The following is a 144,179-nucleotide window of genomic DNA, read 5'->3' as shown; positions in this document are numbered from 1 at the left end:
AAGATGAATGGACATAAGAACCAAATCCCTTTAATTCATAGCAGACATACAGCCTTCTCTTTTGAATGAGCTGATAGACCACAAAGCAGAATGGAAAATGCTGAGGGACTTTGCACTGACCAACTTTAGGCTCTTGAGCAGTGGAATGAAACTGACTAGTTACTGGAGCACCAGTGAGCTTCTGTTTGCAGTGGGAAAAAGCTTAACTAATACCATTTCACTGTGGTACACTACAATCTCTGGCACCCCCGGGTGCCCTGGAAAATATGAGAGACAATCTGCAGCTCCCTAAGCTGCAGCCAATTGAAAATATGAAGTACAAACATATTAGTGAAAAACAAAACAAGCGATTATGTATTGTAAAATTGTACATTTTTGTGGGCATTACGGGTTTTAGAAAACAGTTATTTGACAGACATTATAGGAAGTGATGTGCATAATTTACTGGAAACAACCTACAACAGAATTTGGCTGAGGGTAACTTTCACTCATTCTTGAACCTATTCCTTTTGACTTTAGGTTAGAATAACTTTATCACATCTAGACAAAGAACTTTCTTAGATTATTGTTAATATATTACAATAGATTAGGATTGAAGCCAAGACCTGTGAAATATTGTAGAGTTTAAGCTTTACAGGGGCTCCTGAGTGGAGCAACAGTCTAAGAATTGGCCCCATTATTGAGAGGTTGCGAGTTTGGATGCCATAGCTATCCATGTCCAGGAGTCCAAGAGATCATAACTGACCTCACACATCCGTGGGTGCCTGTTAGATAACATTAACAGATGCCCATATTAAGATCTAATCTAATACTGCAGAATTGGCAGTTTGTGTTTTCTGATCATGTTGCATTTGCTGCAATTTGAAAAGAGACGGTGGCACTTTGTTTCTCATTGAAAGCACATGCTAGCCTTCAGCTTCCCAGCTTGGTAACATTACATAATGAGGGTGGCCATGAGTGCAACTGGCCACAACTGAATTCTAGGGAACTCGAGAATTAAAGCCTCACTGAAGAAACCTGGCATGCAGTGCTGCTTCAAAGATCTTTCCTGAATAAAGCATTTGTTTAAGAGAAAATGTCCCATAAAGGAATAGTTAAATTGAGATTGAAATGTGTAAGATAAACATTTACAGCTTCTTTTTCCCCTTCGTGATCATAAATTTCAAGTATTTGTATTTTACTTGCATTTAAATACACATTAGAGATATTTATTAGCACAGAATGCTCATACATCCTTCACTAAGAAAGATCCAGCCAAACTGGAGTTACAGCACATTTGAATGTTCGTGAGCATCAGTGCAGTTCCACGTGTAGGAAACATAGAGAACAGAACAGATAAAAAAAGTAATGAACAAAAATAAAAAGGACAATACTAAAAGCAGATAAAAGGAAAAAAAGGTGAAGAGAAGATTTAAATGAGAAGAGAAGAGAAGAGAAGAGAAGAGAAGAGAAGAGAAGACGGTTTAAATGTGAAAGAGAAGAGAATTTAGATGGGAAAGAGAAGAGGATTTAAATGGGAAAGAGAAGAGGATTTGAATGGGGAAGCGAAGAGAAGAGAAGCGAAGAGAAGAGAAGCGAAGAGAAGAGAAGAGAAGAGAAGAGAAGAGAAGAGAAGAGAAGAGAAGAGAAGAGAAGAGAAGATTTAAATGGAGAACAGAAGAGAAGAGAAGATTTAAATGGGAAGAGAAGAGAAGATTTAAATGGAGAAGAGAAGAGAAGATTTAAATGGGGAGAAGAGAAGAGAAGATTTCAGTGGAGAAGAGAAGATTTAAATGGAGAAGAGAAGAGAAGATTTAAATGGGGAGAAGAGAAGAGAAGAGAAGAGAAGAGAAGATTTAAATGGGAAGAGAAGAGAAGTTAAGATTTAAATGAGAAGAGAAGTTAAGATTTAAATGAGAAGAGAAAAGAAGATTTAAATGGGAAGAGAAGAGAAGATTTAAATGGGAAGAGAAGAGAAGATTTAAATGGGGAAGAGAAAAGAGGAGAGAAGAGAAGAGAAGTTAAGATTTAAATGAGAAGAGAAGTTAAGATTTAAATGAGAAGAGAAGAGAAGAGAAGAGAAGAGAAGAGAAGAGAAGAGAAGAGAAGATTTCAGTGGAGAAGAGAAGAGAAGATTTAAATGGAGAAGAGAAGAGAAGATTTAAATGGGGAGAAGAGAAGAGAAGAGAAGAGAAAAGAAGATTTCAATGGAGAAGAGAAAAGAGGAGAGAAGAGAAGAGAAGATTTAAATGGGGAAGAGAAAAGAGGAGAGAAGAGAAGAGAATATTTAAATGTGGAAGAGAAAAGAGAAGAGAAGAGTAGAGAAGAGAAGAGAAGAGAAGAGAAGATTTAAATGGGAAGAGAAGAGAAGTTAAGATTTAAATGAGAAGAGAAGTTAAGATTTAAATGAGAAGAGAAAAGAAGATTTAAATGGGAAGAGAAGAGAAGATTTAAATGGAGAAGAGAAGAGAAGATTTAAATGGGGAAGAGAAAAGAGGAGAGAAGAGAAGAGAAGAGAATATTTAAATGGGGAAGAGAAAAGAGGAGAGAAGAGAAGAGAAGAGAATATTTAAATGGGGAAGAGAGAAGAGAAGAGAAGAGAAGAGAAGAGAAGAGAAGAGAAGAGAAGAGAAGAGAAGAGAAGAGAAGAGAAGAGAAGGGAAGAGAAGAGAAGAGAAGAGAAGAAACAGCAGATAAATAGCTGAGGAACTACAGTGAAACGTGTGGAATGCTGATAGCAGTGGGTCCATTCAGTTCAGGAAATGATTCTAGCACAGCTGAGTAAAACACACAAGAGATATGATGATCACCACTCAGAACTGCTGTACTGAACCTGAACCAGAAGCAATTAGAGACACAGGAGCAGGACAGTTGTTTTAGACATTACACAGCTGAAAGACACAGAGATGAATAGATGGACCTGAATTGGTTTGATGCTACAAATCGATTGGTTTTCTCATCACACAAACACCAGGATGCACTAAATAAATCTGAGTAAAAAAAATAAACGTGTACCGGTGCACAGTAATACACATACATGCACAGATGCAAGTTTGCATTGAAAGTATAAAAACAGTACTGGAATTCCTCAGATTCTTGAAATGCGAAGAAGAAGAAGAAGAAGAAGAAGAAGAAGAAGAAGAAGAAGAAGAAGAAGAAGAAGGAAGAAGAAGAAGGAAGAAGAAGAAGGATCGTCTTCAAATGTTCTGTTTGCAATTGTGCAGAAAGAATAATTTCTCTGTTTCTTCTCTAGGACTCTGACTGCTGCTACTGCAAAACTGAATCAGCTGGATGAGACCAAGAGATGACACCAAATGGTTCTCACAGACTGAGCTAAAAGCAAAAAAGACTATAACAGATATTTGTAAAGGGAATTTAGTTTTTGTGCTGACATTTAAAGAAAAATATTTTTTTTCAACATTTCTGTGTAATTAAACTGTTTGCTGTAAGTCATTCTGAGTAGTTTCCTGTAAAATGCCTCATTCTAGAGAAACTTGCTGAGTCAGAATTGTTTAAAGTGGTTGTGATAGGAACCAGACATCTGAAGAGCTTAATGCCTCTTAAAACCCCATCACAGAATGGTATTACATGTATAGATTCCAGCTAGTAATCCAGTCAGTAACCTAATTCAGAAAACAAAACCACAGTTCAGCCTCTGTGTTTACCCCCATTTAAATCTCAATTTAATCCCCATAGCAGCATGTTTGGTGTAGAACTTTTGCTCGTGTCTCTAACAGTCCTCTAATTGACTTTTACTTTAGTGCTTATGATCAGAAACTTCCAGCTAAATACATTAAAAAAATGTGGTTACATTTCTAAAACTGAGGCTAAATGCTAGCCATGCATACATATGACATTAACTCTGGTATTTCAACAAAGTGAGGCAAACTAAATTTCCCACAATGTGGGCTCTTTAAAATTAATAAATAATATGCGTAGAGTTTATAGAGTTGAATCCTTTTCTTCTCATATATTCTTATTCAAATAAGAATCATACATTACAAAGTGACAGTGTTCTTCTATGGATGACCTTACAAGTGACCTCTTCTTATCAACATTTTAGGCCTTTGGGCACTACTACCGGTCTCTGATGATCAGGCTTACCATCTCCATAGACATGCTAAGAACTGACTGCATGTTATCTTCCTCACTCACAGCATTGTAAAAATACATCCCACAATGCCCTTCTTTCTGACGATCGGCATGTTTTGGGTGACCCTTCGACCCCCCTGCTGTTCCTGGTGGGTTGTGTTAGGTCCGCTGAGGCATCTTTTGTGTTTTTTCTGTGGGGAGTTTCAGGCTTTATGTAGCCAAACAGTGATTGATGCTGTAATGACCCTGCAGTGGTCCATCCTATGGCCTAGCGTTGGAGCACATGCACTAATTAGCCTGGTTCTGTCCTCTTCTGCCCCAAAGCCGTGGCCCTCCCACGCCCTACATGCCATTATTCCTTCAACCGAAGGACATTTTGATTTATATTGAATTACTGGCTCACCGTATACTGGCATGCCTGATAAAGCCCTGGCTGACCAAGTAAAATATGCAATAAAAAATTTTCTTTATTTGAATTTTTGGTGGTGCTGAGCTCCTGGGGTGCCATTATTGTTTGTGATCGCTGAGAATCTCTAGAAAGAGAGATTTACACTGCAATTACACTGTCCTAGAATGGCCTCCCTCATTCACACTGTTCAAGAATGTTCTCCCGATTCACACTGTTCTCCAATGATCCTTCCCATTTACATTGTTCTAGAATGTTCTCCTCATTCACATTGTATCAGAATATTTTCTTACCTTTCTCACTTCTGGATGGGAAATGTCATATTCTCCCCCATTCACATTGTTTTAAAATGGTTTGCCCCACTCACAATATTATGGAGTGTGTCACCCATTTATGTTGTTCTAGAATGTTTTTGTGTAATGATCTCCCATTTACACAGTTCTAGAATGTTACTCCCTACAGTTCTGGAGTGTCCTGCTTATTCACACTTTTCTAGAATGTGTTCACATATGTAATGTTCTACAGTGTTCTCCCCATTCTTTCTCTTATAGAATATTCTCACCAATCCTATCAAAAACCTTCTCCCCCACTCACTCTATTCCAGAATGTTCTCCTCATTCACACAGTTCTAGAACTGTCTCCTTATTTACATTGTTCTGATTTTGCCCGCCACATTCAAAGAATGTTGCTTTCCATTCACACTTTTCTAAAATGTTCTCCCCATTCAAACTATGCTTGAATGTTCTTGTCCCATTTGTTCTATTTTAGACTGCCCACCCTCCCCCCAATCTCACTCATCTAGAATGTGCAAGCCATTTGCGATAGTCTAGAATATTCCCTGCATTTGCTGTGTTCCAGATTGATATCCTCCATTCACCATGCTCAAGAATGTTCTCCCCATTCACCCTGTTCTAGAATGTACACTCCTTTCGCAATAGTCTAGAATGTTCTCATTCACACTGTTCAAGAATGATCTCTTACATTCACTCTGTTATGAAATGTTCTCTTCTACTCCCACTGATTTCTTTTGTTTGTCAGTTCAACAGGGTGTAAATGCTGGGACATTGGCTGAAATATTCCCAGTAATACTAGTAGAAATGGAAAAAGTTACTTGAAACACTTTTTGAAAGAAACGCAGTGATGCATTTCCAATCCACTGAGAATAATCTGTAAGTGAATGTCACAAAAATTCACAACCAAAAGATGCGATAAAGTTTAGATTGAAGAATAAAACAAGTTGATGAGTTGCCTCGCTCACTCTTCTCTTCTACAGTTACACCAGCCCAAAAACTTCCAGCAGGCTTGTAATTCTTCTTCCGTTCCTGTCCCTGAGAGAGCAGTTCACAGTCGTCCTCATCCCTCACTCCTCTCCACCCTCCATTAGGCAGCACTCCCACTGTGTTAGTGGAGTGATAGCAGCTTTCTCTTCCTGCGTCTCGGTGGAGGGCTGGGCCGCCTCCCTGGGTGTCCCGGCTCTTCTGACAGGCCTGTGGAGTGACGAGGTGGGGGAGAACGACAGCATGTGCTGTTTTCGGACGAGAGAGCTTCCTCTCAGCACCTCCTCTCCATCTCTTACGCCATCTCCAGAGTGCTGCCAGAAAGCAACCACTTCAGAAAACTTGCTCCAAATCCTCTTTTCTTGTTTTGTCTCACTTGTGAGAACAAAAGGATCTTGTGCACTGAAGTAAAGAAGCAAAGGGTCAGTCGGATAACAATAGAACAAAGAGATTAGCTAGACAGTGGCTCTTCAGCAGTATTCATTGGGAAGATATTTCTACAGAGTATGCTCAAAAAAGGTCTCAAAATAAAGATGATAAACATTCAACGTCTGATAAAACTGTGCTTATAGATCTGAAATTTTGTGAGACATGTCTGGGTGGACATCTGGACTTTGACATTATCAGGGATAAGAAAGGATGATAATTCAAATGTATATTGTTCATTTAATGTAGATAATCAGATAATAAAATTACTGCACTAATGCAAATTGATCTGTCATTGCAAAGTGATTCTATATGAGAAACACTATTCTTTAGATTAAAGCTATAAGAGATCAATTCATGTCCACATTATTGCAGTAACTTGTAACGGTTGAAATTGACTGTTGATAAAGCATCTCTGTGGTGAAAGACATCATGACAGATGTTGAGATTCTGTTAAAGTTTTATTTGCATAGATCTTCGTTGATAATCTGTCAGTAAAGACTCCCAACTAGCGGTTATCAGCTGCAATACTGATGGTGAATAGACTTTTAGTTTGATGTTATGCTTACAGTTGATGTAGATCATTAGAGAACTCCAAGCAAAACATTTAAGATTGTAGATAACAGAAATATGGTATGTAACACTTTACATCATTAAAGGAAGCTGATTGATTTAGGACAAAGTTAGGGTGGTCTAAATAGTTAAGTTCTGGTCGTTGACATTACTGAATGATATATTGACTGGAGTGCACCAAAAGTTCACTGAAACAGTCCACGGTTGGGCATCATCTGGAGCATCTTTCACCTACACCACAGACTGTGTTGGCCAGCCAAGAGAAAACAATGTCTGGAAGATTGATTATACATTCAAATCTATGGGTTTAACCCTTAGAAGTTGCAGTTATTATAACAAAAGCATGCTTTAATTATATAGTTATTATTTCATATTCACAGTACACTTAAACAAGAGCAATTTGGTCAAAAGTGTTCATTGGTTTTTAAACTTTTTATTGACACCACATTTGTGTTCTGGAGATATTTTATCATGATTTATCATGATCTTGTTTTGTGGACAGAATGACATACATCACTGCTATCAGAACAAAACCTTGTATCTCCAAAATAACAATGTTACAGGAGAAGGAAAAAACTAAATATGGACATTTTCAAATTATGTCAAAAACAGAAAAAAACGACAAAATTGGAGATACGAGGTTTTGTATCGACAGCAGTGATATAAAAGTTTTGTCCCATTTAGTCATGTCCAATTCCACCCACTAGCTAAGTCTCCTCCAATCACAGACATACAAACATAATCTTCCTCAAAGTCATGTGAAGCCATCACATTAGCCACTAATGCAACGTCATTGGACAGCTGAACACGCTTGGAGGAGAACACTAAGCGTCAGTTGTGTTACATCAGCTAACAGATGCCTGTGCTGGCTAGTATCATGCTGAGTGACTGATGGGAGAGGGAGGGCCATTTGAGGCCAACTGTGCTCTCTTGGAACCCAGCCACAGATAGCTGTAGCATCGTGGGGGACCAAACTCGCAATCCCCTGATAGGGCCAACACTTAGACAGTTGCACCACTCAGGAGTCAAAAATTAGAAGTACAGACTTGAACCTGTCAGTATAGAATAGAAATTGAATGTAAATGTATTTCTTACAAATGTATTATGTGCTTGCATGTGAATAATATGGCCAAGCAGTAAAACTAATGGCCCTCAACTTCCAATAGTTAAAGATACTATACTTCTAGCAGTTTCTCCACTTTAACATTCAGTCTTCCAGAGTTAATTAGAAATCTCTGTGTGTGTTTTTGCACTCCATTATGCTCCGTGAAGCGTCACTGTGCAAATGCAGCCACTCTCCAGGCACGTGTTATCCTCTGGCATTGTTTTCAAGTCATATGCTAATGATGAATCATCCAGTGATTGGCTGTTTGCAAGCTGTTCCAAGCTGTTCAGCACCTGATGCTTCTCCCATTTTGTGAGTTCTGTTTCCCATGAGGTCTTGCAGGCCGCTCTAATCATTGATTGGGTATTCACAGAGTGAGGACACTGTTTGTGGGTAGGTGTATTTGGTTGGGGTGTTGGGATGGAGCATGTCTGCCAAACAGCAGGGCTCTCGTTGAGAATTGATTAGTAAACACCAATAAACTCAGCAGGATGCTGCAGGGGACGACACCATGGAGGAGAGACTGTGTGTCGACAGAGAGTCTACAGGCCCCTAGACGTCTCCATTACGTTTGTTCAACCTGACCCACTGTGTGGACAGTTGTGCAATGCATGTCTCAGATAACTTGACTTATAAACCACTATTAACTAATAGTAATCTACCAAAGTTTGGTTACTATTGCTGTGAACTCGTTTTGTCATTTACTGGCTAAAGTGTACATCATGTAAGTTTGTAAATAGCTTTGGATTGGAACGTGTATGTACATATGATATCAGGAAAAGCAAGTTATGTCAAAATAAAATTCAATATAACCTTCATAAATTTGAATGCATTAGATTATGGTAGCCATCACATTCTATAATGAACTGGCACTTTTAAAATAACAAACACAGTGTATTATGTCAGCAAGTTTCATGTGAAAAATTGTCACCATTCCATGTCAGGCTTTTATCTGAGGACTTCAGAAGGAAATACCCCTGCCATTTCAGTAAAATGTAAAAAAAATGTCCATTTTCCCTCTTCATTTAAGGTGAGACACTACAGATAAATGGAGTATGTTTTTTTAAATACATTTACATATGCAAATGAGACATGATATGTCAAAAAGTATATATTTATGTTTTTTTTTTAAAAACTATCTAGGTTCTGGATGATGTCAAATTAAAATGTTTAAAAAAACATTTTTTTGTAATGAAAGGTAAGTGGAAACATTTAATTAATAATAATTAATATGTGAATAACAATTAAGCTGCTTAATTAATTAATGTAATTTTGTTGAATTTTGACATTGTTGTGGTGACAATTTAACTCATTTGAATCCTAGTCTTGTTACATACTAAGGCTTTCTGGCTTGTGGACTTCTGACTTGCAAGGAATGCTAGGAATATACATGAATTTGTAAACAAACACGTTAAAGGGCCTTGGAAAACTGAATTTCCCTCACTGAATTTTCTTCACTTACTCCCTCCCTTATTTTATTAACTGATTGTTTTTGTGATGTTTACATATGTCTGCTTATTCAGTCTACAGCAGTTAAGCCCTGTCCATCCACACCGAAGTAAGAATACTTCAGCCTGCACAGCCTTTTTGAATAAAACACAATAGAGGGTAACCAATCAGAACACATTGTTTACATATATCAGTCTTAAATAGACAGACAAAAACAGCCAGTCTAACAGTAAATGATGAAGAAAGGTTGGAAACCAATTGTGAAAAAAGAACTACAAATGATTTTATTACATAAAACCACACAAAGTGGAACCAGACATAGGAATAGGGTCCCTTTAATCCTTCCTTAAAGTTAAGTTGTCCTAGTACTTAACCCCTTAAAATCCCAGACATATAAGACTTTTTTTAGTAACTTCAGGGACTTCAGTGCAAATGGGTTGAGCTACTCTTAGGCTATAGCAGTGTGTAATAAAACTTTGGGCATGCTGGCAGGCCATAGTCATTTCAGGGGTTAAGCTCACCTATAAAGCCATTAGACTAACCAAAAATTATATTATTCCAAATCAGTAACATACTTTTGTACTTTTGTCCAAATAATGGAGTTATGAAATAGAAAAGCTCAAACCACCCAGAACTCCAGTTCTCAGAATTCTCTTCCATCCTGCAGTCACACAGTCTCATCTCTTACTTCAAGCATATGCTGAAGGTGTGGTCCAAAATGAAATGTGAAATTGCAATCTAGGCCATAGCCCTGAGGTTTAGGTCTGCAAGCATGAATAATTCAGTAAACAAAACAATGAATGGATTCATTCCTTCATTAACAGGATGCCATCTCAATACTGGGCATTTCTCATGAAGCTAAATTGAAAACAGTGTTTGTTTACATGTGTGGTGCAATAGATTTCCACTCTGGCAGGTCATTATAGAGTCAGAGGGTGGGACTCCCCTGTCGTAGTGCTGGACTGTTGCATGTAATGATCTCAGGAATCATGCGGCACATTTCATGCATATGACAACAAATGGAGAAAGAAGTCAATGATATGCAAATAAGAAAAAGGAAAAAAAAACATGTATGCAAAAGCATGCACACAAATGAGCACCATCTGACCTTCGCTGGCCCCCAAGGCCTGTCAAAACGCCTCTGCCATCTTGAGGGGCACCCCTTAGGGCAGGAAAACAAAGGAGCTCCAATGAATCTCATACCGACTGTGAAATGAACAACATCAGGGGAGATAAAAGACAGAGGAGTCCTGGACTACTGTCATGGAGCAGGGAGGTCCCCATGTTATGGACACCATCAGTGAGGGTTCCATGTGCAGATGGTGATACACCCACACAAGCCAGCAAGACACACAGCACCAGCAAATCAAGTCATGTGCTTCTGCTACTGGTTGTACTGTATGTTTGTGTATATATATATATATATATATATATATATATATATAAAATTATTTTTGCTTTATGGCCTCTTCTGACTCTTCTTCTGGCTAATTATGTATGCATTGAAGATCCATCCATCTGAAACCTAACAAATTTATCCTCCACTCTCAGATCACAACACTGTCCCCATCAAATAAACAGCACTTAAAGCTTTCAAGCTCCACTCTTGCTTCAGATCTGACAAAATCCACAGGTGTTTCTGTCCATCCCTCAACTGTGAGAAGACAACTCAGCACTATAAGTCTGAAAGGAGAATGTGTTGATGTCACAGTGGAAAGATGGACAGAAAAAAAAAACAGCAGATTTTTTTCGGATCTGAAGGAAAAGTTATCTACCAGGTCTTGCACAGTTGTTCGGCGCCCAATTTTCTCTGTAGCTTTTAATCATTTTTAAACTCCACTTTTGGATACTTCGGTTTTTCCATACTTCATACAAGTGGGTTGTCATATATATAATTTCTTCAGAAATGTCTCTTAAAAATGAAAAGCTTATAATCAATGGCCATGACTGGCAATAAAAAAAAATATATATATATACACATATATGAGATGCTTCAAGCAATGCTATCCTCCTGCGATGTTTGCATTCTGAAAATGTCTGCATTTGGTGTAAAAACATACATTTCTATCCATGTTTTGCACAATCTATCATAGATGCCTCATGCATATTCTGGCAGTGCTGTGGATATAGATATACTATAAATGTCACAAATGTGTATCCTGTGTCATAAATCTCTTGAAATGTGAACACTGTTTATATACAGCAGTCAGTATTACTTACAGCTTTGAGGTGGGATATGCCAGAATATCATCTTTCAGGCCCATCCTGTGAAAAAATGTAACCACGTGTATTATCACAAAAACAAGCCTAAAAAAAGCTGTGGTTCACAAATTGTATATAATTTCCATTCCTCAGCCTTTAACAAAAAAATTCCACTGATTTTTCACAATTTCTGCATAATTCGGTCATAAAATTCTAAACAAAGTCATTCAGAGCGGTTTGATGCAGAATAGTTCATTGTAGAGAAGCTCAGATTTACAGTGGGGCTGAGGGCTCGTGACATGTAGAACACAAACATAGCAATTTTATTTACTATCCAAAATGAGCCGGGGACCTACATGTGTCCTGATTTTAATACAACATTTATTATGGTGAAAGCGGCATGTAAAATATGTTTTCTTTGGGTACTTACAAAGCCCTACATGTAACTCTCTGCCATGAACAGATTAAAAAAAATACAGTTAAAGCCAATTATTATCTCAAAAGTATCATAAAACAATGTTTTAGGCACCAGGCAGCGTATTCGTAAACATTTCAAGTAATAACTTTCTGTGAGGGAGCTTTAAAAGGCATTTAACTCTTCAGATGTCTGGTTCCTATCACTGCCACTACAAACAATATGTTTCCCTAGAATGGAACATTTCACACCAAGGAAAACCTTGTTTACATTTTAACCATATAATTATGTACAAATTCTGAAAATTCACCTGCAAAGTCATATGTCCAGACATATACTTACACACACAGGGCGAGAGAGAGAGAGAGAGAGAGAGATAAATACATATCAATATATGACAGATTCGTTTTGGAAACTAAAGTCATCCATTTTGTCTTTTCTCAAGGCAGTCCCTGTGGTTCTGACAGTGAGAGGAGGCAACGTTATCTACAAGGCCAGAGGGAGTGGAGACACTGCAGGAATGTCTTTGGAAAAAAAAAAGGAACAGGAGAGCATATGCATGTGTGTGTGTGTGTGTGTGTGTGTGTGTGTGTTTTTGCACCTGTTCTCACACACTGCTGGAGATCAGGCCAGTGGTATTGAGAATGAGTTTGGGCAAGCTGGGAAAAGCCAGCAGAACTCTAAACCCTAAATGACGGCTATGGCTGGGTCAACACACCCTCATGTTACAGACAACAAGAGTATGTGTGCATGCAGGCTCACCTCATCTGTATACATCTGATGCTTGAGGTGAGTTCTGAGGCATGTTAACTGTTTGTTTAGCTGTTAAAGTCATTGGTTGTGCTTTAATTTCGCCACTTGTGAGTATTCTGAGACACCAAGAGAACGGAACCCTCCCTTAATCACACGCCTTGAAAATTCTCATCTCCACCTCACTTTTTTCGAAGTACCATCATTTTGATTAAAATCAACACTGTAAATAATAGCTTTTCTTATTGTAGCTGTCTCCCATTATTTCTTGTTAATGTTCTTGCTAACAAACTACCTGGATTTGCCTGTTTTCAGCCACAAGAGTATTAGTGAGGTCAGACACTGATGTTGGATGATTAGTTCATCCCAAACACAGTTCTACTGCTGCACCGCCAAATGCTGGGGGATGCATGCAGACTGTAAAAACTGCAGTGGCTTTACTAGTTTGAGGGAGTGCTGAAGCTGTTGTCACAAAACAGGTAAAGGTCAAATCCAAAACAATCCAAAACCAGAGAAACACCATCATAACAAAGTTGGCAGAGTTGAAATAAACAGGCAAATGGTCAATAAACAAAGAAAAACAGAATTCAAGAACTGCTCTGTGGCTCTTTTGACAAAAGCAATATCTCACAATTTGCTGAAACTAAAGCCCAGTCTTATAAACCTAATTAAGCATATTACATAATACATAGAACAGGTGAGAAAAGTCAACAGTCCTGGGAGGCTGAGCTCAGATAAATTGTGTGTTGTGGAGTTAGAGTCACGTGATCATTCATGGGAATTGGACTGTCTGCTGGAGGGACGCATGATATTACCCCTCTACCCGATGTTTAGCATTGGGCATAATGATCTTAAGGCTACAACATCTCCAGTTATTAATTGATCACATTTGCTATCAGCTACCTAACTCTTCTAGACTAGGCTAGTCATGTTAGCCTAGGTAACACAGCATTGATCTGTTTACCTTAAAGACTTTAGATTGACTGCTTTTATCTGTGTAAATTTCAAGCTACGTTTATGAGTTTAATTCAATGCATTAATATGAACAGTGGTGAATAGTGCTGGAAGTCAACGAGAAACTGCATGTGTCAATGACAAATATAATCAGCATTAAAAGCAATTTTAGATGCTGTGTGTTCTGGTGTGCAGTGGTCTTTAGGCTCATGCGTTGCTGCTTTAGAGTGTTCTATTCTATTGACAATGCTTTCCTATGGAGATTATACAAGCTGGGTGCAGTTGAACGCCTGTATCAGTAAAGAATTCACAATATAGTGGCAGAATCCACTAGAAGGATTGTCTACCAACATTTAGACATATAGTGTATTTTATTTGAAGAAATAACTTTAGGTGGAAGCTAGTGGAGCTCATAAAGCAGCCCGCGAGTGGAAGCACAAGGTGGGTGTTTCTAATAAAATGAGTCTACAGGTGTGTGAATATAGTTTTTCTTCTATCTTTCATAACATGGCTTTAGGTCTGATGCTGTTTCTTTATCACGTGCTGCTTCACTTGTAAGTAGTAAGAGCACACACCCAGTCTGGAGTTTCAGAACCTCGTCTGACTAGGTCACACATACACTGTCTTTATTCATCTTTTCTGGGATTAAGTTCAAACTGCAGAGGATCATTTGTTTGCTCGGCACTTCATTGTTACTTTGGATCTGTTATTTATCTGTTTGTTTATTTATCTGTTTTATTCTGCTATCATTGCCCACACTGCTCTTCTCTCGGTATGTTCGGTCCGGTTGCTTGTACATACGGCTGTGGGTTCGCCTTGCGGCTGAATAATTCACGTGTGCTGAAGCCTGTACTGTAATCCTGACCGACACTAAAAGTCTGGCTAGATTTAGAGTCATGAAATTTTCATCTGTAAAGAGAGAGGCTGCATCGCTATCTTTTCTCTCTCAGTATGGCTGTATGAAACAGACTGCATGTAGATTCCTTTTACACATTCTCTGTCTCTCTTACACACACACACACACACACACACACACACACACACACACACACACACACACACACACTTTCACACCTCTGACTCTCAGCTGATGATGGACAGGGCCTGGAGCAGTTTGGGACACTGTAACACATCTGGGCTCGTTTAGTTACCCCTACTTAGGCAGCCATGTCAGAGTCAGAGAGAGCAAGCATGAGGGGAACGGAAGCTTTCCAGCTTTCCACCTTTCCATGATAGATAAACGAGATAATGTATCAGTTCTTCTGTCTTTCTTCTCTCTCTCTCTCTCTCTCTTTCTTCTCCCTCTGAAGTAACAATAACAGCTGTGCTCCTTGCTCTCCTCTTCTAAACACATGTGTCAAAAAAAGGAAAAATTAACCTCTCAGAAGCCACAGGTTTACAATATTTTAGTTTAATGTGATAAAAGATCAGATCGTCAAAAGCCACCTGGACAGCATACTGCAGCTTTCATTACTAGCCTGGGATGGGTTTCCCAAAAGCATCTCAGCACAAAGATGATTCTTTAATGGTAGAGCAAGCTTCACAGTGAACACTCACTCTAGTAGTTAACCCCTTAAAATTCCAGCGTTCTTACATACATACACATTATTCAGGAGCTACAGGGACTTCAGTGAAACTGGTTGAGCTATTTTTAGATATACAAGTGTTTAGTATAATTAAAACCTTGGCAAGTTTTGGGAAAATGGACCTTGAAAAGCTTTCCAAAGCAAAGGTTTCATTCAAATGTACGCATTTCCTCCCTTACCCCCAATACAGGGGTGGAAACTCTTTGAGTAATGGTACTGCATAACTATTTTTAAAGATTACTGTTCTTACTGTTCTTACTGTTACTTCTTAAGGACTATCTGTTAAACCATGTTTTTTTTTAGTTTTGTTTACTTGTGTATGTTTAAATGTAGATACCTTTCTTAACTTACACACAAATATATTTTCAATTGTATGCTTCCACTTTTAATTGTGTACAACTTTAATGCAGGACGGTACACTTTCACTAAAGTACAGGTACAGATTCTCTGTGGGTTTCCACACCTATCCAGATATGATCATGTAATAAGAACATCTGGGAGAACATGAGAGACTTGTGGCTAAATTTGGGTGGAAACATAGACTTTTTAGATCTAATTGTGTGTGAATTTTCTAAACCAGTGCAACACTATGTGAAGGTGGAGCTCAAAATAAGGGGCCACGGAGTGCTCATTGACATTTTTCAACAGGCATTGAGACTGTAATTAGTCCATGGATGTAACATTAGTGCATGGCTGAAAAGTTAAAAAGACTAAATAAGCTCTACTTACTCTGCACACTGTCATGATGTGTAAACAATGTAAACATTGTTCAGGGAAAGATATCCAATCAATATCTGGACATTTGTAAAGACCAAGTGTAAACGTGCCGTATCTTGATTGGATGACTGTCAGAGTTTCCCCATTGTCCCCTTGATTGGGATTCTCACCTGTTTGTAGTCCCTGTCTCCGCCCTCTCACAGGTGTTCCTTGTTGTTTGTAGCTAAATCAGGCCCTTTGTTTCAGTCCATGGTTGTCTAGTCTACTCGTCATTTTGTTACAGGTACCTATATCCTGTGTTTCGTTTACTCTGTGTGTTTCTTGATTCAAAGCCTTGTAGTTTGGTATTTTCTATAGCCTCAGTGTTTCTACTAGTTGGTTTGATTGCGCTTACATCCACCATCATTACTCACCACACATGACGATCTGATCACACCACAATCGGTTCATGGTGATCAAACAGGACCACAGTGTCAGAAACCACATGAAAACGTTTGCTTATATTTCAAATTATTACTTAAATGCATTGCCGTTCGAAGCAAGTGTGATAATATAGATATGCAGTTTGCACAATGTTAACTGCAGGTTATGAGCTTCCATTACTTCTTAGCTACATTAGCCTCACAGCTCCAGTGCAAAACTAAAGAAGGAAACTTGGCAGGAGATAAGTGTCAGATTTTTTTGCAGAACCACTGCACAGCAGTGCAGATTTGTTAAATCATATGGGAACACAGGGACCAATTAACATATAATTCTATTTTAATGAAACACTGAGCATGAGTTCCTCTCACATTAACTGCTCTGGACCATGAATGAATCTTTTTTTTCCAAGCTGCACCACTACATGCTTTACAGCAAATACATCAACACCAGAACAAGCTATTTCAACATTGAGAGTCAAGCCGTGTCCTGTTAACTTCAAAGAGATGGAGACTAAGCGTTCTTCTCACCTACGATAAACACATAAGCACATCATTGCCTCATCACGCCAAATGTGTCAAAGTAAGCATTTGCATGCAGGGTATGATTATTATTTAGCAATGTAGCCTTTATCTTTTACTGCTTATGGTGGAACAAGCCCAGTTGAGTATGCTTCAGCTACAAATCTCTCTTCTTCTAATGTTGCTCTTCTCTGTGCCATTGAGAAGTCTGTCAATGACAAGCTCTGTGTGAATGCAGAGAGAGAGAGAGAGAGAGAGAGAGAGAGAGAGAGAGGTGGAAGTGATAGAGAAACAGTCAATAAGTGTACAGTGCTAATTATTGACATTAAGCGCTGGACTCATTCCAGTCTTTAAACCTGCATTAACAGCCTGTCCTTATGGATTCGGTGGTGGGGGGGGGCTTCTTCTATGGCTGCAAAGATTTTCTGAGATTGACATTGTAGTGCAAAGAAAATATACTAGCATGTTGAAAAAATGTGTACATGTTTATTTAAGGTTATTGATCTTCAGCAGTTATTCCCTGAGTCTATTCTATGGGGACTCTTAATCTAAGGCTGAGGTTTACTGTGCTCTGTATCACTGGTCAGTCGAGATCTGGAAGCAAGAGGGAGTGCAGACATGAGCTGAATGTAGAGCTAACTGTTAGCCTTGCTTCTGTATGGCATGGATGTGGCCAACTACAGCCTTTAATAAAGCACAATGATTTGTGTATAAGCTGGGGGTCTCTTTCAATAGCGATAAATGCTACATTAATTCAAGTAATTCAAAAGCTTATTTTGTGATATTAATTTTCAATTTTCTGTTGCAAAGATTTTTTCTTTACTACTATGACTGTTATTACTTTTATTACTTCTTAGCATTTGAAATGTTTCTAGTATTTAACTTCTTAATTCCTTGATTTCTGTATTGGATCAGATCAGAGGGTCTCCCTCAATATACTCTGACCTTAAATAAAGGTTGACTGATTGATTGATGATAGAGGGCCCTTGTTAAGAAACATGGGGAAGACTTTCTTTTTGACTCTTCTGTTCTGCAAGAAAAAGTGAGACAAAAGTCAGACAGTTTAGAAAAAATGGAGATTAATCACTGAAATGAAGATTTGCTGTCATTTCTCAGGAGAATAGAATCACATGGTGAAAAGGACCTTATTAATTTGAGTGATCCATGCTCTGTCTACATATGTTTTTCATAAGTTTCATAGAACACTCAACTCTATTAGGAACCCAAACAAAACATGAACAATTTAGTCTGTCATTAAATTCAAATGATATATTTGGTTTGTGTATGAAAGATCCCACTAGGATAGATGGGGGGCTTGTAATAATAGTTATATTCAAGTTCGAGGGTAGGCTAGCTTTAATGTAGATGTTTACTAAGTCAGGTTTACACACTACTAAATAAAAATGGGTTACACTACACAGATTAGTTTTTTACATTGAGCTTGGTAGTTACTAAATATTTACACATCCCCCTTAACAAGTGTAAATGCTGATAACTTGAGCTAGTAGTACATAGATAGCTGTACAATTGGCAACAACCGTACTTGCTTGCGAACTAGCTATAATAAATCAGCTAATAAACACTAGTTGGATTCCCAGAGTGGGATTAATAGTAGTCCCAGACGACATGTTCCTTTACATGGAAATTCTACATTCTGTAATCCAGGCTTAATCCATATCAGAGCAGCCAAACCTTAATGCTGCATAGTGTGGTTTCTCTTTCAGCCCTGAACTTGATGATGGTTTAACTCCAGATGTGAAACTAACATCCATAACGCCAGTTCAGTGATACCACAGATCGCCCATAGCTTGGACACACACTTGGAAAATTCAACAGGTGTTGACACCAGACTCACGTTGCGTTGATTCAGTGGAAACGAACTGTTTAAAAAGTTGTGCATGTGAGTGTTGTGAGGAAATATAAAACAAACAAATAAACAAACTAGAAATGAGTTAAACAATAAAACATAAACTTGTGCACATCATTCTTTTGTATAATGGATCGGCTTTCCCATGGAACGTAAAAAGTGTATTGACGTATTTCAATTACAGAGTCTTTAATGTTTGGCGTTGAACTTGTCGTCATCATCATGTTAGAGTGTGTGAACATATTTAGCGTTCATTTATTAAGTCATGCTTTGTAGATTAGTGGTGCAAACAAATGTAGTATTAAATTTGGTTGAAACTAATTGAAAATGTTAACTAAGAACTTAACATATGTATTATGTATTTTCTTTTTATTATGTCGTTAAGTAAATTAAGGTAACATTAGCAAGTCAACAAATTACTCTTAGTGTTTACAACCTGCCTACTGTTGATTAGCTACAGTCACACAGTCCAGCTTGGTAGTGTAGCATTTTAAACTGGAAACTCGACATTATGTGGCTAGTACAATTTATCTTGTTGAATGGAATTTTAGGTCAATGTTTTGAAAAGCTTGATTTTGCAACAGTGACTACAGATTTGCACAGGTTTGCTTTGGAGATAAGAACAGACTTAAATTACATCTCATCTCAGAGAAAGAGAGAGAAATAAAATGAGAGGGTGACAGACAGCAAAATAGGGCTAGCAATTGGTTGCTGTAGTAATGTGGCTTCAGAATCTGTTGGTATGAAAGTAAAGAGACTGAGCTGCTTCTCCAGTCCAATACAGCAACAGCTATTCTAATCCAGCAGCTATTTTGTCCATTTTCTTCTCTCAGACTCCAGTTTCCCATCACTTCATCACCACTTCTGAAATGCATGGTCTTTTTTTAATACCATGAAATATACACAGCAAAATTAAAGAGTGCTTTGGAAGCAAATCAGTGCATTTGTGCATTCTTCCATGCTTTTAAAGTGGCATCCTCTCCTTGAGCTTGGCTTTGGGGGTTGAAAGGGTTGGCGAGGGGGGTTCTATGGGGCAATAAAGTCCCCTTCCACTCTTTACAGAGGCCATGAAGGCTCTATCCTTCTTACCCCTCCTCCTCCTCCTCCTCAGTGCATGTTAAGTATGCATGGCAGAGCATCTCCACTTACGGCCAGTTTTATGGGCCGACTTTTATACAGGTTCTTATTGCATTCTCCGACCCTCAAGAAAGCCATCAACCTCCTCCCTCAAGCTTTCTCCCTCACTACACTCTCCATCACACACTCTCCTCTCTCACAAATACACTTTAAGCTAGAGTCACACACACTTATACGTTGACATTATAACAGCCATAATAAGGATTTGTCTCCTCATTTAAAAATATGTGGCATGAAAATAACATTAAACTAAGAGGAAGGTTTGATTAAAAAAAATCTCTGCCCTTTCCAGAACAGGACGTCCTACCCTACTCTGACAGTAGAGCAGCATTAAATGAGCATTTGCAGTCTCTGGAGCTGGAGACCTTGAAAGTCACTGTGATTGTGATTATAATTATAATTAATTGATGACACCTCATCAGCTCATGACTGCAAATTATATTGAGACGTTTGATAAGTATCTTCTACAGTGACAAGTCCTGTAACCCTTCTAGGTGCCCTACAGCATGTATGTAGTGGATGCATTTAGCTTAATTATGTCTCACTTGTAGCTTCTACGAACAAGCAGAGATGTTCTGACAAAACAGTGGATTGCAAACTTTCAGTCAATATTTGACCTGTCCTGCCTGTCACCCAATGACTGCTCTGGTAGGCTCCAGCTCCCCCCACGACCCATAAGGATAAGTGGCTTAGAATATCACACATATTCTTGTGTATTGTGTTCCAAGTAAAATAGGATATTCTGGTAACACTTTAAAATAAGGCTACCCTTATAAAGCATCCATGAATGGTTTTAAAATCATTTTTTAATGGTTATTAATTAGAGCACCTCAAAAATATGAATAAGCAGTTACAACACATAAATAAAAAGGGCAACAGTGACCTGTTGTGTGCCTAATAGTGAAACCACATTCATTTATACTGTTAAAACCTCAGATTTTGATCTTTACTCATCTGTCTTATTCATCAAGCAGTACCAAACCTGTCAGCTTCATAATAGCTCACTTTTGTCCTCTTTATTAATGTGTTATAACTGCTTGTTAATGTTTTTTAAGTGTTTATAACCCAACTAATAACTATTTAACAAATTAATTTTAAACCATGCATCAATGCTTTATAGGTCCTTTTCTAAAATGGTATACGAAGAATAAGAAGACATTGTAATGGCTTTATTAAGCCTTACCAAGCTAGTAGTTGGTAATCAACTGGCTGCTAATTGATCAATTATTAAACATTAAGCTTTTGAATTAAAGAGAAATTCCATCATTTTTAATAACGGTTCCAATGTCATTCAGAATGTTTTGGTGTGAAATGCTCAATTCCAGTGAAACTTACAGTCAGAATTGTTCACAGAGGTGGTGACAGGTGACAGGAACCCGACATCTGAGAGTTTAATGCCTCTTTCAAGAGTTTAAACACTCTCTCAAAGAAAATACTATGTATGATTACTGATGTTTTGGCCTCAACTGGCATGCATTCATGGCGTAGTGGTCCATGCAGTGCAAGTACATGCAGGACCATTTTATAAGGTAAAACAGACACCAAAGAAACCTATATTGATTTTTTAGTATTACTTTTTTTACCGTTCATGTGGATTTTTACCAACATTACATATAAAAGCTCAGAAAACATGTAGGTTCACTGGTCATTTTAGACACTAAATAAAATGGCTATATGCGTGGTGTTGACATTGTGACCCCTGGTTCAGTCAGTTTCTCTAAGACGAATGCCTTCACATCAAACCTCTTAACAACTGAATTATGCAGAAATTTTGTAAAATTGATTAAATAAACTCTACATTAAATCCTCCAACCCCTGTAAGTCATAGTTACTTTTGTTGTTACCTTTGAAAATGACCTGTAGTAATTGACCTTTGAGACGCTCTTGAAAGGCTTGAATTGCCTCAGTAATACATAAGAACAGTAAAAAAAAAGAACAACTGTACTGAAACAGCAGAAGCCCGCCGGTGCTGAATGATTTACAGTTTGCTGTGTTTAGGCTGCTTGTGGTTCTCCCACATCCAGTGTGTGTAATTTCGCTCATGTGTAAGGCCAGCTGTCAGAATACACAGCTTTGCCAACACACACACACGCACATGCAAACAAAGGTTTGGACCGTAAGCCAACAGTTTATAACTGAGACACGATCTGTGATGACAGGCCACCCAGCACCTAAGCTGACCCACCAAAACCAAAGTTTCTCCCACCCCACACTGCACATACAGCATAGTCCGGAAGTAACTGGACTGTAAAATCAGCTATGTAACCACTGTATGACCAACACTAGCTTCCCTGCTGCTCTGATTTTATCTTTCACCCTGCGCTGCATTAGGCTGCTGATTTTAATGTGATGAGAGAAGCAGAGCCTGATGAAAGAAGTGAACATTTGAACCAGTGGAAAGAACAAAAGGGAGTTTATTTGGCCACCACTGCTCTGTATCACACTGTTATATACTCATACACATATATGCTGATCAGATCATCCACTGTCAGCTTGTCCCCTGTCTGCAAAAATGCCATTTCCTGCAGACTGTAAATGGGCCTATTTCTGTCCATGGTGAAGGCAGAGTGGCCACTGGCTTGGATATCGGAGAGTCTGGGAGGTTTACAAAATGAAGATTGGGTAGTTTTATTATACCAGATATATTTGAAAGCATCAATATGTTTCCATACTCTTTTTATCACTTATCTTTATATATTATCTTTTATATTGTCTTTATATTGTTTTTTTTGTCAAGTCAAGGCTGCTTTTTGCTATTTCATATATCTCATGTTGACATCAGAGATGACATCATTGATGCTTATAAATGGCCTAGATAGCAGAATCATGCATATGCTGCTTAAACACATCCATTACAACATGACCATTCAGTTCTATTCCCCTTTTAATTAATTATCAATATATCATGGTTTTCTTTACATTTTTAAAAACATTGTAATGATCAGACATTTATCAGATATCCATTAATGTTCAGATACAGTCCTGCTCTAAGCATTATACAATACAGTTTTATTTGCACTCCCATTCATGGTCAAACACGCTCAATCATAGCTCTGCTCTACCCACATAATAGTTCCTTACCTCTAGTATTTAAATCCCTACTACAGTGTGTAATCAGGCTCACTTCTGGACAGAGCATGCGAATAATTAACATAAATATCAGTCATAAGGAGAATTTTACCCTATATTTTCCATTTGCATTCATCAGTTAAGTTTCATTAAAAAGTACAAATATAATACAATGATGCAGATGAAAAAAAAAAGTAGCTACAAGATTTTCTTTTCTTCTTTACTTCACATTATGCTATGGCGTACATAAGCACATACAATCCAGTTTTCCTTCACCTCTTCTTTGGAAGTACAGCATGTAGGTATGCCCAGTAACCTGAAAACAGTGAAGATGACATTTTTGTTTGCTTATCTTTGTGAGTTTTGAGTAAAATGATATAATAAATAAAAAGAACAATTGTCCCTAAAAGCACTTAGTAATGAAGAACAAAACAACTAGCTCATGATATTACCAGGAATGAAACTGTTGTTGTGTCATTGTGTTAAGAGTCTGTGTAATGAGCATGTCTGAGAAACCCATGTATGTCTATGGTTTAACCTCATTAACATGTGTTGATCCTAAGACCCAGTGATATACAGTACTTTGTGAAAGTCACCCAAGGCACCCAAGACACATTTTCAAAATCTATTTACTAGTGTAGTATGTATTTATTTGCTGAGAAAAGTGTTAATATTTGAATAAACAAAATGTAATTAATCAATATGTGTGTGTGTATAATATATATAATATATAATTCTAATTTTATGGATGTGCATTTATGGATGTGAGTGTGTTTAACCACTTTCTAACCTCTCCTCGAGGAAGCCCAGTATTATATGTAGTTAAAAAGCAGCTCCTGGTTTGACCAATCAGTGCTCAGTAACTTGTGCTCATGATGTAATTGATGATATTAACAAGTCTCTGTGGCGGCTGTGAAGGTGTCAAGGAAAAATATGGACCCAAGAAATTCTTGTTACTTTTTATTGTTTTTATGTTTATTTGAATATGACTTTATTCTAATATATATTGTGATAAACTCACTGCTTAGATGCCTAAAACCTTCGCACAGTACTGTAGTGATATCAGAAAGCCTCACAGTGAATTGCATGTTCAATGTACTTTTTAAAATTGGGCTTTTTTTTTTTTTACATTTAACCAAATTCTCTCCCCTGTTTAGTCCCTGGTTTCTCCCAGTTGGTTTCCCTCAGTCACATGATGATACCAAGCAGGGAAGAAGTCGACTGGCACTATTCCAACATCATTGGACAGCCCAACATGCCTGTAAGAGGATGCTAACTGCAAAGTCTATTGCAACTGCTAGCATAGCACCAAGTAGTCACCCCATTCTGGTCACCCAGAAAGGCTGAGGCCAATCATGCTGCCTTCAGCTCCTGCCCATGGATGGCTATGACTTCACCAGGGATTGAGTAGCTGTGAGCCCAAAACATAGACTTTATCATTTGTTTCCCACCAAAATACCAGGACCATTAGTACTTAGTGTTTTGGTGATGATTACAAATTAAGCACCACCCCTCAGCAAAGGAACTTTCACTGGAAATTGTTTTTCTTGCAAATTCTTGCAAACATGTTTTTCGGATGGACTCACTTGTGTAGATACTTCAGGTAGAAACCATGTGCGACTGAGCAGATGCTGAGAGGACTATGTTCAGCCATGGTTTCAGCCATGTTCTGATCTGCAGGTAGGCTTGATATGGCTGGAGGTGATGTACTCATTTCACTGTGTCTTTGATGGCGGCTCGATGGCACCCTGCCACACTGCGTCTCCTGCATGGAGAAGATGCAAGAAGACACACAGGCCCCTGTAACCCTCTGCACACACACACACACACACACACACATACACACACACACACATACACACACATACACACACACAGACACTTAGCAGTGATGGTTCTCCACTGGCAGCCTCAGTAGACAGATGTCAGCAGCTTATTAGAGGAGACGGCGACCAGCCCCTGGAGCACAAGAGAGCCTATGAATAAATTTATTACACTAATGCATTGACCTTAAAACTGTAAGTGCCATTCACACTGTGAAGTGAGGTGGCCAATTGATGTAATAGTCTCTAGGTGTGTGTGTACAGAGTGGGAGAGTTTTCCACTACATAAAATAAGGTAATGTATCTATAAGGTAAAGTTCTGAACCTCCTCAATAAAGCACGACTGTTATGACTTTAGTGAATTAAATGGATGGTTCAGCCAAAAATGCTAGCTGGCTGCAGTGTAAGCTCGTTATCTACATTAGCCTTGTTGCTGTAGAGCAAAACATGAGAAGCAAACAGCTTGTCTTGGCTGATCGACTACATTTGGGATAAGACTTGGGTAATTTTCATTTTAAATGAACCATCCCTTTAATCTCAGTGAATTACTGACAGATATTATACAGAACAGGGCTGGACTGGGGATTAAATTCAGCTCTGGACTTTTGTCTAGACCAGCCCAACACAACTACAGTGACCCCCCCACGACTCCCCTCCATATGTTTTTTGGAGGGTTTCTGTCTCTAGCGATCCTTCTCAGTGTAACTTTCCTGGTTGTTATCATTAAGCTTTGTCCTGGAAGCAGCAAAATTTGCAAGATTGGGCAATGGACACACATTGAGAATGCAGTGGGCCACTAACATGTCTAGATAGTGCACTCCAGCTTTTGCTCAGCACACACTGTTTTCCCAGACAGCCTGCATTAATTTTATATAGGGATATATAAGAAGCCATACATTTCTCTCTCTCTCTCTCACTGTCTTGGTGGCCCACACACATAGTGGCCCACTGTGAATTGTTCTGGTCCTCTCGATGGTCAAGCCATCCCTGAGAACTTGTTGGTCATTATTCTAGGACATATATCTGTAACTTGTTAAAACCACAGCTTGTTTCTATTGCAGTCCATATCATCACTGGATAATAAGAATTAGAATGTAACAAGTATTTTAACTCTATAGGACTGAACACGTTGCTGTTGCAATTACTATTATTGTCTTTAAACTTTACAGTGTGAGATATTAAAGAAGCTGAGATTTCTTACAATATGCAATATTTTGTGTCATAAATCCCTGTGAAATCCAAGGCCTAATTTATATCACATCTGCAGTCACTTGTATTCCCAGCCCATTCGATTAGTCAATATAAATCATAGTCTTCGCTTGGTAGCCAATGAGATGATTAGACATGCCACCCAGCAGGTCCAGTCATAGCAGAGATTTGCCTGCCACTCATTATTTTGTCTATATTTAAATTAAACCCAGAATCAGACTATTCCAATCCAAAATAGATCACCTACAGTATGTATTGAAATTCATCCAGAGAAAGGCAGTAAAGTCTTTTAGATACCCAGACAAATGCTAATGGTCTGTTATCTCAGCCTAGTTAGAGCCTAGTTTTCTTTCTTTTCTATTTTTTTTCTCTTCACGGTTTTCAACCCAAAAACAGTTAGTTTGTAAGGAGATAATTAGCTGATACCAAATGTGTAATATTCATAAATTATGTTGTTTTATTCCGTTTAATATATACATAATAGTGTAAAAATGAGATTAATTGTGGTGCTCCCACTGCTTCACTTTCTATACGCTATTTGATAGACAGCTATATGATGATCTGGTGTGCAGTGGCATTCAGAAGCTGACAAGAAGACACCAAAAGCAATATATTTTACTTCATTAATTGACTAAAATATGTATTATTTAGGTAGTGAAAAACTGATTTAGTTGCCAGAAGGCAGGTTTAGTGGGTCCCATAAGAAGTGAAATCAAATTACAATTCAGTTTTCCTTATGAATTAATACAATTCTGCTCATATATTGGTTATTGTGCAATAAAAACAAGTTTTGGGCTTGTATGAACATTACATATGTTCTTGAACAGGCTAAAATGAGAAAATTAAAAAAAAATATTTGTTAGCTTATGTTATGGCTGCTTACAAGATCTCTGTGTTTATGGTTGTTGCTGACTTAGTCAAAGATGTGCTGCAGCTTTAAGCTTCTCCTTAGATTGCAGTTACATTAGGAATTTTGACAGGGCGAGTTTACAGTTTATCAAAGGGAAAGACAAGAATGTTGAACATGAAATTGTATAAAAGAAGATCACATTTTATTCAAGGAAATAACAATGAGACCCTCCAAGTTCAATATTGTTTTAGGCTTGGCTTCCAAAAGATTAAGGAGATTAAGGAGTTAATGTGTTTGAGGAGTTAGCAAGGATCCTCACACTTGCCAGAAGCATGAAATAGGTGTGGAAAGGTGATTTACTCAGTGACAAACTTATTGAGACAGCAAGCTAGAACACAGATCCCAGAATACTTCTTCGGCTCTACTTCCTAATGTCCCCTTCATCTCGCTCATGATGGGATAATACTGTAATGCCTGATGACAGTGTGAACACTATTAGTGGAAGAGCTGCAGTGGAGCAGTGGAGAACCACAGTTAAGGTAATAACAGAGGAGGGTGTCCTTCTCTTACTGTTCTCGGCTTTAGCGGAAAATGGAAAAACGCATGCACACGCATTTATGCTTGCACACTTAAATGCTTCGGTGCAAAATAATGTGCTCAATAAGCCAGTCTCGTATCTCTATGCACATTTTTATTGCGCACACACATCGCTCTTTGGTCATTATCGCACACTAACTGCGATGAACCCCTCATTAGGCAATGGCTGAGGCTGCGGTCCGTTCAAAACGGCCAGTTTCTCATCAGACGCTAAATTAGACTCATCCATCCGTCTATGCTGGAGAAGACTTCCTGCAGGGACAGCAGCCGATTGTTCCTCTCCGGCTCTCTCTCACAGTCCCTCTGGTCTCTGCATTATTGATGGTTGTCAGTCAGTGTATCAGACCACATTTAAGTGACTCTGCAGGAGGTTCAGAAGTAATCAAAACACACACGCACACACTTCCACACACAAGTGTCTTTGTAGGTGATCGTTTTGCTTCAGACTCTTTTGTCGAGGTGTCTACACTGCCAGTGACCTGTGCTGTAGGCTCTTATGCAGACAAAAGCATGAGCTGAGTGACAATGTGCTAATCTTCTTTCTGTAAAGCAAAGCAATCAAATATACACACTGGCCCAGCACACGTCAAATGTAATTGGTAAGCCAAGAGAGGTTTGGTATTTACAGTTTGCTTCTATAGTTTTGCACTGGAACTAATATAGCTTATAAACTTATAGCCACCTGTGGTACGCCTGAATCATTGACCTGCTTCAAACTGTCGAATAGTCAAATAGACTTGCTTATTGGTTTCTGACTATGGTGGGGATACTGTAAACAAATTTGGGTAGCAACAGAATACATGTAATGACGTTAGAAGTTAGAAAATAAGTGCAGACACAAGCCAAATGGATCTTGAAGAAAGGCGGAGGTGATTTAAAGCATAATCATTGTACATACTAGCCAGCAGGGCACATGTACAGTCTGAGGGTAAAGGGAAAGGGCACCAAGCCCCCTTGGTGTCTATCTGTGCATATGCCTGCCTTCCACCAATCTCTGTTGTCTCTATGGCTGCTATGCTGACCAGAAACTTGAAACAAAGCTAAACTATGCAATGGCACCCTTCGCCTTTTTTTTGAGGAGCAATATCTTCATCACTTGATAATATTCTGCCATGTTTTCCTTTGGCAAGCAAAATGGCAAAGAACAAAAAAAATAAATAAATAAATAAAAATAAGACCAAGACATGAGATTGGATTTGTCCAGGCTGTGGTATGGAGAGCCTCTGTATGGATGCGGTAGCTGAACAAGAAAAAAAAAAACAGGACAAGAAACATAATCGCTCGGAAATTTGTACTCTTACCTTGGATTGAATAAACCAACAAATAACCAATGGCCTCATGTCTAACTCAATGCCCAGGAGACGAGCCAATTCATTCAAAAAGACAATGCCTAGAAATGTAGAAAGCAAAAAAAAGAAAGAGGACAGCCAGCAACACGATGGACGGATGTAATCCGAGGAGTCATGAACAAGTTATTAAGAGCCTAAAGACCCAAACATAAGATGGGATATCCTGGACAAACACCATCCGAGTGGTCACCAGGAGTCAGAATCAACTTGATGGCACCTAATAATAATATAGTACTTCTTTTAATTAATTTACAGATTACATTTTCTAACTAAATGATCTGTACCAGAATGCATCAGTTTCATTTTTGGCCAAACCACAGCTTCTGTGGCACACACACACACACACACGCCAGGCTGAGGACAGCACGGGCAGGTGTATCAACATCACTCATAAAGGTCAGGTCTTATCCTGCCTTTTAAACAGCACACCTCCACATGCATGTGCTCTAAACCTACCTTTTTTTCCATGCAGATCCTGTCTTTTGTTCCTGTGTTCCCACCTGCCTGGCCCAGTATTTACACTCCCTTTCCTCTCTCAGGGCACTCTGAGGGATCTGCCTCCATGTCAGTGGCAGCTGCATGACCTGGCACGCTGCTTCCTGGAGCTGTAACAGAAGCACATCCTTCCAGTGTCACATCACGGTCACTCACAGCCAGGGAAGGAGAAGATTAAGACTGTTTACCCATATTGGGTCACCACTGAAGGATGTGTAGCCATTGCTTCTGTAGTGATAGACAGGTTTTACCTTTAAACTCTCCCAGAGGTTGTCAGGGCATGCATCCGAGTGAAAACATAGCCTGTTTAGTAGGGTTGCATCTCTCAAATGCGAGGAAGGTGAACCCTACAGCAGCAACTGAATGAACTGGAAACTGAGAGTAATTACAAGATGCAGTAAAGGAGGGCAAACAGTGTAGCCAGTGTTAATAAAATCCTTTAACCCTGACCTAATAAGACTTTATCTAGTGTAAACTACCGGATCTGGGCACTCGTTAATCTGCAGTGATAAGATAGACCCTTACAGGATCTACAGGGAGACCCTGACTGACAAAGGTACAACAGTGGTTTTAAGGTCTAAATGTTTACTTAATAAGTTTTCCAAAGGCAAAAATGATGTATTTATACCTTATCATAAACTAATGTTTTAAAACCGAACAGTAAAATAGAAAGAGATGGGGTGTGTGGAGACAAAATGACTTAGAAAATATCCTTTCAATGGATTATGGTACAATTATGTTCCCTGGCTAAAAGTCCTGAGATGTACCCTTGAGGGAACCACCCTAGTGAGAGTTTTGTACCTTTTTCTTTAGAAGAAGGAAATCATGCAATATCTTCAGATATTAAGTCTGCCCTGCGATGGACTGGCAACCTGTCCACGGTGTATCCTGCCTTCCACCCGAAGACTGCTGGGATAGGCTCCAGCACCCCCCGCGACCCTGACGGAGAAGCGGCTTAGAAAATGGATGGATGGATGGATCTTCAGATATTAAGTGATGTTCCTGTAAAGTATTTCTGTAATTTATACAACAGTGTACTACATGCAAGGCAATCTGATGCTTTAAATGTGTTTTATAGTTTTGTATAGCATCCTGTGTTGAAAACTGGGAAAACATTTATAGTACATGCAAATTACACTGGATTAAACATCTTATTGCCTGGCCAGTGTAATATTATTCTAACAATGATTTAATAAGTCAATATAAAAACTGCCACATTTATGAGTTCATTGATATTTAACTTTAAACAAAGACTTTGAGCTGTGATTGAAGACTTTCAGAGTTGAATTTAAAACTGTTTCAGCTTCAGGAATTAAATATAAACAGCTCCAATTGAGAAGGGTCCACACAGGCTCATTACTGAGTATGCTTGCTCACATTCAAATATTTTGCCATTTCTCAATCAAGCTTTCATAAACCATCTCAGACTCCATGGACACTCAGCAGACTCTAAGCAATATTTAACCATCATTCCTTCTACCCCACATTTGACAACAGGGTTAAAAATGTTCAGACATAAAGGCATTTACTATTCCCCTCTAGCCATCTATAAGTGAGAACCAAAACAGTACGGCTTGGAGGTGAACTTGCATGTAAGGCAGACCATCTACCACCCATCGTTTTCCCTCCATTAATGGAGAGCTGCTCCATGTTGCTGTGCATTAAGGAGCTCAAGCGGGAGGTCCACAGGTCTAAATTATTGATCACCCCCTCTGGTCCGGCAGCCATGTTCCCTTCCATTGTGACATGATTGTTTGGATCTTCTTCAATTGCTTGGCCACTTGAAGCTAATCAGATCAAACGTGCCACACAGCAGACAAGGGGGCAGGTCGATTCACAAGGCATGGGGGCTTCGCGTGTCAAGGAAAGCCAGGTGTCTGCACTCCTCCAAACTCCCCAAAACAACAGCTGCTGTGCCCACAACAGCCCTGGGGAGGCCATGACGACAGCAAACTCTAAAAAGTAGCAATTACCACATGCCATTCTGTGCCAAAAACTTAATTGTATCAGCAGAATCATTTCCTAAGGAGATGCTCTGGATTGATGCTTTCATGAGTTTTGAGCAGAGGGGCTGTACAGCTTCACTCACTTGTAAATAACTTAATCAGCTTCATCAATAAACAACATGCTAACACATCAGGGAGTTTGGACGGAGGCCAGAGGTGTTTAAATAGCTGAGGTGCATTTTTGAGACCGCATCCTATTTGGCACCAACTTTGCTCTGTCTGTCAGTGCTGCTGCTTGCAGTGTGAAATTATCCAGCTCCAGACTTGCTAATGTTGATGGTAATCTTGATGAAAGGCAAACAATTGCAGTATGAGATCTCGTGGGGAAGATGGGAGGTTGAAACTTGCCTCACAACTTTTCTGGTATGGGCTAAATAACAGCCTTCATTGCATCATTTTCAGCAATCTTTCTAAAGATCTATCAATAATCATAAGGTGAGAAAAGACTCCTTACTTAATTGCACAGGTTGTTTTTGTAATCATTCCCATTTGAACAGATACTTGAGGTGGGGGAAAATGTGTGATAAACAGCAACCCTGGTTTATTAAGGGAAATCGCCATTTACTCTAATTAACAAGTGTAGGGAGGACAGGGTCTTGAAAGAGTCTCAACTGGCCCTCTCCAAATCCCCAACTCTCCGTTGTTTATTGTAGACCATATGTCCCCCTGCCCTGTCCAAATTCTCCCGGGTGGTATTAACGCACTCTAGGATCCCTGGTGGAGCACAGAGTCACTGAGGGCTCAGTTCTACTCTGCCCTATCCCAGCCAAGGAGCTCGAGGATCGGGTAACACCTCACCCCCACAGGCGGTCCCCCGAGCCAGCTGTGTTTTCAGCTCGTGTCAGCTCTGCCGAGTGTCAGCAAGCCCTCAGAGTGGAAAAAGAAGTCTCAGCTCCACCACACCAGGCAACAGTTTCCATGGAAATAGACAAGCCAGTTCCTCAGTTTGCATTTCTCAATATACTTCTGTCGTGACTTCACGTATTGCACTGTTAATTATATAAGTACAGCTGCTGATTTTGGACAAGGCTTCGCTATTAAAGGAATCTGACTCAAAATTTAACTTAATTTAACTTAACTTAAAATCTGACTTAAACAGCCATAAATATCATGACACTTGATTTGATATTGGTGTTCAGAACATCTTGGTCTAGGCCCTGCTACTGTATTTTACAACAGTTCACGAATAGAAGCCACTAACATGAGCTGACAGAGCAAGCACAGCTTGTACTCAGTATTAATCTTTTATGGAATGTTAACATTGCTGTCTGAGCTAAACTCTGAGCTAATACTCTGCAATACAAAAGTAGAGGACGACCCCAATAAGAAATGCTGCATGACGACATCATATTAATTCAGGATATACAAGACACTCAGGTGAGTAACTAGTATTGAAAGGTCAACATCTTGGAAATGCATAGCAAGGTATGAAATAATTCTGTGTTGGCATGTTTTATGATGGCCACACCAAAAACTATATTGAGTGAATTATACAAACTGCTGTTTTGCACTGACAGTAGAACCCTTTCTTTGTAGGGTGTGAGTGTAAGGTCTTTTAAAGCATCAAAAACATGTCAGTCAGATGCTTCATTGTTCTTGGTTAAACAGCTCCAGCATTTTAATTAAAATTTTAAAAACATACATTATATTAAACTGTAAATATTTGCATAGTATGTGTGTTCCAGTCTTCACATTTGTGTTTATTAAGTATTTCATAACTATGTTCTAGGGTCAAAGTCCAGTCTTGGAGATCCAGAGTCAATTATAATTTGATGATTTCCTTGCTCAAACACACCTGATCACCAAGCTGTGCTGGACAGTTGGAGACTCCTCTTCCAGATCTATTGTTATTTTTATTCTGACACTTGCATCATTCTATCAATCTTTTTGATAACTCACATGAAGAGAAGTGTGATGGCTCGAAGTGGGTTGTATTAAGTAACATAAGGTTTTATTACAATGAACTGCACATAATGTCTATGTTTCCATTGCTAGGTTGGTAAACTATTTTATGCAAAGCTACTGTAAATAAAGTTAACTCTTAAAACTGGGGCCCACATTTTGTGGGCTGTTTGCATGGCTGTCTTGAATTGTCTAGCAATCAGACATGATGCACACATCACAACAATGCCCTCTGTAACCTTAGTGGGATCATCAAGGTTCAACAAAGCACCAGTGAGCAATCTGGCTTGAAAAACAATGATTCACTCGGTACTGTGATATTATATCTTGTTTTCTAGGCTTCATAAATCAAAAAAACATTTAATTAAGAAAGTCAATTACAATGCTGTCACAATGCTGCATTGTACTGGAAATAGTTCTAGTAAGATCTTGTTTGTTTAAAATATATATGGAAAGTGTTTCATATAAGGGTATTTTGCACACTGAATAACCTTTTATTGGTTCATTGTTAGTGTACTTGTAGTTAATGTTACACAATAATATTTAGCATAATACAATATTTAGCATAAATGTTAATAAAAACGAATAATATTTGATTGATCCCACTGACCCCCAAGCTGAAATGAAACTTCTATTGCTCTCCTTGAACTTGTCAAAGTTCATGATTCATTTTTCGGCCTATACGTTTACCTACAAGCAAAATCACTGCAAATAACAGAGGCAGCATCACCCTGTATCGCAGCAGCACATCTGATTTAGTTCCCCATTACTGGCTGAGGAAGCTTGTGTTAAAGAAGACAAGAATAGAAGCAAGTAGATTAATGATGCTACATGATCTTTTATCACTTTCAGCAGCATAGTCACAATTACAATTATTAAAGTGCCTAGTAGAATTCCACTACATTGTTATACTAACCCTATCACTCTTATTTATATCTGGTACACAAACTTCCAGGCCAGATATTTTGAAAATTCACATGGGGGCAGACCAGTGAACACACTGTAAGCTACTGTACCTGCACAAGCTGTAGGACCTTAATGGCCTCGGGTGACCCATATAGAGCTTGTGTATTGCTTTAGTGTTTTGGCTAGATGTTGTTCCACTGTGCTGCATAACCCAGGTGCAAATGAAGTATCCTGGGGGAGCACACTGCCCGAAAAAGAACAACTCTGGCCTTGTTTGGGAGCAGTGCTGGTCAGGCCAGCGGTAAACAAGTCAGCATGTAGGTGGACTTGAGCACAGATTCGCACAGGGATGTCTTTTGAATGAAGGACGAGAGTGGGTGGGCTGTAGGAACACATCCATCCTCATACACGTCCATTACAGTATCTCCATCCCTACAAGCTGAGCTCAGAGCAGCATGCCAAAACCTTAACCTCAACCTTGAGTCAGACATTGTAAAACTGATCTCAGACCAGCATTTAACAGCCACCCAGGTTGCTGAGAGCTATCCTTAACTGTTAAGGTCCCCACCACCCACGAATGCAGAGATTTTGGCTGTGAACAAACCTCCCATCATGTCAGACATGCTTTACCACCAAGAAGGTGTTCAGTTATGTTAATTCTGTTTACTAGAAATGATTAGCATGGAGACAAACTGGCATGAAAGCACGGATAATGATCTCACTGTGGTACATTTAAAAGGCTAATTAGGGCTTTAGATAGAACACCTCTTTGAGAACTGCTTTTGAATGTTATTCTTTCACTATTTCACATGAAGAATGTGGAGTTACAACAGGACAAGGCAGTTTTGGTAAAATATATATTTTATTTATTTCTTCATACAAAGAAATATGAATGTTCAGTATTTAACTGTCTAGAAACATCTGTTCCATTTTGCTCTTTCGTGGTGTAAAATTAATTATTTTTGATAGATACCACAAAATACTTGCTTTACATGTCTTTTTTCATGTCTTGTTCATACATACAGGTTTGCTAGCCTATTTATTATGTTATATGTGGGGTAAGACAAACATCACTATCTGAATATCCCTATAAGGTTGAATAAAACTCAACCATAAACAGATGCATCAGAGTGGACTGCCTGACCATGAGCAAAGATTTTGAAATTCTCCCATATGCATTTAAAACCATTCTAATAATCGGGTCTCAAGTAGTCAAACTGACTCGAGAAGGGGTTTGCAAGTTTCACAGTTATTATTCAGTGAATATCTGAACAATAAATGTCCTACTTGAGCTCTTTCTGGAATTGATGGAAGGGGAACCATTTGCATTGCTGAGACAGCAGAAGATACCAGCGCCAACATTCATGCGCAATGTTAGACCAGTAGTACAAATGACTCAGATCCAATGTGAATGCTGGAGAGAAACTTCTGTGATTTCGTTATGGTCACAGCAGCAGCTTTTCAGTGTTTCTTTTTGCCTCTGCGTAATGACTGATGTTTTAAATAGAAGAAAATGCCTGTGAAATTTCCCCTGTCATTCAAAATCCACATCTAGCAGACACTCATGGCTTTGTCCTGAAAGCTGATTCATTGTATAATCTCCTCTCTAAATGAAAGGACATGGGCTTCAGCATCATACAGGACTGGTAAGAGGCACAAAATCATCAAAAGCAAATCAATGAACCATTGCAGACTACGTTTACTCAAGTTCCTCATACATCCATCCCAAGAACTATCTTCACTGTTTGATTTTATGACAAGTGAATGACGGCTCTGATACATTTACAACTCATCACCCTTGCACAATCTGTCACAAAGTCATCTTCTAAAAACACTGGCGAAGTCAATCTTCAGCTGCTGATATAGGGTCAGACTCTCTATGCTCAATGTTACAGTAAGGTACACGTTGCAAACCCAATACAAAGATCTCAGATCTCAAGAGGAGTCAAATCTCTCATCGTCCTGCCTTTAACCCTATCCAAATTCATCACAGTACTGCTATTGTGCCTTTTGCAACTTGGTGTTGAAGAAAACACAACATTGAGATGCTAGGAGCTGATCCTGAATCAGTTTTACAGTAACATATTGACCAGGGCTGCGCTCAGCCATCATTTATCTTGTCTTTGAGGTGGCCACTGTCTCTGAGGCTGTGAGATGTATAACAGATAAGAGAGCTACAGACTTGTTTCTCTCTCTTGCATATCAAAAATTCAAGTACAAAGACAAACAAAACCCAAAAAAGGCAACACAAACGAAGACAGAAGCATTTTGAGGCATCAGATTGAAAGTTCTTACATGTATGAGATAATTTGGCAACAAGACGAGGATTGAGATCAATGCTGAGAAACAATAGACAATGATCTGGTAGGATGAACTAGAATATACTGTGTGGGACCCAGAGTCCACTGGCATCATTCTACTGACAGATGCTGCTACGCTCTTTTCATTTGATCTGCCTGTGTTTGAGATGGAGATGGCGATTGGGCCAGTTCGCTTTGAAGAGACCGATCTATGCAGCATTCTTTAGAAAGATAGACCACAACATCTACTGCATGTCATATTGCATCTTTTAGTTTAGAATAAAAGCTTTCATCTCCAGTCTAGTGGCATAAAATCTGTACCATCAACCCAATTCCTCTTATGGATATTTTTACAAAGGCTTTACTTGACCCTTGAACCCTCTTTAGATGGATCAGTAGCCTCGCTGCAATCTAGCTCATTTTCCAAGGGAAACAATGAGACCAGATAGATCTAACCGATCTTTACCCATGCATTATAAAATTAGCATAATGTCAACATGTCGCCTAACTGTTGTCCACAGTGCGATTACTATATCGATGAAATGTCCATTCATTATTGCCAGTTGCCAGTAAAAAGGTCGGTGGAATACTCTAAACATGAATGACACCACGAGTAGCAATTAGACCTATTGATCCACCCACTATTGAGTGAAAGGGACATCTGATCATCTGAACAGCCCATAAGCTTTACTAAGTAGAAGTCACACCAATCAGGTAAGGACTGAGACATGGACCATTCAGCAAAGAGGCAACCTCTGGAGTGCAAAATGGCCCAAACAAAAGAAGAAGAAGAAAAAAAAACAATCATTTTGAGCTCATATCTAACAGAACTGAAATTCACTAAAAATATTTGTTGCTATTGGTCTGTGAACACTCTATACCCGTAACACAGTGATTTTTCTTTTTCTCTAGTACATCCAATTTATATTTCAATCATTACATTAGCGTTTGGAAGCACCATTTATTGAAATGAGTTGCCTATGATATGGATGAAAAAACAAAAACAGAAAATAAAACTGTGGAATGTTGGGAAAACAAAATGTAAATGTGGGCCAGATGCTCTGTACAAATATGGTTAGGCAGCTTAGTGAATTAATTGCTTAAAAATTAAAAATAAATTATTATAAAATAGATCTCTGTACATTTAACATATATATAGCAATTATCACATCTTTTGCCAATAGAAATACAGAGAAAAAAAATAGTTTTTTTTGTGTTTGTATTCCTTTCGCTTTCAATCCCAACCAAAGTTATGTCCAGTCATCTGGTAGAACTTCATGTTGAAGGGCCTGTAGAAGTCTCTGAGCCTCTGCACTACCTCAGGGTCGATGTTGGGGTGAGTCCGCCCTTTGGTTTTGCCCAGGCAGTGGGGTTTGCTGCTTCCCTCTGCCTTCTTGAGGCAGGGGAAGCCCTTGGTCTGGTTGAAGTAGAAGTGTTTGTCTGTGATGATTCTCTTGAGCCCAAGGAAGTCCTGCACGCGACCCAGCTCTCCGGCAGGATCGCTGATCAGCCGCTCTCCGCTCACGAACAGAATCTGACGCATGGGAAAGTACTGCAGCCAGTTGTCCAGATGCTTGGCGTAGATACCGATCTGGATGGCACTCCATGAGGTGTCGATCAGACCCGTAGTCCTGTTTTTGAAGGTCAGACTTTCAAAGGAGGGAATGTCCGGCTTCTTGGACAGCGTCTGGGTGTAGTCTGAGATGGCCCGAGTGACTGGATCCCTTACAACCACTATCAGCTTGGTGTCCCGGGACATGGCGTAGATCCGGGCTGGAGCCTCACGGGTTACAAAGTAGCTGGGGGTTTTCTCCATGGTAATCTGGCCCTCCAAGGTCTTGGGCATCAGGTCTCTGAAGGAGAAGAAAGAGAAAGGTTAAGGTTGTGATCTAATGAAAGCAAAATGTTGCATAATTCAGTCATATAGATGGAAGATGTGGCACCACCCCCCAACCCACCTTCAACCACATATATCAAAAATATCTGCTTAATAAAATGGCTCCTCTGTAATGAGGCTATTATTTGCTGACACAAATAGAAATGACATATGGTCCACATAGGTCAGCAATGTGTGATAGCCTAGTGTGGTCAACTCAGTCTAAATCCAACCAGGGCTATTTACACTATTAACCACTTAAGAGCAGAGCAAAGGCTAATTAACTCTTTCCAGCAGGGAGGCCGACACAGCTAGCCAGGCTCCTTAGTGTGCCCTTTCATAATCATGTACATTACAGATGAAAGTCGATCAGGCTTGTTCGAGGAAAGAAATCCACTGCTAACAGGCTTGGGGCGGTTAACGGGTGAAAGGGATATGTTACATGTGGCCCTATAATCAGGAGGTATTTGAGAACAACTTTTTTTTTTAATGAAAAGTGAACATGGACCAAGAGCCAAGCAGAGTCAGGTTTCAGAGTAGGTCCAAATTGTGAGGAGTAGATTATAGTGCAGTGATAAGAGAGTGACTGTGACAGACACATTTCATTGGCTTACTATGGGCCTCCCACTACTCGCTCAAAGGACTATATACTGTTCTGCTGATGTGTAAAACAAAGCTTGCAGTGGCCCCAAAGTATTTGGACATTTCATCCATTGAAGTTCTTTGGATTCACTATAAATACTTTACAGTTTAGCAGTTCCTAAGGAGAAAAATGTACAAATACACGATGAAAAATTCAAATTTTATCATAACTTTCCTTCTTCTGTCAAGTCGATCTAGCTTCATCAATGTATTGTAAATACCATATTTCAGTGCTGTGAACCTTTTAAGGTCCATGCAAAAACCTATCTTCATAGTCTATTCCCTGTTTACAATGCAGATTCTAAATGCTATCATTGCAATCATTTGATTTGCAAAGAAGCCAATAATTTGTCTATTTTTGCGTAGTTTGTCTTACAACCTACAACTTTGAGCAAGCAAATGCATCAATAAGAATGTCATATATAAGTGGCACTTTATATTTAATCCGATTAAACAAACAGTAAGCCCTTACCCACCCAAACTATACTCTGACAAAAAGCTTGCAGATTTGCTTGGAACATACAATGCATTGATATAGAAAGCCTCATACATCTTTAACACAGTAATAGAAAACATGGTAGCACACAGAATGCTCTAATTTACATATGGTTGCTGTCAGAACAAAACCTTGGATCTACAAAATGGTCACTTTACAGGATAAGGAAGAAATATACTGTATACTTTAAAGTAAGTCAATGGAACCAGAAGTAATTCTGAGCCATTTGTATTTGTCCATTCATTATGAAATTTAAACACAATGTAAAGAGCACCATGCATTTTCAAAAATGTCAAAAAGCGAAAAATATGAGGTTTTGTTCTGACAGCAGCAAGATGGATCTTATTTAATGACCAATGTGAACATGAAACTCCTCTAGTTGCTGATTTAGAGCATAAGGGGTCATCACCAAATTCTCAGAATGAATAATTTGGTTTGACAGACATAGCTATTTGAATTCTGATGAACTCATGTTCATTCACATTATAGGTTACATACATTTCTAGGTGCTGTCTTTTACAGTATACTGAATGCAATATCCACAGCATTCCCACAAATGCACACATGGAGGCTCATACTGAGTCACTGTTTTGAAACACACTCAGGGAATGTATGACTGTGTTCTGCTGAAAAGGTTTGACATACTCAGGAAGTCTCCAATTCCCTTTGAAGGTGTGTTCGTTTTCAGTGTTGGAGTAGCCGATTCCACTCAGACATCAACGGGATGAGAATAAGCCCCCCTCAGGGTATCGGCAAACACACAGACAAGGTTTGTCAGTCTATTGTCTCAGGGGTATCAGGCGCTGTTGTCAGTGCCCAGGCTAAGTTACCACCTCATTGTGGAAAGGGCTGTCAGCGTCTGGTGTAATCCTGCTTTGCGTGTTTACACCCTGTGAAAGCAACACTACACTCCATTTCAAGAGGGCACAAACAATAAGAGAGCAGTGCCTGCTTTCCCCACTTCAGTAGCCAGAAATTTGGTTTATCTCTTTCAGCAATCTCTTTGTAAATAGCTAGCTATTTGTACAAGTTGTGAGGAACAAGTACTTCTGAAGACTAAAGAGCTGGAGATTTTGTGGAATGGAACACAAAAGGGTATGCCTGAAAGTCAAATTGAGTTTCTAGGCAAGGCTTAAACCCATGAGTGGAAACTGTTCAGCCTACCGCAGCACTAGTGCGGAGTTGGTGCATACTGCTCTCCAGGATAAGAGTTAGATAGATTATCAGAACAAACATCCCCAGTGAACTCGAGGTGGGAAAAGTCCCAGTGTTGACAATCCAGCTCACTCCATCCGGTGACAGAACGGCCGAAGGCACAGTGAGGTGAAGTGATGATACAGTACGTTTAATGGGAATCTGTTGGCAGATATGAGTACATGGGCCTCTTTAATAGAGGCAGCCACTGATCCAATTATGATAATATCAGCTTGATTCCTGCTGTCTCACAAGAGGAGCAGGCCACGGGCGGTTGGGGGGTGGACGGTCACAGAAATGGGCGAAACCTCATTAATCGCCTGGCAAAATGAAAGCAGATTAGCTTAGTGCTATCTTACGTAACAAAGTGTCAGATCGCACCCCAGGTTTGTGCTGTTGTTAGAGAGTGGTTTAGCATTCAGGATGAGACACCCTTTTATTTCCTCAAGCTGAACAGTGGTTTATTTGTTTATAGAGCCCTCACAGAAGTCTGCAGGAAATATAAACTTGTTGCATGGCTAGTGTTCAGCTCGTAAGCTTGCGGTTTGAGGGGAACACTCACTATTAATGACTAATTATCAAGAAGAAAGGGAAACAGCTGGCTATGTTGGTGCATATAGGGAGTTCGCTAATGAGCCAAGACAAAGATATTGCCAACGTTAGCTCTTGTATCGTTAAGTGACCTCCACCAACACAAACTCACTCTAACAAATGTAGGTAAAAATAAACATGGAAATGAGTGTGGGATCTATCAAAGCTAATGTAACCTCTAATTCAGTAAGTACCTCGCTCAACTAAGACTTATGGAGCATTAAAGCTCTGAACCAAGATGTGGTAACTACTGATTGAAGACACAGCAGAAAGATGGAAGGTTAGAAATACACCAAACAAGCCTCCACCCATCCTTTTATCCCTTTTCTGCCATTTGGAGGGAAAGGAGAGAAAGGGGAAAGGGGAAGAGAGGGGAGAGGAAAGGGGGTTGAAGAGAACAAGTGGGCGAGCTCTCAGAGGAACAATGCCCATTCTCGCCCATTTTGATTTATGAGGTGGTTCTTTTTTAGACATTCTGTCAGCTAACAGGCAATGCTCTGACACGGAGCCCTCTTTCTTTTTTCACCCCCACTCTTTCTGTTCAAGCACAGCATTGTCTTGGAGTGATCTGAGAGAACGGAGGCCATGGCAGGGCCAGGGGAAAGGGGGAAGGCTGAAGTGGAGCACTTCTTCCCTGGCTGAGGGTGGGGGGTGGTTGGTGCTGTGGAGAGCCCTTGAGCCTGAAGTGAAGTGTGTGGCTCGAGTGCCTCTGGGGGAGGGCGTCCACACAGCCGGCCAGCACACGCTGCCAATGGAGCAGGCTAAGATACTCTTCCGATCAATTATTCACCAAGGGATTAGAAAGTGGATAGGCACGCTCGAGAAAGATTCGTCCGATAAAAGGGGGGGCACTCCTCTCAAATGATGAGGCAAGGTCAGAGAACCACGGCCTGTTATATGTCAAAATGCTTTCTGCCCTACTGTCCAGGCTTCATCTGAGTTTAACCCATATAAGTCACTAATAAAGCACTGAGTACTTTTCTATTTCTTGTTTAAATTAGAGACAAAAGAAAGTGTAAATAAAGCTTTCATTCATTGCCACATTGTTGTTTGTAACTATTTGTAGATTGTGATTTTGATGAAAATTTATTACTGGGCATTTTCACAAATGCAAAAGCGTAGGTCCAAACTTGCTAATACAGAATGACAATGTGATTCATTATTTAACCATTTACATATGAGCAAGTATATAGTTAAATACAAATAATTTATCATTTACATCATTTACAGAAAACAAGTTCACAAGTAAGCATCGGCTGATGGGCTGTCTTTCCCACTCAAACATGCTGCCATGGATCTTCAGTCAAAGCTGGATGTGGCATTTCCTGGCATCAAATTCAAGATCTCCTAATGCCAGGGCCAATGCTTATATGGTTGAGGGAGACCCCCATTGAACTCTTTTACTTTTTTATGACTGAGTGTTTGGCAGGAGTCCAGTTTTGTTTAGTTCCTTTGTCATTTGAAGTACTTTTGGCATAAGGGTTTCCAGCAGGTACAAACCTTTTCTGATTCTGTCATTGCATCTTTTCAAACTACTCTTCAAACCACACTGGACTGTAAGGGGACTCAGGTTGCAAGCACAATTGATTGCCAATACTAGGGTTCAGAATCACTGGGGCAAGTTAGAGGGGCAAGTTAAGTTTCTTAGGCCTACTGCTGCACTTGACACATCAAGCACACTTGGAGAACAATGTTTAGCGCCCATCCTCTCTGACTGGTACACATGCTGCACCAGCACTCCTACCTCTCGTTACAGCCCAGCTTTGGACAGCACATCACACAGCTGGGGCAAGAATCTGGCAATCGGTTTGTGCGTATGCTTACTCTCATAACTGTTGAAAAGCTTTGCTAGCGGATTGCTCTTTTCAGTAGCCGGCTTGGCCGCCTCACGCACAGTTAAGGGCCCTTCCAAGTTGAAAGAGATGCCAGAAAGAGAGATAAGACAGAAAACAGGCTCCCCTTCTTTGCATGGCAACTTCAAATGCAGCAATAAAGCACTCCAGAGGTTTGCCTTTACAGAGCTTCTTCCAACAGAGCCACAAAGATAAAGACAGAGAGAGACACAGGGAGGATGAGAAAGCTGTTATGTTCTGTATCTCTCCTTCTGTTGCTCATTTCTTGTCCTGTTTGATTTGATGATATGAGGCTGTTCTGCTTAAATCAGGCTAGAACAATGACCTCCTGCCTGCTTTATTTCATATAGAGCTATTGAGAGACAATGGATGAGATATCTTGTCCAACTGTTTGCATAGCGTGTGCAAACAAAGACGGACCAAGACCACTGCTGTCATTCTGTGCTAGTCTTTGATGAATGATGAGCGATTTCATGAAAAACAAACATTCTGAAAGACTCACATATCTTGGCGCTGTAAGGATAAGATGGGGTATGGAAGGCAGACAAACCTGTCAAAGAATAAGTATATAAAATAATGCCAAATGAGTTTAACATGCATGTGTCTAGTGTCTGGAAGGCCAAGCAGAGAAAGTCCAGAACCACAAAGCGCTTAGGTGCTCTAAAAGTGCATTCAACCAGTCGACACTGCTGTAGAGAGAAGTGATAGGGTGTGTATGTGTGACTGATACTTTCAAAGCCAGATAGAGTTCTCCGCACGCTTACCCTCCGGTTCCCACACTCTGGCCCCTCTCCAATAATCAGGCTATTGATTACGGCGCCTTAACCCTCAGGCTAGCAGGGACACCAAGATCTAAAGCATTTGATTGACACTTCACCCTGCCAGGCAGGACACACAAACACTTCTCTTCTCCCACCCCTCTTACTCAACAAATTAAAGAGACAGAGGGCAAAAAAGGGGAGCTATTCTCTCACAAATATGATAAAAATAAACTCATTTCTCTGCTGGGGGAAGAAACCTCACTTTGTTTGACAAGATGGAAAAAAACACCAAGAGGTCTCATTAAAGCAGGACACCTCCTTCAGTCTGGGAGCAAGCTGACAAGTAATCAACTCACTTAGGCTTAAAGCCTCACTGTGGAGCTTTATCACTTAATTGTGTGTTTGTCTCACTTGTAAAGCCACTCCGCTAATGCTTGTCTGCTAATTACAGCACAGAGAAAACAAGTGTCACTGTCCTCTCAACGACTTTCACAAACATCTCTTTCTGTTTAACAGCATCACTGGAAACGTTTGTGTCCACTGTAATACACATTCAAATTTGCTTAAGTAGTTAAGTGTAAGCTATAAACTCTAAAGTATTAGCTAATTATTCTCAGTAATATGATGATGAGTTTAAAGACAGCTCACTCTAAAAGGTCCAGCAAGTTCTGGATATTGACTGGGTACATGTTATTGTATACTGTTATTGTATACGTGTGATTATTTTGGGTAAGTACTAAGACAAAACTAGAAATGTTCTACAGGTTTTGGCTATTAAGTTAAAGGGCACAGTAAACGATCTCATAAAATATTTATTATTTAGAGTTACAAAGTGGTAGGTACAAACAATCGCACACTAAATTTCACTGTCACTGTTTAAGCAGGAACATAAATTGGAAAAATGTGCAGTCAAATGGTAAGGGCCTAGTAAATCATAGAATCATTGCTTTCTTTAACAGTTTTCTTAATAATAGACAGGTACACAAAACTCTTATTTTTCCAAGTATTATTGTACCACCTGGATACCCTGTATAACTACTTTGTACTTGAAAGGTTTTCCAATATACTTTCCTGCTGAAATGTATGGCATTACAGTGAAATTTGTTACTCTGAATAATTACCTAATTATGAGATATAGTAATTTAGTCAACTTAACAGATAGAATCTGTTGGGAATTTCAGTGTAATATTGTTAGACTGTCTAGAAACCCATCATAATGTTAGCAGAAAAGCTTGTTTGGGTCTGACATTATAACCTAGAACAGATATCCTTATGAATAGATATCACAGTGTGCCAAAACTCTTAATGACCAGTTTATATAGCCTAGTGCAGTGTTTTTCAGTTCTGGATCTCTTGGATCCTGTAATTACTGGGGATAACTGAACTACTGATGTAACTGATTGGCTACCCAATTCCAGGATTCCAGGATCGTGAACTGGATTCAAGGTCCAGATTTAAAGACCTCTGATCTAGTCTGTGTGTGTGTGTGAAAGGGGAGCGAGTGAGAGGCAGAAGTGAACACTCTCTTGCTGACTGTATTAGCTGAGGGGGAATGCAGGGCTGTGAGTGGATGGAGGCAGCAGCATGCAGCCACTTACTTACTCCTGACACTTCATTTCTTGAGTGAGGCAAGCCAGACATCTCCTCTTAACCTGCAATACCACGGCCCAGCTACTAGAGAGTGTGCTGTATGTGTGAACTTGAGTCTGACTGTATGTATCCTATTTATTTCACTGTTACCCCAGTGTTGTGTTATTTATTTCATGTAAAGTGATGTAATACAGTATAGATGGGTAATGTATACGCCAGTGCCAAAGGCAAGTATCTGTTTTATTTTAATTCAACGAATGGTGCAGAATTCTGATTCTGGTTCTTTCTCTCTTTGTCTTTTTACTTATTCTTGGGCTGTGACCTTCAGCCTAACGTACAGTAAAGACATGTAATAGGTTTCATCCCCAGGCCCAGTCTCAGGTGTGAGTGTGTTTCTCTCCCTGTGACAGGTTCAGTCACCCTATCTGTGTCAGACAGACTCAGAGAGCCTCTTTAGAAGAGAGTGCGTTCTGTGTGGATGAATAATGAAAGAATGTGGAGGATCAGAGGCTCTGACCTGGCTTCGTCCTGGATCTGACACTGACTCATACTCTTCTGACAGACAGTCATGCCTCTGGAGCCGATTAAAGACTGATGTACCTGTGCTGGTGTTAGCAAAATCCGAGTCTAAATCTGTCCTGTAGGTCAGTGGTTTCCAACTCTGAACCTAGAGTCTTCTTGACCTGAACACTTTACTGTTTTTTTTTGTTTTTTTTTAATCTGCTCTACATTTCAATATCAGACAAATATCAGCAGAAATCCTGGTTTTGATATCTGTGAGGAAAATCTGATCTAATCCTATAACACATCTTGCCTGGTTTGTAAGTCTGATATGTCTAGGTAGGAGAGTGTTTGAGTAGTTCGACACTGTTTCCCTCCAGGCCACAGCTCTGCAGAGATTAGTTTTTTCCCTCTTCTGAGCCTAAATCATGAAGGCCTTACTAATTAGCTGATGAGCTGATTCAGGTTTGATGAGGCAGACGAGTAAATTCTGCAGCACTGTGGCCTGGAAGGAACTGAGGTTGACACATCTGTCTTAAGTAGTGTTTCAATTGTAGCTCATTTTAAAGCTTAGATTTAACAGAAGAAATATCAGACTGACATCAGTATCATCTGATAGTCAAGACTTCAATATCGGTATCAGATACTGGAAAAGAAATGTGATATCAAATATTAATCCCATCTCAGATAGGACTTGTTCATTCGGGTGTTATTTGGATCTGTTGCAGAGAACACACAGAAATATCATTGCTTTCATTAGAAAACTTTCTTGTGTTTGTACAGTTGTTGAAAATGGCAGCTGCCTTTATATAGCATAAGTGACTATGAATGGCCTTAGAAAAGATTTGAAAAAACTGAAAAAAGTTACTTTTTTAAATTTTAAGAATGTTTTTCTGCTCAAGTTAAAATTTTAGAGCTATGACGGAAATGTGGGCACTGCTATTTTAGCATTTTCCCTGCTCTAACACACACAAACAGCTCATTTCTAAGTTGAAGTGGGTGTACTATACCAGGAAAAAGCTACAGTGTGCAGGGCAGGGGTGCTCCAGGACAAGGCTTGGGTATCACTGCTATAAGTTATGCTTTATGTCAAGTTGAAGAAATACAATAAGAGAAGCCTTTATGGAAAAACTCACAGCAAATGGTCTATCCAAATGGAGCCTCACTATTATGGCTCTGTGTTGAAGGAGGGGAGCAATGAGTATTATTTAATCTGTATGTTTTGTCTAACAGCAGGGGCTTCAGTGGCAGCAGGCCCACTGCCTGGCTTCGGCCTCAGAAGTCCGTCTGCTCCGGGAAAGCACACAGAAGTGAATGCAGAAAGACAGGCACTGTGAAGTGTGTGCATGGTGACAGATGATATCTGAAAGAGGATCGTGGTCTCTCGGTGCTGTGGTGCACTCTGCCAGCCACAATTCCAGCCACTTTTTCTCTCACATACACACAAATGTGGTCACATCTATTTACAAACTCGCTAGCAACCACAGTGGTCTGTGTGAGAAGTACATAATGGTGTGCATAAATCACAGAGCACTCAAGTTCAATAACTCTGCATCTACACCAGAGCCTGCTTCAGGTTTATTTGCTGCTATCCAACACCTAGCAAAAAAAAAACTCTTTAAAATAAAACCCCAGCACGTTTCCAAACAGCCACATCAAGTTTCAGCTTGTGTGCCGTGCCAGCTGAGTGGAATTACTGGGCACGGGCAGGATGGCCAGTGCGCAGAGGAACCTGCCATGTGCTCTAAATAAAAGATGCACACAGATGAAGGGAAGATGGGGTAAAGTGGCTCTTTGTGTCTCTTGGGCATGGACTTCACACATCTACAGCACCGGCCAAAAGTTTGGAAGCAATACCATTTAGATCTTTCTCATTTTCAAATTTCAAATTCTTCAGGCTGATGTGTTTCAACCTGGACAATATGGATGTGTCGTAACTCCTCTGGCAGCAAAATTAAACAAGTTAAAGGGAACAAGACCTCAGGCAAGATACCTGGTTCAACAGCAGATATGTCCAGCAAACACAAAGTAAAAAGGTAAAAAAAAAAGAAAAAAAAAGATTAATTTTCATTTTAGATTGACTTTAACAAAGAATGTTAAGGATACATCACTGCAAACCAATGGAATATTAACTTCTTTCATCAATAAACAAGTTTGCAAATTAATGTATTCGTAAAATACTTTAAAACTCACTACTTGCTTCCATGTTTTTGGCTTGTAGTGAAGTTAATGGGAGAACCCATTTGCAGGCTGAAGTCTGTGACTGCAGGGATGGTTCTTGCCAGACGAGTCACAACTCCACATCTAAATGATGTAGAACAGTTAAAATAAACTTACACCCACAGAGGAATTAAAAGCAACCTCAGATAACGATCAAGCATAAACAGTGGGAAAGAAAGCAGAACCAAAAATTGCTTCAGTGACACTGACAGTAAGCCATTTGTGCCCAAGTTGAGGCCAACTGCATATGAAAAGTCAACCTTTTCTGGACAACTTTTCCTGACTTAGGAATGAAACCTCACATGCTTGACTTTCAGTATGTATGTTTCTCAACTCAGTCCCACTACAGTACATAATCTCTCTCCATTAATTACCCTGCTAAAATGACCCAGCAGATAATGGCCATTCACACTAATCTGGCCCCGTGGTTCTTAGCGGTCATCAAGCCTGTGGTCCAGTGTTTGTCCTGCTCGAGTAATCCGCGGCTTACTGATAAGCCTGTTTGCCCTGAGTGTTTGTGCAGGGTGTTAACAGACTCCATTCACATTCCAATAGAGCGACGGAACAGGCCTCTGGTGTACAGGCTCTATCGGGCAACCAGAGCAGGAGGAACCGTGTAACATGGCACAAAGACTTTAGAGTGATCTTCAAAGTCTCGTTTTCAAAGCTGGGACACAAATCCCCTACTTCTGTACCCAAACACGCAGAGGGGGGAAAAAAGTATATAAAAAAGCATCCTGTTTTGCTTGGCGCACATTCTTGCCCAGCTGAAGTGCTTTTGAAGACAGGTGAGCTTTAAGCACGGGGGATTTCCTGAGCAGACACACAGAGCTGAACGTAGTGCGGCAGCCGTATCCACTCTGAACTGATGCTTTAGAAATTCCTTCAGCCACACATTCTCCTCCACCAGCCTATAATTAGCTAAATTGCAACAGCAGTGACGATTAAACTGCTCAGCTAACACAGGAAGACTGACAGCAGCATTCAGTTCTCTCCTTGGGCCATCCTGTAGGTTTGTTTTTTGGACTATTGCCTAGATATTGTCTAGATGGGTATCTCTGCGCCCATCAAAGACAAGATAATTACAGCCAAGTGCTGCACTGTTAGCTGCTTCTGCCAACAGTGCGCAATCCAGTGTGCATATAATAAAAGATCTGGTTCGATTTCAAGCCCATGTTATTTCAGAAAGGATGTCAAACATATCTAAAGCTAAATGACAAATGGTTTTGCTTCTCCCTCTCTCTCATTCTTCCTCTCATTCTCTACCGTCCAGGTTTCCAAGAGGCCTCATGGATCCACAAGAAACAGGATCTGCCTCATCTGTGCCAGGAGGACAAGCTGTTCGGAAACCACAAAATGTGGATGCAAGGAGACATTTGAGAAATGAGCTACGCCACAGAGAAAACGAGAACAAAACTACTGCTTGGCTCATTTTGGTTTGTCCACAATAGGACTTTAAAAGCAGCATATAGAGAGTAAGTCACTAAGTGGTTCTAATGTCTGTAATTGCGTCTCTTGATGTACACTTATGAATCCAATGCACTTACAAATGACTAATGGAAAAGCAGCAGCACATTAATGTGGAAATCCACTTATTTTTTATTTTTGAACAAAATAGTAAGACGTTGCTTTACATAGTTGTGAGCAAAACCGCACCACATTTAAACTTTATGGAAACGGATCACAGTTTTAACTTTTTTTAGTCTTTTTCTCTCAAAAGACAAATTTAAAAAGGACAAAAAGGTGCAGAAACATCTCAGTATTTATAGACTCTAAAATCTGTTTCTTTTGATAGCAGAAAGAGAGAGAGAGAGAAAAGATGAGTGCACATGAAAGGAGAGAAAAGAGTGAGAAAAGACACAAAGGGAGGTACAGGCCCTGGGCTACAAGCACACACACACACACTCACACAGGCTCTGTTGCCTTGGAGCTTCATTCACGCTGCGCTCCTGTAACACTGTGTGTGTGCGGGTGTGTGTGCGTGTGTGTGTGCCTGTGTGTGTGTGTGTGTGTGTGTGTGTGTGTGTGTGTGTTCCCTTAATTGTCTGCTCTTTTCTTGCAGGGGTTAATGGAAACCTTAGGGGGTCCCCAATGCTCTACCTTTCACTTTTCTTTTTGCTTTCTCTCTTCATCACACACACACACACACACACACACAAGCACACACACACACGCACACACAGACACACACACACAGACACACACACACAGACACACACACACACACTACTGATGTCCCAGAGCAGACATGCAGCTGATGTAGTTGTGAATATTTTGTGCATTTATAAATGGTTTCTAATGATATTCAATAAAGTATTCTAACAATAAAGTAGTTCTTCTATACTATATTATTATATATTAGTTTAGTAGGTACACCAAGTAAACTCATCTGAATAGGGAACCAACTAGTTGTGTAAAAATGCAACTGTATCAATCTTGGAACTTTAGTATGGATTAGAATGATATTATAATAAAACTGTCTTTATTTTCTTTTGCTAAAAAAAAAAAAGAAGAAATCTAATTATTTCCATAATTCAATTCAGTTCAATATGGACTGGTGTATAGAAACATCACAATGATCTTGTTTGTCTTTGTGACATTTAACTAACATTTCTAGCATTTAAGCTATGGAAAATTGAATTGAGTTGAATCGAAGTGTTTTCATGACGGATTGTATCATCTCCTAAAGAACTGTGATCTAATCACATCACATTCAGGGATTTACATCCTGAGAAAATACTGATTTCACCAAGACAAATTTCTCATCTAGTCAAGTGGTTTGAATAAAAATGAATCTGATTCTGTGAGGGTGATGGTTGACCTGCCTGGCCTTCACATAAATGACCACCACAGTCCTTGTGGAGAGACTACCATTGCCTAAAGGATCATTGTGAACACAACACTCACAGTCATTTGGAACAGAACTAAAATAATTCAATTCTATTCAATGCAACTTTAATTTTCCTCACAGGGCAATTTAAGACAGATACATAACATAAAAAACTGAAAAGTACATAAGGCTACATAAAAAAGTATAAAAGTAGACTCATCTACTAGACTGTTAAAAACAGTGGTTCTCAAACAGGTCCTCAGGGACGCCCAAGATGGTCCACATTCTATCCCTTTGTGTTGGAAGTTAGGTTCTGGGTCCAGTAGGCCCCTAGGACCGATTTGGGAACCACTGATTTAAAAAATCCAACAGTCCATCTACCAACACGTAATTAGGTTTATAAGTTTATGCATGAGGCAGTTACTGAAGTCTGAAATGTCCCTCCTGTGGCAGTGAAAGCGATGGCCTGATAGAAGCCACTGAAAGCTCCATGCAGTACATGAGGAGAGTCATTCAGGATGTCTTTGCTTTTTGAAAAATTGGCTGGTCACTGTAGGAGGTGACGGATGGAGATAAGGGGCCTGTTTCCCAACTAGTTTAGAACAAACAAGTACACTTTGCTAGAGATGATTTTTGTCTATAACTTTCAAAGAACAAAACCAGATAACAGACAATATTAATGACATTTTAAATGAATGCATAGCAGTATGTGCAAAATACATCCATTTTTACTCCAGATAAATAAAATTTTCATAACAGCTTCTGTTGGTTTCATCTATCATATTATCGTCTTTCTCACAAAGCTCAGTCTATTATCAAAAAAATTGCCTAAATATTTCCATTTGGTCTCCTTATACATACATACTGTCCATAGAGTGGTCTATTCTACTGTTCTACAATCATTTCTTTTGTCTTGTGCATCAAACTGAATCAAATTATGGGGGATTTTGTTTCATGATGGATTGAATCGTTCCCTAAAGAACCCTAATATGACAGACAAATTCCTCATCTATGCAAGTAAACATAAATAAAAGTTTCCAGGGTTTAAACCTTTGAAAAAAAAGGTCCCTGAGCTGCCTGGACTTCATAATAATGACTACCACAGTCATTGAATGGTCATGCTTAGAAAGAACCACTGCCTAAACACTTACTGTCCAGCATCCAAACTAGTCCCTGTTAGGGCCTGAATCAGCAGGAGCTGAGACACACTCTCCTCTCCACTAGATTGTGAACAAAGACTTAAGACTGGGGTGGGGGTGATTTGGCGGGGGGGCTAACTAGCTATCTTTTTTTTCACTTTCCCTTCTCTTTCTTCATTGTCCTCCCACAGAAAATACATAAACCACTTTCTATTTCGAGACAGACAGACAGACAGAGAGAGTACGAATAAACACATACTTCTCACAAGCAAGTCCTCTGTCAGGAACGAATGAATGGAGGACAGAGGAGACCACTGTCACATTTCGAAATTCTGCCTCGTCCATTGTACACTTTTAGGTTAGAAAAGCATTTATCAGCAGGGGGCAGAGAAACACAAGAAATGGACACAGACTTTCTGTCCAGTCCTGTTGTTCTTTACCTCTTCCTTCAGTAGGAGGTAAAGGCCTACAGTGGCAATCTTCTCACCCCCCCTACGAGGAAGGGCCAGCAGCTCCTCAATGGCTGACCAACTCAGCAGCTCTCTCCTGCTTCTGCTCTCCACAGGCCACCCCATTTCGCAATTAGCCGGCGGTAATTTGGGGGCTGAAGGCCCCTTTCTACAGCCCCCTGTCTACCCCCGCTTTGCCCACCCCTGTGGTAAGGCCATGCCAGCTTAGGCAGGGGAAAAAGGCTGGGGGAGGAGGACTCTTTCTCTCTGTGCTGACCAAAACATCTAACAGCCATTAGCTCTTTCAGGCACTGCCCATGATGTAGGAACCAGCATATGATTTCCGCACTTCTCTTGCCGTTTCAGTACCACTCTACCTGACAACAGGCCTAAATACACTAACGAGAACAGACACTGAACTAATTAACTCTTAACGAGGTGCATAAAAAGATGATGTAATAATTTCAGTTCAACATTTTCCAACATTAAATTTCACAACATGAAAACAACTTCGATTGGGGTAGTTTGTGTTATTATTTAAATGATAAACGAGTCTAAAACGAGTTCATACTTTCATCCATAGACATCAACTCTGCTATTTATTACTGACATAGAATTAATTAGAATGAAAAATATCAGTCAAAACATACTATACTGTTACAAAAGACAGTTTTCATTTGTTAATATGGTAATGTTTCCATTTTCAGTTGGTTAGACCATTAAACACTACAAGAGCACGGTAACAGAAGTTAACATTAGTTAACATGCTAATCATAATGCAACAATATGATGTTGCGATATACTCTGATACAATTCAATGAGTTGTATTGTTACATCTCTGTGTATTTATATATTGTTGTTTTTACATTGCTTTCCCCCCAGGCGAAAGAGTTTTGGTAACACTTTATGTTGAGTGGTCCTTAGTAGATAATTAATGAACATTTAAGAGATTATAAGTAACACATCAAGAACATATCAGTGAAGTGCCAATAGTGAAACACTTGAACACACTGAAGTAAACATCTTGTAGATGTTCTGTTGATACATTACTTACATTAAGTAGATGTGTTGTTAATATGTTACTTCCATTATGCAAAACCTAACCATACCTAAAACCTAACCCTAAACTCGGCCCTAATCCTAACCCTAACCTTAACCTCAAGCCAAAACCTAATCCTAACACTCATATGTTTTTGACATGTTACTGAGAGTCCATGGCATGTTCGTTTCATTTAAAAAGGACTATTTCAAATACAGCATCAACAAAGTTTAGGCTGCTCTGCTCTGCATCACACCTTTACAGATTCTGATAAAACTACATTCAACAGTTAAGTTTAAACTTTGATGGGCACATTTCTAAACAGCTACTGAAAAAGTGCACCACTTCGATGGGAGACTATATTTTTGAATCAGTGCTTCACTGCACATGCAGGCCTGTATGTGTGTGGGAAAGAAAGGAATGGGGAACAAGGAGATAGTGGGAGGAGATGGAGAGAAAGAGAGAGAAAGCAATAGTAACAACTAAAGAGAAGAGTAGCTGCTTGATAAAAGAGGTGCTGGGGATGGGCTGCTCGGGGGTGGAGAGGGGCGGGGACAGGGCTGAGGCCTGGGACAAAGGAGAATAATCCATTGGTCAGGAAGGTGCTGAGCAGTTTAGCCAACACTAAAGCATGGTTAGGAGGCAGCGCTTTGAATGTGCCCAGCGAGCACTGAACAAGCCTTTCAATGGAGGATGTCAACCTGCTGACCACTGAATGGCTGAGCGGTCAGGGTTCAGCTCCAGCTGGGTGCAGGAAGTCCATTTACCTCGGAAAACTGAGCACAACTGCTAGGAACCGTTGATGCGAAATCATTAAACTGAAATGAGACCGAATTCCTATTATGATGGTCATATAAAACCGCAAGAAAAATACCTTTCGGGATGTCCAGTTATTACTAAGTAGAGATAAGAGGTTATATATGATGCAGAGTCATTATATGGAAATGAATCCAATCTTTTCATATAATGCAAGAAAAAAGCAAGAAATATACCATATCAGGCTCTAATTCTGGTGTACAGTTATTATTCAGGAGAGATAAGAGGTTAAATATGGCGTTAATTATTATGTAGAAATGAGACCGAATTCTCATTATGATTGGCTATATAAAACTGCAGTAGTTTGGGTTCTGTTTCTGATATACAGTTATTATTCAAGAGAGATAAAGCAATATAAGGCAATCATTATTAAAAAATGAGGCCAAATTCTCATTATGATTTGCCATATAAAACTGCATAAAATATATGAGAATTAATTTCAACCCAAGTATTACTGCTATCAGTTCAGATGGGCCTCTGACAGGCCTCACCTGCTGTACAGATGGTCTTTTACAGAGGCAATGCTGCACAACGGACTCTTCGCTGACCCTCAGCCAAAGAGCATTTGACCGGCCAACAAACACCACCTACCACAGCCCAAACTAATCAATACATCAGACTCCCTGAGGATCTACACGCTTCAGTCATTACCATGTGTGTGTGTGTGTGGCCATGAAGAGCAATCATCACAGATGCACAGATCTCTTTACTAACATCACATTGTACAAATTTACATAAGCAATGCTTAACTGCTCCTGCTGAAGAGTAAAATAGAAAGGGATAAAACCGGCCCTTGCATGGCCCTTCTGAGCTAAAGCAAGAAATAATTAGCCCTTGCTACTTGCTCATCAGCTGGCATGACATACTCTCTGGCCCCTGCCGAAAGCTAATCTGACACCACTCTCAAATTTTCCAAACAGCAACTTCTGTCCTTTTCCAGCTTGTTCTTCAGCTAGCATGACGTAGCCTGACTGTCTCCTGCTTTAGAGAGGAAGGAAGTGGAGAAGTGGGGGGGTCAACATTTGTACGGGTCACCTATATGGAGACCCAGCATCCCTGGAGCGCGAGGATAAAAGCGTGGGCATCCGTCCAGAATGGGCCCTGCAACGGATGGGGGTCCTCGTCTGGACAAGGTGGCGGGGGGCTAGGGCCACTCTATAGATAAGAACTTTCAAGTGACAGACTTCCAAACGCTTCCTGAGTCAGATAGCGGAACAGGATTTTTTCCAGAACAGCCCTAAACAGTCCCACCCCACCGAAGGCTCCCCATCCTCGAAGGACAATGCTCTGCTTGTCTCTTTTGTCAGCCAGTGCTAACTGACAGCAGCACCAAAAGCCAGTGTTCTTCTAACTCCCCCTTAATCACAGGATGGACTCAGAGAGTGCACACTTAAGAGTGCACACTAGACACAGTGTTCCATATCGGAGCCTTCTTTAATGCTTCTACCAAAAAAGCTGACCTTTGATCACATGCTAGAAGTGAAGCCGCACCGGCAATAATCTGAAGAGGCTGAAAAAAGTCAACACCCATAACAGATGAGAGCAGATAGTGGTGGACAGAGTCCTGAAATATAACTGAACTATAGGTACCTGCCAGAAAAGAACTTGAGCAATATTTCATGATGCAACCCACTTGCAACCATTTCCTTTGCAAGAGCGTTCTATGGACAGCATCTCCACCATTAACTGTATATAGAAATTCAGTAATGTAAACAAAGGATTTGGCAAAAGTTAGTACTTGTTTTTTGCTTTGATATGATAGATTTGTATAGGAGATTGTGGAATTTCTGTCATGGCAGTTGTGATTAGGTCAACATTTGGCCTTGTTCTTTTGGTTGTGTGGTCTGTTTGCAGCTTTAATTCTGCAGCTTTTGAAGGTCTGCGCAGACCTCAGTGATTTAATAAGAGGTTGGGTTCACCTTTCCAATGTATTGCAACTGCAGCTATATTCCGGGATCCAAACCAACCTCGGAACAATCTACTCTCCCACCACAGTATGAGGGCACTGATCACCAGACCCAATAACAGTCTCTACTCCAAGACCTCCACGTAACCAACATAACTCTAAAAAGTAAAGGTTCCTGAAAGGTTCTGGGCTCGGATCTATGGTTCTACATACTTAATTAGGATGGTTCTTCAGGGGCTCTATATAGAACTACCAACATTAAAATAAGCCTTTGCATGATTAAAGGATTCTTAAAGGATATAGAATGTGATTTAGATGGTATATATAGAACATTTTTGAAAAGGTTTTGATATAAGCCTGACACATAATAATAGAAGAACCCTTTCTGGTGCTATATAAAACCCTTTTCAAAAAGGATCTATATAGAATCATACACAGCACATTCTCCATCAATCTGAAGAACAATTTTGCCATGCACATTTTTTTTTTAACCATGCAAAATTTTCTTTACACATCTCAAACATGGCTATTTAGAAGCATCCAGTAAAAAGTTCTCTATGGAACTAAAAGTGGTGTCACTCCAAAGAGTCTACCCTTTGCACAGACTAGCACTTGCCCTTTGGCCTTGTCCTAGCTGCACTGTAACATTCAGTTTCAATCTATATTGTATTCAAAATTAGATTTCTCTACTTTTATATACACCGCACCAGTTGTACACTCAACGTGGAGCAGCTGGGAAAACATCTCAGTAAATGCTTGATGACAGAGATGTAGCTTGTTTAACAAAGGGAATATCCAAAACGTTTTGGCTTTTTAATTTTAATTTCCTACTAACAAAGAGACGGCTGCATTACACACAAAATCAAAATCAACACTGATAAAAATCTAACAATAAAAAGAAGCTAAACTGCTCCTCCGTTGTCTGAAAGGGAGTGCCGTTTAGACTCCAGAATCTGCTTCAGTAGATTTCAGCATTCCTTAACACTATGTCATCCACAGCAGCCGGGCCTACAGAACATTCGTCTCCTCCGCACACACAGAGACTCAGTCTGGGCGGAACCTCCGAGAGGTGAACTCAACCGCTTATTAAATCATTAGCGTCAGCACAGACACAAAACAAAACTGGGGCTGAAGGAGACTCAGTCATAACTGCCATAACTGTTATTCAATAACTGCCTTCATGCAAGCTCACATTCACCATGTCAATGTGAAGAATGAGTAATGACAGTTGTTAAAACCTCTGTATGCAAAGCTCATAATATTTTCATCTCGAATTGTCCCTAGTTATGTGAGTACATCAATTTTACTCCATGGACAACCAACAATGCAAACTATATGATTTTTTTAGAAAATGGATAAAGTAGTGAAACTTTCATTTAGGGAATAGTTTTCTAATTAGACCCAAATATATGAGAGAAAAGTGACTTGTGAGTAACATATAAATGTGGCAGTACTATCTTACTAAGATGTGAATAGTACACCCATTAAAGTATATATGTACGAATTATGGTTGTGGTAGCTGTAATGAAACATGTTTTATAGATTTTTTTTTTCTTTTCATCATGTCCATAATTTAAAGAAAGGGCTATAGTCGGGTGATCAATTTCTCCACTCACAAAAATGATATATGAAATAAAAATCTGCGATGTACTTTACAGCATTTACAGCTCTTTTAGAGCTTTATAAACTCAAAACAAAACTGCAGTTGCAGTTGTGACTGAGCATAGAAATATACTTATGCAAAAAAAAAAAATATATATATATATATATATATATATATATGGCACACAAAACATAGGGATGTGCATGCAGCACCATATACTCTGCATGCAAAACCATATAATACACACAGACAGTAGAAAGCAGTTAGTCAAGTACACAGTATAAATCATATTCATCTACTGACAAGCAAAAAGTCCAGAAAAAGATTCCAAATGTTACCAAAGACTCAACCATACACTCCCCATATAACAACTGCCACATTCCCTCTCGCTCTCTTGCTTAACGAGAGCAGAACTTCCTGGGACTGTGCTTGAGTGACCAAGGACACAGTCCATAGTTAACACCAACCTCTCCCTCTACAATGGCTTTATTAGAGAGCTTCACTTTGTAAACACTCTGTGTCCTCACTCTTCATTTGGTCTGAGAAATCAAACCCAGCACTTCATTAGAGGCACGTGTTCTGTAACACCGTGCTGGTCTGACACACGGAATCGGTGCAGTCACACAGCGCTTATCCGTCCCCTTACGAGGAAAAGCTGTGATTAGACTTCAGCAGCTGTGTGTGAGCAAGTCTCACTCAAGAGCCTAAACTACACCACAGCTTTTCCCTCTTTTCCCTCTGTGCTCTCTCGCTCAGCAGCGTGCGCTTCCAGACTGACATAAATAACGGGTGATAATATCAAGAGATTTTCAAAACCTCTTAAAAATATACATACTAAAAACATTAAAAGGAATTGAGAGTCCCAACAATAGTGTAAGATCTGGTTGACCACCATCAGATCAATAACACTTAAAGCTTTCATCTTTGAGAAAGCCGAGAAAATGTTTCTGTCCTTCCTTCCACTGTGAGAAGACCACTCAGTGCTGTGGGTCTGAAAGGATGTGCAAATGTCAAAAAGACATTACTGAGAAAAAGAAACTTGGCAAATCACACAAAGCTTCTAGTGTTCACTGAGCAATAGACTGACCGCCCCGGAGTCCATATTACTTGGATTTCAAGAAGCAGAAAAGGCTAAACCAACTCCTAAGACTGAACTTGGTAGGTGAGAAAAAAGCGTCTTTGAAAAACTGAAAGTAAGTAAAAATACTAGAAGCTGTAATAAAGGCAAAGAGTGGACTCTCAAAATGAATACAGTATATTTAGTTGTTGAGGCTTCTGTGTCGTTTTCTGTTATATTTGTTTTTTGTTTAGTTTTTTTCTCTGATGCTGAAAAAATAATAACTCAAGCTTAAAGGCTGAGTTGACTGGCAGTTAAATAAATAAAGGGTGGTCTCTGACTTTTACACAGCACTATATCCACACACTCTCACACACACACACACACACACACACAACACTAAATGAAGAGTGGTAAGGTCACTCCGCAGCACCTGGTCACTTTCTTTCTACTGTTTCATCTGTAATTAAGCTCATATGTTTCAGAAGAGAACAAGAGCGACTTCAAACTGTGAGAGTATTAAAATAAATGACTTCTAACTTCTGACCAGTAAACCTTTTGTTTCTGCATATTCTGTAGCCATGCGATGCCTATTATCTCTACCTGGAGTAAACAAAAATGTTCTGCCAGTTTTGTTCTTGGGTTAGTTTTGGTGTCAGTAAATTATATTCTGCAATTTATGCCAGTGCTTCTCTACAAAGCACAACACAGTGAAACAGTCCTTCACTCCCTCTCCTACAACTCCTCAAACTGTCCCCCTTTATAAACTTTTCCGTTCCAGCAAGGAAGCAGAATGTAATGTTGATTGTCTCTAAATGTCTACACACAGCAAAGCAGTTGTGCGCTGACAAAAAAACGCATTAAATGCGCTTGATTCAAGCGTCATCAATAAAACAGAACACATCAACACAATAACGTCAGCTTAATTCCTTTTGCCAGTCACTGTGCTCATCTTAATATCTTTATATTTATTCATGTGGAAATGATGGAAAAGTTTGTCTCAAGTAAATTCATTGCGATGCTTGTCACCAAATGAGAGCAATGTGTGGACACTGCTCTCTACATATCCACGCAAAACTGACCAGTCCAGGCAAAATAAAAAAGGAACCTCACAAGAGCAGAAAAGTCCACGCGTTTAACCACGAAATCTGAAAAGAAACCAACTCTGCAGTTAGTAAGTTAAACTCTAAACTGAGATGTTCATAGATTTGACCCACAGCTGTCATAAAACAAAGCCCATTCACTGCCATCAGCATTGTTATTCATCACGATAAAGAAAAGACAGAGAAAAGCTGCACTGTGAGGTGGGAAGAGGATTTTAGTGGATCAGCGGCAGCGTGAAGCCTGGAGGCCTTAACACACACACACACACACACACACACACAGCCGACCTGTTAGGCAGTGGTGGGGGTTAACAAGGGGACTAAAAGAGAAGCACCATAGGTTGTATAATAGTAATGAAAAGCAGAGCAGGTTACAATAAGCCTCCAGTGTAACAGCGGGTAAATAAAAGGTCCAACTGTCCAACTCTCAAAACAGATGTGTTAAATACAACACATCTGTGTGTCCCGTTAAGGACAAGACTTTTTGTGCCTCTTCTAAGGCATTTTTAACAAAATATGACAAAAAAGAAAGCACAAAAATGTATACTGGTAATAAAATTTGGGCACTTTTTGCCCTTCTAGTGCACCTTTGTCAATCCAGACGTCCCCAGTTCTTTCAAACGGGGCAAATAAAACCTCTCTGCTCTCGTTATTCACTGTCACAGTCATCAGCATCATCTCTGGCAGACTGCTCACTCTTTCAGCCCTTTTCCTCACTCAGGACCCAAGAACAACTTTTGGGACAGGAGTGCAAAATTAGTTTGGTCTCATTTTCTAAAGCTGCTCCAATAACGCGCTTTTACCACTCACTACACAAAGCTATCCGAAGCTTTATTACCACTGAGGATATGCCTGGTGTAAGATATGGACGTATGGAAGTGAAATTTAAAACAGTAAACTGGTTCCAGTTTAAGCGAATCACGTACACTTTTAACCAAAAATAACAGAATATTACGACAGTTCATTACAGCTGGGAGTGAGAAGGTCTAGTATAGTATACGCAGCAGAGTTAAGTGTTCTACCAGTTCTATGAAGTGTTTCAAAGGTTGTGTGAGTCAGAGCTAGTGATCAGATCTATTTATGTAGCTTGGTATAAACTAAAATAAATCATTTTTATTTTAGAAAAAGTGATTTTATTTGAGAAAAAGGTTTACTAACTCTTGAAGAAGTTCATGATGTTAGCATTAAGAAAAAACACAGATTGGGTAATATTGTAACTTTATCTTACATACCAGCAGTGCATCCATATTACACTATATTACACAGCACCTTATAAACGCTTTCTATCAACTTTTGTGACTTACAGCAGAGCCAACCCGATTCTACGCCTTTTTTTCTTTTTTAATTGCGTATTTCTCCTCAAACTGCGGAAAACAAAAGAGCTTTAACTGAGCGCACGGATTACAGTAATTCTTCTCTGTAGCTTTTTATAAAAATGTATTCAATGAACGGAAGTTTTAAAACTTTTAAAAAGTTTTTTTGATTTTCAGCGCACAGTAAAGCTGCAGCGACACCGAGTGACCGACAGAGGGCGCTCAGTAAAACTGCCACAGCGAAGTCCTGGACTACATCGAGGCGTAATTTTCGGATCATTTTAAACTTAGGTGCACTTTAAGCTCCTCGATTCACCAGTTTAGTGATGCTCTGCGCTTTAACCTCACAAATTAAAAACGCAAACAGGTTAAAGGTGCGAAACTCATCGCCGCAAAACGCGCATCAGCTACAAGCCAAACTTCAAAGCTGCGTTTCTGACTGCGCGTCTGCCGCACACGAAGCGCTGCACTGATGTTTCAGACTGAGGAGTAAAGGAGGGGAACCCGGCGCCGTAATCACTAATGTGCAGTTAGGAACAGCGCAGAGGGGTTTGGCTGATCTCGGAGCTCCAGCTGAGTCTCACTCAGACCGCTGTTCACTCACCGAGAGCGGACAGTCAACACACAAAGCCTCGGTGACAGTAAACACAGTAAAGCTTAAATAAAATAAACAAGCCAATATTAAGTAAAAGTTAATTCGTTTATGCTCGGAATCACTGATGTTTCACTGATTTAACTGAAAGTTTAGTCTACATTATTTCTATATATAGAATTTTCCTTTCACTCCGCTCGTCTAGCTCATTTAAATAAATGAATGAATTAATGAATAAATAAATAGTCACGAATTTGTTCCCCAATAATAATAATAATAATAATAATAATAATAATAATAATAATAATAAATGTACGATTATGGGACTGTGGTCATGTAATATAATAATAATAATAATAATAATAATAATAATAATAATAATAATAATAATAGATATAATAATAGTCACATTAGTTGCCTGCACCAGTTCAGTCTTTTCTAATATGACTTTTTATTTATTTATTTATTTACTCAACGCTGACTTTACCTGCAGGAGGTCGTAGTTTTGGTCTAATAACATTAATAATTAAACCAGTACTGTTTAGACATTACCGCTCGCGATAACTGGCCGTGTTATGAGTTGTACTGTAATAAGAGGAATATGAATATTAATAACTCTAACGGAGTGAATGAAGAGGGGTCACCTGTACCACTGCAGTCCGTTCTGGTAGTTTCGGTCGAAAAAGTGCGGCTCCGCTCCCACCGCGCGGACGTCTGGATGCACGCGGAGGAACTCGAGCAGCGCGCGCGTGCCCCCTTTCTTCACGCCGATGATGAGGGCCTGGGGCAGGCGCCTGAAGCCCGCTCCGCTCGCGAGGCTGGACAGCGCGCTCGCGCCGCGCTCCATCTCTCCGTCGCTTTCGGCGTTATTGTCATTGTTATTATTGTTATTCTCGCTCGCGCTGTCGTAGTAGTAGAGCTCGGGTCGCGCGCGCAGCCTGGCGGAGGAGGCGACGGCGACGGCGGCGACAGGAGGTGCCGCGCGCTCGTGCGCTGGCGCGGTGGCGCAGTGTCCCGCGCACGAGTAGAGCGCGTAGAGCCACAGCGCGAGCATGCTGCTGCCCGCCAGCGCGAGCTGCCTGCTGCGCCGCCCAGGACCCGCGCCCGCAGGACCCCCGCTACTACTATATCCCATAAGCCCTCGCGCTCCGGCGGGACTCCATCCGCTTGCACGTGCAGGGGCGCCTCAGGACGCACGAGCCATCAAAGCAGCAATGATAATAAGCAATAAATTAAGAAAAGAAACAAAAAACCCGCGAAGTGAAGTCGAAGCGGGTTCGGCTCCGCGCGCGCGAGACGTCAGGAGGAAGCTCGCGGTGAGGACACTGATAATGTTACTGTCACTGATGATCACTGAATGGTGCACGCGAGCGCTGCTGAGAAGCCTCGAGCGCTCCGCTCCTCTCCTCCTCTGATTCTCCACTGCGCGGTCCAGAGCCGCGCGCACTCAGCCTACTCACTTAGTTCTTTATTCAACGCAAACTCCGCCCCCTCCTGCGCTGATTGGTCAGCGCTCACTACCAGCCCACAGTCCAAGTCCTTAGAAGTCCTTAGCCTCGTATAGCCTAATAATAATAATAATAATAATAATAATAATAACAACAACAACGACAACAGAGTGGAAAGGTGAGGGGGAAGCTGTTTAGTGAGCCGGTTAAAAAAGTATATATATATAATAAAATCCAATGTATTTTTGCAAACAGACCTTAAAGAGACCTACTGATTCTTATGAATGTGAGTTATTTACTTATTAATGTTGGAACAAAAGAGAATTACATCATTACAGTCAGTCCAGGAGGTGAATATGATATGATGATGAGACACTGAGAGGTGAGGAGAGACAGAGATAGAGACAGAAAGAGCTAAGGAGGGAGAGAGAGAGAGAGAGAGAGAGAGAGAGAGAAAGGGAAGAGATAAGAGTTAGGGAGGGAGATACAGAGAAAGAGACAGCCAGAAAAAGAGAGATAGAGAGCCAGTGAGAGAGAGAGAGGTGGGTAAACGGGTGTCAGTCTCCATGTTTGAGTTTCAAATCCAAATCTCAGGAACATAAAGTTTTGGAAAAGTGAGGAATGATGGGCGTGTCTTTAGAAATGCTGCTCTGGCCTATTGGTCGACATAAACCAATCGGCGTTGGCGGGGCGGGGCATTCGTTTAACTCAACCAACACGAGAGAGAGAGAGAGAGAGAGAGAGAGAGAGAGAGAGAGAGAGAGCTGTTGAAGAAGTTATGAAGCAGATGGAGAAAAATACACAGACATCTCATTAATCTGAGTTCACAGAATCTCTGAGTCTGTTCGTTATTTATTAGTATGTGTTAATAAGTTTAATAAACGGTAGAAAGTTTATTAATTACAGTGAATCCACAAACCGGACCTGCAGCTAAAAAGCCTGAAATCCTGAAGTTGGATAAATAACATCCAATGCTAGCTTCTATAATATTTAGCACATTTTAGGAACATAATATTAGTTTTGATTGTTTTCTTATCTTCATTTGAAGCATTAACAATATCTAGATATTTAGAAAAGGCGTCGCCCCCATTCACTGCTTTATTATTATTATTATTATTATTATTATTATTATTATTATTATTATTATTATTATTATTATCCTGAATGAAGCTTTAAATGGTCATAGACGGTTTTCAGGCTGACGTTCACTTCACATTAATAAATGAATAAATATGAATAAACAGGGGTCCACGCTGAAGTGAGGGGCGAGGAGTTTGTCTGAGCGCTGGAGCTGATCTAACTCGCCACATCTGAGAAGCACAGAACGTGCGTCCATTTCTGTGAACAATCTTCTAATCGCGAGTCCTGAAGAGCTGCTCTCTGCTCTGTCTGCTGGATGTGCTGTTACTCTGAAGCGGTAAATCACCGACAGAGCATCAGAACAAGGCGGACAGACCCTCGGACTTCCACTGACACGCGTCTCCGAGAGAAGCGGCGAGAGCTTCGCTTTAAACACGTTAAACACGCCAAAGTCCGAACACTCCGAAACTTCAGAACAACTAACGAAACAACAGCGAGAAGCAGAAGAAACTCCGACACAGCGACACAGCGCGCTCACTGAGGGTCCCGAGCAGCAAGAGACCCCATCAAACACCTAGTTCTGGGTTTCCTTTTCTTTTTTAACTCTGTCTGTCAGTCAGTAGCAGAAATATATCACGTGATGACTTTTATTAAAACAAATCCACAAAGCAGAAATATTTATGTATTTATTTATATATTTACGTATGTTGACCACTTTTTGTACTTTCCTCCGCGTACACGCCCTAAACCGCCTTAATCTGCTTTAACACGGTTTGTGTCTTACTGTCTTCTGATTTAACACATTCTGCACTAAAAGTGAGACGAATTGTGCTGTTTCCAACTTTAACACGCTGTCGTGTTGCTTTTTAACACACCTCTTCTAAGAGTGTAGCTGTTATTATGCTTATATACGCGCTTATTACATTTCTTGACCGAAATGAATGAACTAATAAGGTATTGATTAGTTTTCATTCTTGCATACAGTGAAGACGATTTGGTTGGGTGGAGACCCCCCGAGTAGAACCATGAAAGGGTCCCCATATAGGCTGATTTACTAACTTATCATATGAAAGAAAAAAAAACATATAAAACTGGGAAAACTTCTTTTCTAAATAAACTTTCTTTAAGAAACTATTAATTGCGATTTCATTCTGATACATTCTGATACCTCATGTCTTACACACACACACACACACACACACACACACACAGGTGCAGACCGTCACTGGGCCAGCACTTCTCGTCACAGGGGTGGGACCCTCAAGAGTACATCTCAGTACCTTTAGTCAGGGAACATAACTGTATTATAATCCACTGAAGTTACATTGTCCAAGTTGTACTGACTCCTCACACCCCGTCTCGTCTCCAGCCTTTGTAGTTTGTTGTTCTGTTTTAAAACTTTCGGATATGAAAAGGTCCAGATCTGTACTTTTTTCACCTGGAAAAACTTATTAAAGGTGCACAACTGGCCCTTAAAACCGCTGCTGTACCTTTGAGGGAACCTGGACAGAACCTTTATCTCTCCCAGTGAGTTTTCACACCGCGCTAATGGGCAGAAAGCGAGCAGCTTCAGCTGGGGTCAGCGCTCAGGGTGTTCCGAGTGTTGGGGGAAGTGGATGGACAGGCAGCTCTCTTAGCTCCTGAACTCCTATCCCTGCCCGTGTTGTTGACTCTGGCTCGGACCCGCAGCTCGTACGTGGCCTTTCTGCAGCCCGAGCTGTGAAGTGCGCTCAGAGACGGATGTGATTCGGCCTGTCCGGAGAGAGAAACTCCCCGCAGATCAATCCATCAGCCTGCCATTAAAACACAACGGCGATATTCTGCTCATGACCCATCAGTCCGCAGCGTGATTCAGCCGAGCCGGGGCCCGAGCGCGAGGGAATCAATTACAAACGCATAAAGGAAACCATTCGCCTTTCACACCTTCAGCCCTCGGCCCGCATCCAGGAGGCAAAGAAAGTTTCCAAGAGTCTCCGAGAACGTTCCTCCCTATGACACACACAGCAGGAAACTCAGAAGGAGCCCGTCATGAGAAGAAAAACATTGCAAACAACTTCTGAGAGAAGACTGAACTTCGGAGGTGTGAAAAACAAGCATCCCTGCGGTTTCTTTAAAGAACAGAGGCTAAAAAAGGCAGGATGGACGATGAATTCTGAGCAGATTTCTATTTAGTTGATGATGCTTTTCAATTTTCTGTTGAATTCATGTTTTTACTTATTTCCTGACTTTAGTTAAGTGGAAATTAACCCTGACTGATAACCTGATATCAAATATGAAAGTCAATGTGTGACTAAAAGCCTGCCTTGGTGTTTATCAGAGTTTCAGCACTCAGTATAAATAAAAGAAAAATCAACAAAATCAGGCAGAAAATCAATAATAATAAAAACATGGCCCTTTATGCTTATTATTTATTTTTAGAATAAATATAGAATTGTAGAATATTAGAATAAATCACCATCATTATTCTTGCAGCTCACAGACACTCCAGACTAACAATTTCTGAAAAGGTATCTGAGGTTGTTTTTTATAAGCAAAACGTGACATTTTGCAGGTGCTTGAAAAAATGCATATCAAAAATTTGCCAAAAATAATAAAAATATCAGTTAGCATTTATATGTCAAAAAATGGCATATCTGAGTAGCTCAGGGCCTCCTGAAAATAGCAACATATGGCACGTGTGACTGTCACAATATACTTTACAACTGTAATGGACCCCCACAAATTAAACAAAACAAACAAACAAACAAACAATATAAATCCCTCAAAAATCCCAGTTTTCTAAGGGTTGAAGTAAGGGTGATCTGACTGTTAGCTCAGAAGGATCGTATACCCTCTTCTTGCATGTACATTTAAAAATATACAGAAAAGGGCTGTTTATTCTTAGCATTACTGTAATTATTGATGGGATGGTATTTTTAATAATATATTCCATAACACAATCATGTGTGAAATTAAACAAACCACCGTTTATTTAGATTGTCTATGTAGACTAGCAAAGGTTGACAATCTTACAATACTAATAACTCTGATAAATATCCAAAAATGAATTTGTGCAGGATTCAAACATAAACTTTGTTAAGCTGAATTAAGGAGTAATAAAGGAAGATCCACCTGTTGCTATTATAACAAATCAGAGAAAGTATTACTGTACAACACTAACGAGAATCCGTCTAAATGAGCTGGAGATTGTTATAAACTCACTTACCTCTGCAAACTTCATACAACTCCAGGGAAATGTTTATACCATCTCCTCGTGTGCGTTTCACAGAATACGCCCCACGTTTTTCTTGGAAGCGAAGCATTCTTCTCTTAAGGCACCATTTCACCAAAACAGCTGGTTAGAGATGCAAAAAAACAGCAAAAACATTCACAGACAGGGACTAAAAAACATAGAGGAAAGGAAAATGTATTTCTATTACAGTGAGAATGGGCAGTGCTGCATTGTAAGAGTACAGTATTGGCTGTTTGCACCTCACCAGCAGTCATAAAACTATGGTAAAGTGACTGACTGGCACGGATATTCAATCTACAGCCACAGCAGGAACAGCTGTCTCTCTCTCTCTCTCTCTCTCTATCTAACACTCATATGAATAATGCTGGTGCTGGCCATTTCCGGACCTGGGCCTTTTACGAGGGGACGTCTCACTCGCATTCCTCTATCCCTCCATCCCTTCATCCGGGTCAAATCCCCTCAGTGGAAGAGAGCAGTGGGAGGAGGGCAGTGCGGCCTGCAGGACGTGGTCAGCTACAGTGGAGGTGCTGATGGAAGGAGAACCTCAGGGAACGTCTGAGGAGAAACTCCGGAAGAGGGGATCATGTGTTGCAGCCGGACAGGTGCAGAGGTCGATCCTCCACAGACCCCGCTGGGAGACACCATAGCCAAATGTGGCCAGAGGAGCCGGACACTGTTACGACCACAAAGGCGAGGGAAAAAGAAGGGAGGAAATAAACTAGCGTTTAAGGACCCAAGGTCCAGGAACAAGTGTGGATTAGAATGTACTGATTGCTGGGGCCACACTGCAGCAGGGACAGGGCAGACTGTGTGTGCATGATACTACCTCAGTGAGACTGTTGGCAAAAACACTGACCATTGCAAAAGAAGGGAACTATGCTAGAGAAGAAAGGGATCCTTAAAAGGGAGCAGTTTCTTAAAATGTCTGCATAGCTCAAGAGATGTAAACAGTCATTCAGAGTGGTATGATGCTGAAGGGGAACTCCACCGACTTTTCAAAGAATTCTACATCATTAAATAGCTGAGATATAAGCAAAGTCATTCAGTGGTCCGGTGCAAAGTGCTCCACTCTGGAGAGACTTGCCAAGTCAAAACAGTTCACAGTGGTGGTGATAGGAACCAGACACCCACCTCTAAAAGCTCCCTTAAATAAAGTTATTACACTAAATGGTTATGGAATATGCTGCCTGATGGCCGAGACACCGGTAATTTTGTGATAGAGTTGCAGTTTAAAATGAATTTAAATCCTTATATTTAAAGAAATTAATGGTGGATAATTGTCCCCAAATAACCCCCCCCCAAAAAAAATCCCAAAAGACATGTAGGTTCCCTGGTGGGTTTGAATAGTAACTAAAATGGCTATATTTATGATGTAGTCTGTGTGACCCCTGGTTCCTATCACCACTCTACAAGGAACCATTTCACACCAAATCACTCTGAATGACAGTTCACATCTCAAGGACCACATTATTGTGAAAAACTGGTGGAATTTCCCTTTAGATGGTTTATTGTAGAGAAACTCGTGGATTACTTTTGCAGCAGAGGTGATAGGAACCAGTGGTCGAAACCAAAAGCCATTTTATTTACGTTCAAAAACCACAAGCACACCTACACCTGACCTTTTTATATGTAATGTTGATAATGGCACAGTGGTGGTAAATATGGAAAAAAAAAAAGTTTGATTTTGAGGAAAACTTTTTTTATACACACACACAAATATAAAAATATGTAGGTTTTAATAGGTTAAAAGCTAAAAGTTCTCAAAACTATTGTTAACCAATTTGCCAAGCATCAGGCAGAGCATTCATAGCTGCTTTATATATGTTTTCCTCTCTTCAGACATCTGAATCCCATCACCACCAACTTTCTCTACATGACAAACCATTCCAAATGACTTTGTTTACATCTAAGAGCATGCAATCACTGTGTGATGAAATACATTACATACTGAATAATCAATGCACTGTACTAAAGGACTGAAGTTTACGGAGTATCAAAGGGGAATTCAACTGATCTAAAGGGTTTTGTCATTCAAAGTGGTTTGAAGTGAAACAGTTCATTTGTAGAGAAACATACTAGCTCCGATCACTTTAATGGTGGTGATAGTAACCAGGGGTTGTGATGTGTACAATGCATTAAGCCAGTTTATTATCTAAAACCACCAGTAAACCTTTCGTGATGTATTCTGCGAGTCACATGTTGATGAAACTTGCCAAAAAAATAAACACTCTCAAAACACTCATAACAAGAAGTCTCAGGCATCAGGTTGTGTGGCAATAACAACGTAAGAGGGAGCTTTAAGAGGCCTTCAACTCTAGACATTTGGTTCCCATCACTACCACTGTGAACAATTCTGACTTAGTATGCTTGTCAAGAATGGAGCATTTCACATCAACCCACTCTTAATGACAGATTAACCATTTTACAATGCAGAATTAAAAAAAAAAATTGGTGGAATTTCCCTTCAGCCATAAATGCTTTTGTCACTCAAACAACATTACATTAGAAATGTAGCTTAACAGTAGTATGAAGTATTATTGCATGGTCTGCACTGAATTCTCTTTTTCTCACGACGCACAAATCCACACCATATCCTTTCCAACCACTACATGACAGGGAGGCTCCCAAAAACACACAAAACCCAACAATGGTCATACGACATTTTTATTGTAAAGAACACATGTTCTTTTGTGATTTACACAGGTCATTTACACACTGAGGTCAGATGCAGACGAACTGTGACACGAAGATATTGTACATTGGAACAAGGTCAGCTCCAAGAGCCAACAGAGAGGTGCTCCCTCACTTTGGAGTACTATGTACCACAAACAGCCCAATGCAGTGCATTACAAAGGCTTCCTGTCCAATTTACAGTACATATTACATTTGGTATTATATCTTGAGTTGCGACTGAACTCAAAACAGTTTACAGTAAAACACTCAAAGCTCTTCAGAGCTGAAGCAGATTTAGATTCCATCATCTCTCGGTTAGGTGTGACTCATTCTGTTTGCTGACTCTTACTGTAGGGCGGGTGGTTATTTAAATAAATAACTGACATATTTACATATATCGCATTGATTAGTTCACCAGTGACCTGAGTGATATTATTCTCCAAGGATCCAGGCTTCATTTCTCTATCAGAACACCTGAGAACAACAAGGAGCTGGGCGTCTTTGCCATTAGCCAACTGGGAGTGGCCTGTTTTTACCTGATCAATCCAAAGGCTTTAAGCAAAAACAGACATCCTCTATGAAATGCCATAAAATGAGCAACATGAGTGAAAGCAGTGGTTTTCAAACCTGGTCCTGGAGTTCCCGTCTTGCATATTTTAGCATTTCCCTGCTCTACACGGTCACAACTCGCGCACTTTAGTTGGATGTATTAGTGCAGTGGAAACACCAAAATAAGATCACTGTCATAAGAAAACTTACTGTTTATTTTTCTACAGTATCTGAAAGCACACACTATCTTACATTATGTAAACTTTATGCAAAATAAGTACAGTTTTACTGATGACCAGACCAATACAAATTGTCCATTTTTTTAACCTACATTAATGGATACTTATGGTCTTTCCTTCACCTATAAATTTACTGTTTCAAAGACAAAATGTTTTCTCATGACAGTAATAAACAAGGCAAGGGTACAACTGGGAAGCATGGATCTATTGACAGATTAGAGATGTATGTAGGGAGGCATTGCTGTGGTTAACTCTGCAGATCTAAGGGGTTGACCACTGGCTTCACTGCATCCTCTGGCACTGGACGGCGCTTCTTGCAGGTCAGCATGAGCAGGAGCAGCATGGGTAGATGCCAAAGACTGCAAAAGAAAAGCTTGCGGGCATTCTGTCGGTCTGCGTGGTGGTAGAAACGGAAGGCCAGGTAACTGATGTAGAGGTTGATGGGCAGAGAGATCAGAGGGAAAGTCCAGGTGGTGACATCCAGCACCGGGCAAAGAGTGGAGAGGCCAATCAAACCCACACTGTGGCGCAGGGCCACCCGCTTGCACAGTGCGGGGTGGGTGACTGACATCATGCGGTAGCCACCACGTGAGTAATCTTCTCGCAGGTTCCAGCTTAAAGCATTGAAGTGAGGAAACTGCCAAGAGTAGAGGAAACCACCCAGCAGCAGAGCACCTAGAAAGACAGAGAAGACAGAAATTTTAGTGATGCTGAAGGAAGAGCTGAAGTAGCAATTAAGTATAAAGTAGTAAATTATATATAGCTATAAAACTGATGTTCATAAGCGACCTGAAGGGGAATACCACAGACTTATTTTAAAATTTCTGGATAATTCAATTCTCATGATGCAAACAGTGCTTTGATATAAAACAGTTCCCTGTAAAGAAGAACCAGAGGTTATGGTGTCTAGGAGTCTAGGATTTGCTCCTTGCATTGTATACAACCGATTAGCCTAAATGTGTCTTCTGAACTGTTATGTAACGTTGATAACTGTAAAATGGTGGTCTATCTAAAGAGGGGGATGGTGACATTCTTTAGGTGCTATTTCGCTTTACAATGCAAGGCATTAAATGCTTTGGGTGTCACTGTGAACAATCCTGACTTGGTAAGCCTCTCTTGAATGGCACATTCCAGATCAAATCACACTAAATGACTTAAATCATGTTCTTAAACATGACTGAATTTGGAGAGGAAAAAGGTGGAATTCTCTTTTAACACTATGCAATAAAAGTTTGTTTATATCCAAGACATTTGTAGGGCTTCAGTGAATGACAACTCACTGACTATGGTAAAGCTGACATGTTCACTTTGATGTGTTCACCTTCTTATGGCACGTGTGGTTATTCTGTTACACAGAAAGTTCAATGCAATCTTTGAGGTTCATTACAAACTTCCACAGGAAGTTCATAATGCTCTATAATCTTCATATGACCCGTGGTTATTCAGACAGAACCTTCCACAGGAAGTGCACAGGCGATGTGGCTTCTATTGTTTCATTGCTCCATTAATCAAATTGTGTTTCACATAACCAGTACTTTGATTGATGGCAGCACTCAGAGAAAAGAAGGCATAATGATTTGATTAGTTGATTATTCATATTATAATTGATAATAGTTAGCTACTCCACAATACAACAGAATTGCATCCCTGATGACTTATTTTTTTACACAAATGTGTCACTGGATTTTACACATATCTGTGTTCAAGATGAAATAATGGGCAAAATAACACCATGTTTAACAACAGAAGTACCAGATACTTACAGAGTAATATTAAACAAATTTCCTACAATAAATGGCTCAGAAACAGTCTCAAGAAAGGTCAGTACCTCCTTTGCTATAGATTGACTTAATGTAGAGCCTAACTGTGGTTTTTAGAGCGACCTCTTAGGAAAAGTGCAGCTGTATCAAGCCTTTTGTTGAGAGTGCCCTTCTATTTAACTGAAATGGCATGCAGAGGATTGTGCAAGACAGCTAGAAGTATGAGTATCCTTTGTTCTGCTGCAGTCTCCAATGACTTAGTGAGTTAGTTGTTTTTGTTGGCATCACACCACCTCACCAATGTTTATTCCATCCTTCCAACACACTACAGGACAGAAGAGTGCATTAGCAACAACAGACTGGTAGACGACCTGTATGACTGGCCTGCAGGTAACTAAAGGAAAAGAGAGCCTGCAGCTTTACTCTCGCTGAGTTAGTTTTACCTGGAAAGGTACAAGTAAATGAAGTGAATGGTGATTGAGTCTGTGACTAACGCAGTACAATGTGTGGCTTCTGTAGAGTTAGCTGAACTCTGAGCTCCCTCAGTAAAGGCAGGAATCTTTGAACTACGTACGGTAATGTAATAAAACATGCAAACAGACACTACTGTGTGGTGTGTTGTTATTGTCATTGAGTGTGGTGCCTGTGGTGTAATGCTGATGTTTACATCCAGACTATGACCTTTTAGTTCAGGCTATCAGTGAAAATTTGAGGGATTACACACAGATGCTTTCTCTCAGTTTCAAAGGGTGAACTTGTTAAACTTTTGGTGTTCTATTGAGGCGATATCCATCCACACCTCCTCTAAAACCCATCCCAAACTACTATAGTCCAGTCTAGGATACAACACAAGCAAAACAAACTAGCTAGCAAGACGGTTGCAATATCTTTTCCACACACAAGACACATAGACATGCTTAGCTGAAGTTTATTAGGGGGGATTTTTCAGCTATGCTAACTTACATTATATCCATGGGCCAAAAACAGGCTTGTTGTCCTTTGGATAATGTGAGTTAGTGCACCACTGCCTCCTTCGTTTAGCTCTGTTTTCACCAGGTGTTGGACTGATTAAGAAATTTCTCTCTCAGTTGGTTCCTATCCTAATAAATCTGCTCTAAAAATTTAGGCCAAATTTTTTTCCTCCAGACATACTCATCATGAGATTATGTCATGACCAGTGAGACTCTCTCAAATTAATTCACCACAAATTACATTACAAAACCTCCACTGGTAAAACTAGTCACAGCTCACAGTCAAGAGTGCTAAAGAAAGAGAGAGAAAATACTCAGATGTGGGGAAAAATAAGGACAAAAAGCTGTGACTCAGGAGTGTGAAGGACCCAAGTACCCCAGAGTGACCCCACTGCTTCCGATACAGTGCCCAAGCCTGAACAAGCAAAAAAACAACAGGAAGAAAGAGGGACTTGAGTACGTTTTTACACACTCCTTGCTCATGTTTTGGGCCCTGCAGAGGAGAAAGGCAGCAGAAACGAAAGGCAACACCACACAACCAGCGCTCAGGCACCAGAGCGTGAAACACAGCGTTGACTTTGTATGTGTGCCCGTGTGTGTATGTGTGTGTGCCCGTGTGTGTGTGTGTGTGCGCGTGAGCTTGCCTTTGCTTGTGTAAACTCACTTGTAGCTAAATCCTCAGGGAAAACAAAGGATCCAAAACACTAAGCTCGTATTTCCACCACAAACCATGTAGCAAGTAGTACAGGGGTGATGTTTGCACAGTGCTCTGTGTGCTGCCCTCTTAGACTGGTCTTAGACCAGTTCTGCTATTTCTCTTTTCTATGGTGGAAACTCTAAATCTGTCCGAGAGAAGACTGTCAGATCAGCATGAGAGGAACACGTTGCCCAAAATATGGCCCCTCGTCAAAGAAAGCAGAAAAAAGAGGGGTTATGGGGTCTGAGGTGACAGCAAAGCAAAAGAAGAGAGATTAGGCTCTGCATGCTCAGCATCCTGTTGGTCATCAAGGGATTATCCTGTCATAAATGAGAAGATGCTGCCTCAGCCAACGACATCAACATTTTCACTTTGGTTTAACAGATTACTTCCTTCTTAGAGAGGTAAAGGATTTATTAAAAAATAAATAAATAAATAAAATAAGACAGTGGCCAAGGTTTGCTGGCATTGCTGTAGTTGGAAAGCAGAGGTGGACAGAGTACCCTAAATCCACACTTCAGTGAATAATGACCCAAGCAGATCAACCTGAAGTACTCAAGTAGCCTTCGGAGTTACCTGTCAAACTGCAGGAAAACTTCGTAAAGCAACTATCAACATAGTTTGTTATGTGCTGTTCTCCTCTTTTTGGTCTAAAATGAAAGGCTGAAGCTTCAAAATGAGAGCTGTGAGCACGAAGCAAGCTTTTCAGGTGCTGAACCAACAGAAGAGAACAAAATGAAATGGGAACAGAAAAGAATAAAATTAAATGCAATTAAATATGATGTAAACAGAACTGTGGAAAAGGGTGACGGCTTTGTATATTCAATTGAGTAGAAGCAAAAGTATCCTTTAGAAACAGTCAGACAAGTCCAAATCCAATAACCCTGTACTTAAGTAGATGAAACAAGAGAGTAACTTGTCACTACAAATGTACTACTGTGAGATGCAAAGGACAAACACAAGGCAGTCAATCTCATTAAAAGGGTAGGAAATGGGTGTCCTTTATAAGTCAGTCTCATTCATTTCTCACAGAAACACAGATGTTTGCACGTACACACTTCAGCTGTTTGCCCTCAACTTATAGTTTCCATAGCAACACACTTGATTCTGTTAACAAATGTGCAGGCCTCCAAAAAGCACTTCAGTTTCGGAAGGAATCCCTAAAATCAAGTGGAATACTGGGATATATGTATATTAAACACTCCTGGGTAGACAGTGACCCCATGTCAGAGGGATTATTCAATGTAAACATTGTGAATTGGGGGAGGGGGGGGTCTTACAGACATATATGCCAGTTAACAAACAGAAAACTGAAATATCATAAATGGATGTGAATAAGGCAACCTTAACAACCAACCACCATAAGTGATCATGTCTGAATATGGCAAGGTATGAGGCACTCATTATTTATATTTTCAATACAAACACCAGGCTGGACTCTGTGGCACAGCAGAGATATGACCACAGTCTATCAACCCTAAAACTGATTCTACAGCTGATTATACAGAGCAGTGAAGACTGCTAGAACAGGGTCAAATATGGCAATATGAGTGAGACATTATAAAACTGGAAAACTGCTTCTTTGCCAAAAAAGGCAAAAGAAACTTGAGAAACTGAAACAATACACGCTTCATGACACCTTGTTATTACTTGAGTGTTAGCTTTGCAGCAAAACCCTTTGTAGTGTCACCTATGACATACTGCATTCAACAAAGGCAGCATACTAAAAACATCGTATGTGTTGAAGTAATGATTACATTGTCTACATGCACTACAGAACTGATCTAAGAAATATAAAGGAATACATACTCCCCTTCCAAAGTCTGGATTCACTACTGTATCTTATATAAAACCAATTTTGTTGCAGATACACATATAATATACAAAATGATTAATTTGAGATGGTAGTACTCTATAACTTAATGGGTTTCAACCAATTTGCAGAAAGAAATTTAAAAGTGACATTTTAGAGCTGTCCAGAATGATAAACCAAGCTGCAGTTGATGAAAAGTCTAAATAACACCAAGTATGAAGTTGTGATAAAACGAACATCCAGAAAGCCTCGTATTTTAAAAAGTGATATCAAATCTACAGTAAACTAAAGTAAGTAAATAAATAAATGCCGTTTATTATTTTCCATAAATACTGTTCCCCAAAAAGTTGAACTATTAAATAAAAAAAATGTTTGAAGTTTAGCTTACAGTATTTGAATCTAAATTATGTAAGTTATAACTGAACGCAGTTCGTTATTAATATGACAAACTGTATTTGTAATGTGTGTCAATATGCATGTTGTGTGTTTTTTTGGGCGAACCTGGATCGAGGGACCCCATAGCAGCGGTCCAACCCATGATGGGGGGTATGGCTCCCACCACTGAGCCCACCCAAGTGTTGGTGATGCTGAGGCGTTTCAAAGGTGTATAACAGCACGTGTACAGGAAGATGTTCAGTGCCCCCAGGAAACCAGTGAGGGGGTTAACAGCCAGGGTCAACAGGGTCACACCCGGGATACCACATGCCAGAGCAAAGGACACAGCATGGAGGGGGCTGAGAGAAAGAGAGATGAAAAACTGTTAGCATTAAAATATATTTATTCAATTTACTTTAAAGTTGATGATGTGGATTAGATGATGTACTTAAAACCACAAAATAACAAAGTGCATATACAGGATGATCTGACTTCACCTTCACATCTCATCACCTACACACCAATCACAGGTCTGAAACATGGCAGAAAAGCGCCTGAAAGTGTTAACGTAAGCACACCTTGATACATACTGCACGGCTTATGGACGAGAGAAAGACAGTTTAAGAAAAGAAAAAAAAGAAACGGAAGAAATTGAGAGCAGCTGCTGTGATAAGTGTGCCGAGTGTGCGAGTGAAACAAAGGGCTTGGGCGCGTGCTGCAGATCAAACCATGCCTAACCACGCTTCCACCGGATAGGCACATCCGCTAAGCTTTTATTAAAAGCAGCCAACGCAGTCCAGCACAAACGCCTGGTTCAAATTCACAGCTAAATGCTCCATAAATTAAAGGGGGATCTAGATAGGGACCAAAGGATGGGGGAGAAGAAAAGAGGGGGCCTTTTCTGCTGTACTGCAGGAGATTTCACTTTAATGTGATTACTGCTGTTACAACTGTTTTATGTGGTGCCGGGGCTTTTGAGTGTGTGCATGTGTACTTACAGTGCTATAGTCACATGCTTGAAAAGCGAGCGATGACTAAGGGGCTAATGTCTTTCCAGTCACAATACTGCTCTATGTAAGCAAATGAAAAGAAGACCCTGAATCCTAATTTGACACAGAGATGATGAAGTGGTCATAATTTCTAGATCACTGAAGCAGAAACAGTCTGCTCTGCTGGGCCAACATGCCACATGGACTCACGTCATCAAAACAAAACGTCAAACAGATTAAACTAAATAAATATATAACACTATAAACAAACAGAGGACAACCAAGCCCCACTCTTGCAACAGATTAAAAAAATTAAAAAATCCAAAAAGCAAGTGTCCTGAAAAGAAAGGACACAAGGGGTGGATGCACTAAATACTGAAACATACACTATATTTCCAAAAGTATTCACTCACCTATCCAAATCATTGAATTCAGGTGTTCCAACCACTTCCTTAGCCACAAGTGTACAAGCCCAATTCCAATGAAGTTGGGACATTGTGTAAAACATAAATAAAAACAGAATACGATGATTTGCAAAAACTCCTGAAAAACAACCCCAAACCATAATACCCCCTCCACCAAACTTTACACTTGGCGCAATGCAGTCAGACAAGAACCATTCTCCTGGCAACCGCCAAACCCAGACTTTGCATTGTGCTCGGTGATGTAAGGCCAATTCAAATGAAGTTGGGACGTTGGGATGTTTATCACTGTTTACATCACCTTTCTTTTTAACAACATTCAATAAGCATTGGGAACTGAGGACACTAACTGTTGAAGCTTTGTAGGTGGAATTCTTTCCCATTCTTGCTTGACGTACAACTGCAGTTGCTCAACAGTCCGGGGTCTCCATTGTGCAGGCAGGCCAGTCTAGTACCCGCACTTTTACTACGAAGCCACGCTGTTGTAACACGTGCAGAATGTGGCTTGGCTCCAAAACCTGTATGTACCTTTCAGCATTAATGGTGCCTTCACAGATGTGCAAGTAACCCATGCCATGGGCACTAACACACCCCACAACATCAGAGATGCTCTCTTTTGAACTTTGCGCTGATAACAATCTGGACAGTCCTTGTCCTCTTTGGCCCGGGGGACACGATGTCCATGATTTCCAAAAACAATGTGAAATGTGGACTCATCAGACCACAGGACACTTTTCCACTTTGCGTCAGTCCGTCTCAGATAAGCTCAGGCCCAGAGAAGCCGACGGCGTTTCTGGGTGTTGTTGATATGTGGCTTTCGCTTTGCATGGCAGAGTTTTAACTTGTACTTGTAGATGGAGCGACGAACTGTGTTCACTGACAATGGTTTTCTGAAGTGTTCCTGAGCCCATGTGGTAATATCCGTTACACAATGATGTCGGCTTTTAATGCAGTGCCGCCTGAGGGATTGAAGGTCACGATCATTCAATGTTGATTTTCTGCCTTGCCGCTTACTTGCAGAGATTTCTCCAGATTCTCTGAATCTTCTGATGATATCATGTAGATGATGAAATCCCTAAATTCCTTGCAACTGCACATTGAGAAACATTCTTAAATGGTTGGACTATTTGCTCACGCAGTTGTTCACAAAGTTGTGAACCTCGCCCCATCCTTGTTTGTGAACGACTGAGCCTTTCAGGGATGATCCCTTTATACCCAATCATGACTCTCACCTGTTTCCAATTAACCTGTTCAACTGTGGAATGTTCCAAACAGGTGTTTTTTGAGCATTCCTCAACTTTTCCAGTCTTTTGTCGCTCCTGTCCCAACTTCTTTGGAACGTGCTGCAGGTATCAAATTCAAAATGAGTGAATATTTGCAAAAACAAAGTTTATCCGTTTGAACATTAAATATCTTGTCTTTGTAGTGTATTCATTTGATTATAGGTTTAAAAGGATTTGCAAATCATATTCTGCTTTTATTTATGTTTTACACAATGTCCCAACTTAATTGGAATTGGCCTTACATCACCAAGCACAATGCAAAGTCTGGGTTTGGTGGTTGCCAGGAGAACGTTACTTGTCTGACTGCATTGCGCCAAGTGTAAAGTTTGGTGGAGGGGGTATTATGGTTTGGGGTTGTTTTTCAGGAGTTGGGCTTGGCCCCTTGGATCCAGTGAAAGAAACTCAATGCTTCAGCAGACCAAGAGATTTTGGACAATTTTATGCTCCCAACTTTGTGGGAACAATTTGGGGATGGCCCCTTCCTGTTCCAACATGACTGCACACCAGTGCAGAAAGCAAGGTACATAAAGACATGGATGAGCGAGTTTGATGTGGAAGAACTTGACTGGCCTGCACAGAGTGCTGACATCATCCCGATAGAACACCTTTGGGATGAATTAGAGTGGAGACTGCGAGCCAGGCCTTCTCGTTCAACATCAGTGTCTGACCTCACAAATGAGCTTCTGGAAGAATGGTCAAAGATTCCCATAAACACACTCCTAACACACTCCTTGTGAAAAGCCTTCCCAGAAGAGTTGAAGCCGTTATAGCATGGGATGAACGGGATGTAATTCAGGTTCATATGCATGTGAAGGCAGACGAGCGAATATTTTTGCCAATATAATGATATTGGTTAATTGTTGATATGTTCTGGTATATGTTTTCAGCATTTTTTCTGATGCTGAAAAATAAATATTTGTATTTAAATGATAATTTTTACTATAAATTAAATAGAGTGGCCTCTGACTTTTGCACAGTAACTCAAAAATACACCTTCAACAAATATACTACACACCAATAGCATCATAGTTAGCACTGGAACCAAGTGGGTCCAACTGCATATGACTCCAACTTGAGAATGCTATGTCTTCTGATGTCACTGAGGTAGTCATATTGTCCAGATTTTAGGACTACTCTGCTCCCAGCACATGTATTCAGTTACTTCTCCAGCCACAACAATCATAAAGAAGTTACATGGTAATTCAATTTGTGCACTATGCTGGTATTCCTTTGTACCACGCTAAATATCATGAACTGCCCTCAATCACTGTCTTGGTACAGTTTCAATAACTTCTAGAAAGTCTTATGAATCACATGGCACAAATCTCTTCAATATGCTGTGAAATATTCAGCCCATAATGCTACCAATTCATCTTGATGCTACTTATATAAACAACTGGCAACTGCACTTTCTTTCCCACAGGGAGGAGAGTATTCAGTTACTCTAAAACTACTTTTACAAAAGCATTAAACTACTTTGAAGTTACAGCCCCAGCATCAATTTTAGAGTAAAATCTAGCTAAGTGACCAGTCATCTAGTCCCCTCTCCTATGTGATGCTGACCAGATTTGCTAAACTAAAATGATGAAAATTGTTCTCTTCGTCTAAAAGATTAAAAAGCACATTATATTGGGGGCAGTATGTAGTACTCAAAAGTGTGTGGGGGGAATACAATTAAAGGGGCACTTCGGTCTAAAACTAGTTTAATGCTTTGTCATGTTAGACAGTATTCTGTAGCACAGCTTTGTGCTCTTCACCATTCAACACAGTTTCAGTTTCATATTGCTTTCGCTCATCAACATTCTCATTTTATGATATCTATCCCAGTAAATATTATGCAAATACACCATACAACTATATGGAATCCCTGTGGTGTCAACCAATTGTCACTGTTAGTCTAGCCCAGAGGTCAGCATGCAGCTCTTTAACTGTCCTGTTGAAGCTCCGTGGCAGAATTACATTTTTAGGTAAAAATAAAAGAATCTTTGTTTTTGCAGTAAAATAAAGATATGCTGATCATTCTAACACACTTTTAACCACAAATCGTCTTAAAAACGAGTTAATGCAGCTTACAACTGCTAATTCACCAACCTTTAACCCTAAAACGCAGGAAACAATCTCACCTAGCTAGTAGTTAAGGAAAAGGCACAGAGAAAGATTTAAGATGGACATTGATAATTTGATCAAGGGTAGACTTATTTGCATGTATAGTCACTCCAGCTGGGTTCCTGATATGTTTAATCTGCAACGAGAAAACTGACAAACATGAAAAGGTTGCGACAGTGAAGCCAGATTCCTGTTCCTCCTTAAATGGTGCAGCAATCACATTCTGGGGCGAAAGGCACCATTTAAGGTGGAACGGGAAAATTCAAATAAGAAGCTGCTCAGTGAGAAACTGACTTTAGCCTAAAAAATTGAAGGTTGAGAGACATTTTACGAAAAATTATTCCGCTTCTGTTTCCTGTCAGAGATGTGAGAAAACTGACTTAATGCTCAAGTTTAAAGCAGAGCAATGTGAATCTGGGTTTTCGTTAATATATTTTTAGCCTATACTACTACATTAGCACATACTGAGACATATTTACAGCCAAGATGGTAAAATGTATATAAAATACAGCGCCCCAAATTAGTTAGAGTTTTGTTGAAAGGATAAAAATGGTTCTTCTTAACGTCTGGGTTGCCGACCCCAGGTCTAGCCACTCAAATATATGCTAATCAATAGACCCAGCATTACTGTAAGTTACCTCAGTCATCAAACAAAATATAAAGAAATAAGCAATTCCATCTTGTATTCAGGACAAGAGACAAGAGATATGTTTAAACTCTTTCAGGCGAAGAAAACAAACCTGAGGTAAGGTACATAGATAGCCAGGTACCTTTGTTTCTGCCATTTCTCTCCACTGTAATGATTGGAAGATAGTGACCAAGTTATATGACCACAACAGATAATTTACATAACAGATATTTAAATCTTACTGTTAGTGTTCCAATATAAGAGCATATTTAGAAGTTATTTGGGAATTTATCAAGAAAGAATCTTGAACAAGCAACTTTTAACTTTTTGCTAACTCTGCAACTTCCCAGAATGGGTAAGTATTTAAAATAATGGTGGAAAGAGGGAGAGAGAAAAAAAATCAACATACAATCAGTGCCCCAAAAGAACAAAGCTGCATTTCCTCCCTCCATTAGCTTTGCTCTAGATAAGAGCCTGAGCTTGCACACTGATATAATATGAGGTAACGTGAGTATGACCGTCACCCGGCATATCTGAGCAGACATCAAAGGAGAGTTCAGCTCCAGAGGAGGAGAGGCTGAAGCCTGTCATCCTGTAGGTTGACTGAGTGTTTGTATTTGCGTAAACTGTTTGCTCCATGCCTAGGGCTAATGAATGTAATGACATGTTTGGAAGGTGACGTTTGTGTTTGCACTGTTGCCTGTGCAAGTGTGCCTTTGTTTGTTAATGGGCGTTAGCTGTACGTGTACAAAGATCACCACCTACACACACACACACCAAAAACTCCATTGCAACCATCAATATGCAAGAAAGTCACGAGAACAAGTATAGAAAGATCAGTTAAACAGCAGAACTTCTTATACTGAGAGTCCTTAATCCTACAGCTAAGCTAACTTTTCACAGAGCTGTGGATTTAACTTCATCTTTACCACAATTAAGTATCTCAGAAGAGATATCGTCAAACGCCAGACGTAGCAAAGCTTAACTTTAAAACCTGGAGATTAACAGAAGGCAGGTATCAGCTCATCTCTTTATTTCTGCTCTTAGAAATGCTTTTCAAAAAGAAAGCAGGGTTGGAGGAGGTCTAGAGGAGAGCAGAGCAATGACATTCAGCAGACTTGCACAGGTAAGCTGAGGTTTGGTGAAATTCAAATGAACACTATTTTCCACTTACCACTGATGTAGTTGATCAGCAAAGACGAAACTTTTTTTTTTTTCTCAGGTCAACGGCGGAGCTACAATGCCTCTCTCAACAAGCCCAAACCACATTTAGCTCTACATTAAGGTTGTGCAGCTTTGTTGCTGTGGTTTAGAATACACCATGTGTTACTGTGAAGTGTCAAAATGCACAAAACTTCACTGTGGAACTGGACACTGTGGCAAATTCTGACTTGTCAGAATTACTGAGGCTACAGTTTAGATTTGATCACTGTATAAATTTAGATTTTTCAAACTAAAGATGTGTTAAAAAAAATAGAAAAAACAGACGCCACATGTAATCTTACATCCATTTGTCTGCACAACATGCACGCACATGAAGAGAAGTCGGATTTGGTGGGGGAGGCAGAATTCAGAAGCTGCTTTCAGCTACGCTGCGATTTTTTTGATCATTGCTGAAGTTCACTGTAAGTCATATTGTGTTCTAAACCACATCAATAAGTCTGCATAACCTTAAAGAGCTGAATGCATTTAGAGCTTTTAGGGATGTATTTATAGAAGACTTGGGTGACACCTGACATCTAGTGTTTGTTAGCAACATTAGCCTCACTGCTCAAGCGTGAGCCTAAAAATCTAGACACCAAACATGTCTTGACTACACCTGGGGCAAGTGGAATATGGTACAAACTTTATTTTTCAGCATATCATTCCTTCAATATTGCAATTTCACCCTTAAAAAACTCCAAAGAATAATTGCTCTCATCTTTATATATGTACATATACACTACAAAATCTGACCTAACAGGCTCCAGGTCAAATATTATATTATAGAAGATAATATTTGATATAAAAGATAACATCCATTTTCTGTTCATGTATATATCAAAATAGATAAAAAAATCAACCAACCTTTATTTAATCTTGGAGAACACTGAGGATGCCCCTCCTTTACAACGTTGATTTGAAAATTGATAATGCTCTGTATTAATCCGGCAATTAATCCAAAGGGATTGATAATGGGTATAAAAGTAAATTTAATAAATAAAGACTCAAATCAGGTAAGTATGAAAAACTGAAACATTAATAATAAAATTAATTAAAAATAATAAAACTAATTAAAACAGTTAAAATGTAAAGGTTAATAAAATCAAAATAAAACAAAAACAATTAAAATGGCAAATAATAAAATAATTAAAATAAGAACAAGAATATGAATAATAATTAAAAAACGAACAAATAGATCATAAAATAACGAAAATAAGAAACAGCTGCAGCATGAAGTGACTCGATAGTAGCAACTGGTGCTCAGCGGAATGAGACAGTATTTGTGTAAAGGTTTTGTCATCAAAATTAACTGTTGCATAAGGTGAACTATTATCATCACAAGTTACATTACCATATGCTTTCATTGACATACTCAGTACTTAAAAAAATGCTGATCAACTATGTTTCATAACAAATAGAGCATAAATAGTCCTGTTGGACAGGATTTGGTGCAGTGCAGTATGTGAAATGTTAAATAAAAATCATTGCGCTCGTTTTTTATGTGGTGCTACTGAATGAAAGAACAAAATATTTGGATGCTTTGTGTTTTGGGAAAATGTCTTCAAAAGCCATGATGTTATATCTTTCTGGGAAAGGCAAACTGACGTTCTGTGAAATGAATCTTCATAAATACTGTGGTCTTATGGCATCTTGGGTGTGTACTCAAGAGCCACACACAGCGCTGACCCTAGCTAGCTGTGTAATGTGGACTGTTTGGATTCATTTGACTTTTGAAGTCAGTCATTATTTTTTCCATGTTGACTAATCTTCTCTTTGTAGATGGAAAGTGAGTCAAGATTGTGGGATGGTAGGGGGGTCAAGGGGGCTTTCGCTATCAGAATCTGCTAACAAATGAGATTAGAAGTAAAAGCTGTCCATCACAGTGTGTGTGTGTGTGTGTGTGTGTGTGTGTGTGTGTGTGTGATTGTGCCCTGCCTTTTACTCGAGCAGCGATAGTGTCAAGAGCTGATTAGCCAGTGTAGACATATAACTTATGTTTGGCTGCACATAAAAAGAAGAATTCCCCTGAAACTAGCAGAGGTCATAGAGAGCAGCTCTGGCAGCTCACCTCCACACCTTCACCTGTATCAGGTTCTGCAAGACAGGTGTGATAGCGGCAAACAGCACAGTCCAGAAATGCTGGGCATAATGTTGCTGATACTGGCAGGCAAAACCTTTTCTAGACATTACACTGCTGGAGTCCTTTAGTGCAAAAGGAGAAGCTATATGGCAGCAAATAGAGCTCAGCAGCTCATGTTTTATTCAGGACTAAGTTATTAGAGTGAGACCCCTGATAGCAAAGTGAGACATTTAACATATGAAGGCTCAAAAGAGGTACAGATAAAAGCAAATGAGGGAATGAGGTTGAGGCAACAAGAGACAAGAAATAGAACAGATAAAATACAGTACCAGTCAAAAGCTTTTGCTGATTGTTTTCAACCTCCTATAGTAATTTTTTATAGTTACGGCATTTGGCAGATGCTCTTGTCCAGAGCAACTTACAATTTGATCATTTTACACAGGTAGGCCACAAGTAGGCGGTGTTAGGAGTCTTGCCCAAGGACTCTTTTTGGTATAGTGGAGGGTGCTTACCCTGGTAGGCGGATTGAACCCCAGTCTACAGCATATAAGGCAGAGGTGTTAACCACTACACTATACAACCACATATACATACCTCTGTATAGTCTTACTATATATACACTGTATATAATATCAACTAATACAAACAACAAGAAGAAAATCAGAAGCAAACAACATGACGCACAATGATTTCCCATCGTACATGTGCCTGTTTATGACAATAACTAAATACAATTATCAGTATTAGGCAGATGTTTACATTGGACACACACACACACACACACTTTCTAAGCCACACATACACATTTTTATTTATTTATTTATTTATTTATTTATTTATTTATTTATTATATACACGTGTACGGTACTGTGGAAAAGCAGAATGTTTAGGTGATGCCCCGCTATGTTGAAATGTAAGCATTTTATTCATTTTACTGCACTTAAAACTAGTAATATTTAATTTCTCTCAAATGCAAACATGCATAACATACATATCGCCATGCATCAGTTCATCCAAATCCCTGACTAAGTGACTTGGGCATTACATTGTTTTGGATGAGCACTTCACTCAAACAAAGATTGCGGCTTTTAGTGATATTTACCTTATTTGTCCTCGGACCAGTGGTCTGTTTTTCGTACGGTTCATATTGGAGTCAAAGGGCACCTCAAAGTACTGTGGAAAACAGAGAAGGACAATCAATTGGTGCATGAAATGAGCAAGGAATTGCTACACACAGCAATACAGCTCATATTACACATTACAAAATCAGAAACATTTCATGCCTAAAGCATCACTAATCATTCCAAGATCTTCACCAAACCAGTAGTTACACGTTCAGCATAGCTGAGTGCGTCACATTTTGTAGTAGTCAAGTCTGGTCTCTTTCTGTTACTGTCTTGTCTCGGTCTCAACGTCATTTTGACTCAGTCTTGTCTCGGTCTCAGTGTTAGGTGGACTAAGTGAACGAAACTGCTCTCGAGGCTAGCTGACTGTGTTACCTCTGTCTGAGGTACTTAGAAACCATTGAAATACGTGATTTTGTCATGATGGCTGTACTGGGCATTATTTGTTTGTTGATATTCACTGGGTCCAGAAATCAATCACCCCATGAGGGCAGATCAGAATGTTATTACTACGCTTCTGTTAAATAATAAATATCAATGTATGTTGTTTGGTTTATATTCCATTGATTTTAGTTGGTGATTCCGAGTACATTTTAGAGAAGAAGGGAGGACACAAAACACCTGGCTGACCAATCAGAACTCTGTCATGGTTGTAGTCCAAGCAAAAGTGCATCAAGATGGCAGAACATCATCTCACATTGCTTGTGGCAGTGAACAAGCTTACATAACAACAAAAATATAAAGGTTAAAGAAAATATATGGTGTACAATATTTGCACGGCTGAGATTGACAGAGAGTGCATTGCTATAACAGAGACTGTTGTGGATTGTTTATATGCTTATTTGTTTATCTGGGATGTCCCTACTTTGTACACTGCCAGGGAGAACAGCAAACCATTAGCTTCCAATGCTTAATGAAATACTTGAAGGTTCCAACACTATTTTTGTTTAAAAAAAAAAAAAACTTGATGTGAACAGACTTTTAGTAAGTATTCTTCTCTCTATCACTTAAACAATAATAATAAAAATAGAAATCCCATTTTTCTATTTAACTGCGGTCAGGAGCTGAGTGGAAGCCAAATATTTGGCTAAGAAGGCACACCGTCATTTCTTAGATGAGAAGTCCTCTCCTCCAGACCTTTCACAGACAGTTCCTGTGCTTCATTAAGCCCGAGAACATCTACTATTACACCATTCAACATATGAGACGACTATTAAATTTGCTCTGATTTCATGAAGCAGAATCTGTTGGCTCAATCCGTAGTCCACAGGTGGATCACCAAGGGTCATGGTCCACTTCAGTCAGAAGAAACAGAGATACACTCTCTCTGAGGAACACTCCAGAGCTCAGCCATGCAACACAGCTCCAGAAACATGAAATAGTGATGTATTTTATCAGACTATTACATATGAAACATATATAGGCATGTCTGAGAGAGAAGGGGCTTCTCTATCGTGCAGCAGGGGACGATTAGGAGAAAACGACTTTTTTTCGTTTTATGGTCCCCTTCTGGGGAGTGTGCTTAAAAGCTACCCCTGGGAATCCATAATGTGTGGCTAAAATGCAAACACATGGGGTGCTTAAAGCCAGGAACCGGTTAATCTCTGTGTGCGCAACTCCGCACCTAATGAAGAAAACAGATAGCCTGCTCTTTCGACCAGTGAATCCTAGGAACCATTACTCTTGAAATATAGCCCACATAAAATAACTAATAAACAGATAATCCACTTTTCTTTTGCCCTCTTTAATTTACTGTCTGCTTGACATAGGAAAAGGCTCCATACTTAAAAACACTCATGGTCAGCAACACGTTTTACATTGAGTACATATGTATTCTGTTAGAGCTCTTGGAGAACAGGCAATACCACATTGCCAGAGAAAAGGTGGGGGGGGGGATATATATGATCTATGGCAAGTGTCTACTTGACTGTCTACAAACTCTTCTCAGATTAAATAAATCTTTTCTTAAAAATGGTGCACATACAATGAATGGCAGCATCTGACCAAGTGCAGGCCCAGCTCCTTCATTTATTTTCAATAGTGTCAAACAGCTTGGTGTGATTGCTTTACAAAGAGCCGTACAGACCAAAAGCATCAACAAGTCAACAAAACTATTTGAAGAAGTAAAAATGAACTGTGACAAACATGTCTGAAGATTGTCACTGGAGATTGATGGGTTTTCATTTTCTTTTAGCGGTTTTTGGCAACAGCGTCCAGCACAGACCGATGACATCTGAGATGGCTGGGTAGCACGATGTTGGCAAGTGGGAAGAGAGAAGCTAAAACTCAACATGTGCTGTGTAAAAGTTGAGTAGAGGCTCTGCAAAGTCTCAGTTTTATTCTCTCTTCCGTCAGGATTAGAGCACTTGTGGGGCCTGGGCTGGGCTGGGCGCAGCTGCGGCCGGCACTGAGGGACCGTAGCTTGAAGGCCGAGGTGTTAATTCTATTTCCTGGGTTAGGAAGCACGTCAGAAGTTTGAAAGAAGCGGCACATGGGTTCTGGCTCAGGGGTAGGGCTCGAGAGCATAAGCCAAATGCTGACAATGTCTCTGCTCAGAGAGAGAAGCTCTGGGCTTGAATGCAGATGTGACCATGGTGGTTTTGGAAATAAGTCTTGGCTGAAATAGCATGTAAGCATGTGTATGTCCAGCCTTGAAAGGCTTGAGAATGCCAATAAATCTGCATGGACTGCCTAAGCAAACCAGAATGACCAGTTTTTTTTTTAAGAAGTATCAGTGTTAAGATTATCCACCTAATTTATCTACTACAGAACGTTCACCTAGACAGTGAGCTTCAGTGCTGTGGTCAGACAGCTAGTGTACAGAACACACATGAATGAGAATAAAAATGAAAAAATAAAAAAAGACTAAGTAGAGCACAACAGTAAAACCAGGACAACAGTACATTTACGAAGCCTATCATTCAAACCAAAATGACAGCTGACTGAGGTAGTGAAGCGTCTGGACTACATTCTGCAGTTGTCAGTTTTCCCATTTTTTGGTGCCTGTCAGAACCTCTCAGCACTGGTGCCGTATCCTTTCATTTCATCCACTTCTATTCTTTTCTCTCTCTGCTCGATCTTTCATGTTTGAATCATATGGTTCAGATCATCACTCTCCCAGCCTCGCAGTAACTCTTGTTCAGTCTACTCCATCTACTCAGACTCTCAATTTTAACAGGCCTTAGCAAAGGACTGTGGTCATCCATTATTTAAAGCCTGGAAAAATGTCTTTCCATTTTTGTTTTTAATTATTTTATTTATGCTTTTTGAACAGAACTTGGAAACAAATGCAGAGCATGCAATCCGGAGCAGCAAGAAATCGCACCAGGTGACTAAACCTGACAAACCATTACAGCTCTAAAACAGTCAGGAACAGTCAGGAACTTCTTACATCTATCACTGGAGTATCACAGGTTCTGTCATGTAAAGCGATCAACTACAGATTATATGTGCATGAACGAGTCACTGTTTCACAATAGGGAAGACAGCATGGGCAACTTGCTAAAGATGATTAGCTAGCAATTAGTTTGATTAACAAAAGATGGCTTTACAGTTTGTTTTTTTTTTAATGTATTTTATTCATGAAATTTCCTGGATATTTGCCACACATGTAATGACCTTTATGATCTTTACAAAGCTTCACACAGATGCTCAGAACAAAGGGAGGGAAAAGTCTACTGTTTGTGTTTATGTATCTTGTTAGTCGATTTCCTGTAAGCTGGAAGGGAAACAATTGCATGTACATGCACAGCTTATCTGTCGGCTAGATGTAAAGCTGAGTGATCAGGGAGATTGAAACATGAATGAATGTGAATCTTGGCTGCATTCTGCTTTTACATGCAAGCACACAATGGGCAAAGTTGCAAGAGAGTATGGCTGGAAAAGGAGAACAATTGTTGTCTGTATAGCGTAGACCAGAGAGGTTCCCAACATCTGAGCCGCTGTTCGGTATCAGGCTGTAACAAAGCAGGAGCAAACGGGGGCAGCTGGTGGCCTAACATCTTAATTCGTCTACTTAATTTATGATATTTATTTTCTATATTGTATTTGTACCATACAATTAAAGCCTTGATTTGTAATAAGTTGTTAAATTTTAAAATGTTTTATGTAAATGTAAATATACTGGTCTACATTAAATCCTTGAAAGCCTTTTACACCGGTAAACTGGTGTCCAGCTTTGATAGTCACCAAAACAAGGCTCTGTAACAGGATATTTTATTATATTTAATATTTTACTGCACTTGTACTCATAATACCATGCTATAACTGATGTGTCTCTGGAAAGAAGAACCAGAACCCACATCAATAACAAGCTTACATTTCTGTATCCAGACATTGTTTAACACAGACACAACAGCAAAATATAGGCATCTGCTGTGAAATGCTCATCTTTATTTCATGCCCGTGTGCCTCTGTTGCTTTAAGTAGATACTTGACTGATGCCAGGCCACTTTCTCTATCTTAAAGATGTTTAAAAAAAAAAAAAAAGCATTGGTGAGATACTTATTTGAGTAAGACAGCTCTTTACTGCAGCCAGAGCAACTCTATTAACCATCTGGAGGGAAGAACGTCGTAACAGTGCCAGAGAAAAACACATCAAAAAAGCCTGGAACAGGTAGGATGCAGGATGTGGGAATCTTTACTGCGAATTTCCTTTGCGGTAGGCACCGAAGTCGACAGTCAGGGAAAATTAATTCAATGTGCGGAAGCATGTGAATAAGCAAATGTAAATAAGGTCAATAATAACTGTGTACATAAGACCACCTGCATATCTGAGGAAGATGTCAAGAGGGATCTACATGGAGCAGGAAGATCTAAACACCATCTGTGGAGACACCTTTCCAAATCATCTGAACCCAGACATTGAGCCATCCAAGTTTATAATCAACAACAAAAAGAGTCAACAAGCCAGAGCTGGAGTCCAATTAAAACCCAGGTGCAAGGAGTAGTTTCTGGAGCTGCAGTGGTAACATCAATTCCCATTTGGGGCACTTTCCTGATGCAATTTCCAGATTCATGGCAAATCATGTAAGATGTTGCTCATCTGGATATGAGACTCAGGCTAGTCAGACAGAGCCTACGAACTGAGCGGCCTTGGGGTAGAAAGCCTCCAGCTCCACATACAGTGCTACCCGGATGCCTAATGCTGTGATTTCTCACTGCAGGTCACCAGACTACAGCACTCCACACTGTCTGAAAAAACAGGTTGGTGGGCAAGGGGAGAGCAGTTGGGGGACATTTTAAAATGCTTAAGTGTTGGATCATTATAGACCAAAAGTCTTCAGTGGTGGTCGATTTTTTTTCTCTGGCGTAGCCACAGCTTCCGCTGACAAAGAGTTGGGATGCAGATTGACTCATTTTCACTTTTACAAGTCAACCATCAATGAGAAATGATGACAAATGAATATCCTGAGTAATTACATACTTCAGACCTACATGGCTTTTTGTGAGCCTTAACTGAATTAGTTATCCAGATAAAAATGTCTTAGTCTACTGTACTTACATTGATATTTTATCGCTATCATAACAACACTATCTCCCAAATGTTAACTTTACAGGAGAAGGAAAAATGCTCTTAACTTCTAATGTAAGTTAATGCACAAATAATTTTAATATAATTTTAACAATTTCTATTGGTCCATTCATCATGAATTTTCCACACAACAAAAGTACAGAGTTTTTCAGGCAAAAATAAAATCTTACTTTTCAGTAAACGAAAGCTCCGCTGAACGTTCTAACACAGTTAACAATAAACACCCTTAAGCGCTGGACTGTATAACTGCTAAATGACCACCATTTAACCCTAAAAATTGGAGCGCAGACTGCTGGTCACTACAGCACCAGTTTCATCTAGGTAGTAGGTAACGAAATGGCAAAGAGAATGACTTAAGGTGAACATGGAAACTTTGGAGACAAATTGATTTATTTGCATTTATAAGCTCTCCAGCTGGTTTCCAGATAGGTTTAGTTTACAGCAAGAACCTCTCAAATACCAAAATGACTCAAAGCTTACATCTGCTTTGATGTAAGCCTCTTGTTTGAATTTTTCACCAGCCTCTTGTATGAATTTTCCCATTCCATCTTAAATGATGCAGCAGTCCTGGTGCCTCAGGCACAGGTAGAATGAGAAAATTCAAAAAAAGAAGCTGGTGAATGAGAAATCTAACGTTGAGAGACATTTTCCAAGAAAATGTTCTGCTTTTGTGATAAAGTTTTTAAAGCTACAGCTTAAAAGAGAGCGAAATAAGTCAGCACTTTCATTTGTACTATATTTCTAGTATACAATGGGAGGATAACACATACTTGAGACATACTTACAGCCAAGATGGTAAAACATCACGTCAATTAATAGACATACAATGTGGCTGCAAAGGCAGATCATTTTTCTTGCAAGGACAAAATAGCTTTTCTTAACATTTGGGTTGTCGACCCCTGGCTAATTCAGAACTTATAATTTAATCATAATTTTAGAATCTTGCCCAAAGACTCCTGGAGAAAGTGCACGTTGGCTTTGCTGTACACTTCTGGACTTGTCTATGTAGAAAAGAAAGAAAGCCCATCTAGGCTTCATGAATAGGGCAGTTGGACAGACCTCGACTAGCCCCTGCTGTTGGAAAATGCTCAATTTACCACCTGTGATACCTGATGAGAATGGCTTATGTGGGAACAATGTATGGTGGTGTAATTATGGAAGCAGTTAATTCCTTGATATGAGGAGATTATGAGACTCAGACCCAATAATTAGCTTCCCATGCCCAAGTGAAAGTCAATAATTAGCTTCAAAATCATTGGATAAAGGTTGCAAAGACGATCTGTATAAGGGTGAAGCCTCAAGGAACTGCAGAGCTCCAAAAGCAGTTTATTAATGAGCTCACCCCCTCGTGCAAACTGACGTTATCACTGCTATCTACACAAACTAGGAGCCAGAGTTTGTCCGACAGCCCCTCTCTCCCAGCACAGCTTCACAAACTCTGATTACTTGGTCTCTGCACTTCTTCTAGCCAAGGGAGTGCTCTTCTGTAAACAAGCTGGCAGAAAGTCAGCTGGCATGGTGACAAGCCTGATTAATGGCTAGAGAGTGATGGGCTAAACAGCCAACATGCTAATAAGCCAATTACTGATGTCCTGTTACACACTGATTCATTGCTAATCAATGCATGTAGTGGTTGGAGAAACACGGCTTGGGCTGGCTTCAGAGAAGGGGAGACGTTCTCATGCCGAATAAGAAGACCAAGATTAAACAAATGAAGAAAGAATAGGAAGAAAGCAAGTGAGGAGCAGATATCCAAAGAAATCAAATTTGTTCAGATTTAACGTACTGGAGCTTAACCAAATTCAAGATAGTTAACTATGAAGTACTTCCTCAGGTAGTACACTGGACCTTTATTGCTTCATATTGTAGAGCAGAGCTTCCCAACCGTTCACAGCTGTGGACCAGTACGGGGCCTGCAACAATGTGGCAGTGAGCAGGGGGAGTTAGGAGTCTGCTAAAATCTGCTACTATGTTATTATAATTAACATAATTAATATTATAAGAAGTTTCTTTTTGGTAGCACTTTACTGAAGGTCAGTGTTCATAAAGCTATGCACAACCTATTTAAACGTTAAAGTGACGAAGACACTTTCACAGCTACGTTTGACCTCTTGAAGGCATATAGGTTTCTATTGGCTGCATTTAGCTTGACGTTAGTGAAGATGTAATAAGTAAACTAACAATACTAAGAAATGCTTTTTGGGGCTGCAAACACTAAATTAAAACCTACCAAAGACAACAAAGAAAGTAGAGCTGCTCTCCAAAGCCTAGGCTGCAGGCAAGGCAGTGCAGGTCCTGGGTAGGACTGTCCTAAGACTCCTCTTTTGCAGCCTATTGGTCACACAAATGGAGCAGTCCTAATGGGGCTGCGTGGTGACATCACCAGAGCGGCGCAAAATTTGTGAGGCAACTGGTGAGAGAAAATGGAGCCTGTTGTGTTGTGTTTGTTGCTTTTTTGTCATTTCTTCACAGAAGTGGAGTGAGTGTTCTTATGTAGTACAACAAACTATATAGATGTGTATATACACACACACACACACACACACACACACACACACACACACACACACAAATACTTCAAAATTAAACTAAATATATGACATATGGATGAATTATTTCATTAATCAGTCTTTTACACTACAAAGTAATGAAGACTACTTCAAGGACGTGAACAGCTTACTTTTTAAAACAACTTCTGCTTCATCAGCTTTATTTTCCGCCATCAACCTCAGCTCCAGAGTAGACAAAGGTTCCACCATAAAAGCTCACCCAATACAGACATACATTCCCCGACATGTCCCATGTTCTGTCTTGGATCTTGGTCTGTTTCCAGTTCTAATGATCGCAGATGTTTTCACCACACTTGCTCCAGTTAAGACAACATTAGAAGCCATTTCGCGATGGCGACACAAGATGGATGATGGCAGCCTGTGCAGGTTGGGAGTTACAGACAGAGGCTCAGCCGTGGTGTTGTGGGGTTCAGGAGGTTGGGACACTCGCGTGGGAGAGGGAAGCCAGTTCATCATCCCTAACCTGAATGTCAGATCCGATCACTCGGCCCATTGCTTAGACGTAAGTTGTGGCCTGCTTTTTCCACCCATGCTGGAGCCACACTACAGCGCCTCCTACTGTGAGAAGGGTTCATGTTACAGGTTCCTCAAAAACACCAGAACGGCTGGGGGTCAAGCTGTGGTGGCAGATGACAGCTAATGGATCTAAAATTGAACACTTTCATTACTGGTCATGTACTTTACATTACAACAAAAACAATTCACATATTTTACCTCCATGGAAAAATGATGCAATTGGGAATAATAAATCAAACAACTCCAACCCACACTCTGCATGAAGTCTGAAGGAACATCACGGTATTCAGATTCTTTATGCTGTACATTTATTGCATAGACTGCAAATCCTTCAGATTTCACTCAGTCTAGATGTAAACACTATCAAATTGAAACCCGCAATACAGCTTCACTCATCGCTTCCCCATTTAATTTCAACTACTATAGGCTGTACGGTACATTCAGCCATATAAAGAATGTTCACTCTTCACTCTCACAGTTTAATAGAGTGACTTGACTGGATCAACAGCTATGTAAAGTCATTCTCTGTACTGAGCTCGCTGCTAAGAGCCTCATTAATCACCACCCCACTGATCACTGCTCAGTTTAAGTCTCTGGCAAACTAAACACAGACGCCGATTAGGTGATACCATTATTTTCACTCCCGAGGTAAACACATCCATTGTGCTAATAGGACAAGTTCCTTTCTGGGAGAGAGGGCAAGCCATGTGTGTCTAACTCTGATAAGTTAGCTTGCTTTTAATGAGAGAACATTCCGGACCGGTTCCAGCTAACCATTAAGGCTATGTACACTGGACGAGTATCTGCCCAGAGCTTCAGTGGATAAGGCTAAATATGCAACCCTACTTCCCTTCACAAGTCTAAGGGAGGCAGTGAGGATGTATATGGAAATCATGGAGTTTGAGTGCTTGTAAATGTGGTGGGAACGGAAGCTTTCTCAATAAAAAGGCAGAGGTTCGTCTGAGCATCCATACCCATGCTGCATCAAGTGTTATTGGAGGAAATGATGAGTAAGAAGGCATGTTTACATTGCAGTGTGAGCGATCACTAGTTTAGATTTTATCTGGACCTTCCAGCTGTGTGCAGAGACAAAAGGCTCTGGAGAGAAATCTGGTATGAAGTCTTTCGAAATCATCACAATAAAGACTAGTTTAGCTCTGCAGAGTTTTAAGTACAGTGACTAAATGTAAACGTTTGTGCTAAACAGGGTCCAAACAGCACATTTGGTAAATCATCTACTTAACATCCTAGATTGAGTCTATACCCCAGCAATGCTTTATACTGACTGAGAACTTAAGAGCCCTGGACAGTTGTAGATTTTTGTTTCAACCTAACTCACAACACATGCAGATAGAGCAAAAATGTTGACTGTTTAGGGGGTCCCTGAGGACCAGTTTGAGAACCACTGCTATAACTTACCTAGCTAGTACACTCTGCCAAGACGAAAAACGTAAATACTGTGAAAGAGTAACATGAACATCGCTACCCTCCATCATTCACCACAGATCTCCATGCCTAATGATGTACAAGGCAAGACACTGTTTAATTAGGCTTTATGCACTATTAGGTGCCAAAGTGGCACACATGTTCCTTTGTTTCTGTTTGTTTCCTTTTCTCTTCCATTTTTTTCTTCCTATTTTCTCCTCTACCTACCTTCCCTAATAGATGAAACCCTACCAAGGGCAGTATTCCTGACGTTCAGCTGCTGCAGTCTACCCTCTGATCGGAATCGCTGCTGTCTGAATAGAGGTAGGTTTTTTGAAGATAAAAGCATCTACCTGGGAACGTATGGGAGAAGCAGCTCTACGCAAGGGCATTGTTGTTGTTGGCAGTTTGGTAATTGCTAGGCTGTTGCTAGATACACAGCAAACTTGGTTTCTACCCCCTCTCTTTCTCCGTCCCTCTTCTTCCAGCGCAATATGCAGACAGGAAGCTTGGGCACGCCTTCACGTTTAACTCTGTAGTATTGCTTGGTATAGACACATCAGGTAAGGGATGTTTGACACCCACTGCATTTTGTGCATATTGGTATAGAGCAGTCTTGCTCCCAGTGTTAATTACTCAAAGTTAACTTCATTTTTGTCCTTTCGATCACATTTGAGTCTTATAAATCAGCCTTGCTGTATCTTAGATATTTATACTATTGACGCGGTTCAGCTGCATGTTTTTGTTTTTTTTTTACTCATTATCAACCAACTTATTTTCGCTGCTTCATTACAACCCATTTCTTTTAAAAGTTTAAAAATGATCTTCAACCTGACCTCGACTGCATCAACGGACTGTACATGACAAATCTCAGATATTGGTATTGGTCTGGAATCCACATAATCAGTGCATCCCTAGAAAAAAACTAATTAAACCATTAAACCACTAAAATTTAACAGCCGTCACTGCGCAAGATACACAGGCCTGTGTCCAGTAACTATAATGCAGGATCATGCTTGGTTGAATACGGTCTGCTGGCAAATCTATGCAATACAGACATTCCATTTCTGCATCAACAGGCATGGATTATAACCAAAACCAAAGACTCTAAAACATATACGTAGACTGTTTCACCATAGATACTCAAAAGCGTCTGGTTTTCTTATCAAGTACTTCACGTCAGCACCCACTCCGTCTACATGGCCAGCGTGTTGGAAATGTCAGTGTTTTGGAAAAAAAACAGCGTGCGTGTGTGAGAGAAAGGGCACAGTCTGACAGAGGACCCTGGCTGCTGACAGAACCTCTTTATTTCACCTCTCATCTTTCAATCATCTTTTCAGAAAACATCTGTACTCTCATGAGCGCGCTCTGCCCCTGACCACAGTCACGCATGTGCAAACAGAGAAACTATACCGTGTAACGCGGCTCTATTCCTTCCCTGCGCCTTATCTGCAGTTTGTGGGAAGCACTTGGACATGCTGGGACTCGGGTCATGAGCTTCTACAGTCTGCTTGCTCTCAAAAATCAAATCTCTTTCTTTTCTCCTCTGGAACTACAAAGACTGCTGCAAGGCCGGGAGTCTGCTGCACGTTTGCATTCCATAATCAGCCCTCCATTTCTCATCCCTGTCTGTAGACCACCTGTATTTTTGGCACACAAGACAGTTGATAACACAAACAGAGCAGACAAGACAAAGACAGAAGATACAAAGAAGAGGGTAGATGAGATACCTTAGAAGATAAACCTCTTCTGGCCACAAAGCAAGCTGGACACTTTCTGACTGAGTTCATGGTTGAGTGTAAAAAGGAGCAATGCACCCAAAAAAAAAGAAAGAAAGAAAAAGGTGAAAAAAGTATGGAGGCTACAGAATGTGCCACAAAATCCAACACAGAAGGAAAGATCATCTTAGGCAAAGAATGTCATTATTTTTCAGCTATACTTCTGCCACTTATGCTACTGTGAACTAGTGACACTCTTGGGTGCTTTACCACCTAATGACGCTTAACATGAGATTATAAACCACTTTTCATTTGTATAACAACCCTAACAGAAAGTGTAAATTAATAATTGGACACAGTTGACATTAACAGTGTTGACCTGCTGCAGCTCAAACAGTTCAAATGCTTGTGTGTTGACTGGTCCAGGAAAGCAAATGAAGTTAGCTTCATATTTGTCAACTTCTTATTTGAATTTTTCTGTCCTGTGGGCAGAGTTAAGCTTGGAAGTTGACAGTTTTAGTCATAGTGCTTTGACTAAAATGGATATTAGTCACATTTTAGTGGTTTAAGTATTACTTTTAGTATAATACTAGTCGACACAAACTATATTTAGTCTTTACAGTCAATTAAATTTCTACAATATTTCATCTAATTTTTGTCATGTATTTTTTAAAGGTTTTTACTATTTGAGGCATCATTTATTGGTAATTAAAAACATCCAATATTATGGAAGGTTCTATATAGCCACTTTTATCTTCAAATACATTTTGTATTTATTTAATCTTAATATACTGACAATATCATTGAGATGGCATTCGTCCAGTATGTCCATACTGGGGATGTCCCAAATACAATTTTTTGAGCTCTGGAACTTCAGTAGTAAATCATCAACAATTATTAAATGTAACGTATCATGGGCATCTGTTAGCTGACATAGTAGAACTGGCACTGTCCAATGACTGCATTTCCACACACAGCAATGGGATAGTGAAACCTGGGATTTCAGGACAACTGAAGCATTTTCGAAAAGGTTTCAATCAAAGTGACTGCTTTAAATTCACAAATTAATATCTTTAGTTGATAAGGATTTATGAAAAAGGTGTACAAGCGAAAAGCAATGAAACATCAGGAATAAGGTTTTGAGAGAAAAACAGTGCCTTCAAAACTCTACAACTTAAGCATCAACATCCGAATGTCATGTCACTCTCCAGAAGAAATAATAAGAGTGAGTGGAATAAAGAGAGGGAGATATCCCTTCAACTTGACTACCATCCTGTCCAGCATTAAGCCAGCAATTATACAGCAGACTCTAATTGTGGTTTCTCAAATCCATATAACAGCCTGCTGGGAAGCAGAAGCCATGGAGGCCTACCCTATTATTAGCTTCATGCTAATGGACGGTGCATGGACTGAGTTAAAGATGTGAGCTCTGCTCAAGTGGGGGCCTTCACATTAACCTACACATAAGAAACTCCGTGGAGGCATGTCCGCTTGGGCTTTGCTTTGAGGAATCATGAAGGCATGACTGTGAAATAGAGAGATGAATAATCCATGCTTTAAGTAACAGGGGTAGTGGTGCTAACAGATGGAGTCTGGATGGCTTCAAAGAGCATGAAGATGTGTTAAGAGTTCCCTGTCATTCTCTGTCCTCCTTCACTCCATGCCCTGGGCCCCAGAGAGCCCCCACACTTGTATAGCTCGTCCCTCACTTAAGCTCAGCAAGAGCAATGTCAGCCTGCTAGCCCCTTTGTCGGGTCCCTTGAAGTGAGTCGTCAACCATCTGTCCGTGAAAAGGAGCAAAATGTTTGCTGTCAGAGCATAAGAGTTACCAACCATCCGTGATGGGAGGACGACCTAGTGGCTAGAAATAGTTCCAGTGATGCAAAACAGTAGAAGAAACGACAGGTCCTGAGGACAGAAGCCAAGAACGACTGGATGGGCACAGTCCTATGAAATACTTAAAATAATTAAATAAATTGATAAATAAAACACATAAATAAAGCTAGAATGAATTCATCTACAATATACTGTTTTAAACTGCCTTATTTCAGCCAAGGTGCATTATAAAGCTACGCATCCTCCATTCCACACTGCAGAAAGCTTCTTGCAGCGAAGAGAACCAGAGTCTATGTATGGCATACACATGGACAGCATTGCAAGAGGTTGTCAAACTTGGCTCCTTCTGGGAGACAGCTCTGTAGCGATTAGCATTTTTCCTCTTTTAACACACTGAATTTAACCAACGAAGGCTTTGCTCATTAGCTGATTAGGCTTTGCTCATTAGCTCATTAGGCAAAAGGCTAAACTCTGCAAGGCTGGTGCATAGAAAACAATCTCGTTTGACACCCCAGGCTTATCTTAAAAAATCATGTTTTAAACCATCTGGCCAATAACACCAATATGGATTTTCCTTTTTCTTTTTTTATCCACCATCCAGGATTCAGTGATGTTTCCGATAGGTAAGTGATGAAATATTGCTTCGTTAGCTTTCTCAAGTCAGCAGCTTACTTCAGGCAAACTCTGTTATAATTATATTTGAAAAGAACTTTGACATCTCCATGCAACTGTGAGACATGCAGACAAAACTGTAGTCAGGGGGAAGGTCTCACAACAAGCCGTGCAGTTCTGTTCAGCAGCCAGCGGACATCTCAGTGTATGAACCGTATTTACCACAAAAATGTGGTTTAACATTAAAATCACCTAGAAACCAGGCACAACCAAAGCTGCAAATGCTGAAATTTCATATTTGATTCTCTATTTGATAAAGCCAAGAATTAGAGCTGTAGCTAAGCTAGTTCACTAACTGCGTATCCTGAAAACAGTGCTTATTTATACCAGGGAGTATTTCTCCCATGTCTTACAGTAGGGCTGAACAAATTGGGGGAAAAAACATCTAACTGCAATGTTCTGACCAATATCTTGACTGTGATATGAAAGTGGTTATTTTCTATAACTGAAGCCCCAGGCTGAATGAGGCCTGAATGCTGAATATCATGTGTCAGACTACCGGTTCAAGAGCTTTGTGATATCAGGTTAAGCCCCCCACCGTTTGCATACTGTGCAGCTTTAGTAGGTGAATTCTGTAAGAAAAGTGCCAAAACACCTGATACATTAATGGGTTGAATTCACATTTATATGCACAATTGTACTGATGATTTGCCATCATAGAAATTTGTCTGAATCTTCCTTTAATTTATTCAAATGTATTATAATTATTAAATTAACATTTTCATTCAATATTACCTTTTTTTTTTACCTTTAAGGCCTGTTTCAAGTGGAAATATCTAGAATCTCTCGAGTTCTTGGAATATGCAAACTAAAAGGTTACAGATACAAAGATTATTTTATTATAAGAAAATAAATAGATTTGAAAGACAATACAGCTTTTGATGCTGAACTTGCAGGTCCACATCTTAAAAAAAAAAAAAAAAAAAAAACACTGAAAATTACTCAAAATTTTCTGTGCGCTTTCGTGAAGTGACAGCAGCTGCGCTAAAGGCTCACAAGAAGACAGATGCAGCAGAGTTGAGAGATGTGAAGAGCATCGCTCAATGAAGGGTAAGCTGACGGTGAAACAACACACTTATCTTAAGCCAGCAATCAGAGAGACGTCCTGAAACCAATGACAATTGTCTGTTTACACCTTTGTGATGCACATATTTACTAAAGCATCAGATAAACACAAAAAGACCCTTCAAAAAGAGATGGCACGAGCCATGGTGCTGCACACCAAAGCTTCTCCGCTTTGTTCTTCGTCGCCGTAAACAACATTGACAAAGATTTCAAAGAAAAAGCCAACAGGTGAGGCGAAGATTGGAGGGGGAAACGGATGTCAGAGCTTCATGCAGGTGAGAAACTTAAGCCTCAGATCCAAAACAAAGTAAGCCTCGTATCCAAAAAACAACGGCACCTGAAAACAGCACATTGTGATGAAGTTCTTAAAATGCCTTTGATATGAACTGCCCCCCGCTGAGCTGCAGCGTCTAATAAAAACTAGGAGTTACCTTAAGTGATCTTACAAACTGAACTCAACTCTAATAGCTTTCGAGCAGAATTATGGAGCACAAAGGCGCAGCCGCTGTACATCACCACCCCAGCCACCCACATTTCCACAACAAAGGACACACCGCTAACAAAGTGCTTCCTCTTCCTACACAGGAAGTCGATGCCTGATCTTGATTCAAGTCGTTTTTTTAATCCCAATGAGTGAGTGAGTGAGTGAGGAGGAGTGCAACTTCTGAAGAACAGCAAAAAGAGTGAGAGAGGAAACGGCTTTGCAAACATTTAGATATGTTGATAACCGAGGCTCAGTTATTGTTATCCAGTGTACAGTACCAACCAAAAGTTTGGATACACCTACTCATGAAGGGTTCCCTTTTTTTTGGCTGTGCAATTTTACATTTTCACGGCATTTGGCAGAAGCTTTTATCCAAAACGACAGTTAAATCATGTTACAGAGGAAGGCGAATACAGCATTAGGAGTCTTGCCCAAGGACTCACATAGTGAGCATGGTGTAAATGCCCAGACAGGGAAATTAAAACCAAATCTGCCACAAAGAGGGCAGCAGCGTTCACCATTACTCTCCATCAATTGCTATTTTACGATGCATATTAATGTAGACATTAACTAGGAAATATAACTTCTACTTTGTGTTCAGAACATTTTTTTAAAAAGGTTAAGTCAAAACTCAAATTTTAGCCTCTTCAAAGTAGTTCCCTTTTGTCTTTAGTTTTACATATTTGAGCTTCATGATTTTAAAACAGACAGGAGCATCTTGATTTATGTGTTTGGAAATTCATACCCATTCAGATTTGGGCAAGAAATACATTTCAAGCATCAGCACAAAGCCAATCTGCATTACACTGCAGAAATAGCCTCCACTTTTCTGGGAAGGCCTTCCACAACAGCATTAGTGAGGTCGGGCACTGATGTTGGGCAATCAGGCCTGAGTCATAGTGGACATTCCACTTCATCCCAAAGGTGTTATATGAGTTTGAGGTCAGGACTCGGAGCTGACCAGTCAAGATCATCCATACCAAACCACACATTTATAAAGATTATGTTCAGAGGGCACTGACCTGCTGAAACAGGACAGGGCCTTTGCCAAGCTGGTTCCAGGAGGGAAAAATGGTACTGGTATTGTAGGCAATGCCAAGCTTGTTTACTGATGTACACAATTTAGTTAGGATGAACAGCAAAGCTATCGTGCTGCATGGTGCACTTCAGTGCTTCTTCCTCTTCCATCAAGGTCTGTTTTTGTGTGTCTAATGATAGAGGTCAGGCAGACAGGTGAGTCAGACCTGAGGGAGACACGCTAAACAACTTTTTTCATCATGACTCATACGGACAGTAAGCAGTAATTAGCCAATTCCAGGAGCTGACAGACTGTCAAAGGAAGCCAAAGTCTACGGACATACCAGCATTCTTGCAGGCTACCAGCACACAGGCCAAGCAAACTAGGCCGAGCCTGCTAGTCCTCAGACAGGAAAAAGAAATACGAGAGAGCATACGTGGTAACTACACAGCTGACACCAAACTCAAACAAACTAATCCCAATCAAAGAGGAGGAAACTAAGCAATGTGTTCACTGATGATTTTTGTTTATCTGACAGATTTTTGTTTATTAAGACGGATTACTGACTTCACGGATGTTGCCATTCAGCAAAACAACTCCTCTCTAACAGTTTCAAAAAAAGTCCAACAGGACGTGCAAATACTGTTGGGATTAACATTTCAAAGGTAAACAATGGACTACCTATTCACAACAAAAGATTTTTACAGACACAAATAAACTAGAAACAAGCATTTATATGCAGTCTTTCACATGGAGTCAGAAACTGAAAACTGCAATGCTGCATCAAAAAAATTAGAGCCAGCTTGAGTTTCTATGTATATATGTGTTAAAAATCATGCTGACCAATCATAGCTCTACTGTCATGGTTGCAGGCCAAGCCAATGCACATCAAGACAGAAGAACAGCTCATCTTGCTTGCAGCAGAGCACAAAATCTTGTTCGACAAGTAACACAATAACTGTAAATGCAGACGTTTGTAATTTCAGTTGAAATGCTTAAAAGAAAAAAGTCATTGACACTACTAGTGGTGTAGTTATACACCATCCCCACTACTAGTAATCGAAGTTTCAGAATTTCTATGGCCTCTTTAATCTTAATAATAATTTATTATTATTATTATTATTATTATTATTATTATTATATATGTTTATAATTATATATTATTATTAATACAGTAATACGGTGCGCAAATCTATGTTAAGGTCTTATCCAGTTGTATGTACTGCACTAAAAACTGCATGTTTTTCAGCTGAAAATTGATGTGAGTTGGCTATCGGCAGACATTTTCATTTTTAGTTACTAAACTCTAGTGCATCTAATTCCCGACTACGGGAATGTCACAAAAGTAACAACCGAAAACGCAGAGAAGACAACTTCATCAGACTTTTCTAGAATTCACTGTATTGCTTGTATCTCACGAAACTGAAAAGAGTCTGTCACCACTTTAAAGGAGTCTACTTCAAAGAACACTGTAAACAGCTTGTGGAAATGCTCTGAACACCTCTCTTATGTTTGGGACATTGCTTTTGAAGCAACACAAACCACTTGGCCTTTGGTGAAGTACTGAGTTCCACAAACACCTTCAGCTGAAAGTTTGTATTAGTATATAATGTAAAGGATGCTTTAAGAGACATATCAGTGACCTTATTCAGAGGAAAATGTGTAACTATGAAGCAAAACATGTAGGAGGTGCCACTACTGCGACTGAGATTTGAAAAGCCTTTGAAAAGCTACAGGCAAATTAAATCAGCTAACATGGTCAAATGAGTATGCTTAACTTTGTAGATGGTGATTATGAAATAGAAAGGACTAAAATATACTGAAAATGGCAGCATAAAACGATATTGTGAAACGTACACTGTTAGAAATAAAGGTACTATGCAGGTACATGATTCATTCATCAAGGTACAAACAATGTAAGTGTACCCTCAAAGGTACAGCAGTGGTTTTAAGGTACAATAGTGTACCCTACATGAGTTTTTCCTAGTGGAAAAGTAGATATTTGTACCTTTTCATAACGGAATGTTTTAAATTAGAACATTAAAATAAAAAGCCTGTAGGCAAGACGGGGTGTGTGGAGTCAGTACAGCTTAGAACATATCATTTCAGTGGATTCTGGTACAATTATGTTCCCTGACTAAAGGTACTGGGATGTACCCCTGAGGGCACCACCACAGTGACAGGAGAGGTACTGCCCCAGTGACAGTACCATACCAGACAAAAACACACCAACAGAAATGGCAAACACTTGAGACTTGAACCTCTTCAGGACCTGAGTGAGTTGATCCTATTTTTAAGATGCTGCGCTGTATCCACTAGATAGACATTGGCAGCATTTATCCAACATCCTAATTTTCTCACAGTAGTTTGCATCCTGAAAGCTGATTGGAGATGTATAGAAAGTATGGAACATGTAGAATACATCTGAGGATGGTGCAGAGATAGTTAACTAAGTGATCACTGAAGTAACTGAGTAGATATCATGATTTATGAGCATGAAATCCCTTGCTTTGCGTAACTTCAATCCACCCAAGAAAAATCTAAAAGAACAGTTCCTCCTAATGTAAAAGCACTGCCAAGTGATAGACGCCTATGGGGGTATGAAAGCTTCTACAAGAGCCCTAATTCAGATCTAAAAAGCAGTCCAAAGTATCTGTGCCAAGTTCTACAAACAAATATCTCGCACCATCTGCTGTACCGTAAAATCACTGCCCATAATCTCTTTTGTTCGCTTTGAGAGCACTCCTGCAAATCTACCAGCTTTTTCCTTCGGCAAGGCCTTAGAGGGAAGATGTTCCAACAAGGGCAAGTGCGAGTTCTGAGTCACAGTCAAATCCACACTTGCTTCTTAGGGGCTGGGTCCGAACCATGTGGCATTAAGCCCTACAGAGTCTTCTTGCTCACTGCTGACCTCCATTTTGCTGTTCAGCAGGAAAACGCATACCCACAAACAGCACCAGCGGGTTAAAATTAGCATTCAGTACTAGTTTGCAGGGATGGTCCTAACAGAGCTGCTTTTGTTAATTAGCTACGCATCTCAGTGGTAAATGGAGTGTTCCTATTGCCATTGGCGGTTACCTTCATTGGGAGATGGAGGCAGGGTGTACATACAAAAGGAGCCTCAGTAAACATCTACCTTTAACTGACTCAAATGGGATGATTCTATTGAAAAAGGACTGACATTTGGGAATTTACTTACTTATCTTCATACCCTGCTATTGTCTGCATTGAAGAAGCTGCTCTTATATTCAAGTGAACAAAAACTCTGTAAAAACGATCCCTAGCATTACAGCAAATAAAGGAAGGAACGCGAAGAAAGCAAATGCCTTAATTTTCCCAGAAGTGAAGGACTCTAAGGACAGCGGTGTACTTCAGCAGAAACTAAATCTATGCCAGTTATGAACCCAGTATTAATAGCACACAAGATCTAGAGATGTAAAAATCAATATTTTAATACTGCAAGGGAAACAGCGTCTTTCTAAAGCACTACTGGAACGACTGAATCCGCATGTCAGTAATTTTTCTGGATTGTGCGATCCCGTATCAATAAAGATACCGGCCCCTTTCACCTACAATAAAACAAAGCATTGAATAACTCCAGGTTATATTAATCCGTGCCTCAGCAAAAATGCTATTAAATTCTACGCAAAAGGAGAACCTGTGGAAAAGCAGTTCTTTGGAGGCACTCAAAGCACTTACTTGTGTTCTCTGTGGCTAAAATCAAGCTAATATGTACCATTTTACTTCAAGTGCTCCAGTGAAATATAACAGCTCACACCAGGATGAATTTATAATTGTGATCACCCTACATTGTCATTCTGTTTGACCAGCATTCAAAACACCAATATATATGCAGTTTTGGCATTTTTTGGCATTCTGGCTTTTTTCCTAGCAGATTGTACAAAACTCAAAAGCTAAAAATGACAGAAAAAAAGGTTTTATTATTATTTAATTTTATGCGCTGATGCTGAGTGTTGGCTGTGAATTCCCAAGCTAATGAGTGCATTCACATCATGTTCACTTAAGGCAGCAAGACAGATGGTTTAGGGAAATGATATGTCTGAATTAAATGTTTTGACATGTTTTCTACTCTTCTTTGGCATAAAGGCAGTGTGTAAATTGAGTAGTCACTCCCATCTCTGTCATTTACACAGAGATTTCTTATCCCATGCCACTTGGTCATAAATATTACAGACACTTTGTGGCAAATCGGCATTACGACTCCTCCCCATGGAAATCAATCCCATCTGAATAGTACTTAAGAGTGTTTGGCAACTAAAGCTGTGCTGCCTGCCTCCATCACAAACAAATCTCGACATTAAGGTCGGGCAGTCAATTTAGAATTTGTACAGCATTATTTTAAAAACACTCTACTAAAAAAAAAAAACTCCACCAAAAACAGTGACTCAGCATTATCCTCAATCCTCAAAATACAAATGTCAATCATCTGTTTTCACCTCACCTAACATCACTAGCATAGTCATACTGTATTTCAACTCATACCATTTAGTTTTAAAAGAGGTACATGTCTGACACCAAATATAATAAGGTCACTAAATGATATTGAAAGTTTTATTCCAAATCTATACTAGCACAGCATAGAATAGGGTTCTGCAACATGTCTATGCTTATTATATCTATTATATTTCCACCAGATCACTCCTCTCTGGTGTAGAATGAACCTAAGCTACTAGTTTATCTGCACTTTTAAATGATGGTGTATGTGGTACAGCTCTGTTCTGTCTGCTACAGTGCAGCACAGTGCTTACTGTCTGCTGTGTGGTAGCCTTAAAAAGCCAGCTGCAGTAGTATTTCTGTGCTTCCCTCTTTGGAGTAAACAGGTAAAAACTCTGACCAAACCCTAAGATGCAGACTCTACACTGACCTTCGCTGGAGTGTAGAGTTCAGACATTCCACACAGCCCAACACTTATGCCAAGTTCAGTATTACCACGACAATAACAGGTCAAAGTTCATAAAGTAACCCTGTCCTGATATTGACATGTAATCCTTCACAAATAATACAAAGGCTGCTACTTCTGCTGTGATTAATGTTCTGACTTCTCAATTCTCAACATCAACAAAGCTCAACAACAAGCATTACAATGCATTTCCAAGACTATGACTGTTTCATTTTACTGTACTAACAAACATCCATGCTTTCTGACAGAACCCACAAAGATAGCAACAGCTAACTGCGGTGTCAGAAATCTGCTTGTATTGTGCTTCACTGTCAGAGCACAACATTTCCCCCTTTTCATAGATCATAGTGCTCTCTGTGCCAGCACCATATCCCTGCAGAATGTGCCAAGCAGCAGAACAAAGACATTGGCCTCGGATCCAGTGGGGGTTGCTGGGTGCATGTTTACCTGGCCTAGAGAGACAGAGAACGACCAGGAGGTGTGTTTGATCAGGGGAACAAAAGAAAAGCAAACAAAAGCTGACAAAGTGCAATCATACAGTATTCCAGTATTTGACTGGGATAATTTGACTTAAAGAATGTCAAACATTCAATGCAAGATGGAAGAGTGATGGCATGTCAGGAAAAGAAAACAAACGGAGAGAGCAAACAGGCCATAGTTCTTCATTTAGAGGAGCCATCTTAAAAAGATGGAAATGAAGCAAGTCAAAATCCCCAGTCTCACTGATGCAGAATAAGTCACCTTGGGAAGCCATGAAAGAGTTTCACCTACATCACTTATGTTCAGATGCTCAAGAACAGAATGGAAGTGAAAAGGTGGATGAGAGCTCTCAATGAAGTCTCTTTACTCTTTACTGTACAGTGTGGCAAATTATATACAGGATTCAATCTGAAAATGTGGCACAATTTCAATGCCTTATTTAAAAGGTATATTGTAGCAAAAATGAAAAAGGAAAAAAAAAAAAAAAAAAAAATATATATATATATATATATATATATATATATATATATATATATATAAAATATATACACACACACACAGTAAAGACAAAGTTTAAGCTTCAAGATGCATGCTCCTACTATTTTTAGTTCTGAAACATTTTTTGCTTATATATGGCTCAATGATAAGTAAAGCTTTCAAAATTATAAATAAAATATCAAACTTCTTTTTCTATATCTGTAAAAAATCTATTCATGTCTGTCGAATTGTTTAATACCTTTTGAAATGGCCTTTTTTTGTTAAACAGATAACTGATTGTACTACCCAGAAAATATCACAAAATATTCACAAGTTATTTACCACTACTAAAAATGTCAATACTAGTTCTTACACTTCAACACCCTCATAGATCTTGGTCTCTGAACTCAAGTGTGCGCTTTTTTTTTGGTTACAGTTTATTTGGATGGCCCCCTATAGATGCCCCATCATTAATAATCTTTCTGGTGATCCTCAGTTGATTATCAACAACGTTATGGTTAGGGTTAGGAGTAGATGTAGGTTTTGCCTTGAAGTTAAGGTTAGGGTTAAGTTTAGGCTTACGGATAGATTTAATAAAATCACAGTGAACTGCAACCTCAGCTGCATTTAATGGGTATTTACTTGAATGTTATTGAAAGGCAGACTAATTATTTACTAAGAATCTATAGTGAACCAAGTTACATTCAACCTCAAGTTCAGTAGCATTTAATGACTATTCAGTTAAATGTTACTGAACATTTACAAAGAATCCACAGTGGACCATCCACCAAATAAAATATTACCCTCTACATAAATAAATAAATATATAAATAAATATTATATCGCCACATTTTAATGGTTTTCCTGAGGCTATACTGCCTAATGAGGTAAACTGGGCCAGCCTAACCACGACTCAAAAAATATCAATAGTCATGAAATGGCTACTAATCTTGTCATTGCACCACAAAGGCATACTAGTGTCTCCTTCATGGTGGAATAACCCATGCACTCTATCAGAATAAAAGCAATCTGCTGTGAGTTGTGCTGGGCGACTTCAAAGGACATCAGAATTCACAGATGAAAGCAACACATAACAACAAACATAAAAATCCCACAAAACCTTCCATGTTGCTAAATTTATTTTTTTTTATAAGAGCTTAATCCACACGTATGGCTGGAGGTTCGCATCACATTTATAGACCCTGGGAGGCGTAAATGCTAAAAACATTCACTTAAAGGAAGTAATTTAGAATCATTATAAATAAGACATGTATTAATTAAAGTAATTACAAGGAAAATAATGAATTTCATGTTATGTGCATCATTGACATGAGAGTGTTTGCTAAATTAGCCTCAAAGCTCAAAGCACAACTGAGGGCGCAAACCTCAGAAATCATTCAAGTCTTGGCTGCTCTACTGCATTTGGAATAAGGGAACAACTGCATGAACTAGATTTGTTTGTTATGCTACACTTTTAAAAGCATTATAGTAAGCAGACAGATACCACACAGGAAAAAAAGTCTAAAAATATGGAGGCAGGGTTTGTATAGTATAGTAATGTATAGTATTTAGAGTTGTTGCCTTTATTTGCATTGTGGTAGGATGACAAGTAACCTCATTCGTTTTAGCTCAACAGTCCAAATGAAAACACTATTTCAATTTAAAAAGTCTGACTGCAGCAATGATAATTAGGCCTCTCTATACAAGCCTACTTGCCTCATTCACCACCATCATTCAGCTAGTCAGGTCCCACCCATCTTTGTTGAAAACTGCTTTTTGGAGGGGCTTAGGGTAAACAAAGCACAGTGATGAGAAGCAAGAGACACCTCACGTGACAGGACACCATCACCACAAGAAAACACCTTTGATCATGAATAGAGACGACGCACGCTTTCACCTTGGAGAGCAAAACCCAGGAGAAACAGAAAGGTGTCTGAGCCACATGCCTTTTGTCTTCTTCTGTGAAACCTACCTGTGTGCTGGTGGCACGAATGCAGAGAAGCTTCAGAGACATGCAAACAAGGCAGGATACGGGTGATTTCCTAAACCACAAAACTCACACGTTGAAGCAAAGGCCTTGTGCTGGAATCCAGCATGCACTGCAAGAGCATGAAAAGCTTGGGAGAAAAACCACAGCCTCTGGAAATCCCTGTAAAAATATGAGGTAGCCCAAGGCTGACCAAAATGGCTTTAAGATCTTAAGGACCACAAATCGTCCATCACTCACAGAAACAAAACCTGCCATGACTGCCACTTCATCTGACTCCAGAGATCCCGGCATGAAAATGTAAAACGGCTTAAGATGAGAAAGAAATCAAGTTTTTATTAATTTCACCTTGGTTGTGACTTCAGAAGACTATTCTTCAGATTAACTAGTCCCCACGATTCTCAGCAGGCGTCTAAGGGGTGGTACCCAGTTGGTGAACTTCCAAAAAGCAAAGGCAGGTCAAAATGCGAGCTGTGTACTGGTGCGACATTGCATTCATTCATCGGCTGATGACCTTTTCACAACCCCTGGCACGCAAAGCACTATGTAATGATTTTAATCAGGGAAACATTCTCAGGCTGCAATATACATGACGTACGGCCTTGATACTGCCCAGACGTGATCCATGTTATAATTACGGCTCCTCTGATTTGCCCATGCTGAGACAGCGGCTATGCTGCCGCAAGCAAATCTACATTTTTGTACACATTAGGGATATACATGATATTTTATTCATGCACGCGTACCGGCAAAGAGAAATGTTATTCCTGGAGCATGGTAGGGGCTTAGACTTATCGTATTTGTTCTCTAACTGACAGCCGTGCGTGTTTATTTTCAATATGTGGCGAGGTGGAAAGGTCAAAAGACTGTATTCTAGACTTTATCCAAAGGAAACATTATACAGAGAATATCCCAATACCCATCAATAAATAAAGGCCGAGTCTGAAAGGAACAACATCCTCTGCATTTCTGATACAGATATTCCAAAAACCCAAACCTAGCCTACTGGCTGAACAGTCTAAATTATTTTGATGTCTTTTTTTTGCACCAGATCTTAAGCAGCTGAACAGCATCACAGACAAAGCATGCAGGTCCATATGGAGCCGGTAATGTAATGTGCCATCGTGTACAGTTTGACAAAGATTGGCACCCTGAGGATGGCGCAGACAAAGTCTTAGAGGAAATTAACTATTAAACAGGCCCTTCTGGTTAAATATTCATTCTGATCCTGAATGCTATGAACGACTCCCATCAAGTGGGACTCTGCGCCTCCCTGCCAGGCGATTAGAGGAAACCCGCTGTTTAAAAGGCTGTCTTTTCACACCATCCACCAATTGTTTTGGATGCCTTGAGCGAAAACAGGAGAAAACCGGTGGTCTAAAAGCAGTCCTAGCAGAGGTCAAATCTTCTTATTCTTATGCAGGCAAGTGGAAGAAAGACTCTTGGAGGTAAGGCCTCACCTCTGGGTTAAATCCCTCCTCAGGCGTCTTCATCTGTCTGGAAGAGGAGGATGACGTTCTCGTTTGGGAGTACATGTTTGTTGCAATGCAAGCAATACACTTCCACAGTCAATTACGCAGTCAAAGTGGAACTAACACGATTACTGACGGAGATAAAGGCTTCATAAATGATTGAGAATGCACACACACTGCCCTACAGCAAATCCCACCAGCACTTTTTTTTTGGGGGGGGTGGGGGGGGGGGGAGAAAAAAAATGGTTTTATGTAGAATTTAATCTAATCTCTAATCTCTCCATGGGGCAGAGGAACATTAATTTGGCAGCAAAACTGATCACAAGTCTGACAACTACAACCCCCACTACAGTGCAGTCACTAACAGCTTCTTCAAAAGGAGCTGCGCCGGGCGGCCTAGCTTTGAAGCCAAGACACCAGTAAAATAGAAGAGCCATGCTGTCATGCCACTGGAATTTTCATACCATTTGAAAACGAATCCGCGGCCTCTGCATCTCACTGGGGAACAGACAAAGCTTCAGAATGGGGCATTCTCATGGCACGTAGAGAAAAGACTTGGTGCTTGCTGTTAGATTCTGGAGACGTGGGGCATCTGGTTACAACTGATGGTCCTTCTAGAGACACCACGGAGACCACCAAAAACATTCGCTGGTGTCACACACCCAGAGGAAAACACTGAGCTGTCAGCAGAGGCAGAAATTTGACAGATAGGCCTAAGAGAGACAGATTACTAGTGAGGAGTCAAAGAACAGTAGGGTCCCAAAAGTGACGAACTGAGCATCTATATGTATTATTTTCAGGTCATTCTCACGAAACCGCATCAAAACATGTCCACGTCAATCATCAGGCAGATATAATATTCACATAATCTAAAAAGATCAGCCGGAGCTCTATGTGGTCCAGGAAAAACGCACCTATTTTTGTTTGTTTTTTCTACTGGCATTTTTCATTTAAATTATTTTTCTTTTAAATCTTATTACCATAGTGCACCCACAGACCTGCTTCTTTCCTTACAAACATGTACCTTTTTTTCTTTAGACAAAATGAGTCTGTATTACTTTTAACTGTTGAACCCTATCTTATCAATCTTTTCCATGATACAATCATCCAATACTACACTTTGTAAAAAAAAAAAAAAAAATTATATATATATTTTTTTATAATATAAAAAAAGTTTTAAAATACATATTCCAAAAAGAGCGCACAGATTACAAAAAAGAAAAGTTGGGGGAAAACTTGGGGTTGGGGGGTTTGTTTGAAAGTTGTTTGAAAGTTGGGGTTTTATTTGAAAACTTACTGACCTGTGGTAATGACAATTTGGTCACTTAAATTGAAAATTGTTATGAAAAATCAATTTAAGACACCCCCCCAACCCCCCGGCATCACTGTTTGCACATGGAGGAAAAAAAACTTTGTCATATTAATTTAAGTCACAGTATTTATGTTCATGAGAACCAGTGCAGATTTAAACCACGGCAGCCTGAATAAACTGACAGTGAAAAATAAAACAAAAGCACAGATCACATCATGCACATCAATCTGGAGAACAGATTTAAAGCTCTTGTCAGGAATGCTCTGCAGCTTGTTTGCCAGTTTTTAGCTTACAACAACAGAGGTCTTAAAACATCAACATTGCATGGCCACACACACCAAATGCAGCAATGCTGTACATTTATGACACTGTTAGTAAATCTGGGAGTCAGTAGCGTCTCTGTCAATGCCGTTTCAGCAATTTCTAGCCAGAATAACATCGTCCCTCAGCTGATTTACTAAGGCTTTAATTCAGTGCTGTATATAAATCCTCCCAGACGGACAATTTTATAATGTAGGACACAATTTAGAAAGACGTTAATACAATTTGCAACACAAGATGTACATTTTTGGTTTTAATGACAGTCATGAAAACGTGAATGTGCTTTACTCTAGGGACACAATTCTGGTTTATGATCCACCATCCCGCTCACTTTCTCGCTTTCTGTACTTTGCTGCTGATGCAGCCGTCTTATGCATGCAAATATGGATTTTAAAAATGCATGGGAGCTACATGGAGGCGACAATCAGTCTGCCTGTCTATGACAGGCAAGATTAAGGGCGAGGAGCCTAACACCACAGACAGAAGCCTCATGGGACAGCAGAGGACGTCTATTCCTTCGACTGCACGAAATCCTAAAAGACAAAAATACTGCAAAGCAAATAAGGAGATGCTACTGAATAGCCTGTACTCCAAAAGGCTTCATCAATCCATAACACACTCCCTGAAGTGTACTCTCTCTTTAACAGACTCAGCATTAAAATTTCATAGGTGACATCATTACAGGAACTTGAATCCATGTGCATAATCATAAAACCAGCCACAATGACAAGCAAAACAAAACAGCATAAAATTAATGCATGTTCCTTTCAGAGAATAGCCATCATGCTTTAGTATTCGATTAATGTTAAGGCACTGAGGCAAGCAGACATGAGCAGGATGTGGGGTATTTTAGTAACTCTTGCTAAACATGAAACAAAACAGGAATTATGTTTTATTGCACCATAAACTACTTCAAAGTGTGATTTGACATGCTTCTTATCCATGACATGCTTTTATATTTGTATTAGAATGGCCCTCGAGTGCTTCTTGAGTCATACACAGAGTAGGTGGGGTTCGGGCAGAGGGGGGTTGGGGGGGGGGTTAAGACATCTTATCCCACTAGGGAACTTCCGAACTCATTTAACTCCCATTTCAGTTGGAAATGCTCCAATTTATACCAGGAACATTTGTATAAATATGATCACTGAAATGATTCAATAAAAAGACAATAATGAAATAACACATTAGATGAGGCCACAATGTAATTAAGGCCTTAAAGAATTGTGAACACAAAATATTGGTTTAAATGTACTTAAAAATTAAAGAATGCATAAAAATGCTATATACTACCGTTTTAAAGATTGGAATCGCTGTTCAAATCAATGTGTTATATTACATAAAACCCAATATGGTGTAAAATAACTATATTAGTAGCACCGCTAGACAGGTTTCAAATAATTAGCAGGGCTCGAAGAAGCCAGAAACTAAAGTGAACGAATGATGTGTCTAAAATTATAAAAAGAATTGTAGATGATTCAATGTACTGACTGAGAAATATAACTTCATTCTTGATGCTGTACAAGATAAAATTAATATCCAGAATTCATAACAAGGAAAAAGGAAGATTAAATTTGAGGGCAGATAAACTGAAATAGATAGATAGACAGACAGACAGACAGACAGACAGACAGATACCATGTGACAATGGCAGTCCACACAATATCACTATCATCATCAACTACAGATGACTTGGGGAAAACCATGTCATATCATATTTTCATAATTACAATCATTTTACTCATCTGAATCACCTGGACACTAAAGCTGTACAGAAAATGCTGCAGATATTTCGGAGACAGTATGTAACACTACAGGGAAACCCACAGCAAAGACAGTGGAGAATGTGCTCTACCGTAACCTAACAGCTTTTTAGGGTCCTATAATAACCATTTCATACCGGTAAATGTGAAAAAAAAACATTATCTACCTTAACATTTAAAGCTGTTCAACAGTAAATCACTTGTTTCTAGTTCTCTGTTAGTTTCCCAACATGTCAATATCAATGTTTAGGTATCGTCATCAAGTTACTTGTCAATCACTAATGATACACAATTACATTCTCTCATCTCCCAGATCTAATTATGGGTACTATGAAAAAACTGAACAAAGCAGAAGTGACCATTATTATGGGCACTATGGAGTTACATAAATAAGCAGCCTGAAACTTTTGCCTGAATTTAATAGCAAATCAATGACCGCTTGAATTTAATAGCAAATCAATCATTTCACCAACATCAGGTGAAGAGGACACTGTGTTTTAAACAGACAGCCTCTTACAAACTAAATGCTTACAGTTTAATAAGGGAGCTTTCAAAGCCAAGCAAGTCAAGCTTGCTAAGCTATGCTAACAGTGCAAGGCCAAAACAGTTCTGCATAGCATTCTACCCTTCAGTATCAATTACATTCTGCAGTGCTGACATGACCAATCAATAAGAGTTTGTTTCAGGACAGCTGTATGAACATAAAAAATAGCAGTCTTAAGGCAAACAAACGGCTCACTGAGGGTGAAAAAGTGCAGCACAGCCCCATCAGAAGAGAAAAGAAGAGAGAAATATTTAGAGACAGAGAGTGAGGAGAAGGAGCAGGCTGTATAGGGGTCAGGACACCAGCGATGCTATGCTTTGGCTCAGAGAAGCTTGTGGAGGCTTGCATGTCCATGCCATCTTCACACAGCCCACCAACTGGAGACCGCCAGACACAAAAGACAGCTCAAACCCTTCAGTCACTGCAGGGGACATGACACGCAACATAACCTCTGGAATAGCAGAACACATTCTAGACAAACAGTCTGCGCACATCTGTTATTCTTGATTTTTGGTGTGTGGGTGTGTGTGTGTGTGTGTGTGTGTGTGTGTGTGTGAGGGGCTTCCTTCTCCAGTCTTCAACCCCTAGAAGTCGCAGTTATCACCAGAGACAACAAAAGCATGCTGTCATTTTACAGGAATTACTTTGTTTATTTAAAAAAAAAAAGATTAAAGGGCCCATATCATGGAAAAACAAATTTCTTTTACTTTTTGAAAATGTGTAAACATTGTAGCACTGTTCGCTCCCCAGTCCATTCAGCCCATACATGATAACTAAGCCTAAAAAAGAGGTAGTTTTAAATTTGTTTGTGTGAAAAAATAAAAACACATTTACAGCATATATACCCACCTTCTAGGACTACAGCAGTTTTGCCCAATCCATTAATCTAATGCTATAAAAAGTGTTTAAGCCAAACAGCTTTCTGAGTCACAGAGAGGGCAGCCAATCACATCAGAGCTCCTTTACATTTATCAGTCTTAAGGCACTGTAACACACAAAACCTAAATGTATAAAATACAAGAAAAATGTAGGATACAGACCTATAAACTCTCAAAATCTAACAAAAATCTAATGCTTTAAAAATACATCAAATCTAATAATGGAAATGAAAATGAAAACACTGTTCCTTTTAATTCTGTCAGCACAGACATGTTCAAACAGTCTGAGCAGCTGCGGATAAACAGTGAAAATGCCAGCCAAGTGGAACTATTTCATGACTCATTAGCCAAGCAATTTGTTACCACTGTTCATGCTAAACAGCAAAAGCACTTTCGACTTCCTGAGAAATTCTCCATTACAGGTTTGACACCATTTAAAATAAACTGACATCCAGTTCAAATAGGCAGAATTCAGTAAAACAAAAGCAGAAAGGCAACTCCCTGAGAACACACCACAGCCGCCTGTAGCCTGTTTCCAAAATGACAAAAATTCAAAGATAGAGATTTTAGAGGGAATTAGCATACATATTGTAATCATTTTATAAAGTTTACATTATTTCATTTGATATACTATTATATTTGTTACTAATTTTTGATGCATTATTTCAAACCGTACAACACTGTTTGGCTCTTGTCTTTTAATTGTGCTTTAAAAATGAAGTTGGCCTTACTACATTAACTGCTTCAACAGCTCGGTTATGGCCATGAATTTTCATTTTGGGTGGACTTTAAATTGGTATCACATTTGTGGTGTAAATAGATGGGTACATTAGGAATTTAATTTATACTGAACTGTATATGTGAGTACAATCTTGTTTTGTGAAAAGGAAAGAAAAATGACATTTTTGCTCTTCACACTTGGTTTCTTCAGTTTGATGTTGAAACTAACTTAGTTGAGCAAACTCAAACTTGCAAGAACAGAATGTAAATCTTATGTAAATTGTGACAAATTACCTAATAACCTTTAAAAACACAGCAAAAAGACAAGACCTCTAGTGACTAAAAGCTGCCATGAGATGTCAAGCACTGGAGGGATCTGGTGGGAAAACAGACAGTAGTGATAACTATGAAGAACATAGTAAACACAGACAGATGCTCTGCCATTATTAAACAAATGAATCTATAAAAAAGTACAGCATTCCGAGTAATTTTCTGTCCTCAGATAAAGACAACAGATGAAGAGAAATACAAGTCAATCCTCTAAAAACAAATTCTTCTACTGTTTCTTGCTTTCTCAAGCACGGGGCGATGGCCAAGACGCATGCTAGAGTTCAGCGTCTCTGGGTTCTTACACCATCCTCGGCCGTTTCCAAACAGGGTTACGCTTAAAAAAAGAAACCACAACATTACTGTGTGCTTACGGCCAGTTCCCTCAGGGCACTGTGGCCTTCCTCAGCAGGCCTAGACTTTACTTTGCTTCTCACGTCAGTCTCTTCTGCCATCCCTCCAAGGTAATGAGACCAAGTTTGCACGCCAACGTGATGAGTACAATACTGTGACTGTAATTAGCACCAATTCTTATAACAGCCTACGCAGTCACGGCAGCCTTGATAGAAGGAGCTTATCAGGCCCCTTAGAGGGAACACCTGTCACTCATCAGATGACGCTCAACAGGATGAGCTGTGAGAGCATGCACCTCAAAACTCTTCACATGATGGAGCGCTTGGGATGAGTAATGAGGTTTATGATATGATACGAGGTTTGTGAGTGGCCACACTAGTAAACACAATGGCCCTTATTCATCAAACGTTGCACAGAAACCAGCAAACTGGAGTGAGCAGGATAACGAACAAACTACTACGCATCTGATTTATGAAACCACTGAACGATATCAAAACAAATGGAAATGAGCACAATTGAAACTGTGTCAATGCACAGAAAGAAGCACCTGCACACAAGATCCTTATTAACATATAATTTGCAAATGATGCACCTCTACTTGCTACTCAGCAAGCTCATGAGTCAATGGATGTAGCTTAGTTTCCATATCCGGACTGCATGTACAAAATAGCTTTAAGTTACAACACACAACATCCCACTGTTATCTAAAAAAGTGAGGAAACCCCATATTCAAAGACATGGGCCCTTTAAAGTGATAGACTGTTAGGGCTGTGTTACTATTTTCCTAAATACTGGCTACTTGGCTATATTATTACAGTAGAAGAACAGGCAGAGGCACTCTATGTTTTGTTTCACTGGTAGTCTGTTATATAAGTAGTTTAAAGCAATAGAACAGAGCAACGTCTCTTAATATAAAATGTTAATAGTTTCTTCATTTGTTCGTATCAGTGCTCATACAAATACAAATCAACACTCACTGTACTTCAGCATAAGATCTTCAAGTATTTGTCTATTTATACTTAATACTCAGCTGATGGTTCATGAGCTAATAAACCACAAAGTCTGCAAAATCCAGACTGCATTTACAAACCATACATTAACAACAGCAAACCGAAGTACCGGTCATTGTCATACGCAATTATTATTATAAATGCCTTATTTTCTTCTTTATATTGATATTACTGATAGTGACTGTTTATTACACTGCAAAAAAAAAAAAAACACAAATGAATAAATTATCTGGTTTTAATCCGTCACATGTGCATTTCAGTCAGACATGAGGTTATTTGCCCAAAATAAAACTGAAGAATCACAAATCTGTCTGATATTTCCATATGCTCATGTTACATTGACATTTTAGGCCTATAAACTAACTCTAGAAGTCTAAAGTAATTATGGTTGTTTTATTCTATTATTTAAATTGCAAGTGCATACTGAATTACATTCACATTCAATATGGATGAGTTAGAGTCAGCACTTCTGACTTTAGTTTGTTTCGCATGAAAAGGCAACGGCAACACACTAAACATACACACAAAATACTGCATACATTTTTAAAAATTAAAAATAAATTAAAAATATAACATTTCTTCTACTTACAAATGAGCTACTACAGAAACAGCACTTCAGCATTCATGAACAGTAACAGTATTTCTCCACTGCAAATTGCTACATGTCAGAATTGCTTCTAATAAAATCGTAGGACATGTTGAATGGCCACATCGACAGCAATCGACAGACTCCAACAAACAGCACTTTAAACGGCGATGTGGAATGTGATGGAAGAGACGTTTAGCATGGGCCTTTGCTCTGATTTATCTAACATTTGTAGCGCTCCTAGGATGAACAGCGACATCTTTGATCACACATAACCGCACTGAAGCCCAGGCTGAGGCTTTCAAAGAAGAAAGGAGGTTAAGAAAAAGAAAAAAAAAAAAAAAAAAAAGAGCTGGCACCACATCTGAGCGTGTCTCTCTCTGCCGCTTCTTTTATTTTCCTCTTTGGATTTGCGGAAACTGAACACGGAATGAAGTCCAGAGTTAGTTCAGCCTACACCCAGGTAAAGGTGTGTCTAGGTGAGCAGCTTGGATGTGCGGTGAAGATGAAAGAGTCACTACGGCGACCCCGCAGCAGGTGACTGGGTGTCACTCAGCAAGCAGCGTGTCTCTGTGTGTGTAATTACGGCAAAAGAAAATTGCACTCTTAGCCAAAACAAAGAAAAACAAAAACAACTCTTAGCATCACGCAGACTGCACTGTAAGCATGTTTAAAACTTAAAATACTCTGCAGTGGAGATCGTCCTTTTGATCCTGAACTAAGTAAAACTTTAACCCTTTCAGGTCCAAAGTTACTCTTAGTTTTCTATATGCATTAAAGGGCTCATGGCAAGGAAAAAGGTTTCGCACTTTTTAAAGTCAGAGTTGGATGTGGTATATACACACTGTTAAAAATCTAAATACACCGCTTACTCAATGGTCTATGTATCGGTCAGTCCATATACAGAAAATTATGATGTCACAGAAAACAAATCATTTACATAAACCAGATCATTCAGCAAGCAGCAGTTTATTCCCACCCATTCTTACTACAGTTAGAAGGAATGTTATAAAAGGTTAAAGTTGGACTGGTTTTTGAATGAGGAATGATACAGGGCAGCCAAGTGGAAAAAAGCTGATAGATAGATAGATAGATAGATAGATAGATAGATAGATAGATAGATAGATAGATAGATAGATAGATAGATAGATAGATAGATAGATAGATAGATAGACAGATAGATAGATAGATAGATAGATGTAAAAATGGATGATTACTGTTTATGGCATGCAAAAACACAAACATTATATGTGGACCTCAAGAAAAAAAGGAAAAATTCAGGGCCCTTGAAATGTAGTAACATAATACCATAACCATTAGATGAATTGTACTTACATTCTGTAACAAGTTTATATATATATATATATATATATATATATATATATATATATATATATATATATATATTTTTTTTTTTTTTTTTTTTTTTTTTTTTTTTTTTAATACAAACACACACACTCTATAGATATAGATATATATATATATATATATATATATATATATATATATATATATATATATATATATATATATATATATGATTACTTGGCATCTATTCATATTTGTACTCCAGCATAAAACTCCACCACTGTGAAACACCCACCCACAGAAACCCTTATAAAGTATCTCCTGTTTCATTAATAATATAATAATAATAATAACAATAGTAGTAATAATAATAATAATAATAATAATAACAATATAATAATAATAATAATATTATTATTAACAACAACAACAACAACAAGGCAAAAAAAATTCTCCATCACATCAAGCAATTACTGCCACCAGAAATAACTAAAGTTTTTTTTAATCTTATTATCTAAATGATTGATTTTCCATGCCTTTAATCTGTTAATGAAAGAAAACAGGGCCACGAATGAATGCTGGGAGGGAGACTCTCATGCTAGAAAGGCTCCCTATGGTTGTGTTTAAATTTTTAAGTACGGTACACATGGGCCAGTAACCAAAGCAGTGTTCTGAACAGGAAGTGAGACAGAGGAACAGACAAGGTCTCTTTCTAGTCTGCCACGTGTGGAGTGAAGTTTTGCTGCAAATGCCAACTGCCAGCCACAAGAAAGCCATCTCCGTAGACTGAGCCTATACGCCTAGATTAAATGTCTTCAAAGGCCACGGACAGCCTATTAGTCTCCAGAAGCCTGGAGAAGGCCATCCACACAGAATAAAGCCTGTCAAATTGAACACTTCGAAAAACAAGATCCACTCCGGTTATTTCTGGGTGCTGCAGCCTGCAGTCCAGACTCCCAGCGACTTTACATATAAGCTATCATTTATAAAACAGAAATAACAATGGGGGTAATACATCAGTCTATAGGACATATGACTGGTAGAGCAAAGACTGCGACACCCCCCCCACCCCTCCGCTCTTGCTCAGTTCTCTCCCTTCAAAGAGAGGACATCAAACAGCAACAACAGGTCCATTTATCCTGTTTCACTTTTAGAGTATCCAGCTTTTTTTTTTTTTTTTTTTAATTTTAATAGTGTATAATAGAACAGTGAGCTTGCTGTCTTATATTATACACCGGAATGGAGAACTCTTTGTTCTAATCTCAGCAGAACATCCGAAAATGTAGCACATCAACATTCATTTCAAGGGTATTCATAGAGCATAACTTATACCATATAGAAGATTTAAAATTAAGCTCCAAACTAACCATTATTGTGATATATGTACTACCACTGCTTCTGGCACATTTTAACTGTGTTCTGGGAATGTCCCTTTGTTGAAAAAGTCTGGAAATATGTAAGTTCATTGTTTTCTGATTTACTGGTAATTGAGTAATTATGACCTGTGTTTGTGTCTCCTGAATGAGGTTAAGGGTTGTACATTTACAGGATTTCCTGCTGTTAAAAAGACAATGCTACAAAACTGGATCACAACTGGACTTCACTTGGAATCATTCTGAGCTGTTAATTTACTTAACACAACAAAACATGAACGTACTGCTGTGTGACTTAACCATGCTAAGCTCACGACTGTTGAAACATGGCAAACTTTTGCATTACGTACTTTGGATTTCCTGCAAGGTTTGCACTGAACATGGACGCTTCCTACCTTATTTAATTTAGTCTTTGATGATGATTGTACATATGATCACTCTTGCTCTCCATATCTCTAAGTGGGGGGATAAATCAGATGTGAAATAAAGAACATAACCTTAGACCTGAGTCACACCGGTGGCTACGGCTGTGTTCATAATACTGGATCAGCTTGTGTACACATGTATCAGTACAGTTACAGCTGTACCGATATTTATAGATTTACTTCTAGACATCAATGCACGACTGAAGCTCATAGGGCCTGCTTACACTTTGAATGAACATTTTTACGTTTTTGGTGATCAGATCACATCCGGAGTTCACTTGACTGCATGAAAAGCCAGGTGTCTTTCAGACATGGCTTTAGATTCATGACGGCAGTCACACTTAACAGCCAGGACAGGTGTTTTTAGCGCTGAGTGTGCAAAAACTGTTGATAAACAAAACAGATGGTTCAAGTTCACACGCCACATTGCTGAAATGCTCTCCTATAAACTCCTATGATGTAACAGAAAAAAAAAGACACGGCTGCTGAACTCTAATGAAAGCCAAGCCAATGTCAAAACACCAATATGGGTTTAGTTTGAGAAAGGAAAATCAAAGTGGATTACCGATGTGAACCTTATATGATCTGTATTACTTTCATGTACTTCCTTCTCTCTGCCAAATTAATTAGCTAAATAGAAGCCATTTAGTCTCAGTGTGTCATACCACGAGCTTTGCAAGTCTAACAAACGATGCTTTTCAATCCATTCCCTGAGGTGCTGGCTACATTTCAGGCAGGAACAACCTTTCCAACTGTACTCTTCATTTGAATTTACTTTAACCCCAAGCCCTGAGGCCTGGCTTGGCTGAATTCAACAGCGCTGAAAGAATAAAGCGCTGTAGGAGCTTGAGAATTACGTCATGCGTTGATCCCGATCAGGGCCCTGGGGAGACGACAGAAGGGTGACGTCCAGTACCTAAACATCTCTAGGATAGAAGAGATGTTTCAGTGCTAACAGCGAAACAAGAAGTCGCTGCTTCTCAGATTTCTGTCATACCGGAGACATGTTTTCATACCTGTTTGTTCTATGTGGGGGCCGCATGTGGTAGAAAGAGGCTTTCATGTAATCATAAGTGCCCTGTGAAAACATTTTTAAACATCTTCCAGGTTCTTCAAGGATCCTTAGTAAAGTGAAACAGCCGTGGACACCCATACATACATGACTCTTTGAATGGTTAAGAGATTCTTCTCTATGATGGAAAACCTACTGTATATGGTTTCTTAAAATATTTTTAAAAAATATTTCAGTTTACAATTTAGTTTTTGAATTTATCAAATTTGCTCCAGAGTTAAATATCGCCCAATATCTTCTTGGGGCTTGTCTTTCAGATTTAAGTTTGTATTTTATGTGGTTGGTGAATGGATGGATAGATGGATAAATGGATAAATGGATGGACAGATGGATGTTAAATAGCACCAAAAAGGGTTCTGCTACTGTTAAGTCAAAGAATATTTTTGGTACTAAAACTCCTTGTGCAATATTTTGATAAATCACATCACATTTTGTCATCTATTTATAAATAACTGACCAGCTGCATGCTTCATAATAAAAAAAAAGCACAATTAGTTTAATTGGATTATTGCAGTGTTGCATTGGGCGCGCACACACACACACACACACACACACACACACACTTCTTCACTAAGCTTTCCTTCAGCCTCTATTCCTTCACATACATTTCCTCATAGATGTGTTATGATTGTCTCATGACATCCGCATCAACACCACATGAAATGATCAGGTGCACCGCTAATAAGCGGTTGCAGTAGCATTGTTAGAACGCCACTAAGGTTGAAGACAAGTGAGGCAGGGTACGACGGAACCTCTCAGTGCAGCTGAGGTGAGCCGCCTGCTGGCCCTGAGGGCAGAATGTGGCGGCATAATCACGGCCTCCAAATTACAGGCCACGTCTGTGCCTTAATGGAGTTCAGGCCAAGGCTGAGGGGAGGGCCATCCATTTCGGTGATTTCGGAAGGCACAGACAACATTCCTGCACGGAACGTCAGCAATTGCTGCGCTAAGGAATCAGCCTGATTGCTGAGCAACTGGATGAGTTGCTTTATAGTCTACATTTATTTTTAGCTTGGCTAAAGCTTTCAGCAGGAAAAACAATCAAAGCAGCACGGCAAGCCGGCTGCTAATGCAACCCCGATCACCCCCAAAAGCATTTCTGAGACACACAGCAGGAGAGGAACGCAAAAGAACCAAACGAGAAGCAGAATAGACTGCCTTTTACTTCACATCTCAAAGTGCACCATGAGAGACCACATTGAGTGCTTGTGTTCATGTTTGTGTAATGCGCAATGAAACTCTATTGGGCTTTGCAGAATTCACTGAAGTCGTGCCAGAAGCTGAAACGAGGCTTCATCCATCTCACTGCAAACGACCAAAACAATACCAAAAACCTGCCAAAGGCTCATTACTGCAGCTGGAGTCCTTCAGTGGGGTTGAGGTTGAGTGCAGGAGAGACGGTAACAACTGCTTTGTTTTTAAAAAACATGCTGAGTAATAAGTCTGTAATTACACATGGTATACACAGCCTCCAAATCCAAACAAATGACTTTTGCCAAACAATGCTAACACCACAGGGCAGACGGTTCTGTGGTAATCCACCACTCAAAGCCAGTCTGCATTCACAGGCCAGACCACTGCCTGCCTCACTTGAGCCTTCAATGTTGATATAAAAATTAGGGATGTGCTGGGACACTCAAGTACTCGCTCATCCGTTCCAGTCATCACTACTCAGATATTTGTTATGTTTTATCGCTGGAACATGGAGAAAATACAGAGACCAAATACTGCTTTTACGTTTTAAGAGAACTGTAAAACTTGATAGTTTTGCTCGTATTTGGAAGTGTTATATTACACTTTGCTTCTACAAAATGTGAGGACACATTGTTAAAGGGCTCATACCAAAGAAAAACTGAATTTTCTTGAAATAATTTCAAAATGTACCATTCACGCCCCAGTGTACACAGGCTATACATGGAAACTAAGCTGGAAAAACAGCCCATTTTGAATTCATTGTTTCTGTGATGTCAAAAAAAGTATGCTTTTACATATAGTTGGGTATTCAGCCTACAGCAGTTTGGCTCCGCCCATTCGCTCTGAAGTTGTAAAGAGTTTCAGCTTGGACTACTTTTTGCACAGTACAGAGCAGTAAAGTTTAACATACTAGCATTAGTCAGAAACACTCAGAAAGGAGTCCACAAACTTTTGACAGGCAGTAAATGTAATGGATTAAAAGCATCATCTTATCATTTATCAGGTATTAGCTCATTGTTGGCAATCAAAACTAATTTTAGCTTCACTAAGCTTTCCTTCAGCCTTCATTCATTCACATACATTTCCTTGCAGATAGAAGTATTGTGACTGTTTCAAAGATTATTTCCATATATATATGGAAAGGCACAGCAAAAAAAAAACAGCCTGTTTAATTCTAAAGCGTAAAGAGAGATGTACAAATTAAGTGTGACTGATTTGGGGAACACGTTATTAGCAGGCTTCTAGGGAGAAATAAAAATGTTAATGATAAAAGACAAATGTACAATACGGGCCCTTTAAAGATGTGACTGAGAAGCCAGATATAGAATATATAGCATATACTGCAGCCCTACATTATTATATCCGTTATCAACTGTGTTTTCTTAACCTATATTCAAATAAAAAGGGGTTTTAACTGCATCAATTTTGTAATGTGAGAATAAACCAGAATTACAATATTTAATAAATTGTGTGTTCAACTTTATGCCTAAATAAAATTCTTATTTATTTTCAATTGAAACCAAACAAGACAGTGGATAACACTGCTGCCCTCCACATAGCAGACTGGTTTAACACCCAAGCAAACCAGGCGTTAAGGCATCTGTCCAATGCCGTAAATGCAAACGTACATGAACAATGAAATGAATCGATTTGATGATGAACTAAATCGTTTCCTAAAGAATCAGAACTCTAATAGAATCATTGTGCCAAATAAATCTCATGTTGTTTGGCTTAGCGTTGCAGGGTCGTAGCGGCCTCAAGGTCAGATCAAGTGCTGGGATTCAAATGGTAGGTTACTGAGGTGACTGACCTGGTTAATGGAGTTAGCCATACAGGAGGAAAGGCCTGTTCCAACCGAGGCCAAAACAAAGGTGACAGGGTCAAAGGGCACTGGAGCCATGGCGTATCCTGCCGCTGCTGTTGTCACTACAAGCGCTGAAGAGAAAAGAGATGAAAATTCTCATGAATCTAAATCAAATTAAATAAAAAGAAGACTTAATGACTTAATGACAGATTACACAGCCACAGGTTCTGAAAATGAGGTGATATTTAGTCATGCAATCAAGACCAAAATTCAGCTCATCCCTCCACCCAACACAATTTATTACATTTGTCAAACTTAAATTGAGTTAGATAAATAACTGAAATCAACAGGCTAGTTTATATTTTTGTCTACAGTATGATTTTAGCAGTTACTCTTCATGCTGAACTCTGTGATGTGCACCCACTTTTCTCGTGCATAATCTTGTACTGTCGTCTGTCATCTGTGTTTTCCTCCTTTAGCCAGGTGATGTAAATGTGGAAAGCAATCAAAACAGCGGCTGATGATTACATTCAGTGCCAAGTGTTTTTTTTTTTTGTTGTTGTTTTTTGTTATAGTTAAAATAGCTGTTGGCTTCTAATAAGTATGCGCAAAAGGAATCAGTCAAGATTATAATGTCTGTAATGGTTTTTGCTCTAAATACACCACCAGCAACTGAAAAAGATCATTTATTTAATGTTAAGCTATTTTTATAAATAATGTAAGCCGGCTAGGTACAACCATGCTGCTGCTGCTAACTCCTGCACCAAAATCTCACAGTATATAAGCACGACTCATTGTGCAGATTCTGAAATTTGGCAGAATCCAATGAACACTGAGATTTTTAAGTATATGAACTGCACTAGCGAGAGACTTCTTAATACACTGTGCGGTCATTTCAATGAAATTACCAAACCTATTCGTCTCATCCAAGAAGACATAGCCCTTCCCCTCTTTCAAGTACACATCTGGTATTTTATCTCACTGTCTCATACAGCTGACCAGCAGACACTACTGTATGGTTTGAACATGAACTGAGGTATACAGTACTAACTCTCAAACACAACAACAGCTCACAGTCAATAGGTTTCTACTGTAATCTAACAAAGGTTGAGATGACTTTTTTAAAAGCTGAACTTAAGTGATTAACCTCTTCAACGCCTTAAGACCACAGGTGGTCCAAAATGCACTTCATCATTTTCTTCATAACTTTCACATTTCATAAGCTACATTCAAAAGGTGAGTGTCGTACGAGAGCTGTAACCGCTTTCTTTCCAGTCAAATGGATGGCTAATGTCATTTTAAACCCTTATAACAGAAGAAGCCGAAATCACAATTTTTTGTCTACTGAAAGTCATTTTTCCACAAATCTGGGCTAGAAACTATAAACAGATTATGTCTCTCCAGTGATCTACTCTGTAAAAATTATTTTTATAAAATAATACAAAGAATGTCTAAGATTTTTGGCTCTCAACAGTAAATTCTAAGCATATAGCAATAAGTGATATGATCATAAAACACATTTCTGTTAATTTGAGGGGAGCTTTAAAAAAAATAAATAAATAATAAACAAATTAGGAAAATTAAATTTAATTCACAGTTACTGAATAATTTGCTTTACGGTTTGGTCATGTCAGTACGGTTTGTAAGAGCAAGTGAATACTCTGCCATGCAACGTCTGATGCACATCAAATAAGCGATTTGAAGTGTGAAAACAATACAAATGTCTAAACTGATCAAAGACAGAAAGAACGCTGTCGCTTCTTTGCATGACTTGTTTGGTACTTCAAAAAGATCTGATGAGTATCTGATGCTGTTTTTGACATGTAAATGTGTCATCATCCGCTCACAAGCTCTAATTCGGCAATTGCATAACAGAGAGTCTGTTTTAAAACATTCCTGAGACATATCTGAAGTCATATCGACTGCACATATAAATTATATTGTGTATTCTGCCACCAAATTTTTTTCATCTTGTAATCCATCTGTGTATCATGCAAAACCACACTAACGCTGGGAATCTAGTGGCTTATTGCTCCATAGTTAATGTACATCATAAAACCTGCCCAATCAGTTGTGATCTTTTAATTGCATGACTTATTTACATCTTTTGATTTGATGTTAAAAATGTCTGTGTGAACATTAAGCTAATCAGAATTAAAATGCAACAGTGTATTTTCTGCTTTGATCCAGACCAAAGGAACCAAACTACAAGTACAAACTGCATTAAATCTTACCATACCTGTGAGTTTAATCTTGGAGAGACGAGCATAGACCCCTGGCAAATCTGAGTACTCCACTCTCAGCTCCTTCCATTGCCGGGCTTCCAGGTGGGCCTGTCTGGCTGCCTCCGGTTCGTCCTGCAGGCTAGAGGCCTCACTGCCAGGTACCACCACACCGGACTGGGGCTTTATGGTCGGGATTTGCTGAATTTGAATGACCGTATCATCTCTGTCGTCCAGCATGGAGGTTACAGGTTCTTGCTTAGGCCTGGCTCTCTGACTTAGACCACCAATGTTCTTTGTGACATACTAAAAGATAAGAGAGTGAAAACAATGGCAATATAGTAGCATAACATGTCTCATAAAGGCGACAACACACTTCTAGACTATACAGGCGTATTTGTATGATGCTTTGATGGGTTGAACCAGAAGAGAGTAAAATGCTGCATTATTCTCAGAGCAAGATTATCAATAAAGACTTAGACAGTTCTGGGCCTTCAGCCAGCAAGGTAAGTAATGACCTTGTGGGCTATTTATCTGTTGAACCGCAGGATGTGCTTAATTAAACTCCTCTTTAAGGGTCAATTATCATGGAAAAGACTTTTCCTGACTTTCTCATTCAGCACACAGCAGTTTAGTTCCACCCTTTCACAATGAAGTTATAAGGAGTGTTTCAGCCCAGGTTACCTTTTTACTAAGCCATAGCACAGGGCAGCCAATCGGAACACAGCTCAGTTACATCCATGTCAGTATTAAAAGCATAAACATTCTAAGGGATAAAACATTCTAAAGGATAAATAATTATGGAAAAATACATGACTTTTGCTAGTAAATAAAACCACACAAAAGCCCTAGGCAGACCTCAAGAGAAGAACACTAAAAATGAGAACACTGTAGGAAACAGGCCTACTGAGCTGATGACCGAGGTTAATGTCAATTAAGTTATTTATTTATAGGGTTTTTTTTGGCACAATTGTTCTGTAGCATAGGTTTAATTTATTCATTGTATCTCTATGAAATGCAGGGCACAGTCTTCTCAAGCCCTGTAGCACTGTAATTTATTTCACTACCAGTTCAAAGTACTCACTCACTCACTCAACCACATTAACCATCTTCAAATATTATTGATTCTTTGCTTAAAACAATTGTTTCAGGAGGCTCGCCACAGGTCTGACACCTCTGGTAAAAATCTCACCTGCCGCTTGAGGAAGTTCAGGTGCTGGAATGTGATCCATTGTGCTGGCTCACTCCTGCAAAGCTGAATAAGACTCCTTACACAGAGGTGATTTCTTTGTGTGCTTGCTAGCAGCTTCTGATTCAAACTGGCACCAATCAAACCTGTGTAACAGAACACATGCACGTTTGCTCTAACGTATCACAACACAATCGAACTTGATGTTACATTTAGTAAGTAATTACGGTATGGGTCTCGTTAACGCCCTCTTAACGAGCACAACTTACACACGTCCCCTTAATTTACTTTGCGTGAATGGAAACTAAAATAAATGCTGACATGCATTGGTACCTCAGCTCGCCTTAAAGTGACTTACTGCAGTTACAAATAAATAATAATAATAATTTGAGCTAAAATGGCAAAGTTAGTGTAGAGCAGCTAAATTAACTCTAACCTGAAGTGAAAGTTCCTCTGAGCCTCGTCTATGACCAGTGTGTATTATGTTCCGTACAGATTAAGAAAATATCATGCTAATTCTTTTTAGATATCGCTCAGGCCTAGTAGCCAGCTGCACATCCATGTCTTCTGACATCCAATGTATTAATAAGGAGTCACCCCCGCCTTTTCTATGAAGGTTTCACAAACTGTGCGTGCAATTGAGAGCCTGTCTCAGCAATGAGTGCATATAAATTCACTAATTACAAAAGGTGTTTGGATACTTTTGAACGTACACTGTATCTTATTACTCAACTAATGGTGAGCATGTAAACACAGTTACTTTAGGTTACAAGGCAAAAAACATTGATGCAGACCACTGAAAAACATCTATCTCTATTTTTTGCCATTTCTACTTTTCTGAGACATTTGAGCTCAGCAGCCTTCCTTTACATTGTGTGAAAATTTCATGATTGTCGATTTTTTTTTAGAATAAAAACTTTTTTTTCTAACTTACATTGAAGATAAAGAAGGTTTTTGCCCTCTCCTGTAAAGTTACTATTTTAGGGATGCTTGTTCTTCATTGGACAGCAATGATATGCATGGTCTAAAACCATAAATGTAAAATAAATAAATAAAAACAAATTTTTTAAAAAAGCGAAAAAAAATTTTAATCAGCACAATTCTGATCAACACATATTACAACAACTTATGATGCTGATGGGGAGGGGAAAAAAAAAAAAAAAAAAAAACGGTCTTCTCAAAGACCGGTAAAAAACAATGACAGTGCAAAATGTCTAGACCAGTGTTTCCTAGATCTACACCTGTGCTTTTGCTGATCCTCGAGCTGAATCAGGCCATAAGAGCCAAAATTCACTGAATAGTGAAGTTCAGGTTCACTACAGGTCCATAGCTGGGAAACTCTGTTCTAGCAGTCAGTGTGCAGATATTAGCATTATTACACAGAAAAACCTGAAAAGTATAACAGCTGGGCTGCTACTGAGAGATTAATCATTTTCATTTCAAAGTCGTAATTTAACAGAGCACCATTTTCAAAGCGCAAGAGTTGCATTTTTTTCTAATCATAGCCCACATTATCCAAAAAACACTTACATTTTAACCTCATAACACAGAGTTCGTGAACCGCCTGTAGAAAGTTAGACCAATCAGGCAACCAAGCCTCCAAGCAAACGAACGCGTTGTGACATCACAACCACAACTTACTGGACGTTTGGCACACAACATTCAGAGGTAAAAGCCTAAAGCCAGAAAAAAGTAAAACATTCTGATCTTCTTGGCAAAAAACAGGCCTGAACATTACTTTATAGAAAATACTTAAAACTTAAATCACAGCTGCAAAATGAATCAGAAAAATATCAATAACATATACAACTGCGCCTGAACTGTTACAAACATGCTAAGTCATAGGTTTATTCCAACCATCTGCACATATGGAACCATATGGTACATATTGTACTTTCTGTAACCCCTACTGCACATCTCGTACATCTGGACACTTCATTTCAGTACCAATATATGCACAAATGTATTCATTATGGTCATTATATGTTGTTACCGCACTGCTTTATCATCTCATGTTAGCTACAGATCTTACTGCAGACTGGTGTATATTTCTATTTGTGGATAGGACTGTAGCTACTGTTTCACCCTTATTATTATTACTGTCCTGTGTGACTGCCAAGTTTCCTTCGGGATCAATAAAGCCTGTCCGTCTGTCTGCCTATCTGTCTACAATCAAGAGTCCTGCAGTACACATGAAGCAAACAAACCAACCGGTCACATCCACACAGCAAACTCTCTACAAGCCAGCTGTGAAGTGCTGAAGGCGGCCAGCACAGCAAAGCTATTCAGCATCTCATCCGAATTCCCCCGTTCCACCTTAAATGGAGTAGCTCGTTTGAATGAGAAGCTGAATTCAGCCTCAGCGCAGCGGCTATCAGAGGAATGAAACTCAAACCCCGGACCGAGCAGGACAGACTGGGTCTCTTCTGCTGTGATTAACGCTGTAATAATAGTGAGTCCCTGTTTCTGTCGCTGAGGTCACCGAGGTCGCCGTTAGCCCGTTAGCCTCTCGGCTAGCGGCGTCTGAGCGGAGGCTAAGCTAACAGGCTAGCACGCCGCGGAGGCTGAGCTCGCTGTGTAACGGATTCACGCGCACAGACACAGACACGTTCTGAGAGCCGTTCGTTTATACATATGATCGCAGGGAGGATGTGTCCACCCACCGGCCATTCTGCTGCCTGGTGTTTTAAACATGGTCTCCGCGCAGCTGACCGGCTACCGCCGCGTCTCCTTCACACGCTGCACGCCGCCATGTTCGCCGCCGACAACAAGAGCTTCCGGGGTTAAGAGAAAACACGTTAGATATGCAACTCTCACGAGATTCTGCCGCTATCAGTTCATACTATTACTACTGCTAATAACATTAATAGTAATAATACGTTTTAATTATATAGCACACCTTCATGACAGCAGCAACTCAAGGCGCTTTAAAAAAAGGAAAAAAAAGTCTTCGGTGCAAACATGTCTGTGAGCGCGCTGTGGCCGCTTAGCCGGTCACGGCGCTGTAACGGTCCTCGCTCTCAGTGTTACAGCCCACTCCAGAGTCGGTTATCTGTCCAGCTATTGAGCATGTATACACACACACACACACACGTATATATATATACATACACACACACACACACACACACACACACACATATATATATATACATATATATATATATATATATATATATATATATATATATATATACATACATACACACACACACACACACACACACATATATATACATATACATATACATATATATATATATATATATATATATATATATATATATATATATATATATATATATATGTGTGTGTGTGTGTGTGTGTGTGTGTATGTATGTATTGCTGCTGTCGAAATGAAACCTCCTAACTCCATTTTTGTTTCAGTACACACACACACACACACTCACCTTGCTAGTAAAAGGTTGGACCCCCATTTGCTGTAGCCTATCTTCTCAAGGCTCGCCGTGTTGTGCATTCAGACATGGTATTCTACATTCCTTGGTTTTAACAAGTGGTTATTTGAGTTACTGTTAACTTTCTATCATCTGGAACCAGTCTGCCCATTCTCCTCTGACCTCTCACATCAACAAGGCATTTTCGTCCACACAACTGCTGCTCACTGGATATTTTCTCTTTTCGGGCCATTCTCTGTAAACCCTAGAGATGGTTGCCCGTGAAAATCCCAGCAGATCAACAGTTTCTGAAATACTCAGACCAGCCCGTTGACCACCTCTACATGCCTAAATGCATTGAGTTATATATACACACACACACACACATATATATATATATATATATATATATATATATATATATATATATATATATATATATTGCTCTGTATGTAATATGTAATAATGTAAAAGGTTAATGTTATACATCACATCTCTTCTAATCACCTCTAAATCATACATTTGCTCTGCTGGTATCAGGGAAAGAAGAGAGAGAGGGAGAGCAGGAGGACAGCTGAAGGAACAGAATGAGATAATGTGAAGGTGAGTAAGATAAGACCATACTCAAAGCTAACACACAACACAGTGTGTAGAGACTCTAGCCACAAGCCAATAAGTTAGCCTAGCCAAAACTAAAGCAAAATGATGGTTATCTGTTTTAAAACATTCTGTTACTTTGAATTAAGTTATAGTACAATGTGATGTGTATTGTTATCCCATTAGTCATTATTATACATAGAAGTAATACTACAAGTACAAGTAAAATTGTAGTAATAGTAATTCTCAGCACTGAAAATGTCTGTGTTAAGTGTCTATTTGTAGGCACCTGGTGGCCAAATGGCGGCCTATGGATGCGTACAAGTTACAGTTTATGTCGGTCAGACTTTAGACCTACTACTACACTTTTGGACTTCGGCAACAGGAAAATACTAATTCATACTTTCTCGATATTTATTGCTGCTAATTTGAGATTTTAGAGCAAGGGTGCCCAGTTTATTCACAAAGGGCCGGTGTGGCTGCAGGTTTATTCCAACCAAGAAGGAACACTTCTCACATAACTAATCAGCTGACTGAGACTAACTGAATGTTTTTGTGAAAGACAGTGCCAACCCAGATAAAGCCTCAGTCATCACAAGAATCTACATTCATTTTGTTCGCTAACACGAAAAAATGCCCCACTGCCGACGTGTTGCTGTGACTCTCCTCGTCTCAGGGTCTCTGCAAAGCAGGTCAATCCTCATGTCTGATATCCAGTAGACAAACACTGGGATTGCGTAACTATTTCATTTTGCTTTTCCTTATTTTGCCCACTATCTGCTGCTATATTACGTCGTACGATCTTGTGGTTATCTGAAATCTGGGCCACCAGACAACCCCTGTCACTTGCCAATAAATCTGTGTTGTGGACAGGATTCGTTTAACTCTAAATTGGCATCTAATTCAATGTCTGGCCCTTTGCCTCTCTGCCCTTGTCTGTCCTCTGTGTGGTTCCTCCACGTGGCTGGTTATTTATGTGTGTGATCATGCTGGTGGCCAGGACTGCCGATAGGCCGCTTTCTGATTACTCTCCCTCATCCAGGGCTTTGACTTTGTTGCCTTGCCCATCTCTGACCACACTGATATGTAATGCAGCGGCATGTAGAATCAGATAAACCAACACAATCAGTGAGGGCTTAGAGGTGCAGGCGTAGGATAACCATCATGGTACTGTAACACAATAAGTTTTGAACAGATTATGCATTTCTGTGTATTTCACACCTGACTTGAAATATCCTCACAGTCAGATTAGTGTCAGAGAGCACAATCACAAAGTTATTACACTGCACAAAAATAATACATTAATAATTGAACCATACAAGGAACCTCATAGCGAAGTTGGCTTGAAACATTACTCTTCTTACACTTTCAAAATAAGCAGAGAAATTTTATCAAATGATGGTAAGACTCTGTCTTTTCTTCTCTTACCCATATTCAGAATCACCACCTAAAGTCAAGTGAATATAAACCAAACAACATTTATTATTATTATTATTATTATTATTATTATTATTATTAAATAAAACAGTGACAGTATAATTCTGATCTGATCTTGAATAGTAGAACCAATGAACATCGACAAACATATAATGCCCATTTAAGCCATCATGGAAAGACCACTTTGATCCTCATCCAGCAGTGAACAAATTATATTTATAGTAGAGAAAGAACTGTTTTATTCTTTTTGGAGGTTCCTTGAAATCCAATAACGCTAGAACAGGTTTGAAGTACCTCAGACGGAGACACTGTGCTCAGCTGGTCTTGAGCACAATTCCTGAGTCCACCTTATCCCCAGACCAAGATGAGACCAAATCAAAACACTATTGAGGCCAAGACAATTAAGACTGAGCCTGGATTCCTGCACTACAACTCTAGTGGTCTTTTCGTTTGGGAAGAAAATCTTTTTACATGCATCGCGATGCGGACGTGAACGATTCTGAATCGATTCACAAATGTCAAAAATCCATTTTCTAAATTTTAATTTATGCTGTAATGTTGACGGAACACAAAGGGCGGAACTTGGAAGTGAGTAAGTGCAGCACCCGGACAGTCTGTGGCGGCACATAACAAAACACACATGGATGAGCGAGAAATCCAACCGGCTCTGCATTAAAGCCAGGTTAGATTAGGAGTCGGTGTTAGAACCCAAGTGTTAAGAAGAGACATTTTGTCCTTTCAACAAAAATCAAACCACCTTGGGAGCCACATTTAATGTCCAGTATGTCTCAATGTGCGATAAAGGTCCTAATATAGACAAAAAATTATGAATGAAAACACAGACATACTTTGCTCTGCTTTAAGCTTTAGCTCAGCTAGAGTCACTTCCCTCCCTTTTCCGCCAGAAAACTTTTCTTCAGAAGTAGAGCAACTTATTGTAAAATGTCTCTCAGCGTTCGGCTGTTTTACGACACTGAAGTCGCTTCTCATTCTATAGCATCTTGTTCGAATTCTGACTGAGGTGCCAAATATAAATGCGGCACCATTTAAGGTGGAACAGGAAAATTCGACAGAGAAGCGGCTTCTGCTTCTCAACCTTTTAGTGTTTGACAGCCTATCATTGCAGATTTAACATTCCAGGAAACCAATTAAGGTGCTTATAAATGCGAACAAGTCCATTTGTCTCCAAATTTTTTGTTTGATCAATGTTTGATTTGGGCAGTCGTGGGCTGGAGGTTAGGGATCCAGCCTCGTGACCGGAAGGTCGCCGGTTCGATCCCCAAAGCCGACAGCACATGACTGAGGTGTCCTTGAGCAAGACACCTAACCCCCAACTGCTGCGGTTTGGGCTGCCCACTGCTCCAGGCAAGTGTGCTCACTGCCCACTAGTGTGTATGTGGTGTTTCACTTCACGGATGGGTTAAATGCGGAGGTGAAATTTCCCCGTTGTGGGACTAATAAGGGTCACGTAATCTTAATCTTAATCTTAATGTTCGTCTTAGCTAAACTGCCTTTTCGTAGCTACTAGCCGGTAGAGACTGCATTGCTAAGCGCACACCAGTTCATTGAGAAACGGAGCTTTCGCGCTGTGTTGCTCACGTCCCGTCTCGCAGATATTCTACTGACACGGTGACCCCTGACTCTCTAGAACACGACCAAATCAGGAGTTATAAAATCACTACAGAAAACGGGCAGGACAGCTGTAACATGTGCTGTGTGGACATCCACTACCACAGGTTAGTATTTCAGCGTAACTGCGCATTTTATCGCAGATGTGTGGCAGCAGCGTTTAATGCGCTCCAAACTAAAGCAGTGAATGAGAGCCTTCTAGTTCACTTACCACATCAATTACATTTGATTTATTAATAACAGACATTGTAAGTAAATTCATTATAGATCATAACAAATACTTTGCCTTAAAAGTACCAAGTCGTCACACAGTGAGAAAAAGAGATCCTGTATAGAAAAAAAGATGCATCAAGATGCATTGATATTCCTTTTATAATCGCATTGCAGCCTCTGAATTGTAATCGAATTGAATCGAATCGTGACTTGCATTGTTTACATTGTTTGTACCCTAAATATTAAATCATGCAGTTCTCCAGTGGTTATCAAGTTCTGTGCCACAGTTTACAGAACATTTTGAGACACAATATCCTTTTTGTTGTAGTTGCTTTCTTGCGTTTCCTCTCATCAGTAAATACGGGGGGTTGGTCCTTTATGATCTTGGATGGCTTCCTACAGTGTAAAAAGCTCCATGGCCCGGACATCCCATTTCCCTGATTCATCTCATTCATTACAGCGGCTTCCTGCCCACCACTCCTCTCCTGCTAGATTACATGCAGTAATGTCCCCCTCCCATCCAGATGCAGGCCTGATAAATGTCAACAGTGCACAGCGGTGGGCAATAACGGCCTCAGCCCACAGGCTCGTACACTCTCATAGCGTGCCATTACAGGCTCAACTGTGAAATTTGATTTTTTTTTCTGACCCAGCCAACACTTTTTAGGGGGGTCTTGATGTCGTGGTGAAGAGCTGTTGCTGTGCTCATAGGTATTGTTTGACTGATCAAATCTCGTTGCAGGGAAAGGTAAATAGTTCATCATCTGTCTCAAGCTCAGCTCATCGCCGACAGTCCACTGTAAACTAAGTTTGTATGTGTTTACATGTGTAAGTTTTCATTATGTGTATTCATCTATGTAAATGTGTTTATATACAGTGTACACAATGCGTGTGAATGCAAAGAACATGCCCAGTGATGTTTAGTGGAGCATGTGATGGAAACAGTTGGTGTGTGCGTTTATGAGGGATAGCAGTCATTTTGATAAGCTATTCTGTTCTATAGCTGAACCAAAACCACTGCCATACCTTTTATATTTATTTTTAAAGAACCCATGTCCTATATTTTTCTTCTGTTTTATTTTTTCCCTGAGATACACTTATTTATGTGGGTTTACACACCTACAACTGCCTGAATTAATTTCATATGACCATTTTCAACTTCTCTTTATGTTTTAAAAAGGCTGATATTATTATTATTATTATTATTATTATTATTATTATTATTATTATTATTATTATTATGGGGCCTTTAAGACTGAAATATGTAAATCAGCTGTTTGGTTCATATCTGATTGAGCACATTGACTAACCAGTATTGTACCTCATTCATAAAGCAGCTTGAGCTAAAACACTTCTTGGAAGTTGAGGCTGAATGTGATTGAATATATAGACTGAACAGGTGAATATATGTAATTGTGTTTTTCACGACATCACAAAAACAATTTAATTAAGTAATTAGGTAAGTAATTTGTTTTGGCTTAATTTTTGTTTATATGGATTGCATAGACAAGGACACAAACGGTATGTTTTGAAACTTTAACCATGTTTTCAACAATATCAAAGTCTTTTACTCATAAAAAATGAAATATTCCCATAACATGAAAAATTTCCATTCTAATTTCCATGACAACTATATGAGTACAATTAGAATTTGCCACAAACAGAAGTTTATTTTTTTTCATAATAAAGAATTGAACTGCAGTTCCAATATTAACATAACTAAACCCCATTTAATTAAAAAAAATTAAGTGTTAAAGTCATTCAAAGTGGTGTGATATGAAATGTTACATTCTAGAGAAACTTCACTAGTCAGAATTGCCAGCGATGGTGATCCAGATGTCTGAAGAGTTTAATGCTTCTGAAAGCTCCCTCATGGAAAGTACGACATGGTTATGAGTACTCTGTCTGATGTCAGAGGCAAAAAGACATTTTTTATTATAGTTTAGAATAAGCTTTTAGCCTAAAATGTACTTTTAAAAAATCATTTTAAGGTGGAGAGGTAAATGCAAGGCATTGCAAAATGGTCCCTAAAGTAAACAAAATTTTCAGTGTTTTAAACTATTTTTTTCAGTGTTTGGCACAATCAAGAAGAACACTACCTACCATGCATATTGCCAGCAGTAAAGTTTGGTGGAGGAGGGATAATGGGCTGGGGCTGTTTTTTAGAGTTTTGGTCCAATGGTTTCAGTGAATGCTACAGTATACAAAGACATTTGGGGCAATTATGTACTTCCAACTTTGTGGCAACAGATGGAGAAGATGCACAAGAAGAAGAGGCTCATAAAGACATAATGAAAGTCAGAACTGGTCTGACAAGTTTGGTGGAGAGGAGTTCGAGTGACCTGCACAGAATCCTGATTTCAAACCTGTTGAACACTTTTGGGGTTTAATGGAAACGTTGATTGTAAGTCAGACCTTCTCATCTAACATCAGTGTCTGACCTCACAAATGCAATTTTGACCGAATTGGAACAAATTCAATTACAGAGGCTGTTATAGTTGCAAAGGGGTCCATCTCCATATTCATTTTGGAATGGGATGTCCATCAGTCGCGTTAAGGTGTAATATCGAGTGTCCACAAACTTTGGGCGATATATGTTGTCTAAGCAGCATAGACCTTTTTTGCAGATGAAACACAGGTGAGGGGCAATTAGAGTTTTTAGAATGACCTCAATTTATAATGATAGTTTAAGAGGGGTTTTAGAAGAAGCCAAATGTATTGACCTTCTGACCCAAGTATGGTGAGCAAAAGATTTAAAAAAAAGTCAAAATACTTCAAAACACAACAATTTCTGACATTTTATGTATTTTAGTCTCAGAGTGCACAACAATGCTTATTTTCATCTAAATACTCCAGAGAATGGTGCCTCCAGCCCCCCCTTGGGTCAGTGGAGGGGTTGAATCATTTGGTTGGTTTCTAAACTTTTTCATGCCTTATGAAATTGCATGCTTGTGTTTGATTATAGTGCTTATCATCTTCAAGGTCCATCAAGACCAAGACCATCAGTGTGGTTACCAGCAGTGGAAGTGTGGCCTTCAGTGGAATCACTAAGCAATATGATCAGAAAACAACACCATCAGTACCCCAGATGCCCTGCTATGGTCTTTCAAACAGCCACTTAGTTACCAAGGACGCTGAAGAAGAATGCAATGCCCCTGTGTTTCTAACGTAGAGCCTGTCCTCAGCTCGGTGAAGTGGGCGGCAATAGACTCTATTGTTCGACAAAGGACTTGGATAATTGAATGAGATGCTCCAGCGGAAGAAAACTAAAGATGAGCAGAGGTCATAAACTGAGACATGCCTTCACATCCTGCCCCCAAAAAGGCCCTTAGCATGGACGCAACCTGAACAGCAGATGGATGCATTGTGGAATGCAGGAGTGTAGAACAATAGCCATGCAGCAGGAAGGTCTGCTCAACATACGGCGCTGTTTAGCACAGCACACACACACAGCTCCTCCACTGTGGTGGTCTAAACAGCCAGCTACTTCATCACTTCATGCTGGAGCATCTTGAAAAAGACAGTAAACATCCCCTTTGTTGGGGGGGGGTCAGCTGGGGACTGATACATTAAAATACTTTTGAAAGTTTCTTATTGAAAAATGTAAGATTTCACTGCATGATGCTGTCTACATACAGTATATGCCATAAGAGCAAAATCTCTGCAATGGTAGATTTACAAGAGAGGGAATAAAAACATACTTAACTTTTCATGAATTTTTAACCCAATGCAAAGGATAAGTGGAATTTTCAATAATGCTGAATAAATAAATAAATGCCGCTGTTGGAAAACCTTGTATCTCCATTTTTGTCTTTCATCAGTTTTTAACATACTTTGAAAAGACCTGTTGCCCTTTTCATGTAAATTTCATGATGAGTGGACCAAAGGAAATGACCAAAAATAGCCTGGAAAGAAGTTTGGTTCCACTGGCTTTCCTTCTACTGTAAAGTTACCATTTTGGAGGAACAGTTTTGTTCAGACAGCAGCGATATAAACCTTACTCCTTTTGAGATTTCGTGAGTAAGGTTTGATTTTCACTGTTACTTTTTCTAAATAAGTAATAAAAACAAATAAAATTTACATAAAGCTACATGCTATGCTTCTAAGTGTATCTTCCACACTCAGTTTCCTGTTCATCAGAATGTCTATGAAGCAGTAGTGGTTGCTTTAAGACTACATGGAAGCATAGCTTTCCCTAAACATATACTCTTAATCGCTGCATTGTAGTGCTGTTTGTTTATGTACCATGAGCTAATAAACAGTACAGTCTGTATGACATAGAGCCCACAGATCCACACTGAAGCCGGGCTTCAATGCAAGTTAATGGTGATTCAAATAGAGATTCAAATAGATCTTCACTCATTGGATAACAGGCTTCTAAAGCATCATTTTGGACCCCGCCTAGTTGCTGGGCTACATGAGTTTATGAGGCTTTTGGGGAGTGCTTTTTGCATTTGAAAATCATCTCAGAATTTATTGGACTGTAAGATTTTACATATGTACTTGTATTGAAAGCACAGAAGTTTGACTTTTCTATGTGGTAATTGGTGGAGCTTTTCAAGAGGCAGGAACTCCTAACAAACTGCCAATACAGACACTGTGTGTGCCTGACTGACATTGACTTAAACTCTGCTGCTGAATGCATTCACAGTGATGCAGGAGGTTTTAATGGTCTCCAAGTAACCAGAAGTGCAATGGAAAAGATATATATGCTGATGTGCTTTTTATTCTAGAACACTTTTGGGAACGTGTAGGTGGAATACGGCAAAAGATTGTCCAGATGCTAACTGGACATGAAACACATGTTAACTCGTATACATCCTTATTGAAAGTCGTTTGGCCCAAAGGTGGTCCAAACACCTGAAAGCTTTGAGTGCTGATGAGCAATTACAGCTCAGCAAGGGGGATAAAATGTGCGAGTTTTCCCTTAATTAAATTGTACTGCAACATTAAAGCTATTACAATTTATTTCTTTGCTGTCCAAAGAAAATACAAGTATCTCTAAATTAGTAACTTTACAGTAGAGGGCAAAACACTGTTATTCCAAGTGATTTTAGAGCTTTTCTATTGGTCCATTCGTCATGAAATTTCCACACAATAGAAAGGGACGGCTGGTGTATTGAAATGATGCAGAAAAATAAAAATACAAAAAATGATATATGGATATATGGTTTTCTTTGCATAAACCTGCAACATAACATGAATGTTATTGCAAATAAACACAACAAAAAAGCCATTAACAATATAAACAATATAAATATACATATTTTGAAAGTAAGGTGTCCCCAAACCTTTACAGGATATGTATATTTATTAAATGAAATAAATAATTAATAAAAGACACGAAATCAATCAGAAATAGTGTTCTTTTTATTCTGGGCCTGTTTAAACACTCAGAAATTCATCTGATTAGTTGAACACACCAGCAGATCTCCTGTTTTACTTTATTTGTTTTCACATGTTTGAAACTTCAAAATGAACTGCACCTTGATTAAAGGTGTAAAAACATATTCCCATCCAAATAGGAAAAGTGCTCGTTAGTGAGACTGATGTCCAAGCGCATGCTTAAATTCTCTACAGTTGTCTGGGTCACTGTGAAATTGCTGCAGTGCATACAAAAAAAAAGTGTCTCATAGCAGAGCTGGGCTGGCGGGGAATTCACTCTTACTTGTTAACGTAAACAGCAGACTCTGGCACTCACTGGTGCAAA

General features: G+C 39.5%; 2 protein-coding genes across 2 annotated transcripts; both read right to left on the bottom strand.

The window, feature by feature from the left end:
- Positions 1–37,323: 37,323 nt before the first annotated feature.
- Positions 37,324–63,370, bottom strand: hs3st3b1b (heparan sulfate (glucosamine) 3-O-sulfotransferase 3B1b). The gene is made up of 2 exons (XM_017701781.2): positions 62,598–63,370; positions 37,324–38,235 (listed from the first exon to the last, which is right to left on the bottom strand). Exons 1-2 carry the CDS (start codon positions 63,086–63,088, stop codon positions 37,617–37,619), a joined length of 1,110 nt encoding a protein of 369 aa, XP_017557270.2. The 5' UTR covers positions 63,089–63,370; the 3' UTR covers positions 37,324–37,616.
- A 6,989-nt stretch (positions 63,371–70,359) lies between these two features.
- Positions 70,360–133,972, bottom strand: LOC108429762 (protoheme IX farnesyltransferase, mitochondrial). The gene is made up of 7 exons (XM_017701768.2): positions 133,862–133,972; positions 131,202–131,344; positions 130,027–130,315; positions 127,794–127,918; positions 86,604–86,674; positions 76,917–77,149; positions 70,360–71,849 (listed from the first exon to the last, which is right to left on the bottom strand). Exons 1-7 carry the CDS (start codon positions 133,890–133,892, stop codon positions 71,422–71,424), a joined length of 1,320 nt encoding a protein of 439 aa, XP_017557257.1. The 5' UTR covers positions 133,893–133,972; the 3' UTR covers positions 70,360–71,421.
- Between the last annotated feature and the right edge of the window lie 10,207 nt (positions 133,973–144,179).

The sequence above is a fragment of the Pygocentrus nattereri genome, chromosome 13, assembly GCF_015220715.1.
Source record: "Pygocentrus nattereri isolate fPygNat1 chromosome 13, fPygNat1.pri, whole genome shotgun sequence".
Lineage (NCBI taxonomy): Eukaryota > Metazoa > Chordata > Actinopteri > Characiformes > Serrasalmidae > Pygocentrus > Pygocentrus nattereri.
The sequence above is the reverse complement of the archived record's forward strand: the minus strand, read 5'-3'. Positions and strand labels throughout refer to the sequence as shown.

What these genes read in the sequence shown, in the direction of transcription:
- hs3st3b1b (XM_017701781.2), bottom strand. Translation starts at nt 63,088, where the DNA reads ATGGGATATAGTAGTAGCGGGGGTCCTGCGGGCGCGGGTCCTGGGCGG. An exon ending in AACGGACTGCAGTGGTACAG is followed by an intron (nt 38,236 to 62,597) that starts GTGACCCCTCTT and finishes CTTCTCCTTCAG; the next exon opens with AGACCTGATGCCCAAGACCT.
- LOC108429762 (XM_017701768.2), bottom strand. Translation starts at nt 133,892, where the DNA reads ATGTTTAAAACACCAGGCAGCAGAATGGCCG. An exon ending in TGGCTAACTCCATTAACCAG is followed by an intron (nt 86,675 to 127,793) that starts GTCAGTCACCTC and finishes TGTTTTCCACAG; the next exon opens with TACTTTGAGGTGCCCTTTGA. An exon ending in TATGGGGTCCCTCGATCCAG is followed by an intron (nt 71,850 to 76,916) that starts GTTCGCCCAAAA and finishes CTGTCTTTCTAG; the next exon opens with GTGCTCTGCTGCTGGGTGGT.